General features: G+C 40.4%; 6 protein-coding genes across 30 annotated transcripts in view; 2 read left to right on the top strand and 4 right to left on the bottom strand.

Annotated features, from left to right (window-relative positions):
* Positions 1 to 7,742: 7,742 nt before the first annotated feature.
* huwe1 (HECT, UBA and WWE domain containing E3 ubiquitin protein ligase 1) lies at positions 7,743 to 47,703 on the bottom strand. Of its 11 annotated transcripts, none has more exons than XM_026367966.1 (82): positions 47,638 to 47,703; positions 45,710 to 45,779; positions 41,684 to 41,733; positions 41,419 to 41,488; positions 40,690 to 40,788; positions 38,674 to 38,880; positions 38,408 to 38,560; positions 38,249 to 38,311; positions 38,007 to 38,096; positions 37,860 to 37,910; positions 37,607 to 37,775; positions 37,423 to 37,523; positions 37,098 to 37,248; positions 36,880 to 37,007; positions 36,652 to 36,792; positions 36,431 to 36,536; positions 36,167 to 36,274; positions 35,988 to 36,089; positions 35,731 to 35,811; positions 35,367 to 35,473; positions 34,937 to 35,114; positions 34,758 to 34,849; positions 34,446 to 34,666; positions 34,254 to 34,311; positions 33,966 to 34,142; positions 33,617 to 33,862; positions 31,622 to 31,755; positions 31,426 to 31,538; positions 31,155 to 31,337; positions 30,824 to 31,040; positions 30,591 to 30,713; positions 30,261 to 30,498; positions 29,336 to 29,683; positions 28,333 to 28,455; positions 28,146 to 28,241; positions 27,742 to 28,011; positions 27,083 to 27,235; positions 26,818 to 26,945; positions 26,649 to 26,730; positions 26,370 to 26,546; positions 25,702 to 26,253; positions 25,351 to 25,546; positions 25,072 to 25,239; positions 24,823 to 24,971; positions 24,665 to 24,731; positions 24,105 to 24,328; positions 23,801 to 24,012; positions 23,493 to 23,675; positions 23,126 to 23,298; positions 22,904 to 23,043; positions 22,644 to 22,719; positions 22,304 to 22,402; positions 22,053 to 22,180; positions 21,810 to 21,969; positions 21,050 to 21,278; positions 20,772 to 20,950; positions 20,594 to 20,683; positions 19,888 to 20,048; positions 19,726 to 19,768; positions 18,679 to 19,050; positions 18,132 to 18,342; positions 17,785 to 17,909; positions 17,471 to 17,691; positions 16,938 to 17,329; positions 16,193 to 16,847; positions 15,372 to 16,089; positions 15,139 to 15,230; positions 14,367 to 14,523; positions 14,136 to 14,268; positions 13,738 to 13,940; positions 13,402 to 13,643; positions 12,496 to 12,598; positions 12,253 to 12,402; positions 11,887 to 12,132; positions 11,683 to 11,800; positions 11,315 to 11,455; positions 10,936 to 11,223; positions 10,644 to 10,749; positions 10,292 to 10,409; positions 9,713 to 9,894; positions 8,686 to 8,876; positions 7,743 to 8,597 (listed from the first exon to the last, which is right to left on the bottom strand). In XM_026367966.1, the coding sequence occupies exons 4-82, from the start codon at positions 41,461 to 41,463 to the stop codon at positions 8,495 to 8,497; spliced, it is 13,755 nt and encodes a 4,584-aa protein (XP_026223751.1). In that variant the 5' UTR covers positions 41,464 to 41,488; positions 41,684 to 41,733; positions 45,710 to 45,779; positions 47,638 to 47,703; the 3' UTR covers positions 7,743 to 8,494. The 11 variants fall into 11 exon arrangements, with proteins under 11 accessions (XP_026223751.1, XP_026223761.1, XP_026223760.1 ...); XM_026367976.1 differs by having other exon boundaries at positions 13,561 to 13,643; XM_026367975.1 differs by having other exon boundaries at positions 18,736 to 19,050.
* Positions 47,704 to 49,530: 1,827 nt separating this feature from the next.
* Positions 49,531 to 59,268, bottom strand: phf8 (PHD finger protein 8). The gene is made up of 22 exons (XM_026367979.1): positions 58,969 to 59,268; positions 58,043 to 58,329; positions 57,311 to 57,396; positions 57,093 to 57,216; positions 56,556 to 56,716; positions 56,274 to 56,415; positions 55,908 to 56,094; positions 55,637 to 55,799; positions 55,457 to 55,544; positions 54,962 to 55,068; positions 54,756 to 54,847; positions 53,702 to 53,791; positions 53,289 to 53,570; positions 53,085 to 53,167; positions 52,830 to 52,990; positions 52,573 to 52,658; positions 51,847 to 51,968; positions 51,206 to 51,537; positions 51,013 to 51,108; positions 50,816 to 50,925; positions 50,352 to 50,712; positions 49,531 to 50,264 (listed from the first exon to the last, which is right to left on the bottom strand). Exons 2-22 carry the CDS (start codon positions 58,138 to 58,140, stop codon positions 50,176 to 50,178), a joined length of 3,060 nt encoding a protein of 1,019 aa, XP_026223764.1. The 5' UTR covers positions 58,141 to 58,329; positions 58,969 to 59,268; the 3' UTR covers positions 49,531 to 50,175.
* Positions 59,269 to 61,087: 1,819 nt separating this feature from the next.
* Positions 61,088 to 92,946, bottom strand: si:dkey-151g10.3 (serine/threonine-protein kinase WNK3). Of its 11 annotated transcripts, none has more exons than XM_026368885.1 (25): positions 92,376 to 92,946; positions 84,789 to 85,908; positions 77,612 to 77,784; positions 76,889 to 77,109; positions 76,633 to 76,790; positions 76,334 to 76,422; positions 76,002 to 76,221; positions 75,458 to 75,773; positions 75,141 to 75,259; positions 74,826 to 75,026; positions 71,053 to 73,629; positions 70,764 to 70,807; positions 69,808 to 69,943; positions 69,584 to 69,700; positions 69,393 to 69,494; positions 69,243 to 69,291; positions 68,957 to 69,109; positions 66,833 to 68,871; positions 66,365 to 66,611; positions 64,674 to 64,750; positions 64,246 to 64,574; positions 63,912 to 64,147; positions 63,733 to 63,828; positions 63,476 to 63,639; positions 61,088 to 63,356 (listed from the first exon to the last, which is right to left on the bottom strand). In XM_026368885.1, the coding sequence occupies exons 2-25, from the start codon at positions 85,512 to 85,514 to the stop codon at positions 62,775 to 62,777; spliced, it is 9,171 nt and encodes a 3,056-aa protein (XP_026224670.1). In that variant the 5' UTR covers positions 85,515 to 85,908; positions 92,376 to 92,946; the 3' UTR covers positions 61,088 to 62,774. The 11 variants fall into 11 exon arrangements, with proteins under 11 accessions (XP_026224670.1, XP_026224674.1, XP_026224677.1 ...); XM_026368889.1 differs by having other exon boundaries at positions 66,506 to 66,611; XM_026368892.1 differs by having other exon boundaries at positions 66,833 to 67,104.
* Positions 92,947 to 94,046: 1,100 nt separating this feature from the next.
* fam3a (FAM3 metabolism regulating signaling molecule A) lies at positions 94,047 to 99,553 on the bottom strand. Of its 2 annotated transcripts, none has more exons than XM_026368898.1 (10): positions 99,292 to 99,553; positions 98,691 to 98,722; positions 98,492 to 98,599; positions 98,214 to 98,237; positions 97,976 to 98,102; positions 97,584 to 97,642; positions 97,443 to 97,493; positions 97,267 to 97,351; positions 96,723 to 96,849; positions 94,047 to 95,184 (listed from the first exon to the last, which is right to left on the bottom strand). In XM_026368898.1, exons 2-10 carry the CDS (start codon positions 98,701 to 98,703, stop codon positions 95,086 to 95,088), a joined length of 693 nt encoding a protein of 230 aa, XP_026224683.1. In that variant the 5' UTR covers positions 98,704 to 98,722; positions 99,292 to 99,553; the 3' UTR covers positions 94,047 to 95,085. The 2 variants fall into 2 exon arrangements, with proteins under 2 accessions (XP_026224683.1, XP_026224684.1); XM_026368899.1 differs by having other exon boundaries at positions 97,976 to 98,099.
* Positions 99,554 to 100,008: 455 nt separating this feature from the next.
* On the top strand, positions 100,009 to 104,182 carry idh3g (isocitrate dehydrogenase (NAD(+)) 3 non-catalytic subunit gamma). Its single transcript, XM_026368897.1, has 13 exons — positions 100,009 to 100,089; positions 100,397 to 100,444; positions 100,810 to 100,821; positions 100,939 to 101,036; positions 101,128 to 101,243; positions 101,336 to 101,396; positions 101,535 to 101,667; positions 102,051 to 102,184; positions 102,279 to 102,381; positions 102,474 to 102,620; positions 102,769 to 102,863; positions 102,968 to 103,028; positions 103,390 to 104,182. The coding sequence occupies exons 1-13, from the start codon at positions 100,009 to 100,011 to the stop codon at positions 103,489 to 103,491; spliced, it is 1,191 nt and encodes a 396-aa protein (XP_026224682.1). The 3' UTR covers positions 103,492 to 104,182.
* Positions 104,183 to 120,594: 16,412 nt separating this feature from the next.
* The window catches only part of LOC113167677 (vasopressin V2 receptor-like), a 16,054-nt gene continuing 7,878 nt past the window's right edge, over positions 120,595 to 128,770 (top strand). Inside the window, exons 1-3 of one of the 4 annotated variants that reach the window (XM_026368472.2) lie at positions 120,595 to 120,954; positions 127,985 to 128,370; positions 128,477 to 128,722. In XM_026368472.2, the coding sequence (XP_026224257.1) occupies positions 127,987 to 128,370; positions 128,477 to 128,722 (630 nt within the window). In that variant the 5' untranslated portion in view covers positions 120,595 to 120,954; positions 127,985 to 127,986. Of the gene's footprint in view, positions 120,959 to 121,602; positions 121,968 to 126,360; positions 126,733 to 127,984; positions 128,371 to 128,476; positions 128,723 to 128,770 lie in introns of those variants that run through there. The other 3 variants (XM_026368470.2, XM_026368471.2, XM_026368469.2) reach the window with 3 other exon arrangements.

The raw sequence follows: 128,770 nt of genomic DNA, 5'->3' as shown, positions 1-128,770 counted from the left end.
ACACGCTTTTGTCTGTTGCATTGTGATTACAGTGACCTTTTTGTGTAAGCCAGTTGGCCTTGCTTCCCCTCCAGCACATCTGAAATCGAGAAACACAAAACTAAATCCTTTATTCGTGATCTTTAAAGTCCCTCAGCTTTTTAAATTGCTCCTGGCACATTACTTATTTTTATTTAATTCTATTAAATTTATTTGAGAGTGTGCAAATTACAGAGAAATACTACTTAAATAAAATTAATATCAACCAGCTTCTGAGTTTCCGGTTTCTACATGATTGCCTTTTATTCTGTGCTTAAGTTTATTATGTTTTTTTTTTTTCACACATCCAAGGAGAGAGGTTTATGGATGTTCAGTCAATACTGACATATAGCATCAACTATTGTCATTCAAGGTCCCCAGAGGTTGAAGCTCATCGACAGTACGGGGGCTGATTTGTGGTTTTCAATAAAACGTTGACTGGTTCCCATGAAATCTGGGACAGATATCCATCGTCCTCTTAGGATGATTTTGTGATTCTAAAACCTGTCATGCAGTAATAACATGAGGACAAATCATCAGTGTCCAGTAGTTTACTTGGTCAGTATAAATCTCTAATACTTCTATATCCACTGTACTTTGTGTTGGTGATATTTTTTAAATGTTGCCACACTAACACACCTAACTAATAAGGTGAACACTGTAAACATTGATATTATTTTTATAGTTTATCTTTTATAAATGTGAGTTAAAATAAATAATACCGACCCTATTATACATTGTTCGATGGCCATCCCTCACAAGCACTGACGGCTGACTGATGTGTTCCTGAAGTAAGGGAGAGACACACACTCACACTCATTCCTCACATTTTGTTCCTAAAAATAAAGCACTCAGAACAGCACAGGTAATTGGGGCAGCACCATGTCCAGTCAGAAAACCCCATTCCTACTGAGCTGCTGTAATTTTTCTTTGTGCCTCTCCAACATCACGGTGCCACATGGGCTCCATCTGCCATTGGTGCTGGAGGTTTTGCCAGGCATGCAGACAAAAGCTGCAGACAGCATGGGAATAATGATTGATGATGCCAGTTTAGATAGGTGAAAACCTCTGCTGTTATCCTCAGGAGAGAACGGATGGCCAAAGAAAGGCGGAGAGTACAGGGTCAATACTGTGGATGGATGGATGCCAGGAGTAAACACAATGGTTAGAAGTTAACCTGGAATCAAATGTAGTTACTGCAGTAATCTCTTCAGGTGCTGTAACATTTTTGAGACAGATACTGATGAGTCAGCAATAAAAATTGAAAACAAAATGGACAAGGTATGGAAACTCACTGATCTATTGGATTTTGCAATACAGAGATGATTTTACCATGAGATAACTTACACTATTATGATAATAATTAATAATTAGCATCGAAGAGTGATTCTCAATGTGACTTGAGACTGAGCAGCAGTTTTAGCCCCACATGAAACACACACCAACAGGACGAGCCTTCAGAAGTAAAGCAGTTGTAAGTGGAGGATGGTGGAAAATGAGCGTCCAGCTTGTAGGAAGTCTCACTCCCACCAATCAATAGATATAAAGTCTCTCCTGTCTCTTTCTTATTGTTTCACCTCCTAATGGTAAGAGTTTTACATTAAGACCCAAGCAGCAAAGTAAATCCCCTTCCCTGACCTCTGCAGCATAAACCTATCGGTGAGGAGACATTTACGTCTGTCACTCCTTCATATCTACCAACAGGGTCTGTGCTCAAACCCACTCATCTGTGAGAGACTTCTTACTTGCCCTTGAAAAAGCTTTCTGCTCATTTTCCTTCCTCCCAACCCTACTGTAAGTGAGTCAGCTGGCAGACCGGTGGGAGAGACGGAATGATATATGAGGAGGACGACAGGAGCACGGAGGGAGAGAGGGAGAGGGGGAAGGAGAAGGGAAGACTATGAATGAACAACTTACAAGTTACAGGAAAAAAACAGATGCAGTCAGCAAGAGAGAGAGAGAATTTCATCACTTTAAAACGTGAAGGGATGGAGGCACTATAATAAATGGCTGCAGCATGAGTGGGGAGCTTCACAGAGAAAGAACGTGAGAGGATACTCCATCACTGAGGTGGTGTAGTGAGCAAAATATATACTGACAGATGCCAAAAAAATCTATAAGACTGACAATGTCATGTCAAAGGCTCATTGATATTCCAGTTGTGGACTATCAAGCTATCAAGTTAAAAAAAGGGACACTAGAAACAAACAGGTGTATGTGTATAGCAGGAAACACATATTTAAATCAACCACTTCACTCAGGCTACATGGATTCAACCTTACTGCAGAATTGTCTCAATGTCCACATAATATAACACCGTCTAAAAGACAGTCTTCAATCATTTTGTGTCCGTCCAGATTTATTGTTCAGCTGTTTAAATGTTTAAGTCACAACTTTGGAGAAAGGTTGTATAGAAAATGTAAGTAAAGGTATGTAAGTAGGATTGATGCATGCTTGCTACAAAATAGGTTAGGAGGTATTACTGAGCCCATTCAGTGATTTCCACTGCAGAATCATTGTTTTTAACACAGTGCTGTCTGAGTGAGAGATCACCGCAAAGCAATAATGGTTTTCAGCCTTGCCTTTTTTGTACAGATATTTCTCCAGATTCTCTGAATTATTTCATCATATTATGTACCGTAAATGATGAAAACCCAAGATTCTTCACAATTTTACATCGGGAAACATTATACTCAGACTAAATGTTTAACTATTTGCCCACACAGTCTTTCACAGAGAGCTGAACCTTGTCCAAATCTTCCTTCTGACAGACTCAGGTTCTATGTGATGCTCTTTTCGCATCCAATCATGATAATGACCTGTTGCCAATTAACCTAATTAGCTGTGAGATGTCTCATCAGGAATATTTTTGTCATTACATACATTACAACATGTAGGTGGCATCCAATCAAAGGGAGCGAATGTATTTTAAAAAGTCTAAAAAATAGTCTTGCACTGCTGTGTGAAGGTAACACAGAGTTAACCAAAATGTGTTAAGAGCTCGAAACGTGACATAAAAAGTGAGCAGTAAGCCAACAGCAAGTGGAAAAAAAAAAAAAAAGTGTATTGATGTGATAATTGTACACAGAGAAAGAGAGGTGACGAGCAACAGAGCCAAAGATAGTTCACTTTTTTAAATTTTGTTACTATGCAGCCTGATATTTCAGTGATTCTAATTATTGTTTTAGAAATGTTTGCATATAGATGAAAAAAGAAAAACTGAAATATCACATTGGCATAAATAATCAGAGCCTTTGCAGCAACACTTGGAGTGTAGCTCACACGCCTCCCATTTCTCTTAATCGTAGCGGAGATGTTTCTACACCTTGACTGGAGTCCACCTCTGTTAAATGAAGTTGACTGGAGATGATTTGGGAAGAAACATGCATCTCTAAAGAAGGCCTCACAGATGACAATGCATCCTGAGGTCAAATGAAAAAGAGATTTCCGATCTCCAGATGAAACCAAGATTGAACTTTTTTGGCCTCAATTATAAACGTTATGTCTGGAAGAAACCAGGCACCATCCCAACAATGAAGCATGGTGGTGGCAGCAAAGGGACTGAGAGACTCGTCAGCGTTGAAGAAAACCTGAAGGGAACAAGGTACAGAGATGTGCTGAATGAAAACGCACAACTTTCCTTCCCTGCAGGGCCACTGACTGCACAGTTCCTGGGTTGCTGATGTGGCTGATGTTTGGACATCCATTGATCCCGTTAAAGTCATTACGTGGACAGAAGGTCAGCCAGCCGTCTCTGACCCAGCGTTAATCACTCACTAATTGATGGGAAATTACTCTGATTTAGTTTCCTGCCATGGCTTTGAGAGGCCTGGCTGTCAGTTATGACCAGCACTTCACTCACCAGATCCCATCTCATTAAACATGGTAACTAATGTGCTGTGGTATGCCAAAGGTTAGATCACCATGACAGAGAATCAAAACGAAGGCAGACACAGCAGAAAAGGCAATTTGCCGCTTATGTACAGCATTTACTCAAATTCTCATAGTTGAGATTCAAATTAAAGTTTTGCACTTACTCATTTCTTACTAGTTTCATTTTTAGTCTTTCACTAAAAAGATATTTTCTTCTAAAACTAGAAATTGCTCCTTACTGTCCTTTATCTTGTCTTACAAACATTGTGCAGGAATTACATCAGCCCATGACTTGCATTTTTTAATGCGCTGTTAGGTGGTAGCCATGAAAATGTCAACAAGAGGAAATGGGAAATCTTTCATTTTCTACACTATTTTTATAAATAAATAAGTTGCTTATTCCAGATGGTGCCAAAAAAAAACAAAAAAAAAGACCTGTGCCATTATAACTTCTTACTAGATTACGCCTCTCTCATTGGTTCGGCGATAGTCTCAAATGACAACCTTCAGTGGATGAATGCATTATGATCGGTAATATACAGCAGCCGTCTTCTCTTAAATGCCACAAGGTGCCCACTGTTGCATCACTGAGGGGAGGCGAAGTATAAAGGGAGGGGGTTGCAAATGCAAATGCATGGTGAAGAGATAACGACCACAGATACTTGGAAGCTCAGAGGTTATAAAGACTACAACCTTTACTGTAGGCAGACTGTCAGTTCTGGTTTGGGTCTGGTCTTTTTCTTGTGGCTGTGACCAAAGGCCATCCTACACGTACCCCCCTGAGCCTGATTTCTCTCAAAAGGACAAAACACAAGCACACGCACAGATGTAGCATCAGTGCTTTAAAAGTCAAAGTGAAGCCATAGGATTTGTCATTGTGTGGTGTGGCCCCACTGTTGAGACTGAGCACTCCTTAAATTCTGCTGCTCTCCTTCCCCAGTCCTTGTCCTCACAGGCAGAGCAGAGATAGCAGCCTAATCAGGAGGTGATGACAAACCTGACAGATTCACAACAGCACATTACACCCTCCCCTAACTCGTCAAAACTGAGGGCTGCTCCTGTCCACACTGATAATGTCAAGCTTCTCCTTCATCGACGCGTTTCGTAGCACAGGGTTCACAAGCAAGAACATCAGTAAAAAGAGAAACCACGAAATTCTGACAACAGTATGAGTCTAATTAACAAGTTTCCACTGGGGTACTTTATATTTGGAACATCTATCATGAATAAACCACACTGAATTAATGCGGAGAAACAATGACAAACCGTCAGCGTGGTGCTCACACCCTGTAAATAGCAATACTGTTAACTGCTTTCTGCTGAAAACGAAGCCAGTGTTTACGGATTATGAATATTCATCAAGCCTTTTCCCCTTCCAGTGATTTAGTGGATCATGCATGAAAAGTCTCGACTAGGAAAGAAGCGGGAGTTAATTTCTGCAAAGAAAGTATATCCTCAGTATAAATATCTCTCCAGCTAATTAATAATATTAAACCTATTACACTAATGAACCAATTTTGTCCCTTTGCCCAGTTGGGCTCTAGCTAAAGGCTGCTTTTATCATTTGTTGCAATGCTGTGATTTATTCCACAGACACTGAACACAGCAGCAGTAAAACGTATTGAGGCTGAGAGCTTTCTGGCTCATATACAGAGTAGTCATTATTAATGAACTCCAATGGCCTTCATTTCCTCCTCCTCCTTCATTCTCCTCAGCTCGTCCATAACTGATGGGGAGGGATGCACTTTGTTTACTACTAAGTTTTTATTAACAGTCAAAACATGCTCCAGTTAATCGACTGCCTTTTAAGCAAGCCACCAGCCATTTATTTCTCATACGGTAGCATGAAAGAAAAGCTGAAGCAGTCTGGCAAATTCTGAATTTGCCACAGTTCCACACCTGCAGACTAAAGGTCTTAGTCACTCCAAACACACGCAAGTTCAATATTTACTGCAACTCTCACATCTAAATTGTTCCTGGGGTATAAAATGGACAACACAGATGAATGACTTTGCTGAAAACATAAATGCACTAACATGGAGAACAAGACATGGAGTGTCCTGTTCACTCTGCATAGTCTAATGAACCCCACCCAGTGGAGGAGCAGGCACAGTGCATTGCAAAAGCCGATTTGGCAACACAGCTGATTCTTCCATTATAAACTGTTGCAGCAAAGCTATTCAGAAAGTTGATAATCCTAAAATCTCCTGAGTAACATTTGCGAGTAAATGCATTGTGAAATCTTTCATGCATAAATTAATTCTATTTACTTAATTGTGAATCAAAGCTTCCACACATCAACAGATGCTTACAGAATATGTAAATCGAGCGTGGCCAGTAGGAAATTGCATCTGTTCTCCCTACACAACAGGAGGTGGGGTGGGGGGGGAATCCTTTCTGTCCAATGCACTGTAAAAGCTCGACTTCGTGTGGGATCTGAAATCCCTGCATGACAGCACTGTAATTTCATTTATCACGCCTCAGCATGCACCAAATCAGACATGGACGCTCAGCCTTCTGCAACCAGTGTGTAGGTTTCCACTAAGGGCTGGAGGTGGGGGAGGGTCAAGGAAAGCAGCAAAGGAACGCTAACAGTAGCGGTGGGGTTTCCATTCCCATTGTTGTAGCGGGTCCTCAAGTGGAACAAAATCATCATGCAAGAGCAGGTAAGAGAGGATGGATACACAGGGAGGACGGAGAGAAAAAGAGGGAACAAAAGGTGCAAAGTGCAGACGTACGAGGGCTTCAGTGGAGGAGTGCTGCGCCAAACAAGGGAGGAAAACCAGAGAAACAGATGTGTTCTCTAACCGGGTGGTGGCTGCACAGAGCACAGGAAACAACTCACATCGTCCCTGATGACACTGAAGATTTAATGTTTTAAATATTCAGGATGTGTTTTGTCCATTCTCAAGAAACAGATGAAGAGCTTTAAAATGTTGCAGATGGGGCAGAAATAATGTGTAATATAACATAATTAACCTTCAAACTAGAGAAGACAATGGGTTGAAGTGTTCCCAGTATGTTTTTTTTTCTTCTTTGCTTGGTGTTTTGAAAAGGATGAAGTGGTTACTGCTATCCAGACCTACATAATCATTTAGCCTCAGACATCCAGGCTTATTGGGAGTTTAAGCTATGAAGAGAAGATTCAGTTCTCTCCTGGTCAACGTCAAGGTAATGTATACATTTTAACAACAGGTATTTTGCCTTCTCATAAAAAGTACTTTTTAGCTCTTGTGCAATGAGCTCTTTGTTGAACATTTTATTACACTAATCTTAAAACAAGGCCTGTTTTTGGTGTTATCAGTTCCAACTATGCTTATGTTGCTGGAAACAGCCATGATCTATAAAAATATTCTAATGGTTATGATGGGATGCATGAACAGATCATAAAAATAAATGTTTTGTGGCCTGTTAGTACCGTTATCTTCTGTTCCTCTGGGCTGTATATAAGTTTTGTAAATTTCATATAGTCCATTAAGGCAGTGTAGTACAGACACTGTGGGCTATGATCAAGGTTACACACAGCTGTGGCCTCGGTGTCAGTACAGGAACAGGCAGCACTGCTGCAACAAGCTGAGCTCCTCCAAATGTTTGTTTAAACCCAATAACTTCCAACAACTTCATGTGGCTCATGAAATGTGTTCTAGGATGGCGTCAGCATTTACACACAACTTAAAGAGATAAATGTAAGTAAACTGTAGGATTGATTTAACTAGTCTCCAAATAGACTATACATATAATGTAAAATCATACTATTGACTTTTTTGTGCATTTACACACTACTCTACTGTCAAACATTTGATGTAAACAGTTCTTTGCATGTAAAACACTGTTAAAACAGACAATGGACGCAATTTTATGCATTTATTCATGTAGTTATTCCACTCTGATTCAAAGGCTCAAGGCTGGGTCAGCGGATTTAATAGCCAAAAATACTCTAGAATTTATGGTTAATGTTTTTATCTCCAGGTTTTCTCTTCATTTTTTTTGTACCATCCTTCCTTAAAAATGCCACAAAACTTTGAAAAGTGCATTTTTGTGAATATCTCAAACTTCTCAAGTTGTTCATTTTCCCCCCATAAAAATGTTCCCCGTCGTCAAGGCTTGCGAGGTCACAAATTTGCAACAAGAAACAACCAACATTTTTCCCCAAAGGTTTTATAACCATCCTGTTCAAACAACATTCTCTTTTTTCTTTTTACACAGCCAGAGAACAAAAAAGATTAAACATAATAAATTCCCAAACCTTTGTACAGAGAAATCAAACTAAATGAAGAAAACATCTCTTATATTAGTCCATGTTTTATCCTCTGAATCCACTCTTGCATTTGCCATTAAATTCGGAAGGGAGACACAATTGTGTCAAAATGAGGCTCTCTGTGTTGTACGCAATCTCAATCAGTCCATTTCACTTGCTGGTTTTATCTGTTTTATATGGAATAAAAACCAGTAAGTCTAGGCCATTCAACAATTAATCCAGTAATGTCAGTGACAGTATGTGTGGTGTGTGCATTCAAAGGTTATCAGTGTGGATGTGTCGGGAGTAGGCAAATCTAAATCAAGTGTTTGTATGCATGTCTGTGTGTGTTAAGGGTTTTATCGTTTAAGCCAGTCCGAATCCCTCTGAGCATTCCTGAATGGCCAACAGCAGCATATGTCTCAGCTTCTCATAGCTCTCATAGGCTGGGAGGTCTAGCTGGTTAAAGCTGAGGGTGGAGAAAGACAACAATCAACTAATTAGTTGCATTTTCATATTTTAGAAGCATTTGTGCCTTGTAAAAGTGTCACATTTACCAGGTATGAGCAGATGGCAGGCGGTCAGTGGAGCGATCGTCACGGTGGATCTGGAACTTCTGGATACCGTTCATACCCTCCAGGGCAGCGAAACCCTGAAGGGGAACCTTGGAAGTGCCGGTGACAAATTGTAGGAACTTGGCCCGGTCTGCCTGGTCAAAGGACCGCAAGGCTCTCCAGAACCACTGGATCTAAAGTTAAAAAGAAGAAAAGGAACAAAAAGCAGTGCAGTTATAGATGCGTTGCAATACATTTTCATGGCTTAAAAACTGTACAAGGAACACGGTTTCCCTACACAGACCTTACTTGGGCAGGGTGCACAAGTATATAGTGGCAAGAAAAAGGATGTGATTATGGAATTCCATGTTTTCTGTATTAATTTGTCATCAAATGTGACCTGATCTTCATATAAGTCAAGAGAATGAACAAAGATAATGTGCCTAAAGTAATAACAAAATTTCTGATCTTTATTCTTTATTAAGAACAACCATTAAAAACCTCTTAGTGCAACAGCAACACGTTGCTCCTTTACCTCATTAATGAGGTAAAGAAGCAACCCTAAGTGACAGCTAAAGATTTGAAGGAAGAATGGGCTGAAATTGCTCAAGCTGACACAGTCTCCACAGTCACAGGAAGCACCTGGTTGAGATTAGTGCCGCCAAGGAGGTCAACCAATTATTAATTCCAAGGGTTCACATACTTTCCACTAGCACTATGACGTTTTTATGGTTTTTCTCAAAGAAATTCCAACATACTTTTTATGCTACATACTTTTTCTTGCCATTGTATTTGGCCATTTTTTAGTTCCAACATGCCTGTGGGTCACTTGTTTGCTTCTTAAACTGTCAAACTGCAGCTCAGAACAGCTGTTGCTAACTAACGTTAATTCCACTATTTAAAATCATTCTAGAACATTCAAATATGATTGTTGTCGGTGTTTGTGCTTTCTACTAGCTGGGTGTTTCAGTATAAGAAACATATACTTGTAAAAGTGTAAGAATTCATATACTTGTTTAGTCATCTGTACCTGGATGGAGCTGGACTGGTATTTGTGGTATTCAGTGTTGGCCTTTAGGTCATCAATGTCAATAGTGGGCAGGCCAGAAATGAGCAGCTCCAGCTCCTGCTCAGTGAAGATGGAGATGAGCCTCTTGGGGATGATCTCATAGAACCCCTCAAGGAAGGCTGCCAGCTGTTTGCGGATTGCACCTACAAAAACAAGTATATCATTTATTCCAGGGATCTTTCAGAAGTAGTAAAAATTCTCTTTTGTACACAACTAACAATTTAGTAACAATATAAATTAATTTGGCTGCTGAAAATACCAAGATTTACTCAATAATGTATTTGAACAGCTGCTGGATGATCCTGCTTGCTTATGAAAATCGGCCATCTTACAGAGAGAAAACACTTCAGGCTGTCTGCTGCATATTGATGAGTATATCAATCATCAACATTTAAAAGTGCTGTCACCTAGCGTTCTCTTTGTGTATCACTGAGAATAAAATGTTCCTTTCACATGTAAGAATGACGTCTGTTAATTAACAATATAAATTATCACATTTACACTGACTGCTTATGAGAAGTTAAATAACGACCATCTCACCTGTCATCTTCATCTGGCATACCAGGTGCACATACTCTTTTTTGTTTTCCTCTGTGACCAGAATATTGGCTCCATTTGGCTTGAGGTCTCTCACTTCACACACTCCAAACTCCTGGACCTATACACACAGAGCACAGGAAGAGTGCCTGTCAGTCTTGCAGGTTGTTTTACTCCCAGTCAAATGGTGTCCAGTTATTTGAATGCAATAAGATTTCAGGCTAGACTTCTGCAGAGCATATGCATTTTATTGGAATACAGTATGTGGAATTCAAGCCCTTAAGGACAAATCCAATTTAAACAGTTGGGTATAAAATTAAAAACAAGTTGAATATTGAGAAACACAGACACAAACCTCTGTGCTGAATGTCAGCTCATAGCCCAATGTGGACACGTCATTCTCCAACAAGTACACCAACCCCTGGAAGAATGGGTAGTCCTCACTTTCCATGTCAGTGTACCTGATAATACCACAGAAGTAAATACAAATGAGTCACATAATCAAGAACAAAGGCTTTTTGTTTGGCACAAAACATTTAATACTGCAATAAAAATGTCATGGTTTGTTGGAATTACTGTATTAATTTACTATTGAGAGTATGTGTGTAATATTGTGTTCATGACCGTGGTTACAAGTAGCTAAATACCTGACACTTTTTCCAAGGATGTGCTTGTAGAAGCTGCGGGTGAAGTAGCACTCCAATAACCGGTTATCATAGACTGCTTTGGCCACCACACGACCCACAAACTTGAAGTAGCTGAGGTGGTTGGGGTTGCAGTGAGATGAGGGATTAATGGTGTAGGTGACACGGTCACCTGGCGAAGTGCGGAACAGGGCATACATGGGGTTGAACATCTCACGGGAGATGATCATGTACCATTCCCTTAGCAGACCACCAGCATCCTGGCCCTCCTCCCCTTCAAACACGATGTACCTGTAATGGAAAGGGAACAGAGCATTATTCAGGTTGCGTGAATCTGAATTAAGGGGAGATGCATGTGGACAGAAGTGCATTGAAGTCTTACAGCCTATTCTTCATGTCCTCTGGGCTCTTGCGATGTAGCTCCCTGTAGGAGTCCTCAAACACATGATCTCTCCTGACATGGACAGCCATGTCCTCCTTCCTCAGACCTTCATCTAGTCGCTCTAGTTCCTGACGGAAGTACCTGCAGAGACGGACAGACAGATGACTAGTGGTTGAAAAGGCAGTAAAACTATTAGATTAGTGCAGTGGCTGGATAGTGTAGTGGTATGATCATTAGGCAAGACCTCCTTACGCTTACCCTGCCTTTGCCTTGTACATGTCACTTAAGACACTTGTAAGTCACTTTCAGCCAAATGTAAATGTAAATTTAGAAACAGTAAGACAGCAATGTAAGATAATCTCCCTTACTTCCTCTTAACATCAAAGTCCAGGATGCGTATGTAGTCAACCAGCACTGCAAAAGGTCCATCAGCCAGGTGAGTGGTAGACTGGCGCAGGATCTGGTTAAGCACCGTGCGGTGAGTTTCTAAAAGGAAGAAGATTGAATAGACAATATAATTCACGTCATAACCAAGTGTGATAATACTCCTTACTGTAATTTTTCAAACTTACCAGCAAAACGAAGGAACTTCTGGGTGTCTGGTGGTAAGTTGGAAGAGATGTGCATGGAGGATGGTTCCCTGGAAAAGAATGGATCTAGGGATGAAGGTGTGGCAGGTGTAAGGGGTGCAGGGGACAGTGGTGGAGGTTCATCCTTGATGTGAGAAAGTTGGCTTTCCCGAGTGTCCCTCACAGGTGGTTTGCTCTCTCGCTCTGTAGCATGAACTAAGAAGAAAGCCTCCACAGCAGGCTGGAGAACTGAGTAAATAAAGAAGATATCATGAGGAATATTTAGCTTGTACTCCTTACCCCTTCAAGGAATTTAATTAAAAGTACAAGTCACAAAGAAATGTATTTTGTCAAAAGGATTCTGCCTACCCAGTACAGCATGCTGGTCATGGGACTCCTCTAGTTCCTTCAGGCACTCTCCAAGCATGTCCCAGAGCTCATCCAACAACAGCTGCTCACTGAGCAGAGGGAGGTCTGGAAGTCTCTCCTCACTCTCGGACTGTCCATTTCCTTCTTCATCTATAAAATCAAAGAAAAGTAAATTTTACTGCCAAAATACAAAGCTAATCAACCCATGTTTTAAATCATTTGCATTTTGCAAGCTAATCATACCAAGAGGTGCCGAGTCCTGCTCTAGAGGAGAAGGCTGGTCCACATCCATTGGAGAATCGTCTCTCTGGGCAGCCTGGGCTTCTGATATTGACTGCACTTCAGACTACAGACAAAAAAAAACAAAAACAGGAAGAACCAGAGAAGCAGAGATGGAGGATGATGAGGATGAAATGAGAGAGAAAAAAAAAGAATCGATGAATACAAGATTACAAGGATTTTTTATCATAGTAATCACGATTGACATCACCATGCAATTTATGAGATTCCCATAATTCACTGAGAGAAGAGAGGAACTGGGACTGAGTAGGGAAGGAAGGAGGGTCAAAAGCATAAAGCCATGTCAGCCAGCAAACACACAAAAATCAGTGGAACAGATGAAACAGTTTGAAGCAGGCAGTCTCATTCACATTTAGGCAATTTCAACAGTAGAACATGTAAATGCAAAGACACTCATAGAATGCAGTGGATCACTGGCACATCTGTCTTTCTGTTCTGGTTGTTAATGTTGATCATGGCATCAGTGTAGACAGTGTCAGTGCATGAAACCCCTCAAGGTAGCAGGCTGCAGGGTGACTGCAGTTTTTATAAATAAACGCATTTCTAATGTAGAAAAAAAAACAGCTCACATTTTAAAAGTAAGACAGATATGCATTAAAAGTAATGGGTTAGTTTATGAATTTCCAAGATGCACGAAGAGAGGCAAAACTAGAAGGTATTAGATGTAAGGTATAACAGTAGCTATTAGCATTAGCATTAATCTTTATGACCAACATAGTACTTTTTAAATAACTATGCTGTGATGGTCTTACTATGTTGTTGATTATTGTGGTTTTCAAACGGTATCCTACTGTAAGTGTGTGCAGTGTAAGTATGAGTATTCCTGTTTTAAGTGCAGCCCATGCTAACCGTGGCAGCAGCAGCCGTGCCAGCAGGGGGAGCAGCACCAGTGGGGGCATGTGGAGCCGCCACTGAGGATCCAGCAGTGGCGGCAACAGCAGCAGAGGCAGAAGAGGTGGTGGGTGGGGGGGCCTGTTGTAGTCGGCGTGCCCGCTGACCCTCTCTCACCATCTGAATGATGGCGTCAGCCTCAGCCTCTAGCTGACGCACTGCAGCCTGGATGCTACTGGCTGAGCCCAAACTGGTGGAGCCTGGGTATTCAGAGACGCACAAGAAGGATTTTATTTCTGAGCATGTAAGTATATTTCACATCATGACTACTGTGTATATGTAATATCTCCTTACCTAATCGCCCTGTCTGTTTGGCTTTCTTGTTGGCGCGTCGGGTGTCCTCACGGAGTTGGATAATGACCTGCAGCACTCGCAAGAAAAACTTTTGCGTTGACGTCTTGGAGGTTAGTGAGCTCATACAGGGAAGCTGTAGTTCACGACCTCCCAGTGAGCGCTTCTGTGCAGCCACAATCACCACACTCTCTGACCCATCAAACCTATGCCCAACAAACAAGATAAGGACATTATAGGAATTATGAGAAAACTTCAGGCCACAACAGATGATTCCATACTTAATGTTACTTTTAATTTCATTTGCATTTAGAAAAGACCAAACCATCTTGCTAATCTCTATTACAAGTGTTCTGATAACCCTAATGTCAGTAAGTGGCCCAAAGCCATTACTGGCTAACCTGCTGGTCATTTTGCCCTTGAGTCTGGCTGAGATGGAGGAATCCTCAGGAGGGGCATCAGGGGAATGTGAATCAGCTTGCGCCCGTCTCTGCTGCTCCAAGTTGTATTCTCTAAGTTCTGCTAGTAATGTGCCTGAAAGAGAGCAAATGTTGAAACATATGTGAAGATAAAACTCATTTGCATAAATAGGAGCATTATTACTGGCATATGTGTAGTTAACCTGCACTAACCAATTTGCTTGCAAAGAGTGTATCCAAGGTGTCTAGCTCCACTGAGCAGCAGTCTGAGCACAGTATCTCTGGTGGCACCATCTCCCCTGGATAGCTGCAACAGAATGTTTGCTGCATCCTCCAGACCCTCCTCTGAACATGAGTGAGACGTCAATACCTTGTAAAAAGAAAAAAAAAAGAAAGATATATATATATATAAAAAAAATAAATAAATAAATAAAGAAAAAAAATAGATAAATGGGACAATATTGAATGAAAAGTTAATAATTTTCAGAAACAAGTACATAAAAATGCCTTTTTTTTTTTTTACAGAGCCCAAGTGGGTCAACAAAATTCTCTGAAGAATGTCAATGCTGTAATGCTGTCGTTATGGCTCATGAAGTCTGCAGTGCCTCTCATACAGTCTTAGGTTACACACTTGTCCACCCAACTCCAAACAGTCACAAAAACCTTGATGTGAACGTTTCCACAACCGTAGCTGGATGGAATGGATGCATAGAATATATGGTGTAGTGGCAGCTTTTAGTTTCTGGTCTGAGACACCACATACCTTTTCATCACCCAAGCTGATGCATTATAATATTAAATTACTGTTTGAGCTCAATATTACATTTTACTATCTGGTTTCCACCCAGATTTATGATTTACATTTATCATTCACTTACAACTTACAAATTTTTTTTTTAATTTATAAAAAAGGTTGGTGAAGAGCTCCAATTTCCATCAGCAGGAAGGGAACATCGCACACTTTTTGGTACTTTTCTCTCCATACCTCCACAGACAGTTGGAGCTGTTTCTCTGTGAGTCCAGTGGAGGCCAACTTGTTGTCACTCTCTATACTGATAGTAGTGCCCCTCTGTTTCCCTGTTTGAGAAATAAATTATATATACATACACATTAAAGCTTCTTAAATCAATAAAGCTTCTTAATATTAGATTCTTCTAACATCTGCTACATTGCTGACTTCAATTAACAGATTTTATTTTGGAATAGATTTAACACTACCTGTGGAGATTATTCCAGTGGACGTGGGTATTGAGATGGTTGTAGAAGATGTCTGGGAGGCTGCTAGACTTGTCCCTGAGGATGTACCTTGGGCTACAGCTATCAGAGAGGCCCCTGGACCTGCCGTGCTGGGCTGTGTAGAGCCTACTGATGCTGTTCCCTGTGTTGTGACTGTAGCTGTGACTCCTGAGCTGGCTGCCGTGTTGGGGTTGGCCTGTGGGGTAGGATGTCCTGCAGGAACCTCTGTGGCCTTGTTGTCAGGCAGGGCAATCGATATGAGGGAGAGCAAGCGAAGCAGCTTTTCAGTGAGCAAAGAGCTCCGTCTGATTACAGGGTGAGACAGCATGTTCATCAGCTGGCCTAGCGGAGAGGTTTCCAAGCTAAACTGGGCCCCCTCTGCCTCTGCACTGCCTCCTAGAGGCACTGTCTTCATTGAGGCTTTACCCTTGCGACTGACATTCATGTTGTCCAGCTTGACCAGCAGGTCCCAAAAATCAGTGGAGATTCCCAGAGATTGGGGAGTAGCGATAGAGGAACCCAAGGAGTTCTGGGTATTTGAGACATTGGAGCTGGGGTTGCTTTGAGACTGTGACCCTGACCTGGAGCTTCCACCTCCACTCCCTCCCCCAGAAGAGCCTGAACAAAGACGAGAGTCCAGTTCTGAAGAGGATGCTGACAGATCCTTACAGCGCTGCTGCGTGAAATGGCTAGGGAACACCTGCAGGGACAAACAACAACAATATTATAATACTTTCTTCACCCCACCCCATAATCTGCTGTCTATTCTGTATATGTGCAATTGATGATAGACAGACCATCACCTTTGCTAGCTGGATAAGAGTGTCCAACACATGTCGGCACACCACTGGAGCAGCTTGTGGGTGGATGTGTACAGTGGAACCTCCACCTCCAGCACATGTGACACTTGCAGCAGCACCTGACACTCCCCCTCCCAGTGTTCCAGATCCTGTAGAACCCCCAGCTGAGTGCCGGTCAGCGTGCTTCCTACCTGATGCTCGTTGGATTTGGAAAATGTTTGTCCTGCAGCCCAGGGCTGCGTCCATAGAAACAGATAGCCAGGAAAGCTGGCTGGAGCTGCGAGACTCCACCCTGTTCAGTAGCTCTAAGGAGGAAGATGAAGAGGACAACGATGAAGAGGAGAGGGAGGAGGCAGCTGCACCTTTTCCTCCGCAGCCTCCCTGGATGCTCCTTTTGCCACGAGAGTCTTCTAGGCGTGACGTCTCCACACACACCTCACTCTCGCTGCTGCGTTGGAGGATGGATAACAGGCTCCGAATGACCCACCCACGTGTCTGAGAGTGGTAGCAGAGGTTCCTGAGCACACGGTGCAAACGGCTGGTGTTAAGCTTCGGTTCATCCACAAAAAGCAAAACCAACAGGCAGGACAAGGCCTCATGATCCAGCAGCAATCTACCACGCAGGCGCAGCAAGGAGTCCACACTGGAACTGGATGGTCTAATAAAAAAAAAAAGGGAAACATAAATTTATTTTGTCAACTGGCAAAAAGCATTTTTAGTAATATATTAAAATGTACTCTCCTCTCACCTGTGATTTGTTCCTCCTCCCATCTGAAATGTGCCTCCTCTCTGAACAGCTAGTCTTGTATATTGGACTCCACGGTTGCTGCCTAACCGACTAGTAAAGGCTGGTGACCGCAAGATCGCAGAAAGGGCTGAAGATGAGCTATGACCAAACAGCCTCTCGTGCATCAGTTGCCTTTGGCGTGCCTCTTGCTCCCTACGCAATGCAGCTGCTTCAGCAGCAATGTCTGGGGGCATGACAGCCAACACGCTGTCCTCCATGTCCTCCAGGACACTACGCCGAAGCTCTGAGGGCAGCGTCTGAATGAATGTGACTGGATCCAGAGGGGTGTCTCCCTGTGGAGGCTGCTGGGCTAGCTCCCTGCGCTGCTGTTCTGCCCGTTGCTGGGCAAGAACCTAAGACATAATGACATAATTAGTGATAATAACAACTGACTTCATGACTGATTTGATTGGAAACCATATTTTAATTTTAGCTTTTCTAATAGTAAGGATTTCGTATTACTACTATCATTCTTTCTAATTTCCATCTCTCACCTCCTCCTGGATGGCAGGTGGCAAAGCTGCCAGGAACTCGGGGCTGACCTCTGTAACCCCCGGTCCTCCCAGTACAGGTGGAGTAGAAGAAGGCAGGTTTGCGGCAGCAGGAGGACGGGAGGGTGGCCTGATGCCAAGCTGATTTTGCAGCACCTCTCGACGAATGTCCTCAGGAAGAGCTGCCAGGAAAGAGGGATCCACACCCTCTGGCAGACTAATGCCTGCCAAAACAAAAACATCACAAACCACTGAGATGCAATACAGTATCAAAAATATTAAAAACTGCAGAAAAGTAGGGTAGAAATGTGTTTTACCTGCAAGTGGATCCTCCTCCTCATTGCTAGTGGATGGTAGGGGCTCTTCCTGGATGGCTTGAGACTGGCTGTCAGCACTATCACTCCTTGGCATTGTTTCCCCAGGAGATGAGACTGAAGTGGAGCTGTAAACATAAAAGAAACAAGCTAAATTTATGTCTATAATATACTTAAGCCTGAGTAGAATGCACTTTGAATCCTAAGTAAAGAAACACTAAAATAAACACAACATGATTTTGTTTGGCAAAGCAGCTTGTTTGAAAGACCAGATCTACCAACTACTCATACAAATATGATGCACTTGACAAAATACATAAATTTAGTCAGAGATGACACCATCAGCTCACCCAGTCTCTGCATCTGTCTGCCTGTCAGTCAGCCCACTCTCTCCACTACCAGACAGCTCCTGAGAAAGCTGTGCAGTCTGAGCAGGGTTGGGAGCACCTTCTTCCTGAGTGGCAGAGGCAGGGCTGCTGGTATCCATGGGGGACCCTTCCAGTTGTGACACACCCACTACTGCAGGTTCTGAGGTCTCCACAATATCTGGACTTAAAGAGGCTGACAAAAAAGGCAGTTAAACAGTTAGGATTTCATGTCATTTAATACACTGTAAGAAACTTCCATGGGTAAGTAATTTGTATCTGTTAAGTCATAGCCAATGTAAATCCTTATTGGGTTGAAACATTTTACAACTACTTCTTCAGTGTGAAGTCGCCCTTACTATTTCCAGATAACGTCACCTAGATGACGGAGAATCTTCAATGACATTTTATAATTCAGTGTTTAGAAAAATTACAGATACTAGTTATGACCAGGCTCTTCATCATTTACATTACATATGCGCATCCTTATTCTTGGCCATTCGGCTTAAAAAGAGTTACAAAGTTAGTCTACCTTCCCTGCCTTCCTCCAATGCTCCTCCTCCACCACCACCACCTCCGACTCGCTCACCGATTGTGGGTGCCAAGGACATTTCCATCTGAGATGCCTCTGCTTCACTGTTTGGCCTGTCCGCTGCCGACAAGGGTGGAAGACCTGCCCCTGCCAAAGCAACCAGTGAGCTTGCGTGTGACTCGGCCAGTAGCAGGTCAGCAATTGGCTGATGGACTTGCTGACTGATTGCAGTCTCCAAGGAGACTAGAGCCTGTTCATGAGGAGCAGGTGTGGTTGGGGTGACCTCTCCAGATGGAGGAGCAGTGAGGAAGCCCTCTGAGACCCTGGGTGGGTCCAGACATGACACAGTACCACCCTGAGCCTGCTCGCCCTCTGTAACATGCAAAGAAAAAAAAACTTATGTAAAGAGAGGCATGATTTTCACCATTCTCATTTGGGAAAAGAAAGATTACAAGGCTGAATAGACTGAAATATTTATACTCAAAATTCTGAATAATTGTTTAAATTCTTAAAGACACAGAAACAGATATGAAACAATCTACTGATAAAGTTTTTGATGATTTTCTGGATTGATGGCCAGGGGCCTCTGCTGAGGAAGGCAGTAAGTTGTATAGTTATCTCCTGAACGGGGTGCACAATTCTGATCCCCAACAACAACACAACTTACTACCTCACCACAGCACAGCCAGCTGCAGAAAAAAAGCAATAAATACAAAATGCATTTGAAGTACAACTGGTACACTGCGAAATTAGGTGCTTAACACAGCAATGTGAACCCTTTATTTTCAGTTTATTATCTGAAACTTTTCAGTGGATCTCCTTCGCAGCAGCTGAAGATGTTGAGCTGGAATGGCAGTGCCATAAGAAAGACAGTAGACTGTATAGTTATCTCCAAGATCTGGTGTGATCCTAAAACTATACAAACTACTACCTCATCCCACAGCACGCTCTACTGGCAGCTTGCCTCTTGGTGTCCATCACTCAGATTAATTTCAGAAAAGTAATTTAAATGTCAAGACAAAAGATTCTATATGACTATATTATTACCTGCAGTGTTGTCTGCACCATTAACAGTCCCCAATCCAGAGCTCTATGAACAAAAAGAGCTCAAATTAGCAATAAGCAAATAAAACTGCTACAAGGCAAATACATGTAGTTCTACGTTTGATAATTTTCCATCTTACCAAGGTAACAAACTTATATGCCAACCTGCAGGGTTTGTTCCCTGGCCTGTTCTGCTCCCGACGCTCTCCTCTCATTCTGCTTAGATTCCTCCTCCTCGGCCAGCTGCCTCCTCCTCTTCTCCCTACGCTCTTCCAGTTCCTCATCTCGCAGACTCTCCAGATGCTGCAGGATAGGCACTTTCACCACTGAAATCAGACATAAATATCAGAATTCAACTTTGGTTGTGGCTATGGTTAAAGGCCTAACAAGTCACCAACTTAAAATTATGCCACTTTAGCATCCATTGATCTTCTTGTCTGAGGGGTCAAACACTGTATATAACCAAAATAATCCTTGATTAACTTACATCAAATTCACACGTTGATTTTTCTATATAGCCACCCTTACTTCTATCAGCACCACATGAAGATCATGTCATGCTGCCTCTTGGTATTATAAGACAACTGCTGGATTCTATGTCCAAGCACTTGACAAAACAAGTCTGATCCACAGACTGTCTAAATTACTTTTGTGTTTATTATCAAATATACATAGAACAATAACAGTGATAATCTGATGAACTACATCTCTGCATTAACAATTGAGAGTGCAGTTGAATTAAGTGGCCAACCTCAAAGTGTAAATATCTGCAAGCATCACAACCATTTCTAAAATAGTCAGATTAATACTGGGGTACTCCGACACAAAAATTATCAAATCATTACTAATTTCCGGGTGTCAACCAACCCACCTGCTACACAGTCGTGCATACTCTCAGCATCCAGAACTTTACACTCATCTGTCCATCTAGTTAAGGCAGTGGGAATACTAGAGAGCGTGCCTAAAGAGACATATAGAACAAACTTGTTAGAACTTCTAAATAACACCAAAACAGCATTAAAATAACAACAACCTGTAGCAATGTTCACCTGCTTGTCCCCCAGTACTGCTCTGCTCGTGGAAAAAGTCATCCAACAACTCGTCATCAGAACGAGCAATAATATGCACATCCTCATTTCCAACCAAAAGACGGGCACGACCACGAGACTGCAGAGGCAGAGAGCTGGACAGTTGTAAAATATCTGCTGCAGCACTGGGGCCCAACAACCTAAAGTAGGAAGCGGATGAGGAACATACAAATTAACATTACAAAACTCCAACAACTAGTGTAACAAATGACAGAACAGACTCTGAAAAATGCTTTCACCTTTGCAAGATGAGTGGAGGGTTAGGCTGACGATTGCCAGGGTAGTGGACATGGATAGTGTGTCCACTGTTGGCAGTGAGCTGGCGCAGTGTTCGTTGACTGCGCCCCATGCCCTGTGCCAGGCGGCTGCTGGTGCCTGCAACACCTAGAGTCAGGGAACTGTGATCAGCATGGCGCACCATCAGTGGGTGGGAGCTGGGGATGTTGCCTGGGGAGGGAGGGATGTCAGCTGACGGAAAAAAACATAACAGAAAACAGCAGGCAGACATTAGGGGGATAGCTTGGGCACAACCCCATGTAATGTTACTGGAAAAAGTAATGAAAATATTGTTTATCCATTATTGCCTTTTTAGCTTGCAACTCTATTAATTTGTCCTGATTTGCTCTAGTAAGACGGGCAAACACAGTCACTTGAGGCTTCTCCAGCAGATCTTTTCATTTAAGACATTTTGACACATTTGATTACGTATTTTTGTCATCACTAGGTGTGAGAGTTGAACAGTGAGAATATAACTGAAATGCATAACTGCTATGACAAAATATTTTCCATGAAAAGGATCTCTTGTTGGCAGCCAAACACTGAAACAATTACATCAATTTTAAAATTATAAGATTTTCTACAACATTGATCCATAATTTTATACAATTAACATGAACTTGAAACCAAACCAGATCATTAAAAAAATGTGTGGGTTTCTTAATTTGGAAATTCCTACAAATTAATCAATCAATCACAGTAACTGTAAATGACCCTGCTTACCATTGTTTGAGAACATGTTGTCAAACTCTATGATGAGGTCATCATCCCTGTCAAACCTTTCAAAGCGAATGTGTGGTGCAGCATTGATGTCGGGAAAGTCCTCATCCAACTCCATCTCTGAACCTTCATCATCATCATCCTCATCTCCTTCTTCATCATCCTTGAGGAAAAGTAGCAACTATGAGTCTTAGGCTTAAAACCATCAAAGACTTCTTCATTGAGCTTCTCTTGATGAATCCATACCTGATCCTCTTCCTCCTCTTCTTCCTCCTCCTCTTCTTCATCCTGACTGTCTTCATCGTCATTGCTACCACTAGAATCTTCCTCCTGTGTGTGCTCCTCATCCTCTGGTTCCAGGATGTTCATAGAGTCTGATAAAAGAGAAAAATACACTTACAAGATGATCTTGGAGAAGTGGTCAGTAAGACCAGTCAGAACAACTGTGACATCATTCATCATAAGAAACACACAGTTCTGATGTGTCAGTGTCTTACCTTCACGGTTGGCCTGAAGGGTGGATGCCTGGCTTATATTGGATGGCGCCTCATCCATTAACACATCCTCCTGTGATTCATCTTCACCACTGCGACCCACTGAATGAGAACAGCGATAAATTAACTCTGGATTTATTTTCTTGTTTGCAATACAAAGAGTACAGTCATAACTAATTGGCATATACAACAAATTATAAAATTAAACAGTATCCATGTGCAGATACTCATATTGCAATGTTTGTGTGTTTTTCTACCTCCCACTAAAGTCCAGGAGTGTAAATTGCATTTTTTTTTCTGGTTTGTGAACCATCAAACTTACAAAATTAAGCCATGACCTTACCTATAATGGTGCTGTTGACTGTGCTAGCATCTCTCTCCAGAAGCTCATCAATGAGATCCACCAACTCATTTTCTACCTAAAAGCACAGGAAATGACACACCACACACAAGGCAGTATTAGTATTGCAGAGGGAGCAAAGAATAGAAGTTAAATTATCTTCTTCCAGTAATTTAAATTTTCTGTTAGAGTCATTAATTACAGCTGTTACAAATGAGGTGATGCAGTGAATTGAGTATCTTGTGTATTATAATCTCAATCACCTGCATAGCCTGTGTGCTGAGAACCTCTGGCTGACCAGCAATAACCACTGTGTCACCCTCTGTCTCTCCGTCCATCAGATCACTGTCTGTTCCCTGCACCCTGTGGTTTCCCTCCACTGGCTCAGCCTCGCCAGACTCTCCTGGAAAATATTCCAGATATCAGCAAAAGACATATTTGAAATCAATGACTGTAAGACGACTATATCCGAATAATGTGGATACCTTGGTCCTGAGTGTTGCTGTTGCTGTCCCGGGCTGTGCCCACAGTATCATGTTCAGCCTTGTTCTTACTGGAGCCCCCTTTTCCCCCAAACAGACTGCTGGGTTGGTTAACAATGCGGGACAGAGTCTCCAGAGGCTTTAGAGCAGCATTCACTGTGTTGGCCATGTTGGGACTAAACCAAATTTACAAAAAGATATTGAGTAAATTTACACTGGTTTTACAATATATATAATATTGTTGTGCAAAACTGATTTCTCTAAACACAAACGTTTAGCTGTCACACAATTCTGAATTGCCTGGTTTATCTACACCTCAAAAATACACAGTTTTGGTGAAAAAGAGACTTCAATTCATATAATCATATACCTGGATAAATCCAAGCTGTGAGGGACTCGGGCCAAGTCATTGACCAGTCCTTTCTTGAGAAAGAGCCTTATGATATTGTTCATGCCATTGTGTTGTGTCTTGGCTGCTGCTGTGCTATAGAAACTGGATGTGGAGGGACAGGATTCCATGATGGTACTGATGATGCACATCACTGCCTGAAGCCTTTGAAATCAAACATGTCAAAGAAAAAAGAGAATATAAAAATGGTTTGCTAAGAGCCATATGATATTTATCAAGGGTTACACTATCAAAAGTGTGTTTGTTTTAGAGAATTTTACATAGTTTACCTTGCATGTTTTTCAGCTCCTTCTGCCATTGCTAGTGCACGACTAAGGGCAGCTTTCACCTCATTGACCAAAGCCACCTGGGCGTCAGTGCCTGTGCCGGCAGCTGCCAGGCTGGCTAGGAAGAGACGTGCCAAGGCTGGGGTGTCCTTGTCTTCTGAATTTTGGGTGTGGGGTAGTAAGTGGTCAAGCACAAAAGCGAGAACACTGCAGTCCTATTAGCATACAAGTAAATAGAAAAAATTATATTTACAGAATGACAATACAATAGCAGAACATGTTCATCAGATTTTGCTCAACAACCCACCTCTTTAATTAGCTCGGACTGCCCAGCAGTATAGCAGTAAGAGGCGATTAATGTGGCAATGCCCACATAAGAGCGCACCAGTTCAGCCAGCAGTCTCAGGATGGTGGAGGTAGGCATTAGAGGCTTACTTGCCTTTACCTTAGCTGCTTTACCTTCGTCTGAGCTGGTACCTTTCTCTCCCTCTTGTTCTTTCTTCTCCTCCCGCATTTCTTCAGGTGTGGAGGCTGATTTAATACAAGAGAATGATAAGACTCAGAAATCATAAAGTAAACACAAACACTAACATGGTAAGCTGTTAGCACAATAAAAGAAGAACTTAAATCAAGCTAAAGTATTCTCTCAAAACAAACAAAGCAAAAAATAAATAAAAGGACCCACTATGGAACCAAAGCAAAGTTCTGTAGTATCCTTTGAAGTGGAAATTTTCTCCAATAATTTAATTTAACTATTATAGTATAGACTGAGTGTGTGTTTGCAAACAGACTTGCAGTATGTTACAAGAATGCTTTGGCACAATCCGCACAGTTTTCTTGGTGAAAAACAAAAACAAAAAAACATACCTTCTCCTTGTGGTGTGCCAGACTGAGAAGATTCAGCAACGCCTCCATCAGCAGAGAACACTTGAGTCTGAGAGAAACAGACATAGCTCTGTTATTAACTGAGGTCAGTAGTGTTTCAGTACACAAGCTTAAGTGGACATCCTGTCAATTAGACTCACGTTGATATGGAATGCAGACTGGGAGTCAAAATCACTGCCCTGCCGGGTGAGTCGGTACTGCTGGTAAACATCATCACCAACATCCTGCAATATCTGGCAGAGGTCTTGACCTCCAGGCACTACTGCTGCACGTTCTTCTGGACGCTCAGCTGTGGCACAAACACACACTTAACTCCAATGCTGAACTATTATTTGAAAATTACATATAAACTCCTCAAATAGGTATTTCTGAATCTTTTTAAATCTTACGTTCTTCAGGAGCATGGTAGGCCGCCAAAGCATTAAGCATGTCATATATGACCTCCTTAATAGTGTCAGGAATAGTAGGTAGGGGAGACAGTTTCAGAGGAGTGGTCTTCACCAGTTGCACTGCATTAGGCCCCTTAATTCGAAGGTTCTCAAACTCATCATCAGAGGCTGCAGAAAAAACATTTGCAGTGTAAGCACAGTGGGGTCAAAAAAATGTAGATGAATGTTTGGATAAATCAATGTTAATGTTAATGTTAAACCGGCAACTTTCGCACTCACCTGTACCAGCTCCACGAGGGGCGGGCAGAGCAATGCGGACACAGTTGCTGGCAGTTTCAGTGAAGCATTCTGGGTTACGGCAGGCGGCAGGGCCTAAGACTCTTAGGATATAATTGATTTCTCTGGAACCAAGGCTGCCTGACACAACTCCTGAGGTGGTACTGCCTGCTCCACTGGTCACAGCTGACCTCACCACCTATGGCAACAGATTGTGAGGACTTTGTTATTAAGAAAAGCACTATTCAATAAAATATCAATGCCATATTGAGCAAACACGTGATGGAAACAACACTAGGCAACAATATTTTCATAAAGTTGCTCCATTTAAACGAAATTGGATAACAGACATACCTTTTCCATGGTGTGGCGAAGTGTGGCTGGATCTTCTATAATGTGTCTAAACAGCAGAGTAACAAGTGGGGTGAAGCCATTGAAACCAGAGCTCTGTGTTAGGCCCAGAATCATCCTTGTGCTCTTCAGCTCAGCAAACATCATAGCATAGTGGTGATTGCGTGTAAGGCGTAAACAGAGACGCAGTGTGGCATGGAGGGTGTCTGGGTCCACAGGAACACTAATCATACTGACACAGGCCCTAATAAGAACAGTGGTCATGTCCTCAGTCAGGCCCTTTACAACAATATCCGAGCCCTGAGAGAAATCAGACTCCAGGGAAGATGAGGGGCCAGAAGTACTGTCCTTGAGCTGGCTGGAATCATCCTTAGGTGCAGTCATCTCTACTGCTCCTCCTGAATCCACATTAGCTTGCGTTTCCTCCACTTTGGCCCTATCAGGCTCTTCTCGCTCTGAGTCAGTAATGCTACCAGTCTTGGCAGGTTTAGGTATTCGTGGCACTCTCTGGACTGTCAACATCACTGGCCTCCTGTTCCCAGTCTCTTCATTTACCTGCCAAATAGAGTGGTTTGAAAGAAACAAAACAACTCAGCAACTACGCACAACCAACTCCAAATTGTCCCTTGATTTTCTGGCATCAGGGAAAGATGTTGTAATTTCGTGTATACCTGCACCATGGTGTTAAATTGGACAGTGTATCTCCGGCGCCCAGCTGTAAAGCGCACACTGCTCTCTCCGGCTCTCCATGCAGAGTCAATGGTACTGTTGTTTGAGGCACTGTAACTGCACCAACGGCCTGAGCGGTCATCAAACCATCGCCAGTTATTCCCGTTGGGTTGCAGATACTAAACAGACAGAAAGGGAATGGAGTAATTGTGCAAAGGAGGTGTAATACTTCAGAACTGCAATCTGAGTCTCTAACTTTGTTTTATCAAGGTAACACATACCTTGTTCATTTGTTCTCTGCGCTTTGAAGAGACTGCCATCTTCTCATAGAAGTCAATGATCAACAGTACCGGTGTGATCCATCTACAGAAAAGTAATTATTTTAAATAAATAAACATATGGTCGAACAGATGAATCTGAAGAGAGGTATATAGGACTGTGCAAACTTACTTTGGTGTCTGTATGTCTTTCTGTTCTTTAGCAGCCTGCAGACAAGGCTGCACAACCTCAAGCAGCTTAATCAGCAAATCAAGTATCCCACTACTCTCCACCACTTTGGCACCCAACAGCTTCAGCTCCTTACAAAAAAAAAAAAAAAAAAAAAAAAAAAAAAAAAAAAAAAAAAAAGATTGTTAGGGATGCAATGACTACACAAATGATGACCGTCTTTACAACATCTAAAGGCTAGAAATTTCAAAGGGTACATTTCTTTTACCTCAAAAAGCAATGTGAGCAGCAGAATTCGTGTTGCCAGCTTTGAGGCCTGGGGCAGTGTGGCCATCTGTCTGGTCCACTCAGACACCGTCTTTGTGTCACTAGTAGTCAGGGGCTCAGCTGCTTTGATCAGCACATCTGCTGCCTCCCAAACCTATAACATTAACACAATCAGACTGGTACAAACATGCTTCTATTGTCAAAACCCTTCAAGCTCACAGGTTTAAAGATGTTTTCATTGTCAATTGAATTAATGATAAAATAGAACTAGGGTTAGTGGCTTACAGAGCTGCATTTGCATTCAAGCAATGTCAGGTGCTTAATTAAAGCAACAATTGCTTACTCTGAAATACCAGGTACAACTGTTAAAAAGACTAAAAGAAAAATTGTATTCAAATTAATGTCAACTGCATATGTCAACTTTTATTTTGATATTGAAGGTTTCCAAAAAAAAAAAAAAGTTAGTTAAAAAACAAACAAAAGATACTAACTACGCATGTTTGCAGTAGATACTGGCCGTAAAATAGGAAACTGAGGACAAAACCACAGCCACCCTTCTACATACCCCTAAATCACTGAATCTTGACTTCAAACATACTGTATTTGTATATTGGACTCATTAGAGAGCAAACTAAAATTGAAGAATGTATTTGCCGTTACCTGGTGGACAACCTGTCCGAGGATGAGATCTCTGTATTCTGGGCCACTCCTCTTGATGGCCGTCATCAGTAGGTCACAGAGTCGATAGACTGTGTCAGGTAGCTCATCCAGAAGATGGAAACATCCAGGCAACATTGAATCAGTGAAAGCATGTAGCTCCTGGGGGTCCAGTGGCTCAGCTTCCATGAAGCGCTCCAAGCAACGTGCTTCTTCCTCCTCTGCCCGCTCTCTGGCTCTTCTGTCCTCCTCCTCACGCCGACGTGCTGCTTCCTGAAGCAAACAGAAACATTCTTATCAGTTACTCAACTAAGTGAAAATGTATTTATTTATTGTTTAATTTAGCAACAGGTGGTTTATCATAGAATGATTTTTTTTTTGTAGTTTGAGTCGTGAGGATTATGCACCTCAGGAGAGTCAGAGCGTTGCTCCATGCTGACCTCTTGTCCAAGTGACATGGCAATTGCCCTCATCATCTGGTCCTCTTCAGACATAGTTAGGTCCTAGATAAAACAGGAGCAATAACGTCAGATGTCTCAGTTTGATTTAGGAAAGTTACAAAGAACAAAAGCATGTGTTTCTGTTAGGACTTACTCTTACTGCCCCCCCAAGAAGTGGAGGAGGGTGCGTAAGTAGGTATTCTGTGGCCTGCTCCATTGTGCTGGTGTTCAGTAGGGCCTCCATTGCATGCTCTCTTGAGAAACCCATATCTATGAGCTACAACACATAAAAAAAAGTAGTAGTCTTTTTGTAAATATAAAGAGAGATCATAGAGCAAGACAGAGACACTGTCAACAAAGGTGAGGGAAATTGAAAGACTTGCTATAATTATGAAAGACAAGGAGACATTGTTCCACTTACTCCCGGTCTTCCTTAGTTTATTTTTATTTTAAATAACAGACGTTCTCGCATACGCTCTCTTATCCCTCCCCACAAAAAAAAAAAAAAAAAAAAAAAAAAAAAAAAAGTCTGACTTTTCTCTTCATAACAATTACAATATTCTGCCTCAAAATGTGTGTGTATATAATCCACCAATCTGATCCAAATTCTTCTTTTCCTTATTTAATCAGTTCTTTCCTCTCCAATTTTTCTCCATCCTATACTCCCTCTCAATTTCTGACTCTCCCTGATAGCTGTTATACCTGCTGAAGCTGCTGCTGGCGAACCTGTGCATGCCTCTCTCTCCCTCTGCATCTTCCCTGTTATAAAACAAACGTTTTCCCTGGATTCAGTGCATGCAAGTATGGAGGAGAACACAGCACCTCTGTTTCAGTTTCTTGCTTAAATGGCCACTTAGATATGCAATTTTGCTGGTTATCTATTGTTTTATAGAAGCAGTAGTGTGAAAATAAGCAGAAAATACTGGCATGCCTCTAGGGAAGGGAAAAAAAATACAAGAAAAACAGCAGGTAAACAAAACAAATGAAAAACTGTTCAAACTACAAACAATAGCACACAACTGAAGGGGAAAAAAAGAAATAACCATATAGAATTTGTCATCTGTTATTTGTGGACCATTATCTGAAATCTCAGTATTATGTCTTAACTAATATTACACTAGTTTAAAAACATGCCTAAAATGTCAGTTTCCCTTTACCTGTGTAAGCTGAGTCTGATTAACTTGGGGCTCACGGCGTGGGGTTGAATTGGTTGACTCATCAGTTGATCCTCCTGCCTGCCCTCCAGAAGATGTTCCAGTTGCTGCTGGTGCCTCTGCAGTTGTTGCCGATGCTCCTGGAGCCACACTAGATCCCAAAGAACCAGTGGAGGCCCCCTCATCATCAGGGCGTACTGTTCCCTCTCTCTCCTTGGAGAGGCGCTCCTGGATAACTGGCTCCCCTCTTAGTATGTGGCAGAGAATGGCCAGCATAGATTCAGCCATCCTGCCTCCATACACCTTAAGTGGCTTCCTATTCCACAGACTGCGGATGCAGTTGAATGCAGCCTTGATGAAAGAAAGTTACAGTAAAAAATATAATACAATAAAACCTGAAAATATTCCATCCTCCTCCATCTATAGGTAGTAAAAACCTCCTTGAGGATTATACCAGGATACATATAAGACACTACTTGCTATGCAAATATCACTGCCCATTGCCAATAACTTGGATCAGGTGTGTTCAGAAGGTAAAGGATACCAATTCACTTCGTCTTTGAGTGAACACAATTTGTGGTGCAGTGGCCCTTAAGGACCAGGACAATACTGTATAGAAAATACAGTATGACGCATTTCAAAGGTGTGGTATAGCATATTGACAAGATATACATAACCTCAAGCTTTTTAAATGTTGCAAAGGTTCTGAAGAGTCTTTTGGCACATTGTGTTAAAATGTAGAAATGCAGCAACAGAGAATAACTTTTTAAAAAGGAAGAAGGAATCTCATGATCTCATCTTTTCTCATGCTGACAACCGCGGTCTTACAAGTTTAGCCACTTGAATATCACATTATGCATAATGGTATGCCTGATTTATCTGATCACAGGCCAGATTACCTTCAGTTTTACGGTTAATGGATACTGACCTTCTGTGTGACTATGAGGAACCGAAGGGCACTGAACTGTGGCATTGTGGGTGTGACTCCAGGCATTTTAGCTGGCAGGGAGTGAGGCGAGTCTAGCACAGTGCTTGGGTTCACCATCTTCTCCACAAGCATTAACCAGGCATCAAGAAACTCCCCTGTCCCATCCGGGAGATCAGAATGTTCCAGTCCCTCAGACACAGGAACCTTCCCACCCATTGACAGGGCCCAGTTAAATGTCCTGCACAAAATTAGCATGGCCAATCAATTTCATGTCACACTTTGATGATAAAATACTGTTCTTCATTAGTCTGTGGACATAGTGGGACTTACTCAAATAAGGCATCATGCCCACCAGAGCAGAAGAACTTTTGTAGCATGAGGTGGTAGGGGTACTTTCTCTCATCAAACAGCATGGGAGATGTAAAGCCCACAGAGCAGATGAAAAAAGTCAGTCTGCCAGACAAAAAGAAAAAAAAAAAAAAAAGAACAAAAACATTTATCACTTGTGTGTGCAATGAACATATTAACAATAACAAACAGCAGCAGGGACGGCCTTCTCTTACCTAAAGCGAGGGGTTGGTGTGTAGGGTGGAGGTTGCCAACTGAGACCCTTGGTGAGGAGCTTGGTAAGAGCCGAGGCTGTGGCCCGGGCAGCAGGTGTGGGAGTTGTTCCTGTGCTTGTGGCATGGTGGGAGCGACGTTGGCGTACTGGAGAGCCTACACACAACTTAACTAAAAGTCCAAACAGTTCAGCTAGAGCCCTACCAAGTCGAGATGAAGCTGGAAAAGGCACAGGCAAAGAAATGAGACAAAAAAGGGATTTAAGGCAATTTAAGACATTCTTTATTTTCGACATTTTAACTGCTAAAAACAATTTGTGTAACATAATCTTACCAGAAAGCAGTGGTTTAATCTGTTTGATACGGGTGGCCATAGCTGGTGTAAGTTTGGACTTGGCCTTAGGATCTGCTGCACTAGGTTCATCTGTCTCCATGGGAGCTAAAGTGTCCCCATCTAGACCCATGCCTTCCAACAGCCCACTAGCAGATGAATCCACAGATACTGCCTCAGACTCTGCTAGATAAATGTAAAGGAGGTTTGAGGGTGTTGAAATATTGATACATTTTTGTTTCAGTGAACAATTTAAGTTAAATTGTTAAATTACCATTTCTCCTGGAACCAGAAGCTGAAGTTGCTGCAGTGCTACTAGATGGTTTCTCGTCTTTGGGCACCAGTTTCTGCATGTCAGCTTGGCCAAACTCACAACCTGGTGGCAGACTGTTTGGGACGGGCAAGCAATACAAGAGGGTTAAAGGTGATCACAGTGTTAAAATAAAGGGGCTAAATGATAAGATACTCGCCTGTTGGGTGTACAAAGGGACAGCAGCACAGTGCTCTCCCATACCAGAGAGCAGTAGAGCTGACTGAGCTTGTTGAGAACACTTAAGCCCAGTTGGGAGCCCCATTGGTTGACTGAGATAGCCCTGATCTCACTCTGCTCAGAAAAAAGGGTGGAAAAACAAAGTTTTCTTTATCTGACTTGACTAGTTATCTTACTTGCAGCTTTTGCACAACTGGTCTATAAACTGGTGAGAGTGGGAGACCTGCAGAATACTGCATAGATATTTGCTCAGTTTGCTCAGATATACAGTGAGGGAAAAAATTATTTGAACCCCAGCTGATTTTGTAAGTTTGCCCACTAACAAAGAAATGATCAGTCTATAATTTCAATGGTAGGTTTATTTGAACAGTGAGACACAACAATGACAAAAAAAATCCAGAAAAATGCGTTTCAAAAAGAGTTATAAATTAATTTGCATTTCCATGAAGGAAATAAGTATTTGATCCCCTATCCGTCAGCAAGATCTCTAGCTCCCAGGTGGATCTTATACAGGTAACGAGCTGACATTGGCAGCCCTCTCAGCTCGTTACCTGTATAAAAGAGACCTGTCCACAGAAGCAATCAATCAATCCAGATTCCAAACTCTTCACCATGGCCAAGACCAAAGAGCTTTCCAAGGATGTCAGGGACAAGATTGTGGACCTACACAAGGCTGGAATGGGCTACAAGACCATTGCCAAGCAGCTGGGTGAGAAGGTGACAACAGTTGGTGCAATTATTCACAAATGGAAGAAACATAAATTAACTGCCAATCTCCCTCTGTCTGGAGCTCCATGCAAGATCTCACCTTGTGGAGTTTCAATGATAATGAGAGCGGTGAGGAATCAGCCCAGAACTACTCGGGAGGAACTTGTCAATGATCTCAAGGCAGCTGGGACCATAGTCACCAAAAAAACAGTTGGTAACACACTACGCCGTGAAGGACCGAAATCCTGCTGTGCCTGCAAGGTCCCCCTGCTCAAGAAAGCCCATCTACAGGCCCGTTTGAAGTTTGCCACTGAACATCTGACTGATTCAGAGGAAGACTGGGTGAAAGTGTTGTGGTCAGATGAGACCAAAATCGAGCTCTTTGGCATCAACTCAATTCGCCGTGTTTTGGAGGAGGAGGAATGCTGCCTACGACTCCAAAAACACCGTCCCCACCGTCAAATATGGAGGTGGAAACATTATGCTTTGGGGGTGTTTTTCTGCCAAGGGGACAGGACAATTGCACTGCATCAAAGGGAGGATGGATGGGGCCATGTACCGTCAAATCTTGGGTGAGAACCTCCTTCCCTCAGTCAGAGCATTGAAAATGGGTCGTGGTTGGGTATTCCAGCATGACAATGATCCAAAACACACGGCCAAGGCAACAAAGGATCGGCTCAATATGAAACATATTAGGGTCATGGAGTGGCCTAGTCAGTCTCCAGACCTTAATCCCATAGAAAATCTATGGAGGGAGCTGAAGGTTCGAGTTGCCAAACATCAGCCAAGAAACATTAATGACTTGGAGAGGATCTGCAAAGAGGAGTGGGCCAAAATCCCCCCTGAGATGTGTGCAAACCTTGTGGCCAACTACAAGAAACGGCTGACCTCTGTGATTGCCAACAAAGGTTTTGCCACCAAGTACTAAAGCACGTTTTTCAAAGGGATCAAATACTTATTTCCTTCATGGAAATGCAAATTAATTTATAACTCTTTTTGAAAAGCATTTTTCTGGATTTTTTTTGTCATTGTTGTGTCTCACTGTTCAAATAAACCTACCATTGAAATTATAGACTTATCTTTCTTTTTTAGTAAATGGCAAACTTTCAAATCAGCTGGGGTTCAAATAATTTTTTCCCCTCACTGTATGCCACCATCATAGACGCAGCAACTGTGCACTTTGCTAGAAATCACACATTTAGTTTAATGTTAACACAAGTGGTTGACAATTATGGTCAGGGCGATTAAGAAAAATATCCACATTTACCTGTCCTACTCTGCAGGTATGGACAAACATAAGGATGTAGGCATGTGCTGCAGTAAGGGCATGTAACAGTGGTGTGGCACGGGCTGACAATGTGGCATCAGTCACATGGCCAGCATTAGCCAGTTCTCTGAGCAGAACAGATCCACCAGGAACCTCAATAGGTCGATGAAGTGGCTCTAGAGATGTCAGGATACTGTCCAGTTGACATAGGCCCTCTTGAAGTACCTTAGGCTCATGTGACAGGGTCTAATGGGGAGAATTTGGACAAAAAAATCTTTAGTTAAATTGATGTGTTATAAAATATAAATATTAAAAATAAAATCAAAACTTTCATCTTTGTTGTGCTCACCAATATGGACTTGCAGACCCCAGCCACAGCTTGGCAGGCAGCAGATGTGGGAAAGTCTATGGGCAAGTTGGGCAGGCTCAGAATAGAGACCAGAGGTAACAACCCCTTCTGGTTGACAAACTCCTGACAGTGGTCATCTGTGGTGTTGTTGCTCAGTATGGATTCCACAAACTTCATCTGGAAAACATGCAAAACTGTTAATGAACTGAGAAAGTAGATCGTTGCTTTAAATCTCAAAATACTACAAAAAACAAACAAACAATGCAACAACTATCAAACAATACTGACCACATTAAGAATATAATCCATTAGAGGAATGGGTATCCGCTCCTCAGTCCCCACCACCCTGCAAGAATCCACATATCATCAAAATGACATGTACTCATTGAAACATTTCAAATTTAGTCAGATTTCAAAAAGTCAACAGTCTGTAAAAAGTTGTTGCTCTATTCTATTGGGTTTATGAACTCAGCGTCATACAGTTCAAGTGGCACTGACTGTCTGTTGCTCTCTGGTTCCCCCTGCTGCTGGCTGAATGTATGCAGAGCTTCCTCTTCCTCTTCATCCTCACTTGAAGCTTCTTCAGCAGCATGGTTGGAGCGTGCTGGTGGCGCTGCCACAGTGCCATCTGCTTTCTGGATAGATGGTTTCTGGCAGATGTACTCAGGGGCTCGACCTAGGTTGCAGATCTCCTCCAGTAACTGTAACACATTTAGCATTAATTACACTACTCCAATCGTGAAGACACATGAAAGGTCTCTTCTACATCAATCTATTAAAAAAGGGCAGTACCTTAATAATGGCAGTAGTGGCATCAGTCTTCAAAGTGGGTTGGTGCCTCATCAGCTCATCTACTGCACTGCCCAAGTTAGATGCAGTGTCACCTGATGCCAAACACAAAACATGTTATCCATGCATGTAATTTCCACAAGTTAAGAAATAAATTGCACAGGGCATACAGTTCAACTCACCCAGTGGGTCCGAGCTGCGTCGGCGTCGCATTGCAGGCAGGTAGTCAGGGGACAAAAGCACTTTAAAGAGGCGCTCAAACGGCTGGCACTGAACAAAGGAGTGCAGGCCTCTTGCATTCAAGCACAGAGCACTGAACACATTGGGGAGAGAACCCAAAACCTCGCGGGTAGCAGGAACCTGAAAAAAGAAGAAGGAAAAAACAAAAGGATGCAATGAAGAACATGCAATAAAAGTACAAAATAAAAATGGTGAAAATACAGGACAAGGAAACTACCCTTTTGCATTAAGAACAAAAACACCAAAAAAGTGTTTTTTGTACTTGTCTACGTTACATGCCAGAACCTCTTTTTAGTCATGGATTATTGAATGTTTTCTCTTTCATTCCAATCTTGCACATACATAGCACACAGTCGCAGTGCTGGAACTCACGTCTTTGATCAGAAGGGCATGCAGCATGACATCAGTGAGACCATTATCCTGAAGGGAGGAGAGCAGGGATGGCTCCTGGAACACAAACACCGTCACAACCTCCGTCGCTATAAACCCAAAAGTTAGAGATAAAAGCAGAGTGGAAAAAAGATAAAGAAAATTATAATCCAAAATTATGACAAAACATTAAACATAACATGAATAAAACAGTGAGTGAAATGTAATCACATTGAATTTCCTCTGTCAATACACAGAAGTAACTGTAAAAAAAACAAAACAAAACAAAAAAACATGTCTGAAATCATGCAAGAGCACTAAGCTCAGTCATAAGAGTACTTTTTATAAAGCACTGTCGTGAACTCACCTAACAGGAAGAGTGAAGGGCCATAATATTCTGCATTACTAATGATGTGCTTGAGTGAGGTAGGCAAAGACCCATCCATTACTTGTGAGAAAAGAGGACACAGATACATGAACAGTCAATATTTGCATGCTAAAAAGTATTGATCTTGAGGCAGCAAGCGGTAAATATGTTTAACATATATAGGCAAAATTAGTTTTAGTAAGATTCTTAAACTCATGGTTATCTATAGAGCAGGTCAGAGAATGCCAATGACTCACCGTGGCGGATACCATCAGAGAAGGCGGGGTCCTGAATGGCTTTCTTCAAGAAATTTAGCATCGACTTCAACAGAGCTGCCCTCTGGGGGATACACTGCAGACCTACACAGAGCATCAACTTGATGACAGAATGCAACAACGATAAATGTCCGTTTCTTGTATGCATGTGCTGTGTGTACCTGCACGAGGTGTGTTAGCAGCACTACTCTGCGCTCGGTGGTCTCCTTCTGGTCTGGAAATAGATGATGTTGATGGTCCCGGGCTGCTTTCCATTGCAACTTCTGACACTGTTGGAAAACATGCAGGCACGTCAACACAACAGCCTAGAAATTCTTTATAACTTGACAGTACTTAACAAAAGCCTCAAGCTTAAATTATACAGCCTTTGCTTATGGATTTCAATATCTGAATATAAAAACATTCCATAGGTCACTATCACTTACTGTCCATGTCTGTATCCATGTCCTCAGACTCAACAGCTGCACTAGGCCTCTGAATCTTTGGCTTGATGACAAAAGGGCACTCTTTCCTTGATAGGTCCACCTCATGCTAAATATACAAAGTGTTTGAGAGAATGAGAGAGAAGAATGAGTGAGCCCAGTCGTTTGGCAGAGGTTTGACTTACTTGTGTCAGGAACATAGAAATCCAAAGCTCATAACCAACCTCTAGCCTGCAGATGAAAATAGAAAGGCCGCTGTGGGACTGAAAGGCAGCCATGTCAAGGTTAGTGATAAGGTCCACAACCCGCACTGCTCTTGTCACAAAGGTAATCTGATCCTGCTCATCACCCAGGAACTTGATCACCTACAAAGTAAACAGCAACAAAAAAGAAAATCTTTATTTATCTGAAAATTATAATTGTTAATAACATAGTGTTGGCCCAAAATATACCTTCAGAAGGGCTTCCATCATGCCACAAGAAACAAGCGCTTCCCCTCCAGCATCGTAGCTAGCCAAGTGGTAGAGAAATGAGAAGAGTGCAGTGGCAAACTGGTGTGGGTAGGGCTCCATCAAAGGATCTAAACAAACAGAAGTGAAAAATTTACAATCTTACATTTTAATTGTCACATATTATAGTGAATTATATGCGGTTTTGGCTGCATTCTCACCAATCATTGCCTGTATACAGTTTCGCACCAACACAGGCAAAAACCCATGGTAGGAGGCAGTGCCAGTGCAGTCAATGATGTTGGAAAGTTTTGGTGTCCTCTCCAAATGGACAATCGAAGTTAAAGTGCGCAAAGATGCTGCCTTGATATCCTAAAAAAACAAAACCAAATCCAGTATCTCAGAACATAATATGAAATTGTAATGCTGCATAGCCAGTGGAGAATACACACAGTGACATCATCTGAAAGTAATGGTCTGACAAAGCAGCACAAGGTACAAGTGTCATAACAGTTAAATAGCAGAGAACGCAAAGGAGTTTCTTACCACAAGCTGTTTGTCTGTAATCTGTAATACATCCACCAGCTCTTCTATCAAGCCATTATACAGAATACTGTTGGCTGACTCTTGGAGTGCATTTGAATACACTGCAAAGAAACAGCAAATGTTAGCAGTTAAGACTTAGCGGCAGACTCTTTGTCTTTTTCTCAGAAAAAAGGCTTCTACTCACCTAGTATTGAGATTGCATGCAGTCGGGCCTGCACAGCCTGTAACCTCTTCTTGTGATTTGAGAAACCATGGGCCAGTCGAATGTGTGTGAACAGCAGGGTCTGCTTGTCTTTAGGGATGTTGTACATCACCGTCAGCGACTCCATGATCTCAGATGGGCTTTCTGAAATCTGAGAGATACAAAACAAAGTGTAAGGTGTAGAATGCAAGATAATATTAGGTCACTCTTAATGACATAATTAATCTGACTGTACCTTGTCAAGCTGCTCGATATGAATATAGTGTAGTGTGTTACTACTTGTCTGCTGGGGAAATAAAACAGAAGGGTTTAGAAGATAAGCCAAGATCATCACCAGCCTGTATTACTTAGTGATTGCATAAATAAATGCATTGGTCTTTACCTTCCTCTCTACTTTGACCTCAGGACCTGGTTCAGCGTAAAACTCAAAGTGCAGTGTGGTGGCACTAGGGGGATACTTCTGCTCAGGTACCAACAGGGAAGAGAACAGACAGGCAATTTATAAACATTGATTAATTAGTCTCACTTCAATTATAAAACTAATAGTCCCATAGCTGTAAATAGTTACAGTAGACAATTACAATAATACAGAGACAACTGAACATTACTCTGCAAAATTCTTACTGTCATAGGCAGATCCCTGCAGCACTCAGCCAAACCAAAACCATTCTCCTTTCCTCCCCAGCTCTACAAAAGAAAACAAAACAGACTAAAAAATACAGCTCTTTCTCTTAAGGGACATCTGGAAACATGGCTTTAGAAAAACAATGTCTTTCACGGGACCTCAGCCAGGTGTTGCAGGCGGGCTAGTAGAGGTGTCCTTTTGTCAGATCCCAGTCTTGTGATGTAGTTTGAGCGCTTACTGAACACATAGAGAAGGTTCAGTACTGACAGAACCACCTGCATGTCACATGAGGCTAGCAAGGTGGTTAAGTGCTGTAAATAAGATGAGAGTAGTGGACAAAAAGTTAAAGTTAGTGTGCTGCTCTAATGCCCCCTCTGTGATGTATACATAGAACAGAAAATAGTAGTGGTTGGTTCAAGCCTACCTCTATGGAGCTGTAGAGGTGCCTAGAGAAGCTATACTCAATGAGCAGAGCTGTGAAGTTGAGCACTGCCAAAAGCAGGGCTTTGAGTTGTCCATTGTCGGGACGGTCACACACCAGAAGCCATGACATATTCTCCACTGTCTGGCCTGCATCGCACAGAATACCATCGAAGCGGTCCAGCAGATCTACCCAATGGTACAACTCACACTGTTAAAAACACAAAAACATAATTTAAAATAAACAGTTTCACAGACCTTTTTAATTTCCCCAGTAACAGAGTTATAGCTTTGTGAATATATAGTTTCAGCACCAACAAAAGACAGATTTCCCAGCAAAACCTAGTATAACAATGTCACATCTTAGTCCGATAGATTATCATTTGTTTCTTAGTTGTCTTTATTGGTTTGGTTTCATTGTCATGCAGTGTAATTGTTGTGATCATTAGTTTTAAATTTGTAACAAAGTGACACAAGTGTACAAATAAAAACATTTTTCAACCATCATCCACATTTAACCATTTTCATTTCATCCATATTCAGAAAGGTGTCAACATGCTGGGTATAAATGCCTTACTAGTCTACACGTTCACAACATACCTCCTTGTGTCAGCTACTTGTTTTATTCTTATTTTTTAAGCCTTTGATTGAACATAGCCATTACAAGCATAAAAAGCTTAAAAAAAAAAAAAAAAAAAACAACAACAGGGTAATAGTATTAACTTAATGAAAACTCAAAAACTCATGGCATGCCGGTGGGCAAGCAGTACCAGAGTACATTTACCTAAAGTTGAATTAAATAAAGCATTTTTCTCTCAAATTCAAACCTCCAGAGTTACCGGTTTACAGTATAGCTGTTGTCATATACCTGTATTTCTATTGATTTTGTCAGACATCACATCTTAAAATAACGATACAAGGCATATTAATTTAAGACCATGATACAAAGCATCAATTAGCCACTATTACATGCTCATTCTGTTGTGGGGCATAATAAAAAACAACTTGTATGTTCTGAGCAGGAAGTACTGAACTAGGGTATAATGGAGCAATTATTTTATTATGGAGCTTGTCTGACAGAGGATTATATGATTTGCAAGTAAAGAATTTACAAAAACTATAATGTAATATTGCCTCATTGTACAAAGTTCCTCTGGAATCGAGACTAAATAAATGACAAAAAACAAACAAACAAAAAAAAAAAAACATGCCCCTATTCTCCTAAAGCTAAAAAAAATAAACATTCCATTTCTTAGATTATATTGCTTAATTACAGCCACATTTGCTCCGTAAAAAAGACACATAGGTTTACTGGCAATGTCAGAAAACATATACTTAGCCTCCCATCAGTTTTGAAAGGTTCCATTTTTTTAGAATAACTTTTCTCATGGCCATTGTTAGTCTCTAGCTTTGATTTGAAATTAGGGTTGTATACATCAACATATGCTTGACAGATCTGACGTAATAGACGCGGGAATTATCCTATCATTTGGTAAGGCAGTTATTGAGCTGCATTATGGGATTTGTAGTTTGTGTGTTGTAGGCGCACACATATACACACACACAGTAGGTGTGTGTGTATATATATATTTTATATAAATAATGGTAGACCTGTACACCACACCTTGAGTTTGACATATGATTTAGATGGTCCGTTATAGACTTCCACACTACTTCATCTCAACTACTCTCAAAAACAAATAAAAACACACACACAAACACACTTTTAGAAACAATGTGAGTTTGCCAGACTGAAACCAGGGAATTTTAGCATGCAAATACACATTCTTCTATGCACACAACATCACAAAAATATATTTTAATGTCAGAATACGGAAAGCATAAGGACCCCTTTAACATGTTATATTAGGTCCAGCCATACTCTAACATACACCCCAGTATATGTTTCATTCCTGTGATACATAATGTCCATCATATTCCAAACACTGCTTGATCAGCAGCAACCATGTCATAACCAATATGTTATGACACGGTTCCCTTAGTCTTTTTACAGTCTTACCTTGCCAATATTCCAGGTCTTGATGTGCTGCAATTCAACCAGAAGTTGTTCATCGCTACATGCCTTGAGCTTCTCTATAAGTATCCTGCAGTCAGCAGGCTGTTGGTTAAGAAGAAGAAGCGCAAAATGGTTAATCAGGCAGAGTGCACAGACCCTCTATGCCCCTTTTCTATTAATAACAGCAGTTATAGCATAAAATAGCAACGCTGAGACATTAAAATTTGCATTTCCTCTGTCTAGTCACAGTAAAGGGCAACCACAGTCACCTACTATATTTTTGTCCTGCTTGGGACCAGGGTCACATCTTCACTAAAATGATGTGTAACTGCACTGGAATGACAGTCCAGTCGTAATGACGCATATAGTTGGTTTAACAGATAAAGGCTTTGTGAAGTTTTGTAATGTGCTATTATTTAACATAATCTGTGTAATTTCTATGTTACTGCAACGCAAACCAAGTATGTCCTCTTGCTGCATAAATGACAGATTTTTCTTGTAAAGAAAGGTATGGCCTTTTTGTCACAAAGGTTTGCAACTCACTGCCTATTCCTTGATTTTGTCAGTTTTTCATTTTAAGAAGGAAGCAATGGCCAGAGACGCAGTTATAGAAAACTGATCTGATAAATAGGTGCAGGTGACAGGCATGTATTTATATATTATGCTTGCCCTTTAGGATCTTATAAATCAGGCCCCAAGAGTCATCGAGCAACCAAAATTACGTATACTCACAGCCTCCGTAGGAGTTTTCTTTAACTTGCTTCTGTCGACCTTCATTGTTGGTGATTGCCGTTTGTTGCTCCTGTTGAGAAATGTCCATATACATCATAGTTATGCATTATCTGCATTAAGTGATGCAGAATTTTGTTTTTATGACCTCAAACTACTTTTATTTATAATTTGTTAATTTGCCAAAGTTAAACATCCAAATATCTAAAGAGATATACAAATTCTGGAATTGTACAAAACTTTAAATGTTACATTTTAATTTACTTACAGAAAATGATTTGGCAATACCCACTTGACCGCATGTTCCAGTCACATTACCTGCAAAATATCGAATTCAGTGTTCCGCATAGCAAGTGTTGGAGTTTCAAAAGTGCCCACTACATTATATGACACATCAACTTCAGGAAAGAATGGTTTATAAGAAGGTTACAATTAAAAGTGAAATATACCGACAAATTCCCTTTGAAAATCAGTAGTAGGTATGTAATGGTTAACTAAACCACAGCTTAAATGTTATAGCGATACTGTGACTGTTGTTTTACAGCTGCAATATTCCGAACACAAAGCAGACTGTGGCAGAGCATTAGCAAGTGGCTAGTTAGCCACATACGACACAAAGTTAATTAAATTAGATCGGGGCCTATTTATTGTACTTATGCATTTATCTTGCGTCTCATGTAACAGATAGTAAAATAGTACCTCAATAAATCTGATAGCTAACGGTACCTCACCGTATGCTTGCCCATCATTAACTCAAGTGACTTGACGCTGACAAGTTATAGCTAACTACCTAGCTAACAAGCTCACGTCATCAACGCTAACGTTAGCGTTATTTACCCTAACGCTAACATGCCATTGTACACACATAGGATTGCATTTGCCTCTCACAAGCGAGCCTGTTTTGTTTGGTGATTGTCTAGTATCACGTCGGACAAACCGAAATCCGCTGGGAAGCTCAATGTACCAAAGAAATCGATTGGTAATGTTTGCTGCGGATTTGATATTAGCTCCTGACCAGCTAATAGAGAGCTAGCGGTACCGGTAGTCTTAGTAAACGCTCTTCTCTTGATATACTTCAAAGCATTTTGAATACCACCACACCTTATTAAAGTCAGCTGAGTCACAAACAAGTTATGTGTGCAATCAGCGAAAGACATCTAAAATGTACCTCACCAAAACTCAAGCAGTTTTAGCTATTTATGCAACAACTGTCAATTCAGATCTCACGGATTCACCATGCTGCCCCGAGCTGACTCTGAACTACTTTAGGTCGGGGCTGCGCAGGCCGCAAAAGAAGTCCCCACTCCTTACTTGTGAACCATCCATGCTCCAAGTAAAAATCTAACTGTAAACACATCTCAGTGATCCACGACAGTATGATTACCGTGACAAAAATGTGGAACCAGTCAGAGATACTTTGCTAAAGCTCAGAGTCTTACCCTGGTTCCTTAGCTCCAGTCGTAGCACGCGCTAGCTAGCATGCTAGCTACCGTTAGTTGAGGAGCAAGCAGAAAAGCATAACTCGCTGATTTATTGTCGGGCGAGTCTGCCGTGACACTGCCAGTTTTGTTTTCAGTTTACGTTTGGGTAAACCTGAAAGCCGGCTACGGAATCGGCAAAGAAGTTGTTCATCCGTTCGTTGCATTATATTTCAGAGTATGTGCGCTTGTTCCTATAGCACATAAGCACTAGCTCAGTCATCATGACTCTGGGTAGTGTGCAAAAAGTGAAGAACGTTACGGTTTATCGATGCACATTAAACAGGACAATTGGCCCTCTGTGCACCGCATCACCTTATCCTCTCGGATCTTGACAGGTCTCAAAACACACAAAGCCCACAGAATACATCGAAAACCAGGGCTGCACAAATTATTTATATCCCTATCTACCTGATGCACAACTTTCAACTCTACCTAGCGTTTTATGTGAATAATGATATGCAACCTTACAGTGGACATGCTGTGGACCACTTAAATATTGAAACAATTTATTAACACAGCTGCATTATGATACATAAAACGTAAATTCCACATTGGCTAAACCAGATGATATAACCTAACGAGGTATCCGGCTTACTAATTTTTTTTGCCATTGATTTAATACCACTCATTAATACTTGCTATTCTTGAGTTAATTTAATAAATTGGTATGCGATACTGCTTATTTTAAGATAATGTAATAAAAGTGCCTAATATCCATTCTCCTACAGCCAAACAATTATATAAAACAAGCTCATGATATAAGATTATGTCACTCTAAATGCTTCTAAAATTGAAATACATGTAAAAAGTTGTGTCATTTATATTCTAAGATCCAATGTTTACTTAAATCACCATGATTGTAGAACTAATTAATAAATTGTTCATCAGTTCATTAAATCAGAACAGTGCCTTAAAGTACAGCATGCTGAGTAAATTGTTCTCATGTACATTTGTCTGGAGGTATGTGGTACATGTCAAACATGACACCTTTGTTGAAGAATGATGTACCAATTCCACTTCACTAAAGGAATCATAAGAGCTAACACATCTAGAGATAAGAATAGAGTATCTATTATTCTAAATTATCCCAGTGTGAATTGCTGAAGTTTGGTTTTTACAAAGTAGTGTTGAATAAACCAATTTTAATTTTTAAAATCCAAAGATGAATTGTTGCATTTGTGCCTTTCTCACCTCTGCTAAATGTTGTGTGTATGTAATTTTTTTTCCTAAGTAGTTCTACTAGGGCTTTAAGATGTGTAAAGTGAAAAAGAAATTAATCATATCAACATGTACCAAAAGGTTATTTTAAGTTTAGACAGCAGCTGCTATGTGAGCAGCCTTAGATAATTTGAATTAGTCAGGACTGTTGTGACTAAGGAAGATTTGCTGACTAACATATTAATTTAAAAACTGCATATATGGCAATACGATTACTGGGTAGACTTTCAATTTCTACCCTTTCTGTGCCCAGAGAGATAATTAAAGTGGATGTCTGCAGATAACATTGATTTTCTTTTAAATAAAATATTATGCATGTACACCAATAAATATAGCTGTGCCATGTTTTATTCATGCTGCATTTGCCAGAGAACATACATTCTTGGTCAAGTCTTATACCTGTGAAATGTGTTTATATTTAGTTATGTATTGTGCACTCCACAATTTTATATTCAGCGAATGCTGCTCACTTGTTGCATGTAGAAGAAATTTGAGTTCCAAGGACAAATTCTGAGAAGCATTTTACACAACACTGATATTTACTCAACTCTACTTTGTAACCAAATCATCAGAAATTCAGTCCAACAAGGACACCTGTGCTAACCAATGACATCCAGCCCGACAGCTGATAAATCACAGCAAATCTCATCAAAACTATCTGGATGGATAGATAAGACCACAGGGAAAATCAAAATAACTTGGTAGATGAAATATCCCCTTTTACTTTTAAGGAATGTAAAAAGCCTACCTCGAGTTGAACAAAATATTTCAGAGGCATCCCAATGCCAAAAATATCTGATAACTCCTGTAAAATGACTAAATTGATAAGCCAAGTTACTGAAATAAGTTAGGAAAATGAGCATAACAGCATAAGAACTAAAGGCAAAGTTATTTATTCAAACCTGTATTGAGTACTATATTTGTTTTCTTATCCTGTGTCCTTTCAGTCATCTTTTTGTTTACTGTTTAACTTATGACCTGACATCGACGTTAAGAAGAGTTTCCTTAATTCATTCTTAAAGAAATGCTTGTACCAAATATACTCAATATACATGGCAAAAAGAGATATACCATATTCATTGTACAGCAGCAGACATCAAATCTTGATTACATAGCATTGACATTAACAGCCTACTGACTTTAGCATATTTATTTTCAAATAAACATTTTAATACTTCAAGTCTACATAAAAAAAAAACAAATAAAAAACATTTGATCTTGATTAATTGGCATGATATGAATATACCTAGAGATTCTTACTGTTACGATTTGTGAAATCACCTGATGGTTTTACAAAGACGACAAACTCTTTCATTTACACACAGCGGTGTTAAAGTTACCTTCCTACAAACTATACACAAACATGATAACTGGTCTGTCAATCAATTAAAATCTTGAAACTGACTTAGGTAGCAACAGTCTTTGTCATTTTAACCTGTAACAGCAAACATCCAAATCATCACCAGTAGAGAAAGGCTTAACTAACTGTGATAACCGTGACATGTATGACTAAGAATCTCCACAGACCTTTATGCATTCATGTGTTTAACATTAGCAGTTTCACTCAATGTAGTAAATAGGTTAATAGTACATACCAGAAACTGATTTGGTGCGATAGCTCCACCATTCTCCTCCTTGGCTTGCTCTGTAGTTTCTTTGAACTTTCTGAAAAACACACAGCAAACAATCAAATCAAATATAATAGGACATGACAATTCAATTAGCTTGATGACTGGTATAACACCTTAACTGACAGATTTACATATTCAAGTGATGGAAAGGATGAGTATTTAAGGGAGATTCAAAGACAACTATATTAAAAATTTGCCAATAAGGCTCACTAATGTCTTATATGGAACTCCATTTGCACTTCACCACTTTAAAACCAAGATCTCGCTTTCGAACTATGGGGTCTGCATGATTTCCTTTTATGCGCAAGTGTGATTATGTAAACATGATTCTGTTAGACCACTGCTGCTTTACACTTAATAGTACACTTATAATGTACAGGTTTAAAACAAAAAAATAATTCAGTTGTAAATATTTACCAGTCCATTGGTCTGCATGTATGACTAATACTTTTTTGCATTATATTTTGTTTATGGTTGTGCTGGTGATTATTTCTTGCCAGAGGCAGAAACTAGAAACTAAGAAAGTCATCAAGAAGAAGTCCAGCTTATTACTGTGCTACTTAACCAGGCTGCTCAATTCAGACTTGCTTGCTGTGTAATCCTTGGTCAAGTCAAATAAATTAATTGGAAATGTCTGTTCATTATGAATACCAGGCCAATATCAGTAATACTCAATATACACAACATGCATTCTAAATGTTGAACCATAAAACAAATGTGGAATCCAAACATTGGGTAAAAACTCACATTTCAGACAAATTTACAGGCCTTATTAGCTACCTCTGGTTTAAGACTAACAAATTGTTTTATGAAAGAATCAACCCAGACAGTAGATATCCACTCCCCCTGTTGTCATGTCATTACAACAGTCACTTGAGAAAATGACTAAAACCAAAGAGGATACTGACCTCAACATACCACAGCACCACTTTGCTAAATGTTCATTAAAATAGTTTTCTATGTTGCCATCACTATTGTTGTGGCCGACATCGCTACTTGGCTTTATATGTGATGTGTAGATTGTAATGCATATATCTGGAAGCATGCTAATGTATTTCATTTATCATAATTCCCTTGAGAATTATACTCAAACACAACGAGACAGTATTAACATAAATAATAGCTACTGACGCTATGAATTGGCAATGATAACGTTAATTCCCACAGTTTGGATAACATTACTACACTCCCAACTAGTTATCACTTAAAAGTTCACTATATTAGTTGTAATGTTTTAACCTCTTCCCCCACAAATTGAAAGTATTATTGAAACAGCTAGCCGTACCTACGCAGTTAAGGTAAAGTCAATGGTAGTGCTAACGTTAAGTTAGCAAAGTTGAAAGCTAGCTAGGTGACGTTAGCTAGCTATGCTAGGTTAACGATAGGTTCACTACCAGCGTCAACGCAGCTTTGAAGGCTAACGGTTAACGTTAGCAGATTACGAAAAGTCACATCTGCAACCTGACACACATTTAAACTGTGATCGGTTATTTGTGTCATTATCCCCGAAAAATATGATCAAGCTGCCAGTTGAACGAGAACACCGCTTTCAATTGTAGCTGAGCAGCGCATACCCCACACGGTGAACGTGACTGTGTGTTTCTGTGCGGCGTGTATGTTTGCGGGTTTCGCGCGAGCTAGCGCGCTAGCTAGCTAGCTAGCTAGCAGCGAGAACTCAGCACAATGCTCCATCAGTGGGATCATGGCTAAATTAAAAATGGCGGTTTACTAAGCAGAAGATCCGTACTTTACCCAAAAAACACTCTAGTCTTGTGGCCTCGGGTTCCAGTGGCGGGCGCGAATCATCAATGGTAGTGGTTAAGAAAGCGAAATGTGTGCCTTGACTTAGCTAAAACCCACATCACAACTCAAGAATAAGTCTTTCTGCTTACCTCGAATGCGTGTTACATTTGCTTCTCCATCTTGCTCTAGCGACTGGTAGGACAGTTTGGTTCTCGCGAGAATACAATCTGCTGCTTTACTCAAGGCACTCCCTTATGGAAGTCCATTTCCGCCAGTAGAGAAAAATAAAGAATTTGCAATAAGGATCTAATATTAGTAGCAATGGTAAATGAAAAGTATTAGGTAAAAAGTAGAAATTATGACTTAGTAAGTGAAATGTTTGAGTCTTAATCTCATAATTTGGATTTAGTAAGTCAAAAGTTTTAAATATTATTTTGACTATGGTTTTTTATTCATCATGACAACTTGTTATTCTTTTTTTCTTCTAGTGGTTGAAATGGGTTTCCATAGATTTAATTCTTCCTTGGCCTTGTAGAAAAGAAATACATTTTTTTATCTGCAGGCATGTACACAACCTATTAACTGCCATGTCCATCCTTAACTTTGTAATTGTATGTGCACACGAAAGCACAGCAGAATTCTCCAGACTTTATGAAAAATAGATTTTTAATGCAGTTTATTATGAAAGTGTATTCAAACTCACCAACAATAAGCATATAAACACTGGACAATTTTAATAAATGCATTAAACCACTATATGAACGTGGTAAGTTATATTTAAAATATAGCAATGGAAATAATGTTTAGATGTAAAAATGATACCCAAACAGAAATTTGTACAACAAAAAGCCCTGAGATAAACTGACACCACATATTCTAAAAGTACACCTCTGAAGTGGCTTGTTATGAGCTTGTATCCACCACAATGTATCAAATGGTACTTTCACTGGAAGAAATCATTGCAAGCAGATGTGTTTAATACAACACAACATTCCTTGTTGTACTTAATATTCAATTGTCAATACAGAGAGTTAAATAAATGCCACCTTAGTTTTTAAAAAAAGTCATTCTTCAGTAGACTGAAGTATCGTAAACAGAAACCATTCCTTTGGCCCACAAATAATAGCGTGGGTGATTTGGTGATCCTCAAATAAATTCAGTGAAAAAAGAAATTTTGCCCAAGGTGTATTTTATCTTTTCCAGGTCGTATTTAAACACATCATGTTTAAAACACACAGTACACACCAACACAAGAGTGAATATCAACAATAATTAATATAAAACTAATAAGATGAAATTTAACATGGGTATTTTCCAGCACATTTCCAACATTATACTAACAAGACAACATGACAAACTAAGCATGACAATAACTGCATACAAATATAAAAAAGAACTATTTCAGATTTTTTCCAAATACAGCAATGTATCATGTACAAGTTATGTTAAGAAAGATTTAAAAGTTTTTGAACTATAAAAGAACTTAAATTACAACATATATTTACATATTAATTCATATCCTGCACCTTCACAATGTTTTCAGACAGTTAAATCTACATTTCTGCTCAAATTTGATCACTAGTACATTCTGTGGAAAGAAAACATGTCTATGTCTGTCCCAGGAAAGGCAACTTGCAGGAAACTATTCTCTTCAACTTTTATTATTTTTTGCCTTCCTAATTTACCTATATAAATTACAAATATTACAAATATTTACAATGACAATTGAAAGTGGAAAAATTCTAACAAAGGCATGGATATTTGTTTTGTACAGGTATTAGGTGGTATTAGGTAGGAGATAACTAAAAGGAGGATCAATAAGATGAGGTGATAAAACACTACATTAAATGCTGCCTAGTAAAATAAATATCAGATCAGAATAAATAGAATCGTTTAATGCTACTCTTGGCATCACTTTAGCACTGTCTATTTTGTTTGTAGAACTTCAGTAATTGAAGGAAAATCAGAATTCAAAAAGAATTAATACATGTAGAAAACTGAATGCCTACTATGCGCACACACTGGATTTTTGCAAAACTGTATTTAGATTGGTGTCCTGTAATCATCATATCACAGCAGAATTTTATGAGGTAAAAAATGGTAAAAAGACTAAATACAATACTAAAACTTTGTGTGTTAGGGTTTGCACATTGTCTATGCTTGGCATTAGGGGCTGTACAGACATTACAATTTACTTGACAAGACATGTGTTCTTTGTCCTTCCCTTTTAAAAATATCTAATGGACAATACAATGTCTTTATAAACACAGCTAAATTGTCTAAACAAAATAAATCATTAGGTTTTGTTAATTTATTATACTACTATTCAGCTAGTTCAATCTATTACCATCTGTTGCTTTTAAAATGCTCCCCACAACATCCTTGTGTCAATGTCAAATATGTGATCATTTCGAGTCTTTTTACCACTTAAAGATTATGTAAAACACTACAGTGATTTGATTAAAGTCACAGACGTGTCTGAAAATACCTTTATGTATAAGTGGAGCCAAAACCGACTGCTAACTAGCTGGGTAGATACAATGAGGTTGAATAACAGGTAAAAATGGTTAACAAAGTTATCTAGAGTACAAAATATAGATTACTATCTCTATTTCTCTCAGACCTACTTTCACTAAAGCCCTTTTCTTCATTCACACTTGAGTCTTCAGCCACATTTCCAACATCTCTCACAACAGAAGTTTGCCATTGCGGTGAATTTTCAGAATTTTTCCAAGTCTCTGTTTTGCAGTTGCAAGTCCTTTCTTTGGACGTTTTCCTATTTAAAAGAAAAGAAAATACATAAGCAAATATGCTCTCACAGAGACATGAATTTATACTGACAGTGTTTGAGGTTTACGCTTACCGTGACCAACCCCTGTTGCGCCTTGGCTGGCTAAACTTGCAGGGGATGCACCAGAATGGGAGCTGCTGTTCTGCGGAGACAGGGAAGGTCGGCGTGAAGTGAGAAATACGCCAGGGGCCATGGCGCCGCTGCCTCTAGGGCCTCCAGGGCCAAAAGGTCCTGGTCCTGCTGTGTATTCATGGTCCAACAGACTAGCAGAGTAGTAATCCATCCTCCTGTCTGGGCTCACATCTGCTGCAGACTCAGAAGCTGGTTGGGGGGAGGGTGGGGCTGGCTCAGTCTGAACAGGGGGAGGAGTGACTACAGGGGCAGGAGGACGCTGCTTTTTGGTGTACTTCCTCTTAGCAGGCTTTTGCTGCTCCTGAATTATAATCAACAGAGAAACAATGCATTGTTGAAGTATGATTCTACTCCAATCACAGGCCACTTGCATCCAAGACCAAATACTCTGTTTCCCAACTTACTTGTTGTGCCAGCTTGGCAGCAGCTGCTGCAAGGCCAGTTTCTACAGATGCAACTCTAGCTCCCTCCCTTGCCGGTCGATCCTGTTTGGGAAGGGTGGGCATTACCCTGGCTATGAATGAAAAAAAAAAAAAATTAGATCGTTTAGAATCTAAACAGCAAATCTGATCTGCCTTACTGCTAAGTTTAATCCAAGTACCTTTTGGGCTCCAAGGTGTGTCATCCCAGTTTTTCTTCCGCTTCATCTTAGCCTTGCTAACATGGTCCTCCTCATCAGACTCCAACGAAGGGTAAACTTAAATATAAAGTTGATTACTGTTAACATCGGCTTGATCAGTAAGCTATGGATTTTAATTTATTTGAACAGACAGAGCCATAAGTTTACCGCTCACCATAGTCTGAATCTTTAAAGCAGGTTCCCAGAGTTTCTTGCTCATCTGGACTGTCCTCATCACTAAGGTGACGAGCTGGGCGTTTAATTGGCCGTTTCCCAGGCCGCTGTATAACAGATTTCTTCTCTGGACTTCCTGTCTTTTTGACCCCTCCAGTTACCCACACAGACCTGCCACCTTTTTCTTTGACCACCCCTAATCCCTCTGTCAAGCCTCCAGAGATAGATAAGGGAGATGAAGAGGAGGAAGATGAGGACGAGGAAGGGGGGTTGGCCATGGACAGCATGCCCTGAATGGCATCACGAGTACTGGGAGAGGCTGGGGCTTCCTCGCTGAGAAAAGGACAGAGTTGAGCAATCACTCACCATCTATAAATATAAATAACCTAAGCATAGCATAGAGCCAGAGTCATTTCAAATATGTGAACTATGCAAGTTCTAAAGGTTATTAAATTCTTGCTACAACAGTCAGCATCTCCCCATTTGTGCTCTACACTATTGCTGTAGTCACTTGTATTCCAAGATCAGAAAGTAAAAAAAACTAGCTTCAAGCAACACAGAACTTTTCCTGAATTTAAGTGGTAAACAAATAAAACAATTACTGGTAATCACGACCAAGATCAAGATCAAGTTAAAGCTAACCTGAGTGCTGCAGAGTCCAAGCCTGCCACTTGCTTGCTGGCCTTCAGTAAATCCAGAATGCCCCCTGCACCACCTTTTACTCCGTGAGCAGCTAGTGCCTCTTCATCTGTGGTGTAATCTTCCTGAAGACACATGCAAAAACATGGTATTATTAGTAAAAAACCACTGCCATAATAAAAATGTTCTGGTGGAAAATGTATAACATGCCATAATATACAAACTGATTTGAAGGGGGTGTTGCAGTATACAATATAGAATCCCTATTGTTAAATAGTGATAGTTAATTAGATAGTCTCAAGCAGTTTATTCCATCAGGCAGGAAGCCCCACTTATATTGTCACTATCAAAATTATTAATCATATGTTAGTACTGTTAGTTAGGTCTGCTGTTTAAAAATAAAATACACAATTCAAACTGCCTTCAGTGATTGTTCATTAAAACAACCTTGGAGTAACTGCAAAAAATATTTTACTTAGCTGATATTTTATTATTCAAGTTCAGTGTCTTGTCCAGGGACACTTGTGTGGCCAGGAATCGAGGGTGTACCAGGAGGCAAACCATCAACCCTGGGGTTTGTAGACAACTGCCCTACCAACTGCGCTACTGTCGCCCCAAAGGCACGTGTAAAATAAATTCTTTGTAATCTCTTGGCTATTCCACTAACTTATGCCATATTGCACTCAAAACTGACTCACAACCTGGATGGTGTATTCATAATGACCTCACCTCTATGTCAAAGTCTACCTCTCCTGGCTCCCTAATGCGATGAGGGTCAGAGCAGGGTTTAGCTCTGGGAAGCTTCCTTGGAAGACCTAAAGGCACATTTCAACAAGATTAGATTATAGTAGCAAGGAGGATTTTGCACCACAGTACTCAATGACATTGGAGTCAGGGTAAGATAGTTAATGTAACTTATGTCTATTCAAGGCCTACAACATTAATTTAAGCATTTATAATACTGTTGTTTAAAGTCAAATTCTAACCGCTTAGTTTCTTTTTCTTGCTTGGTCCTGCAGGCTTGCGTCGTGGAGGAGGGGTCTCATCAATCTGTAGCTCGTCCTCAGACTCTAGGTCAGACATACTAGATCCTTCCACAGCAAGATGTTTGAAGTTTCCTGAACCATTACTGTTGCCTTCCTTCTTCCTAAAAAAAGGAAAGAAAGTATGAACACTGACCACTGATAGGGACAAAATCCCACAAGTAATAGGAAAATGCCAAAACAGCTGCAAAAACTCACCCTTGAATTTTTCCATTGGTCAGCACAAGTTTCAATTTGCTTTTATTTAGCTTTCCTTCAAATTCTTCTAATGGCAACTCCAACTGGGAAGATAAAAAATAAAGAAAATAAAAACTCCAGTTACATTTAAGGATGAAACATTCAGACACAAAAAAAAAACAGAATAATTTCCAATGTAACCATAAATGCCTGCAAACTACGTACCTTGTTCTTGCCTTTGGACTTGCCAGGTTGAAATTTCTTGAGTGTATGTTTGGTGTGGATCTCAATGAGGTCAAGTTCTCCTGCTTCTGTCTTAAGTAGCCCCTTCTGACTCTTCCTCTTGGTGCTGGGGGGCCCAGCCGCCAATAACACTTCTTTGGGCTTGGGGCCTTTCTTTTTTCCAGGGGGACGTCCTGAATTCTGAGAGGTGGTCAGGGGAGCTTTAGAGAGGGGCGAACCAGAAAACTGAGGTCCTGTACGGCCAATGTTTTGCTGAAATATATCCTGACAAAAAGAGTCAATAATGTTTAGTCAGGAAAACAGGAAAAAGGGGAAGGAGAAGTACATTTTCCATTTATCTCTCCATTCACAATAAGCTAAAACATGCACAAACTTTTTGTGACTTTGTTTTTTACCTCAACCAGACGAATCTCTTTGGCCAGGTCCTTCACTAGTGTCTGAGTATTGATGGTTTCTGGAATCTCTACTTCATGTTCTGCTAACGCCTGAGTGTATGGAGATAAAGGGAAGGAAGAATCAATCAATCATCTTACACAATATTCCACAAAGATATATTTGCAATTATGATATGCAATCATAAGGTACTTATATATATATATAAATATGCGTTTTCTTGTTTATATTCAAATAAAGAAGGAATACTATGACAATTTGGTAAGGATAATTTTTTATGTCAGTAGTGGACAGGAGGCAGTGTAAAGAGAAGCGGTGGACTGTTTTGTTGTGTGGAAACAAACACGTGCTCTTGAATATGATTTTCTTACAGTTTACATGCACTTAAGTAACCGGGTTACAGTCCGCTTACAGTTGGATTTCTTATGTGTCATGTATATGGGGAAACCTGGTTACAGTATTCGGGTTAGTGGATTAGAAAAACCTGATTTTACCAGGTAGATTTCTCCTGGGGAATGCCAATAACACTGCTACGTAAACGTGTAACAGGGTTTCTAATCGGCTTTCTGCAAGACCACATGTGCATAACAAAGACTCAGACACTCACCACTCTACTACTATCAGCTAAGAAGTGCGCTGAATGAAAGGAGAGCTGATCTTTTAAGTACTACCTGATCTTATACAAACTATATATACAGCATTGTACTATATAAAATATACAGTACATAGTCATATTCACACACTCAATGTGTAATGGCAAATTTTCTTTTCTTTTTTCCTTGTTGCTGTTTGAATACAATATTGATTTAGAGAGAACTATGTCCTGTGCATTACCACTTTTTTGATTTTGTAGCTATATAATGTTTTATGTAAAATTTTGATTTTATATAATGTAAACATTTTCCTGTTGTTCTTGTCGTCCATATATTGGAATTTGGATATTGTCTAAACAAAAAAAGAAAAAAAAAAGTAACAGCCAATGTGACAAATGTTCGGGAATAACAACATAATAAAAAGTAAAAAAGTAGTAAAGTAATCAAAAAAGATTTTATCTACCTCTTTACGAGTCCAGCTGCGGAAGGCATTGTTGAGGGCCTTAGCACCATGAACCAGATAAGTGGCAGGGTGCCTGCGGTTTTCTCTCAAACCTGTGAGACAGAACAGCAAAACATTAATGAAACCATGACAAACAGTAAATACAGGCCACTGCAATGGTTCACATAAAGACATAACACTTTATGAAATTCACTGAAATCCCTCACCTCTGAAGGTATCAAGTAGATGCTTTCCCACATACCAGCAGACGGTCTCAAAGTTGGGAAATCGGAACAAGTCTGCTGTGCTTAATCTCTTTTCAATTTCATATGCCCTGAAGTGATAAGACAGCACAAAAAAGTCAGAATAGCCACATCCTTACAGGTAACCTCTGTAATGATATGTAGCCATTTTAATTAAATAAGTCTAAGAACGACAAACACAGGGAGCTAGAACTGATGAAATATAGTAATTCTAAAAAGTATGTGAACACATTCATTTTTCAAACTTCAACATGTCTGTAGAGTCAGGAAGATTTTACAAGATACAGTGAAAGGAACAGGGAAACGTTCTTCGCCAATGTAGCAGGAAACTGCAATGTGTGTGATTTTTGGTGGTTGGTGTTCTGAAATGATTAGCAAGTAAAAATGTGTTTTGATCTATTAATATTAAAAGAAGATAACAGACTACTAACAGACTACATTAAGATAACATTAACTAACCGAAGCTGCATGTCAATGTTGAGACTATGCAAGAAGTTTCCACCAAAGGCCAGACAGTCCACTGGAGTCAGTACCGCATGAATCCAACCTGAACAAACATGACAAAAGTGTCAACACTTCTCAATGCAGACTGGACTATCAAAGTTATGGTATTTTTTCTCAAAAAACATTTAAACTTGCCTGTCGGTATGAACAAGGTGTTTCCTTGTTTAACAGAGCACTTGTAACACATGTCAACCTGGTCTCCAAAGAACATCTCATTTTGGTTAGATGAGGAACTCCACCTCTCAAAAAGTGCCAGGTTTGCTGGGGTGGGGGAAATTAGGTAGAAGATTTTCTCACCCTGAATAGATATGGAGAGACTTAATGTAATGTATATTTGACATTGTTCAAATGATAAAATGTGACAATTAAACTTCCTAAACACAACTGAAATCATTTTTCCTCTCACCCTCAGGACGTGGTACCACACTGAGGTGCCTCCAAAATCAATGTGAAAGTCTGTGTAGCTATCCTTCACTCCCATAAGGCAGTACTTCTGCACATTGGGACGTTCAAAAACAGATTCTTCAGGCCAGAGGTTTTCCACCCATGACAGTTTCCTTACAATCTTTGGAGTCTCCACCAAGTTTGAGAGCCTAAAACAAGTATTTGTCTTTACTGTTCAAAACATCACATTATAACACAACAACTTAATTTAAGTCATGAACTACCCCATTTTTTAGACAAACTGAATTTAAATAAAGAAGCTGTGTAAAACTTAAGTGACAAGACATTCAACTACATATGTGTCAGAGAAGTGACTATCATGTTGTACCTGGTCTCAGAGAACTCCAGACTGATGACATTGAGCACTTTGTCCCTGTTGGGGCAGTTGTAGTATTCAACAAAATCTCCCAACCGCATCTTCAGATCACACTGGCGAGACACATCAATCACATCAATCTCTTTGTCTCCACCTGCAATTTGAAGAAAACCCAAGAGTTTGAGAAAAGTGTAGAAGGTGTAGTTGTACAACACAAGAAATTAAAAAATAAAAAAAGTTAAAATGCAGATCTGTGTAAATTGTAATATTGTAATAAATGTGTCCAAACTTTACCAATGTAGTGCTCTACATCAGTGACGCTAAATGATGATGGAGGCAGGGTCATGCCTAGACCATCCCGCCTCAGCACCATGACAGGAACACTGAATGAATGCTCTTCAAGAAACTCCACTGTCAGTTGGGCCCCAGATGGTTTTAACAAGACTTCATCCGCACTATCATAGAAATACAGACAATTCACAATTAGGCCACGAGCATTAAAAAATTATAACATTTGGGACACCATACATAAACAAATGCAATAACAATGATACATCATCAACATTAGTGCAAAGTAATGTGATCAACTGCAAAATCGATGCAGTGCAAAATACCCTAGGGTACCCTAAAAGAATGAAAGAAATTGCAGGAGGTGCAATAAAGGAGGGATCTTTTCCCGGAATGGACAGACATGTCATATGTACAGAATGATGCAACAAGGTAGAGTCACATTATGAACAAAATGACAACATTAAATATTCCTCATGGACTTCAGTAAAACTTAAATTACGTAGAGCCCTTTGGGCATTGAAACCATGAACTGGCCTTTACCTTGGGAAGGTACGGCTTCGTAACTCCCTGACAAACTGTGGGCTGCCTGTCTTAACAGGCCGACTTGGATCTCTTCCTCCAGGAGCTCCATCTGTCTGCTTATTGGCTCCACGGCGTTTGCGCACTGAAAAGACAAAAATACAGATAACAAGTTCATTATTATGTAAACATACAAAAACATAATTTCAGAAAGCTTAACATGCGCAATGGAAACTTACTTATAGATGGCCCATGGGTAACCTGGCAGTTGGGACAGTGATACAGGTCAATCTCAGCTGCTTTGTCTTCTTCTACTCCAACACAGCTATACAGAAAATATTAGTATAATTAGACAAAGCATTTGCAGAATTAATAGCTAAATGAACCATGGTGGTTTACACAGTCTAAAGCACTCGTGAGTCTGACAATGCAACAGCTGCCAGAATTAAACTGAAGTTTTTGTCTCCTTTGTGTGTCTGTGCATTTTGCCTGCTATTCTCATTCAGTGTTAGTATCTCACAATTGAATAAGTTAAATGTAAAGAAGAAGAACAACAACAAGGGTGAATGGTAAAAAAAGGAAGTTTCAGATTTGTCTTTCAGATTAGACAGATAAGGAGAAGCTTCTGGTAAAATGAAACTGGAATTAAGATAAGTAACCAAGTAATTTGGGGGATATTGTAATATTTGTTGCACATTGCATATTCAATTGTTGCTGCTGTAAGCAGATGACTCCCATTTTAGTTCAATCTGGATATGTGTGGCCAAAGTTGGATACATATCACTTTCAAACATGCATGTGAACACACCAACACTAAAAAAATCATAACTGAGCATTAAGGCCTGTAATGTGAACGGATAACAGACAAGAGGAAAACAGATACAACTACATCATAAAATCATTCAACATTATATTTATTGCACACAGATAACAATATGAACAAAACAGCGTTAACTCTGAAAATCACCTACCTTCCATGGAACCAGTCTTGACAAATGTCACACTCAATCATGAAGCGAGTGACATCGTATGGTAGGCGACACAAGCAGTACACCGGCACAGATGCCATATTGACAGTGTGTTTGTGTGTGAGAACTTGCTATTGAATGTTATTAATGTGAAAATGTCCAAATCCAGTCAACAAGCAGTTAAGTTCTTAATTGGTTATAAAGCAATACTATTATTGGATTTAACAGTTTTACTTAACATTCAGATTTCAGTTTCTCATACACATGACCACTGGGATTCACCAGGACACCTGTTGTAATACAGAAGCACGACAAAACCTGTTACCTGTGGACATTGGAATAGGACAATAAAGTGAATGCATTTGCAAGCTCACTAGTGTATATTGTGAGTACTGACGAACACTGCATACAGTATATAAGTAACGTTAAAATCTATACCGCCTATAATATATAAAACTACTGACTGCAACCTGACATGCAAACTCTGTCAAGTGGATAAGAGACAAAACGAGTAATCGTTTCGGTAGCATAACATAAATGTTTAACTAATGCTGTTTAAGTGCACTATTATAAAGGTAACGGCTATCTTATACCCTACCAAATTTTAGGTTATAAAGATTTTGTTTGCGTCAAGAAGCTGTTTAAAGTACTCAACTAACGTAAGCTCGTTGTTTGTAAACACACTGAGAATGTATGGCTCCCAAAACACTAACGTGTTTAGCCTGTAGGCTAACGTTAGCCACGAAGCTAGCTAACCATAGCATCTGCGAAAATGTTAACTTAAACTTATGGAAGAAACAACTGATGCCATTTCTTTAGCTTTTAAACTAGGAAGAAACGTTACATGTACCTGCCACTGCTAATTAATTTCAGTCAAATACTGATGCGTTGTTTTCTAAATAAATCAATATTAAAGGCTAGCAACTCACCGAAGTCTTGTTACGGCAGGGCCGAGCATTCAAAAGCGGCTGTAATCCCAACGCGAGATCGGGGGTGACTGCGGCCTTATTATGCAACGTATATTATGAACAATTTGCTTTACCACATTGTTGTTTATCAACTCTGCAATGCCCAAATATTGATGCTAGGTCCAGAATTTCACACTGGGCCTAAAAACTTAAAAGCTGGAGCGAACTAATCGAGCACAATAACTACAAATAACGGTGTATTTAACTGCATCAACGCCATTTCAAAAGCAGTAGCGGCGGACCGTTTCAATAGCAGATCGCTGTCTCTCGCTCAAAGACCAATAAAGTTGCAGACGCTCAAATACGGAGCTGCATTCAAGACAAAACGTTGCAGAACCTTAGTGCGGGAACAAAGTTGCAAAGACTAATATATTACTTTCATATTACGTCTACTGTTGAGCTATTTGCTATTTTAACTATACGACTATATAGAAAATGACAGGAACTGCATTAATTATATTACCTATATTGAATTGTATAACATTTAAAAAAATAACGAGAGATGCATAAATGAATTAATTACACATTTACCACTATTTACTATTAACTAATAATAACTATTATCTTCATCAACTATCGCCAAAATCCACAACGTCTAAGCTATCGGGTAAAACCAAAGTGAAAAACCAAACTCCTTTCTGTTTATGACAGTTTATATTCTGTGTAGACACATTATGTTTATATTTAAAGCCTGTGTTATAATATTGTAAAATGTTTTATAATGCACAACTTGAATTGAGTTCAGCCTATCCATAAGTATACTAGTATGTTTTAATGTAAAACTAATTTATGTATAGCCAAATGTTTCTTGATATACATTTATTATTATACATTGTCTTGTTTTAAACACACGTCATTGTTTGTCATTTATTTGATTTATCTTGCACAGATTTGACACTTGATTTTATTAACAGAGCAACGTCTTTTAATTTTTCTACTGTTCTGTAGACCTACTATGAAAATCTAACTGCATATTACCTTTACAAAAAGCAAATGCACACATTATGTTAATTGTGATGTAACATAGACATGATTTATAGTATATATTAAGGTGTCATGTATAAATGTAACCTTTATGATTGTCTGAGTCTGATGCGGCACCTCAAACATCCATTTGAAGCCAGTGTGGTTTGGAGAACTCATTTTGCCAAGCAGAAAAACAAACAAATGAAAACTCACACAATGCCTTCAATCAATGTTTAACATAATTTATTTTTATTAGTTACAAAACATAAATAAAATCAACAGTTGAATTAGTTACAATTTTCAGAGGCTAAACCACCAACATTGTACTTGATTTTTCTAGGTTACTTTGCCAGTATGTCCTTGTGTCATTGGTTCTCAGTCATGCCATTTTGGGACTCCCCAAATCTTTGTTTTTATCAATTTGTAAGTTTCTCATGTTTCACTTGCAGCCCAGCATGGACACTCTGTTAAGTACCAACCTTTACACAGTTTAGAACTTAAATAAGATGTGACCAAAAATGACCTAAATATAATCTTAAATGACCCATAAATGTCAGGTGTCAGAGAGGTATATCAAGGCAGGGGAGTCCCACGTAAACAGGGATGAAAACCAGTGTTTAGTTTCAAATAGCCTCTGATTTATAATGACGAGAACACAGTTTTACAATTTGTACAACCCCATTTCAGAATACAAAAATAATCTTTATCTTTTAGATAACATTTTGGTAACACTTCAAGGACAAAGCCAGCTCCACATCATGAATCATGATCATTAAGCTGTACCATGCGGTCAACATGTTAGTAGCAGACATGACGACACAGTATCTCACCTTCACTAATAATGTACTACATCTCTGTGAAAATGTGGGTTGTTTTGAAAAGCAACAAATACAGAAAACCATTGTTACACTCTAGATTATGCAATTGTGGTTTCTGAGCAACCATACCCTTTAGCACAAACTAGTCCTCCTTAACCATTCGTGTTTTGAATTTCTTTGACTCACACAGTCTCTAACAACCTGTACAATCTCCTGTTTGTTTTCTGTGGCACACAATCTCTTTATCATTAATAAAACAGAAATGCTGCTTTAACTACAGGCTACTTATTATGCCAAAAAAAAAAAAAAAAGACTAATGCTTGACCAACAATGGTCAAATGTGTGTATGGCTAAGTGTACTGATAACCCAATAAAATGTGTAGTTAGTAATATATGTGCTGCTGATATATTACTGTGTATCTCTGCAACTATAAAGAAAGCTCAGAAACAGAGGAAGTGAATATTTATGACTTGAGGAAACCTTCTGGAGTGTACATAAAGCACAATAATGGCCTGTAGATCATGCTTCTAACAGATGCATTTACAGCAACAGATTAATGTCAAAGACTAAATCATTTGTAATTGGAATAAGAAATTTGTATTTTACCAAATAAAGCTGACAAAGAAGCACATGAGGATGTGAAGTTGGAAACAAGCCATAGGCAGAGTAAACTTTTGCAGCTGGGTACAGTGACATTTGAGAGGCCGCTTTGAACTACAGAAACATGGGCGCAATTTCTGGGACTGTCACAAAGAAAGATTATACACTCACAGACTCACACAAATGCAGTCATTATAAAAGGCAATACAGAAATAACCCATATCTCCCGTTCTATAGGAATTGGCAGTTTTTTTCTTTTTCATCCTCCTCCTCAGCATGACACTGTGATATACTTTGATATGCAGAGCTCAAACTGAGAGCACAAATGTCAAGTGTTAAAGCATGTCATGGTAAAAGCAACTGTACTCATGACTGATGAAGTATATCAGCAGGCTGAAAATATTAAGTGTGAGGTCCATGAATTTACAGCAAGTGCAAGCAGTTTTCACTCAGGCAGCTCAAGTTAGTCATAAGGTCATGCAGTCTTTATTTCTGATTGTACCCAGGTTTCCACTGAACATAGTGTAGATGTCAAACAGTATTTCAATTTACCATCATATTAAGAATTGATCTCAATTTATATCATGGTAAGTAATTCAGACGGTTTCTAAGTTCCAAACCTAAAATAATACAAAGCACATATTCTATGGTGCAACACTGCAACTGTGTTGTATTGTAGTAATAATGGTAGCCTGATAACTTACCGTGCTCTACTGTGTAACATGCTGTTGTTTAAAAGCCTTGTGCTGTAGGCCTACAGTTTTAAAAGATCATGTCAAGATCATAAAAAAATCCACTATGCGTCTGGTTTTCATCAGTGCTTCTACAAAAATATTTTATGCCTTACAGACAAATCAATACAATACATGCTGATCAATTTAGATGACCATACTAATTGCACTTTTAAAATTGATAACCCTTTCACTAGAAGCATTGACAAACTGAATGAAAAATATCAACACACCATTATTTTGTCCTTCTTGTCTCTGAGGGAGAGTTCAGGTCCAACTATGTTGGTTTGAAAACAAAAACACGAATGTCGTGTCAAAGGACGATAGGGATATGTAGTCACATAATTCTTAACGCTCACCCACACTCATAATGCACACACTCATACATTAAAGAATTTATACAACTCAACACCCAAGCATGATTCATAAATCCCAGCTGCTGTGTTACCCTCTCTGTACATAACTCTGTCTATCATCTCTCACATTCACTCTCCATCTCATCCAGAATTACACTGGAATCCATATATTCAGTGCAGTCACAACTCACTCATGCATACAGAGAACGAACACTCCCAATCAGCTTTACGTCCTGATCCACTAAGTATTTCCATCATTTGTACCTTCATATTGACCTTACACTTCTCCTTGGTTTCATTTCTGTCCCAGAGGAAGAGTAGAGGTGGGAGGTGTTGGGTGAATTTTGGCACTGGAAGGTAGAGCAGCAGTACAGCAAGAGGAGGAACAGGTAGAAGAGGATGAGGAACAGGAGCAAAATGTCGACCCAACAGAAGCAGCAGCAGCACAATCTGTAGGTGCAGTGCTGCCGCTTCCAGGCAGCAGAGATGCAGCCATGGAGACTGAAGATGTAGGCATTTGGGAAGACAGCAGAGGTTGGCTTTGAGATGGTGGGTGGGGCACCTGGGCAATGGGTTGTGTTTGTTGTAGTGACTGAGACTGTATGGGAGATTGCATCCGGGGCTGTGGTATCTGCTGGCGAAGTGGGGACTGCTGATAGGTCATCTGCTGGAGGGGAAGAGACTGATGGAGGTGTAAACTTTGCTGCATCTGTGGCACTTGAGCCATGTGCGTTTGTGGCGGAGGTCCTGGAGAGTGCAGGGTGGACAGGCTCCCTCCACCTGTGTAATGTGAAGGGGCTGCCACAGGCAAGCTGGCAGGGGTTGGGGATGTCTGGGGGTTCAGTGGTACCACAGGAAACCAACCTGGTGGAGCCACCTGTATGGAATATAATAATGATCATTGAGGCTATACTGTACTTACAATAACGTTGCTACAAATATTATCATGTCTTCCTAGATTAGAAAGCATATTTGTTAATTAGTTTGTAGTCCTACCTCAGTTGGCTGGCTCCAACCTCCCAATTCCTGCACCTGCTGAATCTGCTTGATCTGATTCAGTGAAGGCTTTTGTGGAGTAGGGCCCACTGGCTCCTTCGTCCAATTATCAACAAGCTTGTGCAGTTCATCTGTGAATGTGCTTTTTCGTAGAGGACTGTGGTCTGTGGAAAAATGAGGAAACACACCTTAACGACTGATTTTGAATGAATAAATTATGTGTCGTCTTGATGTATCATTGTTGTGACAAACAACACCTCTTTTCGAAGGCAGTGCAGCGCAGTGCTCTGGGTTGCAGTATATGGGCAGTCTGCTCTGTTCACTGCCTGAGAAACTACTTGACTGCTGAATCCCTACAGGAGAGACAGAACAAATCATTCCACAAACATGACTCAAAAAGAGAAAGTGAGAGAGATAGAACTTAGTAAAGTCTCACCAGAGTGTGTAACTCCATTGTTATCCATGTGGGAGTGAGGTCGGGGTCGGAGCTTGATTTTGGCTGGCCTGGGCCTGCGAGGAGATAGGACAGTGGGTCCTGTGGGTAGAGGAGGGGTTCGGGACAAAGAGGCAGGCAGACTCTGCCTTTGGTCTTTGAGGGAACGAAGCTGCCTGTACAGCTCCTGCAGCTCTCTGTTCTGTTGGGCTTGAAGAGATACCACCTCTTTTATGTGCCTACAGAGGACATGAAATAGAACATATCATAAATGCAAAGATAAACAGCTTTTATACTATAAAATAAGGTTGTTACATCTCTCCCCTCACTGACTTACTTCTCTCTGAGTTTGTGTAGTTCTCTTCTCAGGTTTTCGTCCTCCAGCTCACTCTCATCATCATCATCACTGCTGCACAGGGGAGAGTGGCTGAGCCCGTGACCTCGGACCATTGCTGGGGTCCTCTTACTTTCGTCTTTCTCCACTTCTTTTGGCCGAGATCTCCTCTTCTCCCTCTCCAAATCAGGGGAAACTGGGGAGCTGTCAGTCTGCCTGTCCTCCTTCTTAGTCTCAGCTTGGGTTACAGAGAAGCGTCCAACTTTCCTGTGGGTGCTACCATGGCCTATTGGCACATCCTTTGGAGGCGAGGTCTGAGGTACTGGAGTCACCTGATGGCAGAGGACATGGGAGACATGAGCCGATTGTCCAAATTGCACTGAGGCTTTAGGCTAATTGGCAAAGACAGAAATCAGTACTATTTCCCCTACTTGAAACCGTCCTTTGCATGACTGAGTTGGATTTAGGAGTGGTGCCTCTTTCTCCTCTTGTACTGCCTGACGTCCATCTGATAAAGAGACAGGGATGAAAAACAAAAAGGGGAGACAAGGACCCAGAGACAAAAACATAGAAACATTGGGCATAAAGAGTACATGAATGACAAGACATACACAAACAAAAGCAATGGACACAGAAAAATGTACATCACAGAGAGACATAGAAGCACACAGACAGGGGCACGAACACAGAGAAACACTGTTAAAAATCACCAACCAATGTCACACATCATCAGCTCTGCGACTTACATGACTTGCATGCAGGTCTTTGAAATGTGGAAACATATGCAGAGTTGTGACAGTCATTTTCAAGTTATCATAAATAATGTGAAAGATAAATGTACATTTTTGTGGATGTAAAAATACATGCTTAAGAGAAACATGTTATGTGTGTGTGGGAAGAGGTGGTCAATGTTTGTTTCATTAAAAACTCAATGAATAAAAACAAATATTGAAAATGGCAGTTGAATGTTTATAACAGTGTACCCTTACCCACCCACACATCCACTCTCTCATTCTCACTGACTAAACATTGTCCCACTCATATACCAGACAACAAAGCCCAATATCACATTTGAGATATTGTTAAGTGTGTTTGATATATGGGATTACTGTATTAGCAAAGTGTGTACATGGATAATCACTGCCTAATATAAGACCAACATACAAATATACAGTGTGATACGGGTGTTACTTACAGATAACAATCCATTATTAGTAACTTGGGTGGAACATAACAGACATGCTCATGCATGTGCACTTAAAACAAAGGATCTAAGCTGCTGTTAAACATATAAACACAAATGCATGCAAGATGGCTGGAATATTTAAACAGTTTAATAAAATGTAGCCACATGAGAAACCTACCCATGTATGACAGAACCTGACTAATTTATAGGCCCTAGGTAATATTCATAATATATAGTTGAAATAATGATAGTAGGGTCTCTTGGAGCAATGCTATACTGTATATGCTGAAACCGAGAATGTACATACTCTGAATGGCAACTGACTACATAATATCAGCTTAGCAACTTAGCATCTGTCTTATCTGTGTTATTCTGTGGTGTTGTCTACAGTGAGCCAGCAGGTGGAGGTGAGGCGGTGAGATGATTGCTGCTGGCAGTGCCTGTGGGTAAGGAAGGGGTGTGTCTTATGAAGGGCCATGTCCTGTCTTGGGCACAGGAACAGCTCGGCTCCAGAGCTCATCTGCCCTGGCATGGGCATCAGAATCGCTTTCTATTCTCTGCCAATCTCCCACCCTCCTCTACTTTCCACTGTCCTTGCCCTAAGTAATTCATGCAAAAAGAAAAATTTCCAAGAAAATTAAATTAGGTAAAAAGCAATTAAGGGAAATATTAAATAAATAAACAATAATGTATGTAATGATGTCAACATGGACAGTACATGGGGACTATAGTCACATAAAAATACACAAAAACAAAATTATTTAGCTGGACACATTTTCATCCATTACCGTTAACAGTTATTAATTCCTGATGGTTAAGAAAGTTATTTTACTATGTTAAAACTAGCAGTCGATATTAGATTTAGGTCCATGCCCCAACATCCCAATCTCTCTCTCTCGCTCTCTCTCTCTCGCTCTCTCCCTAAGAAGACGCTACCTTGCTGGACTCTGGGCTTCTTGAACAAGCTGGCGGAGTGGCGCAGTTTGCATGCCCAGTTTTTGAATTTTCGAGTCCAGGATTTCTTGCTAACAGGATTTCTGATACTAGGACATGTCAGGTTTAGGCCAAAATATCCACCTCCTGCATTGTGCTGGTGCTGTCCATGCCGGAGGGGGATCGGATGCTGATTGGGGGGCCACGATGCATCTCCAGTGGTACTGGTGTCAGAGTGTGGGGGAACAGCCTAGAACAGTTAAGACAGTTAAGAGTGGCTGCATGGAGTTGAGACATTCATAATGGAGAGACTGTCAAACATTTAAACATAACAAATATCCCAGACAACTGAAAAAGAATTTAGTGGAGGAACATTTTCACACTGGAGGTAAATAAAATACATTTATTACATTGAAAGAAAAAATTGATTGAAGAGAATTTACTCAAATCTAATCTGTGGTATTCACTCACAAGAATGGTTGGTTCTCCTGGTACAGGCGGGCGTTGGGGCCCAGCAGAGTCATCTAGACTGGGAGGCAGGAAAGATGTAGGTGGAGTCGATGAAGCAGAAGGGGAGGGAAGAGATGGCCGAGGCTGCTGTTCCACTGGACCCAGCACTGTAGAGATGGCCACTTCTGAGGAGGCCACCTCTCCCCCTTCATCCTTTTCTGGTTCAGGGGAAGTGGAAGAGGATCGGGAGGTGGTTGAGGAAGTAGTGGAAGATGAGGAGTGGGGGGAAGTATCTGAAGAGGAGTCAGGAGGGGGGAAAGACAAGTGGTGGTGTGACTGGGGCTCTGGTGATTCATCTCCTCCTACTGATGTAAAGGCAGCGGACGTAGGGCCTGCTCCCCCAACCGAGGCTACCCCACTGCTGTATTCCTGATACAACAAGTTCCTTAGCTTTTCATCCAAAGTTTTTATGCGGTTGTCAACAAATTCAATTTTGGGTGGGCCTTCACTGTCTGACTCAGCCACAGAGGAAGGCTGAGCAGGAGATGGTGTCATTGTGAGGGAAAGCGTAGGAAAGGGGGCTTCAGCAGTGCTAGGATGAAGAGGGGGGAGAGAAGAGTCAGATTGAGGATGAAATGGGGCAGAGTAGCTGCATGTATCCTCTGTTACACTTGTTTCTCCTGTAGACACCTCTGACTCTGACATCTGTAAGGAGGACTGCTTCTGCAGTGGAAACTGCTGCTGTTTTTGGGGTGTGTCCACAGTTTTGACAATCTCCTGTTGCTCCTCAGTGTGTTGCAGCTGTGACTGTATATGTTGTGGAGCCAGGTCAGCAGGGATTTGGGATTGTTGTGGAACCTGCTGTTGTGGTACAGGACAAACATTTAGTTGCTGTTGAAGAAACTGTTGACTAATTGACAGGGGCAGCAACTGGCTCTGATCTGGCTTTAAAGTCACAGCATCCATAAGCAGCTGATGTTGCTGCTGTTGTATCTGCTGTTGCAACATTTGTTGTTGCTGTAAATGTATTGTCTGTAGGTTTAACTGTTGTTGCTGCTGATGATCTATATGGGTCTGCTGTTGGGCCACTACAGCAACCTGGGGTGCCACAACCTGCTGAGCTAACTGCTGTAACTGAGGCTGTTGCATCAGCTGTTGGCTAAACTGTGTTTGCTGTTGAAGAAGGGGTTGTTGGGTCTGCTGTATGGATACTGGTGGAAGAAACTGCTCAAGAGGCAGAGACTGTGGTAACAATTCTACATGACCTGGCAGAGGCAGGACCTGTACCTCCGTCAGCGGTGGTTGAAGTGGTATTTGTTCCTGCATTAGCTGCTGTGGTTGTAACTGTTGGAGAGACTGCTGAAGTGCTTTCTGAAGTTGGATTTGTTCTTGGTACACTTGATGGTGTGCTTGCTGTTGTTGTGGTGTTGTCTGTTGAGTCTGATGTTCCAGCTGGACTGGCTGCAGTTGCTGTTGAGTTGCTGGTACCTGTTGCTGTAATGTAGCCTGTAGCTGTGGTTGTTGTGGGGTTGGTTTGGCCACCTGGGTGAGTGTCTGCTCCATGACAAGTTGGCTTACAACAGAAGAGGTCACTGCAGTAGCAGGTGGAGGGGAATGGAAAGAGGTTGAAGACTGTTCCGCTGCAGACAGATGTGGCCTTGGAGCAGTTATCACTGTATCCCCTATACTTTGACCTACAGTAGAACAACTACTGGTTCCAGGAGAAGTGAGGATATCAGGAAGTATGGTGGTAGGTGTGTGAGAAACAGCAGTAGGAGCAGTGGACAAGTTGAGGAGATTAGCAATTTGGTCAGCAGTAGCTGAGGAGAGTAGTGGCAGTTCAAAATCACCTGAAGCCACAGGAGGGATAGATGTTTCAAGAGTGGAAGGTGCTGCAGAGGTGCTATCAGAGGCAGTGATGTGAGGAGCCAGGGTAGCTGTGGCTGGGGGAACTGTAGAAGCAGCGGCCGAGACAGCGGAAACTGGAGGTGAGGCAGCAGAAGCTGTGGGGGGAGGGGCCATTTCAGTGAAGGATTCCAGACTCTGAGATCCTTCACTTTCTGAAGCCACAGAGAGGAACACACAGTTGGTTTCTATTAAATGTTAAAAAGCCATAGAATTAGAATTGACGTGGGAAGAGCTCACCTTTCTTTGTTTGTGGAGACTGCGGTATCCTCATCTCTGCAATGGGAGGTGGTGTAGCTGTTCCTTGGCCGGAAAGAGAGTCTCTATGGCGGATGGTCTGGTTGATAAAGAAGCGCCAACGTCCCACTGGGGAAGAATGGGGCACTGAGTCCGCTGAGAATTCACGAAAATAGTTGTAAGACTAATCATAACTCAAGTTAAGTTACCGCTACACTAAGCAATTTCTAATTTTTTCACTTTTGATTTTATATAATGATAAGAATATAGTACATATTCATTAACTCACTTGTTGAGCTAGTAGGAGTGCTCACGTGTAACTGGTCAGTTGATCCAGTCTAACAGAGAAATCAAATTTCGAAATTCTAGTTATCCACTCAAAAACCAAAGAATAATGGAGGAAAGAAGGTATTAAATCAAAATAAAACAGTCAACACACCTGTGAATGTGTCTGAAGAATTTCATGGGCCTTCTTAACTATTGCTCTTAGCTGCTCAACAAATTTCTCTTTCTCCACATCAAGAACAAAGTCCTCTTCAACCTAAGAAAATCAAATTCAACTCAATACAACATGGAATGATACATCTCAGGAGTCAATGCAGACTGTGATACAGTACATAGGCTCTTTACCATGTAATCTGCTATGTCCTCAGGAGCATCTCCATCGATGTCAAATTTAAATGTCACCATTTTGTTGCTGTGGGTCTCCAACTGGCATTCCACCATATTGTCCCCACTGCCGGACACCTATGGACAACAGGTAATATAGGCAAGGCATCAAATAATGTCCTGGGAAAATATACTGGGATACATGGACTTAGCAATATATTTTCTATTTGTCACTGTTTTTTAACCTGTAGCATGCTCAGCTGAAACTGGTGTGAAACCTTCTCAGGCTTCTGACAGGAGGCTCTTCTTTGACTTTTTAATTTCTCTAATTTGCCATTGGTCATGAGCTGAGCAGTTTCTTCTCCATTAGCTGGAACAGACCTGTGAGTGGCAAAGCAGTATGGATGTTAGGTACAGTTGGTTGTGACAGGTCCCAGAGCAAGACACTAACAACATACTCTCACTGCATTGTCTGTAAGTCACTGAAATTACATTATCTAAATGTCAGCATGAATATATAATACACAGTGTACATAAATGTCCAGAAAAATCTCCTATTTTCAATGTTTTTATTGACCAATTTAGCTGTATTTTTAAACAAGTTGGAAGAGAAAAAATGATAAGACTGAAGGAAGAGATAAGACTAAAAATATTCAATATAATACAATAACTCTAAATTGCCTTAATATACATTGTGTTGGTCAATCAAAACACAGGACATCTTCTGTTTTTAATTTTGTGAGATAAAGCTTTAGCATAAAAAACAAATGACAGATTTTAGTTTTTATTGCATTTTTGGAAGTCCCACCTTTTCTGAAAAGGTGGCTGGTATTTATTATCATGCTGGGCATCTGACTATAATAGAAATATAAATCTAAATGCAGTATTTTAAGAGGCTGATATCCATTATGAAACCATGGATCATATGGACAAATGCTTCTGACTTTTAGAAATCTAATTGTACAGTAATTGTCCAATTTTGTTTGTTGATATTTGGGTTAGCTGAAAATCAATTCACATTTCATCACAGTTTTATTCAGAATACAAAGAAATTGAAAAAAAAGTCACTTTCTTTGTTAATTAATACCTGTTTCTTTAATCATGTTATGTTGCTTTTAAATTGAGGTGCATAAAATCTTCAATATACTGTCTATTACTGGTAAACAGAGCAAAGATCAGACATTAATGTTGTCACACATACCCAGAAGAAGAATGATATTCCGTACTTGACAGGTAAGGACCATCCTATAGAAGAACATGAAGACACACATAAAGTAGGAGTATGCAGGAAAGAAAAAGAAACACAAAAAACAAATAAAAACATTAGAAGTTGCACATAAAGCTAAAATGTATATTATGACATACAGTGACAATTATACAGTTCCATAAAAAAAAAAACTCTTGTTAGTTTGAATCAAAAAGGCACAAACAAATTGAGTAAAATGATTTTCTAATTATTGTAACACAGCAAACGTTCAGGCTGCCTGTACCTGAGTAATGCCCAGTAGGGTAAGGTCACAGTCTTGCAGTGAAGCTTGGGGTAGTTTTGGGGCATTAGAGTCAAGTGATTGTAGAGCAGATACAGGTGGGGGCGAGGTGGGCATTAAGTCGGCCTGCCCTGGTAAGGTTACCTGGGCAGCTGGTGGAGATGAAGGCAGCTCTGGAGCAGGGGCAGTAGCAGGTTGTTGGGATGGGAAAGATGGTAGTGATGCTGGTGGATATGAGGTGTGAGAGAGGCTGAGGGTCAATTGATGTGCAGGAAAGGTAGCATGGGGCAAAATAGGTTGTTCAGCAATCGATGTGTCAGTGTGTGTCTGAAAATGAGAATGAACCTGTGTTTGGATATTCGTTTGGGCTTGAATGCTAGTTTGTGTGTGAGCTGGCATCATCTGCTTGGCCTTGTGCTGTGGAGATGGAGGGGCATCTACCAGTAGATGACTATAGAGGGGCAGACTCCTGTTCTGAGACTGAGGCTCAGCCACATTACTGGAGACTATCTGTGCAGGAGGGTGGGTCAGCAGATGTGAAACAGGTGGACACTGTGGGGGTAGCTGACTCTCGTCAAGTGGAATCAAAGTCTGCTTTAGAGGAAGTGATTGCTGAATGGGAGCTGGGATGTGCTGTACCGGTAACTGGGTTTGCACAGGAAGTGGAGCTGGCGGCTGTTGCACTTGAGAAAGCTTCTGCAGCTGTTGCTGGTATTGCTCTGCAGCCTGAGTGATAGGCTGAATGACAGAAGGGACATGGATCTGGTTCTGGAGATGAGCCTCATTTCGTCCTTGCAGGGAAAATACTTGAGCAGGGACAACAGCAGATGTCTGGAGAGGGATTGGTGTAGTCTGCATGGCATGCATCTCATGGCTGGCTGGAGCTCCAACTGGGATATTAGGATCCATTACAGACGTGCGATGCTGTGGCTGGGCAACTAATGCTTGCTGCTGCTGTATCAATGCTACTTGCTGTTGTTCTAACAACTGTTGCTGTGTCAGATTGTTATGAGGTGTAAGCTGAATAGTGTTTAATTGTGGAATACACACATGCTGTATGTCAGTTTGTTGCTGCTGAATCTGCTGCTCACTCATACTTGATGGAGCAGGGACAGGGACCTCTTGTTTTTCAGTTTGCTGAAGATGAATGATGGCTGCTTGCTGCTGCTGCTCTTGAATCTGTTGTTGTACAAGAGCCTGCTGCTGTAATAGCTCTGCGTGTTGCTGTTGTAGGAGTACCTGCTGCTGACGCTGTTGTTCTAATTGTTGTTGCAACAAAGCTTGCTGTTGCTGCTCAATCTGCTGCTTGAGGTGCAGTTGTTGCTGCTCTTGTTGCTGTAGCTGTAACTGAGCTTTCTGATGTAGCTGCTGCTGTTGTAAAATAGCCTGCTGTTGTAAATGCTGTTGCATAATTGCTTGTTGCTGTTGTTCAATTTGTCGGAGTAAGACTTGTTGCTGTAATTTTTCCTTTTGCTGTTGAGTTTGCTGGGGTGACTGCTGCAATACACTTTGTAGCTGTTGTTGTCCAATTCGCTGTTGCATTTCTGGCTCATTTTGTGTTTCAGCTTGGTGTTGTCCGATTTGTTGATATAACTGGTTCTGTTTCTGCTGCTGTTGTTGTTGTTGGTCCAATTGTTGTTGTAAAAGTGCTTTTTGTGGCTGCTGTTGTTGCTGTTGTACTAGAGCTTGTGGTTGCTGCTGCTCTTGTTGCTGTTGAATAAGGGCTTTTTGCTGTTGCTGATCCATCAATTGCTTGTGTATAAGTGCTTGCTGGTGCTCCAGCTGATGTTGTTGTAGTTGGGTCTGTTGCTGCTGCTGTTGAAGCAGTGCTTGTTGTTGCTGCTGATCAAGTTGTTGCTGCACATATATCTGATGTTGCTCAAGGAATAAAGCTTGGTGCTGGTGCCCTAGCTGTTGCTGTAACAGAGTTTGCTGTTGCTGCGGCTGCTGTTGTGGTTGTATTGTGGTCTGCTCATGAGGATCCCCTGTCAGTTGCTGTTTATAGGTCTGCAGTTGTTCCCCTGGCTGTGGCAATGGCATAGCCCGCTGCTCCATACCTGTTTGTGTAATTAACACCTGCTGTTGAGGAGTTGGCTGGACAGATGGAATAGGGTGCTGTACACAGATCTGCTGCTGAGGCTCCTGCTGTGCAGCTGTAGTGGAAAGGCTCTGTTGATGTTGTTCCTTTGGTGTCTGAGTGGAACTGCCTTGTTGCTCAAGCAGAGTGGCCTGGGCCTCCATTTGCTGTTGTGACTGCTGTTGAAGGATGGCGATCTGGGGATCCATAACTATCTGTTGTTGTTGGACAATAGTCTGCTGAGGGATCATTACAGGCTGTGTTTGCTGGGGGGCTGCCTGGGGAATGATGTCAGCAAGCTGCATAGGAGTGGCAGGGGGTTGGGTTTGCTGAGCCAGGGGCACAATGGTTCCCGCTAGTGCAGCAGGATCACTGACTGGCATAGATGTAGTGAGAACATTAATGGGTGCTTTTAGGGAAACAGGGGGTATGTATGACTGTGAGGGGGGGATTGACCCATGGGGAGTGGTAGTTTGAAGTGTATCTGATGGGAATGTTTGTGGCTACTCAGTGATAATGTCAAGATGATGATTGTGTGGAAAAGAAGGGAAAAGAAAGTAGTAACAATTAGGTAAGAGTAAGCTTCAGCAAAAAGCATAAATCAACAAGACGTAAAATTTTATACAACAGGGTTTTCCACAGTGTTCCACAGGCCGTGGAATGTAAAATACAAAGCAAGTTAGAAAAAGTAAATACACTATAATGAAAAGATCAACGAATATACATACACACGCCTTTTGGAATTTCATGATTTTCTGCATTCATTTGTTATGAAATGTGACATGATCCTCATCTAAGTCAAGACTGTTAAATATAATGTGCCTAAAATAATAAAACTAAAATTCTGATCTTTCATGTCTTCATTAAGAAAACAAATAAAAACCTCATACTGCGAGTGGAAAAAGTAACAAAAAAGTATCAAAATAATGACCTCAAGTCAGGTGTTAGCAAAAGTTAAGAAAAATTGTTTGAAGGTGTGGACTAGAGCTACCTCAACTGACAAAAAAACACAAACTTTTTGAGTTTGTTCCGCAGAATACACTTATCAGAGCCATGCCTCGCCAAAAGGAGCTTTCAGAGGATCTACGATCAAGAATTGTTGATTTACCTAAAGCTGGAAAGCGTTACAAAGTCATTTTAAACACTTTAGGCAAACAATCTACAAATTGACATATTAGGAGTGTGGCTACTTCACCAAGAAGTGGGCGGCCAGTGAGAATGACTTAAAGGGTACAAGAAACATTCATTCACGAGGTACAGAAGCCACCCCCAGTGACAGCCAAAGAATTTGAAGGCATCATTAGAACTGGCTAACTCTGTGTTTCTATGCATTTGTTAATTCTCTTGACTTAGATGAAGATCAGGTCAACTTTATGACAAATTAATGCAGATAACCATGAAATTCCACTGTATGTGTATGTATGTATGTATGTATGTATATATATATATATGTGCTGATTTAAGCTCAAAGTTTTTTTTTTTATTATTATTACAGTGTATTTACTTTCTCTTGCTCTGTATTTACCTTTAAATTACAACCTCAGCCAACCAACTCCCTGGGGAAAACCCTGTAAATGTACAATCAAGTAGTAAATCTTAGAATGTTTAGTGCTGGAATTACATGTGGTTGTGGTTATTTGAAGGAAAACATACCAAAATAAGATTATTTAAAACAAGTTCGTACTACCACTCTTTTCACCTGCAAATATTGTTGAGGGACACTTGGTGATACCTGTGGGACCATAGTACTAGGCTGAAGAAATGTCTGTGCCACAGGTCCCCCTCCACTTTGGATTATGGACATGCTGGACATACTAACACTCTGAGCAAGAGGCACATTTGGAACACTTCCAGTCTCACCAATAGGAGGCATTTGAGGATGAGCCAATACACTGGTGCCCTGTAGTGCAAATTAAAGAACAATATTATGTATCATTACACTGATTTTAAGCAATATTTAATTATTCAGTTTTGCGTAAATTATGATTGAGGTGGAAACAACATATAGACATACAGATGCTGCAGGGGGCAGAGTAATCTGGGAGTGGGTGACTGATTCCCCTTGCTGAGAGTATGCCTGGCTCTGTTCACTTGCATAAGATTCACAGCTGGCTGACCCAATGCTCTCACCTTCTGAGTGAAAGACAAGTTAAAAATAAGAAGTAATGTAAAAACTCAAACACACACTTTGGAGTAAAAATATTCATTAAACATTTCCAGTTTTATTTCGAGCTTGTTACTTATTTCATGACTGTTGTCCTTAGCTCAGAATTTATCTTTCTAAAAACCTCCTGGGATAATATAAGAATAACATGATGGTGCATACGCCACCTGGCAGACTAAGGGTTGTCCCACTGAAAATATGTTGCTGTCTGACATGCTGGTCCACTTCAGGCAGCTCCTCAGACTCCTGTCCTCCTCCTCCTGTTTGGCCTGCTACCCCTGGCCCCAGTGAAGATGGGCAAGATGGATGAGAAAAAGTGTAGGAGGTGAGAGTAGAATCTCTTCTTTCTTCCAAGCCCTGCTGCTGCTGAAGGAGCTGCTGCTGCTGTCTACGCTCCCGTGACTTTTTGATCAGATTTACTCTGTCCCGGATAGATTTTCCAACCACTTTGGCATCACTCTCATGGAAGAAGCCCGACTTCACCTGTCATAAGAGGTACACAGAGAAAAAAAATGAATTAATGAATTAATGCCTCAAGTAGGCTGTGGGAATCTAGGTCAGAGAGAAATACTTTGAAATTGCTGTTAAATCAGCTGAAATATTTCCTTCAATTGGCCATCTTCCAAGTTTTAACGCATTAATACCTATTCCCAGTCTACAGTATGCCACACACTTTCTACTTGTTGTGCATTCATTGTCCTTGTGTCTCACCATCTCTAGAGCCACCTCCTCAGCACTGTCATTCTCCAGATCATAGCTGAACTCAATGGCTTCATTGTCTTTGTGTTTCCCCTTTAGCTTCTTAGGCTCTTCAACCCAAATACGGAGAGCTAGACAGTCCTGTGTGCCCGTATCCTCCTCTGCTAGTTCCACACGGACCCCTGTGTCCTCCCCAAAAAATGCATGGTTTAGGAGGTCTCTGATTGAGAGTCTGTTTAAGGAAAGACAAACAAAGGAACAGAAACTGTAAAATACACACCAGGGTGTTTTATAACTCCCTGGATGACATGACATGTGCAGTATGTCTGTTAAAACCTGCTTACCTTTGGCTCTTGTTCTGTCGAATACAGCCTTCAATGATCTCTTTGACCTCTGGGTCATTTACTTTATCAAAACTGGCTGGTTTTATACCCTGCAGAGACACAAATAGAAAATTAATTGTATTTGACAGAAATTTATGGAATTAGGTTCTGGGATAGGTTTTTACCATAAAATGTACCAGAAATTACCAGAAATTTGGAATCACAGTTAATTGAACTGCTTAACAATTAGGTCTACACATTTTATCACCAAACATTTTTGATTTTGAATGAGAGTGTCAGTCAGAGTAAACTAAACATACACTTGTGACTTTGCGATAGATCTGAGCAGCATTTTGGCACTCGGAGTAGGGGTATTCTGAAGTAGCCATCTCCAGCATGCACATCCCAAAGGCATAAACATCAACAGACTCATCATAGTGCTCCTCATACATCTCTGGAGCCATGAACTCTGGTGTTCCTGTTAAGACCAGACAATAGTTCGAAGTCAAGTATAGGCAGAACCATTTCACGGTACCATTTCTTCTTGCCAAAAGTATTTGATTTAGCTATGTATACCTATCACACTCTTAGCAAAGGAGGTCCTCATAAGAGTGGCCAGTCCAAGGTCACCTATCTTGACTGATCCTGTGGGGCCTGTTATAAAGATGTTGTCACACTTGAGGTCCCGGTGGACAATTGGAGGAGTTCTGGTGTGAAGGAAGTGGAGGCCCTTCAGGATCTGTCTACACCAACTCCTCAGCACCTTGGGTTTCATCACCTTAAAGCGCTTCAGGTAACTGCAAAGAAAAAGATCAAACCAATAATATTATATTATTAAGTGAAAAGTATTTTGCTGTAATCTTAATGTCTTTGAACTGAAATTGGTTTATTAAAATATTTATATCAATATATTTTCTTCTTTTACTAAAATAAAAAGAAAATATGCCACCAGTATGCCTTACTGAACATTTTTGCCATGCTATTTTATTATTATGTATTACTTATTTGGGCGAGGGTAGTGAAGGGGTTGGGGGTGGGGGTTAAGTAGCATTTGCCAATTTATCTTGTTCTTTCCTCTGAAGGCTGATTTACCTCTATAGGATTGCACTGTAGCCAAAACTGGCATTACTCAGAGAAATGTACATTTCTCAGTCTATGATAGATAGTATACTGTATGTATATAGTATAAATATATACTATTTGCAGTGAAGAGCCGACACATATGGGTGACTTGGCCAAGAGACACAGAAAGGCATCCAGGGAGTAATGAATTTTATTGTATGAGGAGGTTGTGCTAACGTTTTGAGTGTTCCTGAAGTCATGAGTTCAGTAACCAGTACAATGCACTTCTTGCCACGAAGCACAGACTCCCAGGAGTCATAGAAGCGGACGATGTTGGGGTGCTGAAGACCCTTCAGCATCTCAGCCTCTTCCTTGAAGCGCTGCTGCTCGGCCTTGGTGAGCTTCCGGTCCTGAGGTAAGAAGTACAGTCCAAGTTATATGGCATGTTTGTGATCATTTTCTTTTCCTATACACTGGTTGGTAACTACAACATTTCAGGTGCATTGTTTATTTACATAGGGCACACAATAATGCTGCCACAAGGTTCCATATAGAGCCCCAAAGCATCACAGGCTCCTAGCCACCAATGACTGTGCACAAACATTTGCTGCCACTAGATGGTACTATCAATACAGAGTTGCTGGAATGCTGAGACAACACCCAAGTCTAAGCTTTATAAAACACATTTCTACTGCATTTGCCAAATATCCCCAGCATGGCGGACAGAGGCATACATCCACTTCACTGGCACAACCATCACCCTAAAGAAACAGAGACAGCCAATAACTAAATTATCTGTGGAAGGTGTAAAAAAAAAAAAAAAACGAAACAACAACAACAAAAAAAAAACAAACACTTGTTGCTGTATTTCCTGATCTTAAATCAAAAATATCTTCTTTAGTCAGCCTACCCCACAAAAATATATTCATAAAATACAAGTACATGCACTGATAGGAAAATAGTGTTAATGAATATGCAAGTGATGTGCTGGTGATGTAATATTAAGGAAACAGACACAATGCTGTTAATCAAAGGATTTTACAGTGGAGAAAATCCTGACTGGCTCTACTACGTCAGTGTGTATTTTTAAACTTGTTACTGTTACTTCCATATGCACAACAAAAACAATATCAGATCAGTGGTCTTCTGACCTTTATTTGACCCTCTTATGTGCTATTTGTGTGCATTTTTCAGTTGTAACAGAAAGTTAAAACAAAACCAAACAAAGAGTTAATTGCTGTGGGTTTGTATTTAACAGATAACGTTTATCTGTTGGTGTTAGGACAAAATATAGAGACAAAAACAAAACAGTGGATGTGACTTAATATTTGTAAGGGAGTGGGGTAGCAGCCATTGTCGTGTCACAAACAGACCTCACTATAAATAGAAGTCATTATAACACTGACTTTCCACTGATCGATTTCATTGATGTTGATCTTTTTCGGCTTTACACAAAGCTACCTAAAAGGAGGCAGTGTACAGCAGATGTCTCAGTGCAAGTAAACAGATTTTTATGTCATGCTCATCTGTCTCCAGATCTATATGTTTATACATATGTGTCTAAACATATATATATATATATATATATATACATATATATGTGTGTGTGTGTGTGTGTTTTTTATACTCTGCACTCTTCTTTTTGTGCCTCTGATTCTCTTTCTCCCTGTGTCTGTGTTTCATCTTTTCAGAGATATTTTGCTCTCTGTGTCTATACTGGTTCAGTGTCCTTTTCTGGAAGTACTGGTTGAGGGAATCTTTCCACCCCTCATCTCTCAACAGGGAAGTAGCATCAACAAAAAGGCTGCTCCTCTTTGAGCTATTATGGTTAAGAATAAATTCCCTAGCCTAAGCCAGCCTTCATACCTTCATTCCAGTACCTCACAAAATCTTTGTATATGCATACTTATTCATTCTTATTGTTTGTGTTGCATTGTTTGCATCTGTGCAGGTGTGACTACCCATGCCTAGATTCCAGTGCTACCTGTCTTTACATCTATTCCTATTAACATAAATCTTCTTTTTGGTGTCTATTCTTTGTCAGGGAGAACTGCCTTTGTTTGGGTGCTTCTGTGCTTTGTCTCACTTCACAGCAAACCCATCACTCTGTATCACTGTCTGGCATAGTGTGAGACAGTGTTTGCCTTGTGTCCTCGTCTGCTGCCACCTCAGCATCTATTGTGTCTCCCCGAGTGTCTCATTGCCTGAAGGGTCGGCAAAGGCTACAGCCAGTTCAGCTGGAGAGACTGGGTCTAGACAGGCTCACAGGCTACCCACTCACACACATGCACACCTACATTCACCCAAACAACAACAAGCACAACAATAAAAAGGGCATCTCTAGTTGAAAGGTGATACAAGTGTGTCATTAGTACATCTCAGTCTTCTTTCCATTGCCAAGACTGCTTCTCACACAAATATAAAAATACTGCTGTCAGGAGGTCCCACCTACACTGAACTATGTGGTAAATGTAAATGAATACAACTCAATAAACTCTGGAATTGTATAATGGTATAGTACATCAGGCCGACTTTGGTACAACAGCAAATCACAAAAGCAGATCTGACATACATAAAGTGGCACATAATTACCACAGAACAAAATTAACCATCAGAAAATGCAGACATGAAGTTTGGTTAATTGGTCACTCTATATTGACTCTATATAGGTGTGAATGATTATTTGTTTCTATACTGTATGTTGGCACTGTGATAGACTGGTGACCTGTCCAGAAGGTACCCCGCCATGTACAGTACATGTCAAATGTTGCCAATGAGTGTGGATGGCTCTTCACAAAAAAAGTCCATTAATATACTTACCATACCTAAATACTTTAAGGATTCTGCTAATGAATACCTTGACAGTTTGTATAGCAGAGAATTTAACACATGCACATATTTGCACATTGCCACACTGGTTTTAACTAGTGTGCATATTTTTGCTTTGTGTGTAAGCCATTTCAAAGACAAATGCCATTTGTCTTAGGATGTGAAGTATTTCTGATTTAGATTGTTAAGATTTTCGTTTTGAGATTGTTGAAGATGATTCAGTTCTGTTGTAGATTTTGAGGGTATTTGGTAACAACGGTGTATCAACAATAGAGGAACAACCCTTTCGAAGTTTTACAAATGTCATATTTATTTCAGGGCAGTTGTAATGTACTATTGTTACCTAGTGCTTTACATGGTGGTGGCAAGGGCCTATGCATAACGTGGCTCTAACTTGGTAGACAGAGTAGGAGCTAAGACCTTGTTGTGAACCATGAGATTTTTTTGGATCAGACATCTGGTAGAGCAGAAGGTCAAGTTGCGAGTTAAGTAGCCCCATACAACACATGGGGAAATGGACAGGACATGGTTCTAAGACACATTTGGCAGATGGTAAGAGGCTGGGGTTATGAATGCCAAGACATGTGAGCCCAAAAACAAATTTTCTAAATAATACATATCAGATGTGATGCAAGACTATATAAGATAATATTTACTTCAATTGTTACATTCTTGTCTAAAACAACAAAACTCACTTTAAGTCGGATAAACAGGGTTGGTTTAAGGGGACTGTAAACGTATAGGGCAGTATTATTTTTGCTGTAGGTGGAGATATACAAAGATACGCCATTTGTAGTACTGTATGTCACTCTGCAGTGTGGAAGTAAGCATGTCTGAGGTGGCAGTTGGCAAAGGCTAGATTACAGTAAGCTACAACAGGTCAACAAGATAGATTGCTGGTTAAGGTCTGGCCCAAGTAGTGGATTAGAACTCATGGCTAGTGGGCCAAGTTCAAGATGTCAATAAAGATCCCTCAAGCTAATACAATACAATAGCCATTTTGTTTTAGATGACCACATAATAACAGTTTGATCATGAGTGCTCTATTATTCTGATTAGACTAATGCTAGTGTTATATTGTTAATCTCTTAAATGTTCAATAGCAATTGAATCTCTCTTGCCAGTTCGATATTGATCATTGTAGTGGGAGGATAAACCCTGGGGGACACTTGCCAAATGTCAGTGCCCTGGCTGAACATGTGTTTGGTCACAATGATTTCATCCCGGTCTAGTCAGTTCAGCTGTAGTCCATTTGATTCAGTCAACCATCAATAGTCTGCCTCTGCTGTACTTGGCCAAACTCAACTGGTCTATAGTAACAACAACAATTTAGCAGTCAGCCTACCAAGCTAACATTTAACTGCAGACATAAATCCAGACTTCATGAGAAAACATGTTAAATTACTAAACCGAAGGTGACAATCATCATGGCCAACTTTGTCACTGTAGTTACTCAGAGTAGTGTTTCTAGTACTGTGAATGTGTCTGGGTTCAGTTAAGCTAGACCAGTTGGGATGGCTGGGTTGTACCCGTCTGGTTTCTGCCGCCCGAGTTATGCTGTCTGTGCAGGATTTTTGTTCCCGCCTGACAGGCACCCACTGTAATTAACTCCCTGGATCACTCTACATGCTCACTCACACAGACAAAAAGTGACGGGGGGGGGGGGGGGGGGGACTGATGGAGGGAGGTAGGTTGGATGAGAGAGGAGGAGAGAGGGAGGGTGAACATACATACAGCAGCATATGTTGACAGACAACAGCTCATACAGAAATGTAATAAATGTATGACACCTATACCAATACATACTATATGTATACAACAAAGGACTGAAGAAATAGCAACAGACATATATGTATGTCCCTGTCTAGGCATTTGAAGGGAAATGAAGTGAACAGAAGAGAGATAGTGTCCACACTGTGAACTTTAATTACCTACTCTTTCAAGCTGCATTTGGACAGCTAATCCCCTGGCATCCCTCACTTTGTGGACACAGGAGAAGAGGAGCTAGGTGTTCACAGATTGCAGTCTGACAGGATAGTAGAGACTTTACCAAACACAACATTGGCGAGTCACATACAGTCAGTTTATGATCCTCTCCCATCTAATGCTGTCTAATTGGAAGTGTTGCACAGACTGGTGTTATGGCATTATATTACATGGCCAGAATGAGTTCTGAGCATGTTTTACTATTTTGATTAATAGGACATGGGCTTATAATTGGAAATGAATAACTGAGTCAACTTGTAAAATAAACTATATGTAACAATCTTTTGAAACATTTTAGACAATAATATTGTCGCTTATTATACTGTATTATTTAATTAAGATATATGTACACATGTAGATTGTCAATCACTGCATCTAGCACCAGCAGGAGAACTTATTATTGCCTGCATTAAATCTTATAATTAGCATAGTAAGCAGACCATATTGTATCGTTATTATTCTCATCACTACTGTGCAGTCTAATGCTAGTTTTAACTAAAACTGTGTACGGTTTGCTTTGGTACAGTGGACTAAAAAGGAAATATCATGTGATCCAGGTGACCAGAATGTTAGTTTGAATGTGGCACTGGATTCATCTTTAGGCACGTGAATGTGTATATGTGCATGTGTGTAATAATGTGTCTCCATGCATGCAGTAACTTAGCATTAGCTACACGAATGCTCTCTGAGAGGGATGCCATGGTAATCTGTTTGGCTCATCGTGTCTCCCTCTGTCTCTCTCTCCCTCACTCATCATCACCTCTCTATCTCTTTGCTCATTTTCCTTCCTTCTATGTTAATTACTTAAAATGTATTAACTTATTTAACATTATTTCTTAATGTTTCTGTATTTTTGTACTGATCTCCCATGTATATGTATTATATGTATATGTATTTTCTGATGTTAATGTCCTAATATTTCAAAAACAAATAATCAGTGACAATTTTTTTTCCCACGGGGTTTAATTTGACCCAGTATATTTGTGGAGACAAAATTGGATATCAGATTCAATTTGGGTGTGCAATCAGCTTAATCCTACTGTCTTTTCATTTTCAGAAAATGCTTTAGCAGCTCTGATTTGTTCGCATTACTGAGCCAAGGCCAAATACAGTGCAATGCCTTTGCTGGTGTCATGAATGAATATTGTCTAGTGGCAAAACATATTAGTGACTATAGTGATACTACAAGTGAAAGTGAAACGGGCTATGTGCAAGCTAAGAAAAGGACAGATCAAGAATTTAAGTAGAACTGCTACAGCAGTAAGATATGCCAAGCAGCAGAGCCCAACTGTTGATGTAAGGCTAATTCACTAGGTGTTGGAATAATACCAGAAAAGGTGATGGGGGAATGTTTGATGGTCGTTAGACCTACAGACAGAGTCTGATCTCAAGGATTACTCAAGGCTCTTATTTTGGAATTATTTCCAAACCAAACACATGACTGACACAAAGCCAGCAGTCAAATCAGATGGCTTACAGAAACACTGCTCTCTATTGTAGGGCCACAAGTCAAAGCGATGCATTTCTTCTCTTGTCCACAAGTCTGTCTCCCACCACATGTTGAATTCACGCCATCAAACAATGATTCCCATTACTTCTCAGCATAAAAATCCAGTTAGACGCAGCATAAAGACTGTGATAGTGATGTGGTACTAAACATCTACCACATTTTCATTATTTTCTTCCCACCACCATGAAAATGCAAGACAATGACTTTCTTACAGCAATGTTTACTGTTCTTACACCTACATTCGCTACAGTATTCCTATTTGCTCTGTGCTCACAAAATGTATCCCATTCAGAGGTTTCCTTTCACATGATTATTTGCATTTCATACTTCATTGCATTACGCAGATTAAACAGACAAGAGTATATGTACTGTACTCTTGGTTATACTCGGATGCAATTTAAAACTAGCCTACTTTGCAACACAATGCCGACCATTTATTTTACATCACCTTCAAATGTGTACAACTTGTCAGTCAAAGTTGACTGCTTAGTTAGTGTCAAAATAAGTAATACGGCTCTAAGTAAAATACACCTTCTAGATCCTTAAGAAAATGTTTTTAGGTTCCACTTGCGTTTATTCAATCACTGTAGCTACAGCAGTTTCATTAAAATACGTTCTAAAATTATGAGGTGGCATGAATGAATTCATACAATTCAAGTAAACCAAGAAAATTCTACTTATAATAGGAAACCGTATTGTAACAAAAATAAGTGCTGACTGCCTATGAGTCTATTATTCATAACAGTCCTAGTAAAGGCAAAGCTTCCACTTTCACTTTGTGCTGTCACTCAACTCCAAGTGATGCTCCTCTTTTTCACCCCATCTCCACTCAACCGCAGTCTCATAGTATGAATAGCAAATGGAAAACGTGCTGAGATTTCCAGATTTCTGAGTTAAGGATTACTGGGACACAGCTAATTCTATTCACTTCAAAAGAGCAATATATACACAAATATTGGAAATATTTATTGATACAAAGTATACATAAGCTAAGTATATAGGCTAAATCACAGGTAATAGTACCAGCTAATGCAGAAGTTATATTTGTGTAGAATTATGATATAGAAGAAAAGAGCCAGCTTCTCTTACCTGAAGTTCACACCAAGCCACCTCCACCCAAGTCTCTGTGTCCAGGCCTTTATAGACAGTCTTGAATGCTCCTCGGCCCAGTTCAATGTCAAACTTGAGGAACCTGCCTCCAGGAGAGGTGGCCACAGCCTTCATCTCTGCTTCCTCCTCCTGCTCACGGTCCCTCTCTTTCCCCCTCTGGTTAGGTGCAGAGATAGAAGCATCCTTGCTAGCGTCCTGTGTGGAGCTGGGACATGATGGGTCATGGTCCAGGGCAGCACAAGATGAAGCAGCCCCTTCTTGCTGGGTACTGCTGGTGAAGACTGAGTCTGAGGAGCGCAGCTCCAGATGGGGGGCACTGTGGGATGCCTCAGGGAACACATCCGTCTCATTATCCTCTTCACAAATCTCCACACTCTTTCTGAAGAAGCGTTTCTCCCTCCTCAGTTTTTTCTGACCAGTGTCAATTGGTAAAGAGGATGTAGAGAATGAAATTGGTCTGACTGTGGTTTCCTCACCTTCCTGGCTGGCTTCCCCTCCTCCTCCTTCTCCTCGGATTCGTCCTTCTTCTCCTCCAGTTGTTCTCCTCTCCTGAGTCTGGGAAGAGGGAAAATCTGAGGGGGTGCTTTGTGTCCTCTCCCTCTTTTGGTTGGCTCTACCTTCCTGCTCTGTGTCCTCCTCCCTCTGTCCATCAGGTTTTTCCGAGGAGTCGTCAGTGCCTGTGGGCTCTCCTGGGTCAGTAGCCATGGGGAATGGTCCTTCCCACCCCTGTTAGACCTCCTCCTCCTCCAAACCTTTGTTCCTCTTTCAGTCCCCGTCTCTCTATGTTTCTGTTTTCACACTCACTTCTTCTAATCTGTCAGGCTGTTTCAGCTTCCAGTGCTGTAGATTACTAAAGCCGTTCTTTGTCTGATTTTCTTTGATGATTTAACGTTCCAAAAGAGGCTGAAGAATAGCAGTTTCCCTTTTCCTCTTTACAATCTTCTATATTTCCTTCAGAACACACTTATTGCAGTAAAAGGCAAAGAAAACCACACCCAGCTTTTACATACATACAATAAATCCAGGTGTTTTGTCAGGTCTGTTGGGAAAGCTGCAGTGGTTTCTTTCAAACTGTTGTGTGTATATCTTCAAGTAAAACCTGTAAGAAAAGAAAAACAAAGCCTTGCATTAATATTTAGACATTTAGAGGAGTGAATTAAGTCATCATTTTATGGGCATTTTAGCCCTGTAAAGAAGAAACTGTGGTGGATCCTGTTTGGATTTGATTAGATAAATTTACCTCACCATTGAAAAAAATATTGAGAGTATTAGAGCAGTGTAGTCAATTTGGGTAAAAACTGAATAGGACTGAATAAGAAATGCTAAAATACTTAACTTAAATGAGTTGTAAATGATCCAACAGCCAGTTACAAACTATAGTTGTACTTGTATTGATTGCCTGTAAAACTTCTGCTAATACATTTTAGTAACAGTGCAAACATTAAAGAATATCTAATGAAAATAACTAGATTATTTCCAGTAAACAGACGAAGGCTAACATTTCAGAAAGTAGAAATGTCTGTAAGTGGTCTGTAAGTGGTTATTTTCCAGATCCATTTGCTAAAGCAAAAAGCAATGTAAAGTCAAACTGGTGACATTTTGACACCCTGGATAATTTCCATTTTTGGTCAGAATGTTTCAATGACCATACAGATGAGCAACCAGTAGATCTGCTTTATCTGCTAAATAAAAGCCTCAACTTTATTACATGATCAACTAATATTTAAAACACCCCCTAAAGACTAACCAATGCCCCTGGTCAAGAATTAAACATGCCTTCATCAATCATCCAGTGCATGTTTATAAGTGCCTTGTGACTTTACTTGTGTTCAAAAGCTCCATTAGTCAACAGAAAGCTGCAGTTAGGAGTATGCAATCCTTATCATCAAATATGGATGATGAACTATGGGCCAGTTGAGTGTGAATAATTCATACATAGAGTGATTGTCGAACTGCACGGGAATGACTACCACACATCTGCAACACAGGACTCATAAATATAGACAACTATGATTATGATTATCACAAGAACAGGGATCAGTTGACAGTATTGCTCAGCACATATTCAGTAGAATAATTTCAAACTGGACCTCAGTATTATCCTCTGCCAGCAGAAAGTGGAACTAAATACTGCAGGTTTCTTGGGTTTGTGTGTATGTATTTGTGTGTATACTATTACAAAATTTTTCTATGAGATCTTTATCTTCTAATTTGCTCTATATTCCATTTGCTCCTAGGTATTATATATCCATTTCCTCCTGACAGCCCATGATCTCTCAGCGACTGCATCACAGCCATTTCATTAACCAGCAGCCAATACCTAAGAGACAGGGATGAGATACCAATTACGGATGCAGTAAAGCCAAAAGTCAGCACTTATGATTAAGGATCTGAACTTAGAAGAAAATAATTTACCAATGTATACCAACAACAAAGGCTATACTGAAAAGAATTTGGATTAACGGTGCAATTAACACAAAGTAAGCACAGTCTGAATGCATATTACTTTAAAACTCAGCACATACAGTATTACCTTACAGCTAAACACAAGAGAATGTCAAGGGTTTGTGTTAGGTTACAACACTCATCACTATGGTGGTATCCACAAGAACTGTACAGTCAATCTAAGCCTCACATGTGTTTGTTACTGTTATATTAACAGTCAAAGTCACAGCACCAAGTCTAGACCTCTTCTTCAATTTTAATGAGCAAAGCCCACCATGGCCACTGGGGGCTCATCTTGTGGCTCACGGCAGCTATTATCTCTTTTATAATACTTTCATTAACACTCATATCAAGACTGTTGTCTCTCCAGGCATAAAGCAAAGTAGTATGACATGCAATGCTAGTAGCTGTCAGTTCAATTAATAACACAATAGACTGATCCAGTTCCTAGAGAACAAGAAAGCATTCCAGTTAAGCAACATTCCCAAGATGTAGACTCATGCTCTAAGAGGCAACCTGTAATTAGCAATAAGCTAGAAGCCTCCACAATGCACTCCGCATCTAATGCAACAGAATATCAGTTAAGCATGTAGGTGGTAAACATTTATGCAATCCTTAATTATATTATATTATAGTATTTGTGTTTTTGGATTATAATAGTAATAATAATAATAATAATGAATACTTCATTGATCCCCTTGGTGAAATTATATGTAGATATTTAGGTAATTTCCAGGAAATTTGAACAAGAAACCATTTATAAATAAAAAAATATCATGATACGGCTTAATCCTACAACAAAAATAGAGCTGTGACTAAGCATTATTTATATTTTTATTCTTTTTATCAATCAGTCAATATATTTCTGGACATAGTGAAAGAATACCCAGCACATTTCTCTGACTTCAAGGTGAAAAGACTTCTTAGTCAAACCAAAAGCTAAAACATCCAAATTATATTGAATTTAAAATTATTTAATTCACCACAGCAATTCATCATGCTAAAAAAGATAGGGCCTGAAATGTGGCTCATCAAATGATTAAACTGTAAAATAAATTACCAATTAACCGTATTCCCTGCTTATCAACTCACTTCAGCACCATAATAAACCTAAGAAACAGAGAACAAATAACTGATCTAAAACTTTCTTCTACATTGTTTTGTTCATGACTAAAGGTAAATTTAGGCTGACTCAGGGAAGGTTAACTGTAGTGTACAGTGAGACTAAAAAGGTAAAGGCTAACAGGAAGTAGGGAACATAGAGGTGGAAAAACAACAGGCAATAAAGAGAGGGAAGTCGCCCTTTAAACAGAAGCTTATTTGCCTATGTCCCCAGGGCAAGGAGTTCCCATGAAATCCACATACCGGACAAAGTTATCACAGTACATCAAACACGTTCAAAACCATCACTGTCTCTCACATTCGCCCAGTCTCCCAAGCACGCACAAAAAGGCGCGCAAACACACACACACACACACACACACACACACACAGATATCAGAACAAACTTTGTTTCACGTTTGCTTTCTACTTCTCTGTCTTTAATGCACAGACATTAACACACATTCAGACTCTCATTCATGTCAAAAACAAACCCTCACTCGCGCCCTGGCCACAGGTCCCAATTCAATGAAAAAACATCAAAAGGAATTTCCTGACACCAGCCAAATGACCAAGCAACTGCTCATGTGGGCAAATGTGGTAAACCAAAGTTGAAGATAACAAAACCAACACTGCAGCAGTAAACAGTGACATCTTGCTTTGGCAGCAAAATGACTCCAGTATGTAGCGTTCATCAAGTTCACATGTCATTGTGTGTTAATCTTGCCATCAGTGCTGTAGTACATGGGAACTAGACATCTGACGTGCTGCACTCTGCTTACCCTCCAGGCTTCTGTGAGGCTCCTGCACAGGGGGAACACCTGCAGCTGCCTAATAATTTTTGAATGTGCAGCGAAAATCATTGTGACACCTTTTATTCCTGACTACCAAAGATGTGATTTCTATTCTGTTCCAAAAACCCGCAGAAGGCCATGTTTGTTTTTAGCTAGCATCTTGTTATTCATTAAAAGGAGAGGCCCTACATAACTAAGATTTAATCTTTCATGAAAACAACAAATACACATACATACAGCTCACATTTCCAATACAATCTATAACTTATATACAACAAATTCGGTTGCTGTATTGCAAACCTGTTGCTCTTTTTATCTCTTACTTCATGGGGATACACACATTAATACCCTGGAACCAAACTACGGCTGGAAAATTAGGCAGGCAGACAAAAGACAAGCTATGGGACATTGTATGTGCGCAAAAACAGTGCCGTTTTTGCAACTGTGGGAGACATGATGATGAAAAGAGTGAATAAAAAGTGGCAAGGGGTATGAGAAGGGATTGTTGTTGGTGGGAGCGGGCGGACGCAGAGTTTCAAACAGAGAGAGAGGGAAGGAGAGATAGAGTGAGAGGGGCCAGCTAGTAGAAGGGGTGGGAAAAATGTGTGTGTGAAAGGGAACAACAGAGAGATAAAGAGAGGGGGGTGGCACAGACAAAAAGAGGGCTGGAGGGGATTTGTGTGATAAAATATGTGCCAATGTTTGTGTGAATGAAAGCAGTGACTATAGCTAAATTTCTGCCTGAACAAAAGCAGCTACAGTTGTGTGTGGCGAGAGGAGAGAAGAGTAGAGGAGGATACTTTTCATGGCTGGAAAAGGAAACATGAGGTGATTACATTAGCATAGGAATAGTTTCCGTTGGCATGTGCAGCGTCACAGGGAGACTGGGAGCAGAGGGCCAAGAGGGTGCAAGTTAAGGAAGATGTGTTTTGCCTAAACCTGTTATTGTGCTGCACTCTAATTAAAGATATCAAATCAAATTAAATCAACCTGTGTGTGTTTTTGGCATTAAAAATATATGAGCAAACTTGAATGACTAATACTCTCTTATTAAAGTTAAATAAAAAATTCTTAAACCTAAGTTCAGGCATATTTTCCGTTTTCATTCAGGTGCCATGTTGTGATATCACAAGCGTGTTATCAGTAGATTCAAGTGTTGCAGTTTTTTAACAAGGTTCCTTCATCAACTGCCAGCTAGTTTGCATATCATTCCTTTGCTGATCCCTTCACTGAGTGAGCATTGTTGTACCAGAGAGTCACGAATGAGAGGAAATGTTTAGCGAATACACTCAGCTCCCTAGACTAGACCGGGAATTGAAAGCAATATAAAAATGTCTGAGTTCAGTTGACTGAGAAATTGAACACACTTTAGTCCTTTTGTCCTATTGAGATCAAATCCAAACAAAATTAGACTAACAGCCTTTCCATGTATGATTAATGCAACCCTGCAATCTATCTGTCCAACTCACTATTAGTCCTACAGAGATTTAAAGAGTAGATGGAGCCTGAGGGATGTGGGAAGATGAGGCAGAGGTTGCACAAGGTCTGAGGGCTGTTGGCCAACATTTAAATAGACCCAATGTCAGGCAGCAACTACTCTGAGGATCAAAGATCTACATCTGAACCCTGCAGCTCAGCTGTTGACCACGCTGGCTGGAAAAACAAAGAGTATATTTTTTCATGTCTATCAGACATGACTTCTGTCATATAGTAACACCAGGGCCCATTACTGTAGGCAGTTGTAAACCTTCAAAGGGGTGAGTGTGTCTGTGCTGCTGTCTCATTGAAAATGCAGGAGGTGGACAGGCTTAGACTGTGATTATGTGGAACAATGACAATTAATTATAACATTCAGGACAAGCACTATGCAACATATGCAGCAGAAGAAGGGAGATCCTCTGCTGGCCATCTAAACTGAGTACATGAGTTGATCCTGCACATGTTGCTTTTCTGTGTGTCTTCTGTCTAGGCAGCATATTGAAAATCGTTAAAAAATATTCAGTATTGTCTACTGGAATCAAACACACAGCGATTGTTCTCTCCATGTTAGGGAAACACAGGGCAGAAAGCACAACAGTGACTTTGTCCAATCCAGGTCAAGCATGGGAGAGCAGAGTGTAGGTAGCACACACAGAGTACTGTGTACTGAGAGAGAGAGAGAGAATATGTGTTATCTAACCCCCCTTGTATTCTCTTTTATTCCCCTCAGAGCACAGAACCATCCCATACAGGGATTCATCTAATCCAGGTGAGGGAAAGTCTCTTTAATCAGCCAATGATGAATCAGGATTACATCTTACTAAAGTAGCTTAATACTCCTGGAGCTCATATCAGCAACTGAGCCCCATCTTTTTCCTGCAATTGCTGTCTGAACTTTTAGAGTTGATGGAGTACTCAGGCATCAGCTAAGCGTTGATTTCACAGGTTCTGCTGCCGTCAGCTTTTTCTCTTACGAGAAAGTTTTGAGTTCACCACTACTGCTCTCAGTGGAACGATAAGATGCTTTGTTTCGACATATATCATCAGAATATCAATACAAGAGTTGAGGATGGGGATGCTTGGCATTATACATAATTGATAGACACCGCATACAATCATTAAAATGCCAATAATTAATGCAGTTCTGAGACATACAGGTGATGTGCGTTTTTCTACTTGCACATATTGTGCAAAAATCATTAGAGCCAAAACCTTATGATGTGACTCGCCATGCAGTATCCAGTGGCTCTGAAGGAACAGACAGCAACTATACGTTATTTATAGGATATAAACAGTGCACAGTGATGCCTGGATGTGCACTGCGAAGTGCAGCTATTGGCCAGTTGGCAGCTCAGCTGACTTGAGAAACGCCGTGCAAACAGTACAAACACCAGACAGGGTAGGAGTACAGTGACTAGGACGACTGACACCGTCTAAAATCTAAATCCCCTGACTCCCTGGCCTTTTAGCAGCTAATCATTGAAATAATAGGCTAAACTGTTGGTGTCAGTGAGGTTTCCCAGGGGTCTGCACTTGACTCAAGTGTTTTTTTTTTGTGTTTTTTTTCCTCACAGCATAATTTATTTCGGAATAATAAGATGCCAATGGGGATGAGAAATGGCTAATTAGCAAGTGTTTAACTAGACTGGACAAATTAAGGTCTCCCTGTCTGTCACAATCCTGGAATGACACCATCATTTTACGAACATTAGTATTTACACAAAAACAGAAAAGAACAATCACTCACCCATGTGTAACACCGCAGGTCGTCGGACCAGAGATTTACAGTATTTCTGTTAAAAACTAGCTGCTCAGCCGACACAGCTAACTAGCTAGTTACCTCACTGGTAAATACAGTTATTATTATTATTATTATTATTATTATTCTTTCCGCTGCTATTTACAAGCGTTAATACACGAGATGTACATCAAGCAGTCGGTGTAGAAAATTATTTTACACCCACTGAAAAAATACATTTACAAAAAAAAGAAAGAAAAAGAAAAACAAAGCTTTAGAAAAGATTCGCGGGTCCGTCTGTGTTTCTCTGTCACGTCGCGGTGTCGTCGGCTTCAGGATCCACAGCGGAGCCGCCGAGCCTCGGTCCTCTGAAGGAGGCACTTGGTGGAGCGATGCCGGCCGCTGGTTCACACATTTACCCGCTCGCCGCTCGCTTCGTCGGCTCTAAGTTGTGCGAATCTCCATTCACATGTACCCGAATAATATCCGTCCCTTATGTACATAATTTCCAACGCACGACTCCGACGGCCTTCGGCAGGTTCTCGTCTGCTCTGACAGCGCACCGCCTGGCCGTCCTCACTCGCCACAGGGCTGCTCATCACGCTGAGCCCGAGCAGTGCGCTCCCTCCGCCACCAGAGGGCAGCGCGGCGCCATCTTTACACCGACGGCTGGTTATGTCAACTGGATGCCGCGTTCCATTGCTGCTCGGAAACTGGATCACCATCATGCACTTTTTAAGGTTTCTGTGGTTTTATTGTATAGATCTGATAGAAAACTAAACATGAAACACGACACTCTAATCCAACTCTACAGTACGACTATGAGCTTTTCAAAATGCACAATCAATAAAAGTGATGTCTTTTTTTTTTTCTTTTCATTTGCTATGGCTGATGAACTGTCACATTTTATTCTTTAGTAAATGAAGTAAAATAAAACTTAATATTTGGTTGCAAATCAGTGTTTGCAATAACTGCATCAAGTCTGTGATGCACCATCACCAGGCTGTTGCAGGTTTTACTCATACATGATTTAACCTGCAGCCACCTTCACTTGTTTGTTTTTGGGGGGGTTTCTCCCTTCAGTATTTTACACTTTCATTGTTAAAGCAGTTGAAAACAAACGGCCAATTTGAAGGTAGGCCTGCTTAATATCAGCAACTCAATGACTTCTTGTCAATACTACATACTTATTCCACCTCCGTTAGTGTGATTATGCCGTCTACTTCTGCCTTTGAACACCACACAACCTCCAGCGCTTCACCACACTAACTCGCTCGTAAACAAAGAACTGGAAATCACGATTCTTCTAACACCACTCCAGTATATTTCCACAGAAAAAAAAGGAAACTGATCATGTTTGTCATCATCACGTTTGACATATGTGTTCGACGAGAAACAGACCAGAGATCTTAATACACCCAGCAGTAGAGTTGAGTGAATCAACGCTCCTGAGCACAATGAACCGAGTCACCCCGGTGAGACGCGGACGTCTGTCGCCCTCTGGTGGATTTCCTCAAGTACAACAGTTGATTCAAAACATTTAGGACACAAAGGAAAATATTATGACTTTTTTTAATTCATCACATTAGCACAATATAAACACAGACGGTGATGCTTTATAGAAAAAAAAATACATTTAGATATATCATATCCGTTAAAATAAGTTTCTAACCATACGTATAATCTTACAAATAATTTTATTTCTATACATCAAACATTTCCTACATACCGGCTTGGAAGATGCCAGATGGTTACATTCAACATTTTAAAAACTAAAAAACACACAAGCACACATTGAGAATGAATCATTAAACAAAGCACTGGGCTGACAGATGCCATCAGGCCCAAAACAACATTAAAATCCTGGGCAGTGTTATGATGAACCCACACAATGAATCTGCTGCGGTTTTGAGCAAAGTATTAAAATAAATTATTTTATCAAAAGGAAAACCACTTAAGTGAAACTTGTCTAACGAATTCTGTAAACACGTGGCAAGCAAATAACTGGTCAATAACGGAACAGCATCAAGTTCTTAGGAAACAACGACAGCTAACACAAGTCATTACAATAATTAACAAAATCTATATCACACGATGAAAATATGTTTAAATATAAAATTGGCCCGTAGACCTGGTGCTTAGAATATTACTACTAAACGTACTAGTGTCAAATAAATCCTTTCCTCATGCTGACATGGATTAGGTCTCCTTAATACCTGAAAATAGGCAGGTTTGTCTTTTGTCTGCTGAACATCACATTCTATGCACGTATCAGTTCCTTCATATTTCTGTAATATTTAATGTACATTGAATATTCATATTCTACAGACAGGCTCAAACTGAAGAAATGTATCCCTTTCCTACAATGGCTTAGGAAGCCCTCCTCCATCTGCATTCATTCACTGGTCACTGTTACTTTTTGGTCGTTAAACATTTGGTCTCTTAAATTTCCTTAACCTGACACAAACATTCCCCCGGTTTCTACAACTTGCGCAGAAGTGGCTCGTAAAGCTTAACGCACAAATCCTTTACATCGGGTTCCAGCAATTTTAAATATATTAAACAATCTCTGAAGTTAACTCCTGTCTGCCACCAGAGGGAAAACAAAAGGACATTTGTGGCCTTAGATGGTATCTGTGATTCAGCAGCTCCTGGGCTTTACAACAGTCATTTGGATCCACTGCTCCTCTAGTGGTATGTGAAGAAGTACCAGACAGAACTATGCTTCCAGTGGTGGCCGCAGAGGAATACATCCATCCATTTCCAGAGACTCAGGCCAACCTTCATACTTGTTGTTGCTCTTGCTATTCTTCATACGCTGGAGAAAAACAGGCCGAGAATATATGTAAATAAAACAGTCTATCACACAACGTTCTTACTGCTGGATGAAAACTAATCACATGCAAATGCTGTACATGACTTAGCTTTAAACTATACAGAGTTCATGATAGGAAAAACTTTTCCACATTAACAGTAGGAAGAACCATAAATATCAAAAAGTTTGATCAGATTTGGAAAATGTCAGTGCAGACTAGTTTTTATAACACTTGTAGGACATGTGCAGGCCAAGCAACATGTGGTGGTTGGTATTACTATCACCACCACAGAGACAATAACAAACAGATAAGACAATCTTCAGAAGTGTGATGACTATCCAATATAGAAATAAATTGGATTTAATCTATTGCATTATGTTATGTGAAATATAGACTGCCACAAATACAGGGAGTGATATCGGTGGATACGTGTATAATTTACTTCTTCTTTTCCTTTCGGCTGTTACCTTTCAGGAGTCACCACAGGGAATCATCATCCTCCATTTAACCTTCTCCTTTGCGTCCTCCTACCTCACACTAACTAACTTCACGTCCTCTCTCACGACATCCATCCATCTCCTTGGTCTTCCTCTACACATCCTGCTCTCGCAACAGATCACGTCATCTCCAAACATCAGTCCATGGAGATGCCTATCTTACCTCATCTGTCAGCCTGTCCATCACCAGAGCAAACAAGGAGGGGCTCAGAGCCGAACCTTGCTGCAGACCCACCTCCACCTTGAGCTCCTCTGTCACACCTACAGCACACCTCACCGCTGTCTTACAGCTCTCATACATGTCCTGCACTACTCTAACATACTTCTCTGCCACTCCAGACGTCCTCAGACAAACCACAGCTCCACTCTCTGCATCCTACCAACTCTCTTTGTCTACTTTCCGCTTCCCTGATGACACACCAAGTACCGTCCTACCTGTCTCCTCTATGTTTTGCCTTAATCCTCTTCCTCACCACCATCCTGCATTATCTGGCTACACTTTCAGCTACCATGCACAAGATGTAGTCCACCTGAGTGCTACTCCCTATGTTCTTATATGTCACCATATATTCCTGCCCCTTCTGGAAGAAAGTTTTCACTACAGCCATTTCCATCCTTTTTTTAAAGTTTACCACCATCTGTCCTGAAGAGCAAACCTGCCCATCACAATCCCTTCACCTCTGTTCCCTTCACCAACATGTCCATTGAAATCTGCACCAATCAGACCTCTCTCACCTCTCGGGATGCTCTGCATCACATCACCTAACTCACTCCAGAAGTTCTCCTTTTCTTGTAACTCACATCCTACCTGTGGGTCATAACCACTAACAACATTGAGCATCACACCTTCAATTTCCAGCTTCAGAGTCATCAGTTCATATGATCCTCTTTTCACCTCCAGAACATCCCAGACAATCTCCTCTTTCAGAATACATATTTTACTTATTCTATTACTGAAAGTAGTTAATGTAAACACATCAGCATCATCAACAGTGGTAAACAACACTAGCATTATCAGTATATTAGTAGTTATAGTAACATACCTGCTCAAAGGGACTCTTATTCTCGATACCCTTGGCTCCAACAAAGACCCAGCTGTCTCTAAAGGCCAGTTCCTTCACTACCGTGCTCCCAAGCTCCTCAAACAGTCGCCGAGCTTCGTCGTTCAGCCTGACACAGGAAATGAGGACAAGGTAGCAGGTTAAGCTTTATCTGATTTCGCCTTTATAACCCTGATATGGTTTTTATCTATAAAGCTTTTGAGTGCAACAAAGATGGATTTCAGTTTTATTTAGAGGTTCAAAACTGAATTACTACTATCAAGTCTAAAAGACTTTGAATTTACCTGCACGAAAGGTGCTATACAAATAAAGTATTAGGTGACAAAAAAAAGTTTTTTTTGCCTTCCAATTCTTCACTACACTGCTCATCTCCTACAGTGACAGTTGAAGTTTCGCTATTTATCGTTTCGTTATATATCATGATAAAATAAAACTTCTCTCTTTAACTGATATGAGTTGTTTCCAAGAGTTAAAAAAAAAAAAAGAATTATTCAACTTCAACTGACAGCACATCGCAGATTCTTACTTTGTAGCTGGGTCATCAAAGGAAGCCACAAACACAAGTGTTCCCTCATGGAGCGGACGAAGAAACTTCAACAGGTCAGTAACATCTGAAGACAAACATTAGATGAGATATGAACTGTGATGGGTGGTTGTCGTCAAAGACGTGAAGTATATATTACAAAGACTGGTTTTTATTACCTCCTGCCCACATATCGAAGTTCTTTGTTTCCAAGAGCTCTCCTGTCACCCCTGAAGCAAAGCCGCATTAGTCAGGTGTTAAAATAACACAGTGAACAGGATACTAAAATATGAACAGAACACAGGAAGTGACACTCTTACCATTCACCAAAGCTATGTTCAGTCCTCTCCCAACATTGTTCTTCACGCTGCTCAATAACCTGTGAGACACAAGAACAAGAGGTTGAAGCAAAGAATTGGGAGAACGCCTCTTTGCCCTCTCAATATATCTACACGTTTATACAGACTGCATTGCACTTAAAACACGACAACAAATACAAAACAATAACAGACAAATCTACAGAGATGAGGGACACAAAATCTGAAACAATACTTGCATTCAGCTCCCCAGACAGGCTTGGAGGCCTGGTTATCATAGCACAGAGGGAAGAAAATGAACACAGTGTGAAAAAACAAAGCAGAAAACAAAACACACAGCAGGGGAGACAAAGACACACATGAATAGAGAGGAGCTAGTAAACACTGAATCTCACATCTTATCCTCTAGGCAAATTTTAGGGCCGATGACGTTAGCAGCACCAGAGACCAGACGGAAAGCCACGTGTTTTGGGGGACAGGGAGCTGAAAGTCCACATTTATACTTTCGAGGGCGGGGTTCTGCTAAAATATAACATGCATAAATCAATGGCAGTAAGGTAGAAGATAAGGATACTACATTATCAATAGAAAACTTGACAGGGAGAGTCATGTAATGCGTTTTCTTCTGTTTACCTGGAGTTGGCTCATCACTGGAACCTGAAAAACAGTTTCATACTTTGTTTTATCATTTTATACACAGACCATCAAACACATCAAGATTAAACAAACAGTTGGAGATGCTTTTATTCATTATTTTCCTTCTTGATTAGACTCCAAGTGTATCTAGTCTCTAAAATGTCTGAAAACAGAGAATCAGTGTTTGGGAATCCAACATAAAAGAGAGAGCCTCCTGAATTAACTCAGTTAATTTTATGTCAGTCACTTAATGATCTCCACACTATTTCTCTTACCACTGAAGAAATGCCACACAGATGAGCCACTCTCTCCTCCAAATAATGTGATTGCCAGCAGCCAGGTGAGTCCGACCAACAGCAGCACAGCCACAACTCTCAGGGGGCCTGTCAAGAGAAACAGGAAACTCAAGTTCAGACAAAAGAAACCACTGAACAAACAAGTAAAAACTGCAACGTAATAAACATTTCAACCAACCTGTTAATCTCATGATTAACTGTCTCACAGACCTGGACAAATATAAAAACGTGGCTTTATTAGGATGAACATAAAAGCTTTGTTGGACAAGACATTTAATTATCAAAATACACCAAGTTAATGACATGCACTTGGGATTCACTGGAACGGCCAGTCTGTCTATGAACACACACACACACACATTAAACTACTATTTTTCTGTTGTATACTATTCAAACTTGATCATGTTGACACAACACAGTGATTCCAGTGTGCTGGTACTAACTAGGAGATTTATATCTGACTGGGTAACGTTAAGATCAATATTTCACCATAAATCATTTGTACGTTATATTCAGCATGGATAATCTGAATCTGTAGTAATCTAACATTTGTACAATCATTTATTTTAAATGATTTCATTCAAAGTTTAGTACGACATGTTTACATTTTTCAAGTGGCCATATAAGATGGTTCTGTAGAGGTGACGTTTGAATTTTGGATGACATGAACACAAACCACCGCAAAGACGAGCACAAAGTTACTTCGATTAGCAGGTGATTAGTGTCCGATCGATCCAATCCGTTACATGCAGCTAAGAATGAAGACCGACAGGACTCACCTGTTACTGTTTCCGCGCTAAAGGCGAGTTTCGACGTGTTGTCACCTTTGCTAGTATTAAAAGGTGAGGAAGCGCCTTCGCTCCTCACACTTGGGTCTGTTACTTGCGCTGTTTCCTCATTGAGTCACTCCCGTGGAAAATTAGATTTCAATAAAACCAGACTGAGGCCAGCAGAACTTCCGTAATATCGCAAATAATTTAAATCTATGTTTAGCTTCATCCCATCCGTCTTCCGGCTAAACCCTCGTCCGTATCAACGGAGTCTGCGCGACTCTCACGTGACTATATTTGGCATATGCTGCATTCAGGTAACATTGGTGTAATGAGGAGTAAAGGGGGAAACAGGGGTTATTCCCAAATCAAGAAGCAGATCTAAACATTGTGTATACAAAGCATATACAAACCTAATATAAGATTAATGGCGTTAATATCCGAATGTATTTTGATGGTGCAGACAGCGGAGTTTGATGTTAAAGATGTTTTTAGTCAATCGCTTCTAATTACGATTAAATACACGACATGAACGCACCAGCAACCGGACCCAGTTGTCATAAATCACGACTTTCTTTCACTTTGCCACGAAAGTTGTCATTAAACAAATAAATAAATACTGGAATATAGCAAAAAATAAAATAAAAAATTAAATTAAATTAAAAATAACTATCGCGCGAGCACTATACCTCTCCGCGAGAACGCGACGGCTGCTTCAGATTCAAGATGGCTGCTCCCAGTGCTGCTCTGTCGATGTCCAGAGTCATTAATCCTTTTTGGCGTGGACGTGTTGGAAATACGGTTAAAGTAAGGCAAAATGCGACGTTTATGTCGTATCTGGGGTGGTCGTTGTAGTGTCGTTGAAAGATAAATTCAGTTAACTTATCTTCTATAAACACAAGGTCATGTGGTTAATATCACACGGTTCATTTAGCTCTAGCTAACTGATTGTTTTCCCCTCAAGCGATAAGCATAACCGAGGTTTAAGAGCTGGTCCTATTAAAGCTTATCTTTTAGGGGTGTGTGTCGATGTCTGTTTTTTCCGTCGATATGTGTTCAGCCCGAATTCAATCACAAACACGTCCTGACTACCTCTCTTTATTTTGTGTTTCAGGTTTTTGGAACAACTTTGACAAGTCACAGGAATAAGAGCTTGCTCACTGTGAGTAAATGTGTTTGTGGGTTTCAGTCCTACATGAATAGAGGTGACTGTGATTCAGTCTAATTGTCCCTTTTGCACTGAATTAATGTATCATCGTAGCAATTTGATTTAAAAAAAATCACTGCCATTCATTTGTGTTTTTATATTAAAGCTTATAAGCTTGTGTTAGTTACATAACGTTGAGTACTTATTGTATGTTTTATTGTAACATGTTGGCTCCATACATCTGTTTTCTGTCCTCTTAATGGAGGAGGTGTTTTAATACAAATACATTTGCCATTACTTGTTTTTAATGTGTTCTCATACACAGCTGTCAAAGTAACTCTTGTCCCATTGCCTTCCTTGCTGTCCATCTACAACAACAGGGCGACAACATTGTAAGTAGCTGATGAAATATATATACGTCATTTGCCGTATATGGGTTTAAAGTTGCCAAGTCACCAGTGGTATGCTATACGTTCATTGCAGTTAATAGAGTTGATATTATGTTACAGCCCCCACCTGCAAAGTATGGAGGTAGACACACTGTGACCCTCATCCCCGGAGATGGAATTGGGCCGGAGCTGCTCAGTCATGTCAGAGAGGTTTTCAGGTTGGTTAGACTTAAACTTAATCTTGTTCTAAAGCCTTGACTACAAACAGGAGACGATTGCCTTATCACGTGGTTTGTTATCATGCTGTAGGTTCAGCTGTGTGCCAGTGGATTTTGAGGTGGTGCATGTCAACTCTGCTGACGAAACTGAGAATGATATCAACAATGCAATCACAGCCATCCGCCGTAATGGAGTTGCCCTCAAGGGTAAGTAAACATGTCACAAACACAAGCTGTTGGAAGCACACTGTTTATAGTATAGACACCACAGATTGACTGTGACTTACCTTTCCTTATAGGTAACATAGAAACCAATCATAACATGATGCCATCTGTCAAATCCAGAAATAATCTCCTTCGGTAAGAACTGAATGATTCACTTCAATAGAAGCTCTTTTGTCAGATATTTCACATTTCTTCCATATGTTTGTCCATTATGTCAGTTAATCCATTGTTGTCCCTTCTTCTCCCCCCTGGTGTTCAAATGTGTACCAACAGCACAAGCTTAGACCTGTTTGCTAATGTGATGCACTGCCAGTCCCTCCCTGGAGTTCAGACTCGTCACAAGAACATTGACATCATGATCATCAGGGAGAACACAGAGGGAGAGTACAGCAGTCTGGAGCATGAGGTTAGACAGATGAGAAGCACAAACAATTCAACTTCTTGCTGAAACACACATTTGTACTCTGTGTTATAAAGACACATTTTCTCCCTTTGTTTTCATTTCTTCATCCTTGGATCTAGCCCTACTGTTAAAAACGCAGCACGTAGTATTGACTGATTTTGTCAAGACACTATTAGTTCACATAAAATAATGGTTTTCTGTTGCCTTTATATTAAAATAATAATATTAATAATTAGTAAGTTTTAGTTAGTTTTTTGATGTTTCTTTAAAGATGAATACTAGTACTTCTACAGTAGTTTCTATATTAACTCTAGTTTAATCTCTTGCAGTGTTCTGTACTTAAACTTCAGTTGTAATTTATTCTGCTCCTCACTTTCTCCTTTTAGAGTGTATCAGGGGTGGTGGAGAGTCTGAAGATCATTACTAGGAACAATTCCTTCAGGATCGCTGATTATGCCTTCCAACTGGCCAGGGAAAAAGGTCGGCGAAGGGTAACTGCTGTACACAAGGCCAACATCATGTGAGTTTAGAGATGTCTCGCCTCCTTAGTTTTACATCATATTATTAGTTTCTTTGTACTGTAAATGTTGACTACGGCCTTTCTGCTTCAACAGGAAACTTGGTGATGGCTTGTTCCTGCAGTGTTGCAGAGAAGTGGCCTCTGGTTACCCTGACATCACATTTGACAGCATGATTGTGGACAACACCACCATGCAGGTGACAGATGTGTTTTAATGCATTCAAGTACTGCTTGCAAATGTCTCTAGATCATAATTATTCACCTGTTACCTTTATTATTTGTGTTTTAGCTGGTGTCCAAACCCCAGCAGTTTGATGTGATGGTGATGCCTAATCTGTATGGGAATGTGGTGAGCAATGTTTGTGCAGGTCTGGTGGGAGGACCTGGCCTTGTGCCTGGGGCCAATTATGGTCGTGACTATGCTGTCTTTGAAACGGTGAGTGACACTTTTTAATTAGAAGGACATTGTCTCCTTTGCTTGCCTATGATTGAAACTGTATTAAAACTAATGTCTGAGATATTGTAACACAGAGTCTTTCTCTCTCTCTCTTTCTCTTTCTGGCCATATTTCTCTGTTTTCACAGGCCACAAGAAACACAGGGAAGAGTATTGCAAACAGAAACATTGCTAACCCCACTGCCATGCTGCTAGCAAGCTGCATGATGCTGGACCACCTTAAGTAAGCTTTTCCAGGAATAACAGTTTCATTAAAACCTTCCCAGTGATTTTATCTGAGGTGTGATGATTGTGCTGCTCTAAATAACTCTTTCTCCTGAACTTTAGACTTCATGACCATGCAAGTTCTATTCGTAATGCAGTCCTCACCACCATGAATGAAACCAGGGTAAGTCTTCGCCCCCCCTCACCTGTGTCGCCTAATCTTAACATTAATTTGTCGTGTGATGTAGGCTCATGGGCCCTGGCATCGTCTGGCATGCTTCCACAATGGATGTCACAATCATTTAAAAAAATTATATAAAATAAAAAATAAAAATAAATAAAAATGATCTGCTTATCATCCACAGCAGCAGACCAGTTGCTTTTTTATATGCACTATATCTTCCAAAGAGAGAAACATACAGATCAGCCATACAAATAAAAAATGTAACAGTGCTACATGTTCATGACTTTTGGTAATGTGATGATTTAATTAGATTAATGCATGGAGCATATTTGTAAGTTTCCTATTTTCTTTTTCCTTGCAGTTACACACAGCTGATATTGGGGGTCAAGGCACCACATCAGAGGTTGTCCAGTCCGTCATGAGGATCATCCAGAGTAAAGGCCAACTCACAGCAGAGCTCTAAACCACAGAGGACACCATGCCACATGGAGGATGTCTGTGCATGTTTCCATACATGTTTTTGCAGATCTGACGGTTCCTTGTCTTTTTTGTGCACATGGCTTACTGACCACTGTTCTCGTTTTTCACATATGGGCAGTATCACATATATAATCATGTCTCCTATTAAACAATAACTCTCACTTATACATTATGCTCTTCCTGAATTCATTAGATTTAGGCAATTGGACATCCATGTTCAGATAAATTGTTATGAAACGCGCATTGGCCTCTTTTGCAAACATTGAGCACGTTAGTGTCAGAAATGGACTAAGATGGTCCCTCAATCCAGATTATTTATTTTCCAGGTTAATGCTACATTACAGGCTTTTTTTGTAATGTCGTAAAATTACATTTTATACTGTATTGTCCTCTTTGTTCAGAACATAGTAACTGTACTTCCAACCGAATGTTGGTTTTATCAGTCATACTGTGTTGGAGGCGGTGTTCATCAAGTCACTGGTGCGAAAGATACATTTTTGAACTACGCCTGCGCTGTAATAATCTTTTCAAACAAGTGTAAATCACGTCATAAGGATGCACTTTTGTCTTAACATCTAACCAGGCAAGAAGTCTTAAAGGCTCATTTGTAAAGACTTGGTGCTGCTATATATACTGTATAACATAAATATCAATAAAGAAATATATCCCTTGAATTGATCATTCATTATTTTGGAAGATTTAGCTTGTGGTACTGTTGAACTGGATGGTTGGGTACTTTCTTGCTGAAACACACAGCAAGTATTTTCTTGCTGTGTTTCAGCAAGAAATAAATAGGGTTGACTAAATAATATAGTCAACCCTATTTATTTGATAAGGCAATGTAACACACTGAGACCTCTCAGTGTGTTGTAGTGCCCTCTAACACCAGCACGAAGCCTCCAAAATGGTCAGAGAGTTAAAACAACTCTAAAACAGACAAATGCAAGACTTTTATGTAACAGCATTGTCTTTTTGATAAGATCAGTTAGGATTTATCTTGATTCTTTGCCTAAGAACCAAGAAAAACTATCACTCAGAATATAAGCTCTGTTCCGGCCTCCAGCTGGGGATTAAGATTATTTCGCTCCAAATAAGATAAAGCTCACTGATCCTTCCGTTTGTTTTACAATTTCACGCTCCATCAGTGTCTTTCTTATAACAGTAGATGATAAGTTGCTATTTTACAAGTTGTCACTAGGTGGCAATCCCACTTTCTACCAACCAGAAGTAGTATGGTCATCCGCTTGTGTGTGTGGTCCTTGTTTAGGCCTTTCTGGATCTACTACTGCACTGATTGCATTATGAAAAAACTACAGAGAAATTGGAGAAGTAAGAATCTGCGGCAGGTATATTGTTTCACACACTAATTTGGAACATAACAGCAATTCTTGTTCTCTTTTTGTGATTTATAGGAAAAAAGCTCTTGGCTTCAGCTCGTGTGCAGCCAAGATAAGCGTGAAGGATTTTTGGCTTTGCTGTCTGTTAGTCATCCTCATTTAGCCTAAAACCTAAGGATCTATTCATTGCAGTTTCACCTGGTAAAACCAAAGCGTCTATTACTGTTTAATCTAATTTTAAAAATACTGACACTGGGAGAGAAAATGTTGCCTGGTCCTCTGAGCCAGCAGATGCAGGAGCAGCAGATTGATGTTGTAATAGCACATCATTCAGCACTGACCTCCTGCTGGTATATTATACAAATAATCCAAGCCCAGCCCTCTTTCGCCAATTGGGGTTACGGTCACAGGAACACATTGAGTTATTGATAAACAGGCTAATTCATCATGTGTCCAGTTCTGTGAGAAAGTTACAGGCTTTCATATCTGAATGGTCCGATATTGAGCAGAGAAGTCGTTTGCAATGACACCCCATATTTTGTTCGTTTTTGTTGTCGTAGGACATCAACCATCTTAAAAATCTTTCAGTGCGCAGTGAGTGAATTGTGCAGAGAATTACTACATGTGTAGCTTTGCCTCTGCCAACTGGCTGTCTTTAACTTTTACTATCTCCCTATTCATTCTGCAGAGACAGCATGCTGGCGAATAAATGTTCTCAGTTTATTTAATTTTAAATCTTTTTTGTTGTACTTTCTCTAAGAGGCTCTAATCCAGATTTTTCTCATCATGTAATTCCACTACCTCACCACATCTCATATCATTTATCATTGTACACAGCTCTACTCACCCCCTTGTCGCCCCCTCTCCCTCTCTCTCCTAAGCTGATGTGTCCCATCTGAGCCTTTGCTGGAGATGGTCCACGAGGCAGCTGGTCAGACATATGTGGAAACATGGAGAGGTTGCAACAGATGACAGGCCACTTAACCTTAATGGGCCACCATTCAGTCTGTGTATAAATCTGTGACTGTGTAGTATTTTACATTACATTTGGAAAATTCAACACCTGCCATAAAGAGTGATGCTATGTGTAATCCACAGACCTCTGTGTAAACAGAGCACAAAGCAATTATCATTCACAGCATCCTGAGTTATCCAGAGACATGGGGATTTCTAAAAAAAAAACATGACAAACAAACTCATTGTAATGACAAACCAATATCTCCAGGGCTCTCAAGTGTTACACGCTGCACCCATTTCTCACGCACAAAAACCTACTGCATATTTTAACAGGATGACCAACATGCTGCAGGTACCGTATAGTTCAGTAATGGAAAAAAAAGATATAACTACCCATCAGCCAATCACAAATAGCATTTCTGTATCCAGGTAAGATACAGGTCATACTGCTGCAACAACGACCGGAGTGCCATCGCACATGTACAGTAAGTCATCTCATCAGTCACACAATAATATGAGGAAAGAGGTGCTATTACTTCTGGTGCTGATCTCCTTTATTTATAACTGTAACAAACTATAAAAGGAGACAAACACAATCTAAAAGAACATTTAAAAAACAAAGCTAAAGGCTAATGGAAAATTGGCAGTTAGTGCTGGAAGGAAAGAAACTAAGTAAATAAAACACCCAAACAAACTAAGTTCGATCGAATTTCTAAATAAACAGGTTTTACCTGGAAAACCACTGAACAGTTCATCTCAGCTGTGTGTACACCAAGCTGGAACTTTGTCACACTTCTGATTATCCAAACAGTCATGAGGCAATAATGAGGAGATGAAGTGTCTGACAGTTTGAATAGTCTGAGCCTAAATATCATCTGGCAAGCCCAGGGGTTAGAGAGTGGCCGGTTTGAACCAGGACCCACTGATTTATATAGAGCAGGAAACCAAACAAGCTACACTTTGTCTCACGGAGCCTAATCAGGTCGGACTGGGGTTTAACTCCTCATCCCAAGTTATTACCAGGGCCTAAAAAACTGATAATTTGTGCTAAGGAGGCTGTATCCCCAGTTGCCCTACTTATCACTGTTGAAGTAAATAATGAGCAGTGAAGTGGTGTCCTGCAGAGGACACAATGCAAATTAAATCATGTTTGGGGCCGATCAAATACCCCTGGCCACCCTCAGTAGTATTTTCTTTCTACCTTGAACGCTCTGATTTCGAAGGTACAGTATTTAGCCCACTTGTTGGTCACAGTCTCTCACCCTCCTGTCTGAACGCTCCTTATGCTGCTGGGCTGCTGCCTGCATCACTTCTTTGTCTCCTCCATAAGAAATCTGTAGATGCTGCTGACGCTCATGAATCCATTCACTTACTGTATCAGTTTTTCCTCCAGATACTCGGCCTAAGAGCAAATCATTGTGTAAAAATGTGGTATAGTATGAAAACATTACTTGAGCCTATTTTGGCCTGGTGAATTTGTGAATTTCTGGTGGAGCATAGACGTACACACAGGCATTGATATGTCCTCTAGCAAGCAAGCAAGCAACCACCTGGAGTAACAATTTTACTCTGAACAATTTGCTGCATGAGACAAAATAATGCATTAGAATATTCTATTAATGATTCACCATCCAATTGTTTCCTGGAGACACAGCCTTCCTGTAATGTCTGGGTCCTCTTATCAGCTCTGGGTCGGTACCTAATTTCATTCTTTGCCTCTCCCTCCAAATGATCATAAATAAAATGTGCCTGGTTAATGGGATTAAGGTGTCTGGCTCAAATGCTGACATGAACCTGATCAACCCGCTCATTTAGGCCTATCTCCAGCACTGCCTCGCAAAAGGGGACAGATTTGTTGTATATAGGAAGCGCTCAGGTTCATATCTCACAGATGTGACAGTCACATGCTTGGGTAGTAGATACTTTCTTTGATGACATAGTCGGTCACTGACTGACTGAAGTATTTGCTCCACCAGGTCCTGTAGTTGTTGTAGCTTTGATGATGTAGCTCCTTTCTCCACCAACGGTTGTTTGGCCACTTCACAATTTACATTTTCATACACATTTACAATCCCTGGTTCACACTACCACTCTGCTCAAACCTTCATAGTTATATATAGTTCAAAACCAGCCTCTGCTTTACAATCACATTCCTGCCAGGGTAGGCAAAGTATAAAGTACAAAACACCAAAGCCCATTAAGTACAAACACTTGTGCACGATAACTGTTTACAGACACAGTAAAGACACATTTTATTGTGCTGGTGAGTAACAACATGTATACGACTACAAAAGAAATGTCCTAATGATGTGGGGAAGATGAAGTAATAATCAGGAAATGAAATATCTGACATTCTGGATAGTCTGACAATAAAAATCATCCAGCAAGCCCAGGGGTTAGAGAGTGGCCTGTTTCAACCAAGACTGACCCAACAAGCTACACTTTGTCTCATGGAGCCTAATCAGGCCTGACTGGGGTTTAACGTGGTCCTGTGCACACTGCAACATATAAATGAGTAAAGAATTTTCTCTGCTTTCTATTGTTCCACACATACTTCTTCTCTTCTCAATTAATAGACTTAACTGGACAGTTTGAGTCATTCTGTCTGTTGCCAGACATTGCTTGTGTCATGCAGACTGATGCAGATGTCTGCCTTTCCAGTGATCAGTACCAGCCTAAACGTCTTTTTTCGTCTGCTCTCATCTTCATTCCTTTCCTTCTCGTGTCTTTAAACCACCTGCCTCATTCTTTCTCTTTCTCTCAGTCAATCTTTAACACGACCACTGTTTGTGTCCAGTGTAATCCATGACCTGGTTACTTAACTTCTATAGGAAAATGCTCTCGCCATCATGTTCTCCTGCTTTTCTACAGTACACAGTGCAATGATTGTAATCAATCATCATGCCTCTGATCAGTCTCTGCTGAACACAGCTGCGCTCTGTTAATGTCCTCCCCACTCCCCTATGCTTTAACAACATTACGTTACATCAGCAGTCAGCTATTTCCATTATATATTAAGTGTTTTGGGCTTTCTGTGTGCCCTCTGATGACGGGGATTTCCGGGGTCTTACTCAGAATTGACATCCTAATCTGAGAGCAATTATGAACAGTTAATTAGAAGATGTTCATGGTGATTCTAGCTTGGCGGAAATTAAAGAAAGTCAAGGCGAATAAAGTGCTGAGGAATGGAGAGCGTGTGGATCTGGCTGCTGAGAGAGAACTGGGGTAATTGGTTAATTGAGGATGAGGAGGATGGTGTAGTTTTAGTTGGGAGTGGGAGAAAGAACAGTTTGATAAATAGCTGATAGAGCTTGATAACCAGGGGGTTCCCTGACCATTTAGCGGTCAAAACATGTCATACCCACTTTATCTTTCAAAATGTGAAGAGCCATTAAAGTATCCGATTCCCGGCCGTGCACTGTTTTGTTTTTTCTTTTGTTACATTTTTCACAAAGCCAGTTTTAACACTGGAGGGATACCACGCTGTGGGATCTTAAGATGTGTATCAATGCAGCTAGTAAGGTGAAGCAATGATTCAAGTTGGCATCTAAAATAATGTTTATTCAGAGCTATTTGAATGCTGCTGCTGCTGCTGCTGCTGCACTACCTTGCATAAGGGCAATGAACACATGCAGGCCAACACGCTGCTTAAACCTGGGTCATGCAGTTAGATAATCTCTGACTTGACTAACTGATATTGCTGTAAGGCATTCATAGACGGGCTCCTCACTCTGTTCTCATAGTCAAAACATTTTGTAGTTACTTATTTGAAAAGAAACACACATGTTTGTTTTATGTGACTCCAGCACTTACTTATCTTGGAAAAGATGCCTGTAGGTGAGCACGATCAATATCCGTGTTTGTACAAATATGGTTAGTATGTGAATATATGGATGCTTATATCTGTGTATGTGTGCACATCTGCTCATGATTTTAGTGCCGCTTAGCTCCAAGCACAGAAACTGTTCCTACCTGTGGCACAGAGGGAGCGCTTTTCATGGCTCTGCGGTGGTATTCTGTCACGTCAGAGGTCCAGTGCAGTTGAATGTTACTTGGGGAACAGGGTCAGTAAATGTGTAGGGTGCTTTATTGCGTTGCGTCTAAATAGGAACCTGCCTGTCTTTTTCAGTTTTCCTTAACTATCTCACACAGTTCTTTTCCTCTCCTTTTCTGTAGGATAAATTAGTGTGCACTTTGGCAGATGTACCCTAAACACACAGAAAGAACAGGACGGCAGGTAAAAGCACTTTAAAAGCAGTTTACTGCGCCACTATTATTTTTTCCATCTAAACTAATTCTATCCCTGCTAATATTTCCCCTGTTCTCTCCTTTTCTTCGGTCTCTCTTGCTCTTTTGATCCGGCTAAATGTTCAGCCATCTGTACCCTTTCCGTAAGTTCAGGGGGTTACTGCCAAATTTACTTTACAACAAGACGAGCATGTTGTGCTCATGACAACCTGCATTACACTGCCATGATGTCATTACAACTCTGCTCCCCTGAAACTGGAGAGTCTTGGCTCTTTTAACAAACACACACACACACACACACACACACACACACACACACACACACACACACGAGACCTATGTAATCCAATACAATCACCCCCTTTCCAGCTTTGTGTTCTCCAGTTTAGAAACAGTGTTTCCCAGTGTGCCAGGACCATCTCCCACCTGTTGCCAAACACATGCTTTTAAGACAGTTAATATAATATAATATGATAACTGTGACTTTATAGTTTGTGTTTTTTAGTAGCCTAAATCATCATTCGTAATACTCTCTTTCAGAACAGTATTTGTTAGGTGAATTACATGAGACAGATCTCGTGATGGGAGATACGGCGAGGTCATGACACTTGAATTCGCTCCTCTATTTGCGATTTCCTGATTTCTATTTCTTTTGACCCCTTACTGTGGAGGTTTATACTGCTTTCCTCAGGTGAAGCATTTATAAAGAGTTTTGATGAAAACAGATTTCAGCAAATCCACCAGAAAACATAGCTTTGATTAATTTCTTTACTGGGATAGCCCAGCAGGATTCTTGTTTGTGTTGCTTTTAATAATGCCTGTCTGGGCAATAAGGGGGAAGTGCCACTGTTCCAACAAAGCCTGAGGTCCTGTGGCAGATTGTGCTCTCCACAGAAAACTTGTATTTGACATAAGCTACTGAAAGAAGCAACAATGCTGACTTTCCACTGTCACAAAAATGTATCTGGTGGCTAAAGGAGTGAGTTTGTGGCACATTTAATCTTGGTGAATCAGCTCAGAGGCTGCAGACAGAAGCACAGTGAAATTTTAACTAGCAGCAAGAACATATCTAACCTCAGGGCAAGCTAATCAGTGACATACCTGATGTGACCCGATGCAAACCCACCTGAAACTGGTTACAGTGGCAAGAAAAAGTATGTGAACCCTGGTTAGGTTTTCTCTTTTATCTCACCATCTTTCAGTAGCTCTAGATAATGCAGTCTTTGGGTAAACCAGAAACAATGAAGCAGACAGTATCTTGTATCTCTGACTTTAATGTTTCAGTTGATGTGCTGTCATTAGGTTTTTTTTCAGTTAGGACTATTACCCCATTGGAAATTCAATCAGCAATAAAATTCTAGCTGAAAACGACATCAGAGTTCTACTTTTATTTTTTAACTTTTTTGCAGTTTTTGATGGTATCTTATGGAACAACTATGAGAGTCACGAGAGGATGAAAATGAAACAGCCACAAGACTCATGACATCCATGTTGTTATCCTTACACATCTTTTCGCCATACATTTCACACTCTTCTATTCCCTGTCATATCCCTGCATCACAGGCTCATTTTCCATACTGACATGAAACTCTAATACTTACTCTGTTCCTCCAAACAACTCACACAGACTCAGAAAACTCTATATATTCTAAAGATATGTTCCTTACTCTTCACATCACTGTTCACGTCCATTCAATGCTTTACACTCACACAATTATTATTAAGACCCTTGGTTTACATTTATTACTCTATTTGTGTGAGTGATCGCTAACATATGGTACTTTGAGGTGGGCTGCGTTATTTATGTTACTCTACATATCTGCTGAAGAGATAAGAAGAACTAGGGCCACCCAGGGATGATTTACTTTGCACCAAGGATCTGACCTCAGTCGTGAATACAGCAATCCATAGTTTCTAATTAAATACTTGAGTTACTTTTGAAAAATGTAATATGGAAAGGTTCAAACAGGTGACGTCACATGACTCTGTGGCCATAACAGGAAGAAGGAAGAGGGAGAGAGAACAGCTAATTAACAGTCACTCACTAAAACTTGTCGAGCCCTGTCACAGCCTTGTCATCATTAACGCAGGAGCCCAGACTAAGCAGTAACAGATGGAGGAAGATAGTACACTGAACCTATGCAAGGTCTGTTCCACGATACAAAACAGTTTGTTGCGACAGCTCAAATGCTGAAGTCAAAGTGACACCTAAAGTTGGTACAGTGAGATCTTTGAATGGACTGAATGGTCAAACTGTTGCTGTTGCTGCTCCTCTCCCAGGCAAATGAAGGGTTGTGCTCCTTGAGAAGCTGTGGGACTAGAGCCATAACCTCAGTCACACCACAGTTTACTGTATACTCCACATTTGCACCATCAGACCACTACGATGTGAAGTACCTAATCTGTTTACACTTCCTCATGTTGTTACCACAATCCATAGCTCAAACAAATTACCATACGTGCGTGTCTGGACATGGTTAAACAAAGTTACTCTTAGATCAGATTAGCACCTCATTTTACACATGAGAGGCTTTCATTAAATTAATTAGGTTTAATTTAGCACGCATTCATTAGAAGAAGACTTAACAGACGCATACAAGCAAAAACACTCCCATGAGTGAGAAGGGCCTCTCTGCAGAGAACTCTAACCAGACACCTGGAAATATTACAGTGACTGTAATTGGAGTAAACCTAATCTTCCTAAACACTATGTGTGTGTGTGTGTGTGTGTGTTTGTGTTTGTGCACCTTTTCCTTTAACTCCTGCAGTCTAATGCCATTTTGGAGATTTTCCTCCACATGACCAAACACCTTCCTCCTGACCATACAAACAAAGTACACTCCTTATTCTGTCTGTATTCACTTGGACCTTTTCAATTCTCCATCCTCTGTAAACCCACCCCTTTTCCTTTTCCTGCCTCCTCTTCCCCGTTTGCTTTTTGTAATGAAAACCAGCCTGATTTAACCAGCTCTATAGTGGCCTTCCAATAAGGAAACACTTAGATCTGCACTTGCAACAATTATTTCCACATTGTTTAAACGACGGCTTAAAGTAGAGCAGAGAGTGTAAGCTGGTGGTGATGGTTATTTCCTGATAACACCCTTGTATCAACACCTTTCTAATTAAGAAGATTGATTACAGTGGATGAATGTATTGTAGTTGTCAGTGTAGTTCAGGCAAAGTTTGATAAAGCACACAAACCAGCCACAGTTGGATAAACACAGTTGGGTAATTGTGGAGTTATTCCGTTTCCATTAAGTACATTAGATTTCCCTTATTCTGCTCTATTTGTACACAGTCCACAGGCCGGACACTGTGTCCAAAGAGTTTCTAAATCAAATTACATGGATATCACATCATTGCATGACAAGTAGTAAACACACATAATTGCCCCACTTAAATGAGAGCATGGGGAAGACTAGTATTTCAATTTGGAAACCCACCTGACATGAAGACACACAAACACACAGATACAATCAATTAGGTGAGGAACTACACTGACTTACAAGCATACCACAAGAAAGTCTCTCTTTGCTCTCACTCCCCACACAGAGAAGTATTCACCCCTCTTCCCAGTTTTCCCTCTTCCTCACTCACTTGCTCCTCCTGGCTCACACTTAACCCTATGTAGCCCCTAACACTGTACCAATTCAACCTTCATCCACATTTTTCCACATCCTGCAGATAAATAAACACCATCATCATTAGCACTATGACGTCAGCACTCTCTCTCACACACACACACAGAACTGTGCATGATAACCAGGTATGTGGAAACAGGCGTTCTTGACAGTACATGCACTGGCACATTTATACAGGCGAGCATGTGTGGACATAGAAATGCACACAAACACACACCTTGGATGTGAACTCAGCCTTTTTCACAGCTGAACGCTGGTTTGTTGATAAGACATAAGAAAGTGCTCATTTGTGTGCGTTTACATTTGGGATAGAACTTCTTTCCACCTTCAGTGCTTGTTAGGTGAGACACCTAGAGATTATTTCCAACCTGGATTTATTTTGCCTGCTTATTTGATACTGTTCATGTTGGCTGCACTTACTCTAACGCTTGGCTGGAAGCTTTTCTTATAGCCACAGGCTCCCACTTTGTCGGACTCCTTGCATTTACAAAGTGAAATTAATACACTTTTGTTGTCAATGTTTTTTTTTTCCAGCTGCAGCTCTTCATACATCTCCTCCAGTTTGTGTAACGTCGTCTCAGTCATTCCATCTTTCAGGGTTTACAGAGGGATGAACTAGGATTTAGGGAGATCTGTCTAAACAAATAGCTGCAGCGCTGGTGGATATCCCGACTCCACTGTCATTCACACACTGCTGTTCCTGATTGTTAAGAATCTGTTCTGTACAGAGACATGCAGGCACTCGCGGTCAGGGCCACCTACTATAGGCAACCTCACAGCAAAAAAGAGCTAATAGGCTCATGTTGACCCCAACTCCACTCTGCTCTCTGTGTATTGTGTATATACCCTCCCCTTTTGCCTCCAACTATCTATCAAGCAAAGAGCACATAGCAGACTACACATGGCAGCTTAATTATATTTTGCCTAGAGCACCAGAAAACAGCAATTACTTCTTTGCTGGAACACCACCTGACCCCACATTTGCTGTGTTGTTAGTGGTAATTTGATCAAAGACAAATATATTTAGGAATTTGGAGAATATGTGACAATATCAGCTAAAAGGTCTTAAAACTAGATATAAAAACAAAACCTCTGCGGGGAACCAGGCCTCAAATTTAGATAATGGCTTGGTTTGCATTTATACTGCAATAACAGAAAAACAGCACGCACATATATAAACAAACCAAGAACACATACAGATAAGAAAAGGTCTATGATCATGTTAGCGGCTCTGTGAGGCTATACTTTGTGCAGCTGAGGCTCAAAGCAATGTCTGTGGTTTTGCAGGTGTTACGCCACCAAACAAAGTATTAAATAATAATAATAAAATAATAATAATAAATACATTTTTGATATGATAATAAGTCAGAATCATCAAAGTTATTATAATTCATCCTGAGTAAAACGTGTACAACTTACAGCAATCCAGCCAATACTTTGCTATTTAACTAGAATTTATCCTTCTGGAAAAGCTGGAAGAAAATAGTTGGGACTGAAGTACTTTAGTGTTTGACTAAAAACCTGATAGCAGTGTGTGAGGAACGTGTGTTTTAGTCATTAATTAAAATGAAAAGAAAGTATCTTCTGCTAACGTCTTTGTTTCTGGCTTTTATCATTTTTTAAAATAAAAATAAATAAAAATATTTCTCTTCTTCCTTCTTCAGACATTGTGAAGAACAGTGTGACTTCCTGCAGGTCGCCGCCTGTCTAAAAATAAAACAACGTCATCCAGGGCTTTTAGATATAATTATAGCATGGTCTAAGGCATGACCAAAAATGGACCATCAAAATATCCATTGTAGGCTCATCAGTCCATTGTTGGTAAGTGAGCAACAGTTGGGAGGTCAACTCTTGGATGGGTAAACAAGCACACAGACACACACATGCATTGCTCATACACTGCAGGAGTTGTTGGCCGACACGGAGATAGAGGAGGAAATTCAGAAGGCAAAAATGTCCTGACGCTGCCAGTTTAGACTCCTCAAGTGCGCACAGTGCTATTCACCACATGTGCATCTCCGTCTGCATGCTCACGCCTCACACTCACACTACTGTAAACAAGCTTCCATTTTTATGGAAACATGCGCTGCACTTCTCAGAGCGCACACACGTTCACACTTCTTCCCACAAACATCGCACTGTGCTTCCAATATGTTTTTAGTGGAGAATCGAAGGGTCCACACGCTGCTGAGCTGTGTACTTTAACCACCGTGACATGACTGATGTTACCATTTCTTGCTTTAACACTGACGGATTTCCCCCTTCCTCAAATCTATCTTGTTCTCTTCCTCCCTTTCCACTTAATCCCCCTAATTTTTCCTCTTGTGGTATCAGTGTCTCTCCTTTCAAGGATGGAGATATCTACCATTTCACTGCCTTTTATGCATCTCTTATGCTCGTGTTCTGTCTTTTCCTGTTCCCAGCCACTTTGTTTGCTACAGATCAGGAGGAGATGCAGTACCAGGGGAGGAGGGATGGATAAATAGTGTGCGCAGAGTCGAGGAAGAAGAAACATACTCCCGGGCAGTGAGCTTTCAAAGTTTGTTTTTGTTGCACCCTCCCCGATTGACGATTCACATGGCTGATTGTTAGCCGTGGTTCACAGAAGTAGACTTAAAATTAGGCTTAAAACCACAAAAGAATTGTTCCCTTGGTTATTTAACCAACTTGTCTTTTAATGATTCTCTTCCTTTTCTTCTTTGTATGTCTTCTCTAGTTCTTCATTGTGCTTCCTGTATTATTCTTATTCAAAACATTCATTTGTTGTTTATAGTTCCCTCATCTGCATCTTTTGTGTGTTCACTATTCTCACATCGGTGTCAGAGAGGGGGCTCCGACAGGTTAGGCAGAACAAACAAACAAAACAACACCAAACAACTTCACCAATTTGACAACACAGGTACAGCATTTAGAAAAAAATGCTGCACAAAGAGAAAACACAAGCAAATACAGAAACACGCTGCAAATAACACAGACGGCAATGGAAATGTGTGTATCCCTAAATCTAAATGTACGTCACATGCAAGTCACTAGGGTGACGTCACCTAAGTCAACTGGTGTTGAAAAATGTAAGTAAATATTTAACATGTAAACATTTCAACTGTACATTGTTTAGTTGTTTGTTTTAACTGTGTTATGGTATGATTTCAATGTATGTATCTGATATTTCTAACGTTGTCTGTGCTATTTGCACCACGTTTCTGTATCTGTGTTTTCTCTATTTGCAACATTTTATCTTCTGAATGCTGTGCCTATGTTGTTAAATATGGAAAAAAATGATCTTAATTTGCTTGTGTTTAGTCTGTGTGCATGTTTGCATGTGTTTTGTTAAGTTGCAGTTCTCACGGCCGCAGTGTTTCTGCAGGAGAGGTTCTCAACATGGAAGGTACACAAATGATAAATATTGATAGTGTAATTTAGTAATGTCCTGATCCATGCCCTTCTTAAATCCCAATAGCTTTACTGATTTTGGTCCAATGCATAATTAATGGATAACAGAAATTAGCTTAATATGTTTGACTTCTGGGAGCAACATTAAAATATATATTTAGCTTGCATAATATTATGTCCTGAAATGATTTATGTGTGGTGAAGGTGTTTGTGCTTTGGGATTCTTGAGGCAGGAACGTTTCTACCATATTATATTACATTGTACTGAAAGGTGTTTATTATTTTGTCCATCCCATTTATATCAGTAAGGCTAGGTGAAATAACAGAAGCGCCTTTCTTTGTAATGCAGCACAGTTCAACAGCCTCGAATCAACACCTCTCCAAAACAGTTTCACATTCGGTTAATAATACAATCATCTTCCTGAAGGCTGGATTTATTGCAGGGCTGTTGTAATCAACGGACTTAGTTTTTAACTCGGTGTAGTTGATAAACTGCCAACATTAAAATTATGCAATTTGTTGTAGTTGGCTAAACATCATGCACAGCACTGCTTGAGTGGTTTCTTCCTATCAACTAGCTGAAATCCTTCTGTGTACGTAAAGATCAGTGGATCAGATCTGTATTTACAAGCTTCTATTAACATCTTGGCAATGAGAATCACAGGTATGCCATTCAGCTTATTCATTTATGTCATCGAGCTCTGAGAAAGACAAAGCACACAGAGGCACTAGCTGTATTCATCAATAAAAACACAGTCCGTGCTATCATACTGTGACCATATGTGGGACCTACATATATGATAAATTAGTTTGACACCCCCCTTTTAATGCTGTGAAATGTCCTAAACAGAATATGACATGTATAATCTGTCTAAAGAATATGATTTATTCCTTTTGTTTGCAGAGATCATATCGAAGCCGAAAGACCGTGAACTTTAATTCTCTGTCCTGCCAAAGTGTTTCATTAATAAAAGTGTTTTGACTTCTCCAAAATGAGCTAACAACTGTAGTTACTTCACAGAATGGAGCTTGATAAAATCCGTGTGTTTAACTGATGCATCAGCTTGTAGCACTGACAGATAAATCTAACAACCACTACACTTTTAATTTGAAAAAACAGTTTCACATGATGTTTTGTGGATTAGCCAGAGAAACAAGGCCGTGTTCCCAGTGATTTCACTGTACTGGTTTGGAAGCAGAGAAGAAGACTGAGCTGATTAAAACGTGTACAAATAAAGCAGAAACTTTTACAGGTATTTGGCTACTGCAAGAAATTCTTTGTCTTATGCCATATGTGGGTCAGCCAACCCGTTAAATGTGACACTTTTCTATTGTGGTTTAGATACTTTGAACTAAATAAAAGATGTTTTACTCCTGTGGCGTAATTTCGTGCCCAAAATGGACGTGGAATGTGTATTTTTACTTTTGCAAAAGTGATTTATTCTTGTAGCAGCTCATGGAAAAGAGTTCTTAGGATTGTGACAGTAATGGGTCCTTTGACAGACATAAAAATGCACTTTATTGGCAAAGTAATCCTTCATGGTTTCTTTTCCTGGTTATTATGGATTCACACAAGATGAATCCCAAATTCTTAATCTCTGACAACCGACAGTTAATGATTCCCTCAGATGTTCATTAACTTTTTAGTTTCAGCTTTGTCAGACCAGGTGTTGTTTTTGTGCTTTTTGCTCATCTCAGACTGAGGAATGACCTGATTCACTGAACGACTGTTCTGCAGGAAGACAAATGTCTCTGTTGGACTTTCACTTAAGCTCCATCCCTCTCTGTTGAGGCTGATGATAGCCATGTTTGCAGACTCTGTCAAAGTTGGAGCTCAGGCCAAACTCTTTGGACTGAAAAGTGGGCTGAACTCAGTGCTGGCGGATTCCAAGATTGTCTCCATATTTCTCTTCTTTCCTGGCACAAGATGGCCCCTTTTTGAACGTGTAGCTGATTAATAAAACGCCATTACTTCAACACCTGTGTTTGAATAGAGGTGTCTCTGAGAAGAGTCACTGAAAAGCCTTTGCAGAAGAGACTCCCTCTCAGAGGAAAACAGATGTCATTTTTACTTCTGGCGCTATACTAGGAGCTGGAAATAAGCCCCAATATGTGGGAGAATGTCCAGCCAGAAATCTCAGAGGAAAGGTTGTCACAGATTAAGATGGACATCGCTCTGAAACTTTAGTGCTGCTTTGTGACTGAACACGATGCTCGAAAGATAATCTACCTGAAGATTGACAATAGTAAGGCCGTGTGTTTGCAAATAAAGATACCTCATGCTTTACGAGGTTCTGTTTTCATAACCTTAAAATGTGAGCAAACCATTAAGACGCTTTTACTGCGCAGCAAATGCTTTTTTCTCTTGCTCTTGCTGGGTTTAATTTTCTTTTTTATTTCTTACAAATGTTTTCTGAGAACAGAGAAGCAACTAATTATTTGAGAGTGATTCTTAGGAGGCTTACAGTCCTCACATGCAGGACAAAATTCTTCGACTCAGTGAGACATCTGATGTGAACCTGGTGGCACTGCTGTAGGTGACAGCCAGGTTTTCTGACATCATGGGACAATCCAGCCTCTGCTGACCAGGGATCAATGGCTTTGGGCCAGACAGAAGAAGATTTCCTCATTGCCTGTGCGGCTGGACGCCACTAAATGGGAATTATGCAGCATAATAGTTATATAATAAAATCTAAAGTTTGTGTATATGAGCTTGTCTGTGTGTGCATGCACTCATGAATTAATTCATTGCTACACTTGAGAGAGGTGCCAGTTATATTTCCTTAAAGTACACATGAGTCCTGACATTAAAACATAATTAATATTATTTTTTTGCACTAATCTTCAGTGCACCATATGCACCAGAAGGGCGTGACCCGTTGACTCAGCCAATTGGCATTCCAGGATAGGTGGAGGCACAGCGGGCCTCGTCTACCGAGTGTGAGGAGAGGTGGAGGTGTTTCTCTTCTCTTTCTAATGCACATTAAAAAAAATAAACATTAACTTCAGAACACGTTTGCCCTCAGTTGGCAATTAATTAACTAATTGTGCTGCTTTTGAACTCGACTGCATTATACAGAGCTCCACTTGTTGGTCCAGCCTTATTGATATGAATGTGGTGAACAAAAGAAATATGCATACCTTTGTCTGTGAAGCAATGCAACTATACCACAGCTGAATGTCTTAAAGAGTTACTACAACAGAACATAAAAAAATCATGCCTTCCTGAAGGGGATAGCATTAATACATCAGTATTAGCTTTGTGCCAGCTGCATTTATTCTATAAGTTCACATATACAGTACAGTACATATATACACAGTGTGTATGTACATATTAACACAGCTCTTTCTCACTCTTACACATATGCTTCATAGGTATGTATTACACCCTCCCTCCGCTCCTGGCTGCATGCTCCACCCTCAGTCCTAGAGGACAGGCTGGTTGACCCAGGAGGAGGGGAAAGTGGAGAAGGGAAGGGGAGGTAAGAGCAGACGAACCTCAAATTCATTTCTGCTCGTGGTGTTGGAGGAGCAGCACGCTGAAAGGGCACAAAGACCCGGGACACACACACACACACACACACGGCTATTAACTGGATTACTCTGACATACGTTTGTGAACTCAGCAAGGACAACACAGTCATCAGGCACACAAAGGATGTGCGCAGACCTCACAGAACTTCTTTGTCACACTGAACAAAAGGAGACAAAGATCCCGGCTTTGATGAGGACACATTGATATTTTTGAACCCTTCCTAATTCATTCAGGAGGCAGCTGAGCGACTTGCATTGACAGAACTGAACATGAGAATACTGTGGGTAAAATTCAGACGGCTTCTTGTGACACAGCTGCACCACTGAAGTGGATCATAAGTGAGTAAGTGGCTTTTATTTACTCTGTGCTGATTGTTTGATCTGACAAATGCTGATATTTATACTGCTTGTCAGACAAATAATTCCAATTTAAATTCCCAAATAATTGAAATTTGCAGCTGTAGAAACATAAACTTGTTCTAGTTGTTTGTGGAATAGATTTGTTGACTGACCAATGTCAATCATGTCTCACGACATCCACTCTATCTCATGTCTGTACAAGACACAACTGTGCAACTCAAGTCCTATGTTAGTTATTTTGCTGATGATTTTTAATTAATTATTTTCATTTTATTCATTCAGAGACTCATTATTATCATTATAAGCATTAATCTTACTATTTTTATAACATTATAATAGATACACAGCACAGTCATATCTGTCCTAAGAATACCTGTGCCATTTGATTATTAATCACAATTAACAAAAAGAAAACAAAGACAGTTAGTACACTTGTTTTGGAAATTGCACCTTGTGCTGACACACATTGGTATGTTCATTATAAACAGCATTTTTCAAAAACGCTGGCATTTAAAAAAACCTGTATAAGGTCTACATATTCAGAAAATACATTAAATATATATATAAATATATGTCTGTATGTTGTTGTTGCTATATTTTAAATAATTGAATGTCCCATTGAGCTGATTTAAATGACATAAAGCCTTAGGTGAAATACGAATACTTGCCATGATTTATTACCTATGTCAATCCTGGTTTCAATGCATGTGATATACATCAATATAAACCGTTCGTCCAGCTCAGACCGCTGAGCTTGATTGGAAATATTTTATGGCAGAGGCTAATTGTAAATGCATGTGGTCCTCTAAGTTTTTCCATGGATTAAAAAGGAAACTGAAAGGTCGTTAATGTGCTCTGCTCTAGCATGTAATGTTAATGGCCTCTAATGGTGACAGCTTTTAATGCTTTGTCCCACTGTCACCGAGACAACAGCAAAACACACCGAGAGAAACGAACAGGCGTGAGAAAGCTGATCAAGCACTGACATCTAGGTGAGGGGTCCGTAACACTTTTCTCGGGGTGCTCTTCCTTTGTGTGCATTTGTGGGTCTGTTTCTTTGTGCGTGTGCATGTCCTGTCAGTATTTTAAAAAAGCAAATCAATGATTCTGATGTACAAAGATAATAAAAAGGTGATTTGTGGTCCCAGACCAGCTGTGCGTGTAGGATAACACTGTATCTTCAAAGCTGCTTAGTTTAGTACCTATGACATGTACAAGAGAACAACTCATTAATCATAAAAATAAATAAAAAGTTATGTGATCATAATCATACAATTTATTCACAGTGAAAGCATCTGTCTCTACCATCAGTTTGCACTAATGTACCATAAATTAGCAACTAATGAAATCAGTCAACAGCAGAATCTGCAGAATATTTTTGTGACTGAGAGCAGAAATCTGTGTCAAAGTGTTTTAAAGGTTGTTTTCTTCAGAAATCATACGCTTAGTTTAGTGCGTATGTGTATGTTTGGCATTAAATGACTTTGGTGATGTAATAACGTTGCAACCCAGTTTAATATTCTGAATTTTAAATCACTTGTGTGATGTAAAGAACATTAGGGTTTGTTTAGAGCACTTGCTTGTTGGCAGTGTTTTGGTTAATGATACATAACAAGAAAAACAGTCAGTGGTTATGTGAACAGGCTTTATCAGTGCTGACAAGGGAACTTGGACCTTCTTCCACCAGACCTGGTGAGTACACTGACCCGTGTATTATGGAAATAAATCCACAGTCATGTGTGCAAATATAAAATTCAAGTAGCGCCACACCGCACCCAACCAAATTGCAGACAGGTAATGACTGAATCAGCGTGTGCAATGAGGTGTGGTCCCATGTGATTAACATTTAATGAGTTGTTTGGGCAAAACTGTAAAGGAAAATGTTTGCTTTTACTGCCCACGTGGGCTGCAGCCTGTTGTGAAGACCAGAATCAGAGCAACGCACTAAAAGAGAGGAATACGTCAGGGACACAAAATCCGATTTTTAATGAGTACAGCCGGCGCCTCCACAACCTAAAATGCATAACTATGCCCTGAGCATCCACCTGTCATTGAACCACTTTCATTCAAATGGTAAATGCGTGCTGCATTTGTGAATACCAGTGAGGATCTCATTTGCTGGTATGTGGAGCCTAAAAAAGAAAGTGTGGTCATAACTTTATAATGCAGATGAAATGCCCAGTGTGCAGAAGCACTCCAGACTTTTATTATGTAAGAATCTATTGATCAGGATTCAAATAAAGTCTCTTCCCATGCCCAGAAAAGCAGCACGGAATAACAAAGCCTGAGTAAAGAACAAGGTGTAATCTAATACTTTTCTTATTTTGGTTTTCTGTCTGGTTAATGCTGATTAGGAGAGATCATTCTAATCTAGCTTCCCGCTGACACAGTTTGTTACTGAGGACAATAATAAAAACACATTTAAAACTGCTTGAGTTATGATCTTTGTACAAGGGTGGATTTGCCGAGACAGTACCGAAGGACAGAAATGTAGGTGGATGAATGTTTGATAAAAGAACAGGTGAATGGGGTAAAATGGAGAAGGAAATTAGCAAAAGATTATGTCTTCACTTACCATTCTGGGTCAAACTTGGTTTAAAGGAAATCCTCTAGGGATTAACAAGCGCACATAAAACAGACAGTGACAAGTGACGGGTCTTTCATTATGTTTAAACTGTTGCACATAAAGCATTACCGGTTCACCTCTCACTGCTGCCACCGCCATTTAATCAGAGCCACTGATTAGCTTTAAATCTAATCAAGCCAATCAGGCACATCGACTACTCCTGCTCCTCCTCCAACCGAGCTCTAACAGCTTCTTCTGCAGGGAGAGCGTCACAGTGAGCGGGTGAAAGAGGACAATATCTGATAACAAACCTCCTTCTGGATGTTCTCTTTTCCATTAAGAATAGTGCTCCAAAGCATTCCTTGGATCCAAACCTCAGTCGTAAACCAAGTGAACTAAATCAGACTCCGAGACTTTTCCCATATATTCTGCACAAACTCTGACGTCGATCTAACAAACCTTTTTCCTGATGTAAATAGCAGGATGCAGCAAATTTATACCTTTGCATTAGTCAATAGAGGTGAAACACTATTAATAGCGTGACTTTCTGTCCTGCTTATTGAACCTTTTTCTGCCATCATTAAAGTCTACCATGATTTGCTTCAGTGGCTTCTCATCTTGTAGCCTTAACCTTCAGGAAATTTCATCCCTTAACTCTCATACATGTCATTAAATGTGGCTTCATTTTGTTGAAGTCTTATTATTTGCAGCCTGTAAACAAAAACATGTTTCCTATTCTAAGTCAGGTCAGACATCGCTCTGTTGCTCTCTCACTTTTTGTGATTAATTATGCTATTAGTCTAAGAGTGTATTGACTTAAACCTATATAAATATTTATAATTCAACCTATTTCATCCAATATCCCTATGCAAACATATATCACATTTATCATGTTTATTATGTAGTCTTTTGTACATAAATCACAGTGTGCATGAGAGAATTATTCCTGATTCCTGTCTGCGTGTAAATCTTTTCAGGAGTACCTGAAGATCCCTAGTGACTTTGAAATATACTTCATTTTCTATCTAAGTTTGTTACACATATTCTTACCTTGGTGTTGCCTGCAAACCCAGTGACGTAACAATGTGTCTTAAAATGCAAAAGAAGTCCTTGGTGCATGAAAACTGAGATAAATTTGTTTCTTTGCCACATAAGAGATGCAAAGACAGACTTAGAGACAAGCAAATTTATTCCTATTCTTATATCCATGACTGAAACCATACCTTAAAGGACCAGGGCAGGTTTTGCATTTATTACAAATCCATTCCAGGCATCCATTTTTTTCCATTTATTTCACACAACATGAAAGTCTAACAAACTCCGGAAACGTATTATTGTAGTAACCTATTACTCCAATAATAATGCAACCTGGAAATTTATAAATTTACAAGTGAGATACAAGCTACAAGGGTAGTCATAAGGAGGTCTTGCCTACTGCAGGTAGGCCACAGCAGGGATTTAAGCCCAACCTCCCACATGGAGGGGCGGCAATCTTATCACTACACTATGCAGCCGCCCATACAGACCTGACTTTCACTGTGATAGCTTGTACAATGGAAGAGTTGTGAATATGCTAAGTGAGTAAGATAGTAGACGTAGTTGAAACGTGACATAGTTTGTCAAAGAGAACGAAGCATGTGAACAGCAGGAACAGAGGATGTTGGTGGCTGTAATATTTTCTAGAGTACTTTACCTGTTTCTGCTTTCCTTAAGGCACTGTAGCCATCTGTGTAGGAAATCAGTGTAGGATAAAGACAACATTAAAATGGAGGTTGGCACACTGGTTTGCCTCCAGAGAGGAAAGTAAGGGAGGGATTGACTCCACCATCAATCAGTATGAAAGCTATAAAGAAAAAAGAGGAAGCAACAAACTGTACTAACTACTAAAAGCAGTGTCTACAGTGCATCCAGCACACAGAACAATTTGTACTTTACATTAAGTGAGTCAGACAGATGAGATTGCTTTACTGTGCACTTATTATTAAAGACAGATCAAAGCAGAACACATTGTTGGAGACAGGGGATGTGAAGGAATACATTAAGCAGCATCCTGCTGCTTGATGCATAGAAATTCCCTCTGAGCACTGGAGACATTGGTGCCAGAGCCATTGAGCAATCTGAAGACAATCCACCTTGATTTCTTGGAAGCTCAAGCCCCACAAACGAGAGCTGAATTCAGGAAAAAGGGGTCATTTCGATTTTCTCAGAACAAGACGTGAAGACGGACAGAATGATCCTTTGTGAGTCAGTTCAGGGACATATTTCTCATTTGATATTTTTGTTTTTCTAAATAAAAATTACATATAACAAGGGGTTCTTCCTGTCAGTTATTAACCTCTTAATTCGAGTTATTAGCTTTATAATACCGTGGAGCAATTTCTTAGGCCACACTGGTATTATGCCACCTCCTTAAGTCATTCCACATGATATGCACAAAGGTATACTTGAAAAGGCATTTCATGTCAGAACTTATTCACATGGGCAAATAGACATAATGAGATTAAGTGGAAGATACAAAGGGCTGCAGCAGCCCAAAGAATCCTCTCATGAATTATGTTGTAATTACAGAGAGGGGCACACGGCTCTTCACTCACGTCATGCAAAAGAGAGGCCAGGAGCATATTATTAGGTTACAGTAGATTTCTAATAAGAAAAAGAAAGAAAAACAAAGTAAGAGTAAGTAAGTAAGAGTTTTAAAACAGTTTGAAGGATGGTTCAACTACTTCATACTGTCAGGGTCTTCGTGAAGTTCATAACAAAGAACATTTAAATAAAATGGGTGTAAACCAAAGAAAATATGATTTGAAATATTAAAAAAACTGAAAGGCAACTAATCATATACAAGCATGCACAGATCAGCCAATAAGGTAGATACACATAGGTGCACTGGATATATGTTGTGTGGTTTTAGGCCAATCAGAATGTCAAACTGGCAAAGAATGGGTAGAAGAAACAGCCCACTGGGTGTTAAGACACTCACTAAAACCTAAAACCAAAAGAAAGGCTATCTGGCTTCTGCGAAATGTTTCTCCCCAAATGTCTTCATTGCAGGCCACAGCTCTACCTCCATGCTGGGTGGAGAGGTCCAGCTGGCCTGGCTTGTCAAGCATCCATCTGAATACATTCCTCTGGCAAAGTCAGCATGTAACGCTTGACGATGTGTTCAGCTGTGTTATCTCACACACCCACCAGTGAGTATGCTATTACTAGCAAATTGGCCATTAGGTCCCAGTGGAGAAGTGAGAACAACCTTATAATGTCTTGTTAGTCACATTCAATTGCACAATGCTATCACTCTGGTTTTTCTCTTGGTTTTAGATGTGGAAAGTTTCCAACCACCCATTCATTGGAAGATTTACCTAAGCACTCCTTGCACTTCAGTCAAAATAATACGCCAGAATGGTGTCAACAACGCAGCACAGAGAGCTCTTCAGAGCTATATTTGTCCAGCGTCTTTCTTTTTCTTATCTTATCATTCTACGACTCTGTTCTTTTACCTTTTCTTGCATGTCTTTTCCTGTGCTTTCTCCAGGGTGTGTTGCTCTTTCTTCCTCAATTCTTCCCCCTATTCTTTCTGTTGTGTGCAGTTTTTCGCATGTAGCTTTTTTCTATAAAGGTTCTGCTTCATTTTATAAATGTATTTATGTGCAAAACATTTTAACAACTTTATTGACATCTAGAAAAAGTGTGACTGGGGGAAAAAGAATGCCTGGATGCATAGGAGGAACTTGAAGAAGGGGGGTGGGGGGAGTGATGGAGAGGACAGAAGAAAACAGGAATTTATGGGGGTAAGAATGGGATGAGAGGGATTATGAGAGCAGAGGTGAAGGAATAAGATTGGTGGGAGAGAGAAGGTCAACCTTGAGAAAGTATGAAAAAGAAAATAAACCGTGCTGGACTTGCATCAAATAGAACTGGAAACATTGACTGGACAAACAGACACACTCATGGTTTATTAAAAAACTGGGTAACTTGCAGACAGCACCAAAAAACACATGATCGGTACAGCGTGCAGCTTTTATTACTCTACTATCGCATTTCATAATATTGCATAAAGGAAGATATAAAGTGTGATGTCAACATGCCACAGATGAACCAAAAACAAAGAGGGCCTATTATTAATCACTGTATTACATCTCTTACATCAAAGGCCCGAGTGTTTTGGTTTGGATTCTTAGCGTTACGACAGGGAAAATACAAAAACAAAGAGTCTTCAGCTGACGAATGTTAGGGCAATTTCATGCATGATAGTGATAATTCAGAACAAGAAAAATGTTTGTTGATAAGATCTCTGGTCATTAAAATCTGAGAATAGACGAGTCTTGTGACCCTGCACCACTTTGACTCCTGGTGACAATTTTGCACAGGGCATCATCTAAACAAACCGCACACAGCAACAGATTTTATTTGCTTTTCCACATTAACACTTTCCTTGTCTTTCAGGAATGGAAAGCATCAGTGTGGAAACAGGCTGGGATGGGTTAGCCCTCTCCTCTCTGGTCGCCACAGGAAGGAATAACTTCAGTTCCTCGTCCTTGTTTGTCTCTGAACTGAACTCATTCAACACTTCTCACAGCGGGGAGTCTGTCTTTGGGTTCTTCCCCGAGAATACTTCCTCCACCACGCCTCACACCCTGCCGAAGCCCCCTGTGAGGGACCTGGGCCTGGCCCGGGCAGAGATCGCAGTGCTTTCTATCGTGCTGGCTCTCACAACCCTGGGAAACACCTTTGTGCTGTGGGTGCTGCTGAGGAGGAGGAAGCACAATGCACCGATGCACGTGTTCATGGTGAACCTGTGTGTGGCTGACCTGGTGGTGGGCCTCTTTCAGGTTAGTGTACGTTAAATGCCTCACAGTTCCCAGTAGTGACCAGCGAAGCTTGCAAGGAGCCAAATTAATATAACAAACTGTTGCTTTTTAAAATCGGTGTGTCCAGGTCCTTCCCCAGCTAATATGGGACATCACAGAGAGATTTCAGGGGCCTGACTGGCTTTGCCGCAGTATCAAGTACTTGCAGATTGTGGGCATGTTTGCCTCCCCTTACATGATAGTTGCCATGACAGTAGACCGACATCATGCCATCTGCTGCCCGTTGAAGGCCTACCGTGGGGGAGCAATGTCCCGCTGGAACACTCCTGTCATGGTGGCCTGGGGTCTGGCGCTAGTCCTCAGCATACCTCAGGTAGGGAGTGACGCAAGCAAGCAAGTTTCTCTCACACATACACTCACC

This window comes from Anabas testudineus, chromosome 7 (genome assembly GCF_900324465.2).
Source record: "Anabas testudineus chromosome 7, fAnaTes1.2, whole genome shotgun sequence".
In the NCBI taxonomy this organism is placed as follows: domain Eukaryota; kingdom Metazoa; phylum Chordata; class Actinopteri; order Anabantiformes; family Anabantidae; genus Anabas; species Anabas testudineus.
This window is presented reverse-complemented; position numbering and strand designations above follow the sequence as displayed.

What these genes read in the sequence shown, in the direction of transcription:
- idh3g (XM_026368897.1), top strand. Translation starts at nt 100,009, where the DNA reads ATGGCTGCTCCCAGTGCTGCTCTGTCGATGTCCAGAGTCATTAATCCT. An exon ending in TCCAGAAATAATCTCCTTCG is followed by an intron (nt 101,397 to 101,534) that starts GTAAGAACTGAA and finishes GTGTACCAACAG; the next exon opens with CACAAGCTTAGACCTGTTTG. An exon ending in ACAGCAGTCTGGAGCATGAG is followed by an intron (nt 101,668 to 102,050) that starts GTTAGACAGATG and finishes TTCTCCTTTTAG; the next exon opens with AGTGTATCAGGGGTGGTGGA.
- fam3a (XM_026368898.1), bottom strand. An exon ending in ATTTGCCTAGAGGATAAGAT is followed by an intron (nt 97,643 to 97,975) that starts GTGAGATTCAGT and finishes TGTGTCTCACAG; the next exon opens with GTTATTGAGCAGCGTGAAGA. An exon ending in GAACATAGCTTTGGTGAATG is followed by an intron (nt 97,494 to 97,583) that starts GTAAGAGTGTCA and finishes GCTTTGCTTCAG; the next exon opens with GGGTGACAGGAGAGCTCTTG.
- huwe1 (XM_026367966.1), bottom strand. Translation starts at nt 41,463, where the DNA reads ATGAAGGTCGACAGAAGCAAGTTAAAGAAAACTCCTACGGAGGCT. An exon ending in ACCTCTACAGCTCCATAGAG is followed by an intron (nt 38,561 to 38,673) that starts GTAGGCTTGAAC and finishes TCTTATTTACAG; the next exon opens with CACTTAACCACCTTGCTAGC. An exon ending in GGGTCTGCAAGTCCATATTG is followed by an intron (nt 33,863 to 33,965) that starts GTGAGCACAACA and finishes TCTCCCCATTAG; the next exon opens with ACCCTGTCACATGAGCCTAA.
- phf8 (XM_026367979.1), bottom strand. Translation starts at nt 58,140, where the DNA reads ATGGCATCTGTGCCGGTGTACTGCTTGTGTCGCCTACCATACGATGTC. An exon ending in TGATGTAGAGCACTACATTG is followed by an intron (nt 56,416 to 56,555) that starts GTAAAGTTTGGA and finishes TTCAAATTGCAG; the next exon opens with GTGGAGACAAAGAGATTGAT. An exon ending in AACATTGACATGCAGCTTCG is followed by an intron (nt 55,069 to 55,456) that starts GTTAGTTAATGT and finishes TTATCACTTCAG; the next exon opens with GGCATATGAAATTGAAAAGA.
- si:dkey-151g10.3 (XM_026368885.1), bottom strand. Translation starts at nt 85,514, where the DNA reads ATGGCTACTGACCCAGGAGAGCCCACAGGCACTGACGACTCCTCGGAA. An exon ending in GACAACCCTTAGTCTGCCAG is followed by an intron (nt 75,260 to 75,457) that starts GTGGCGTATGCA and finishes TCTTTCACTCAG; the next exon opens with AAGGTGAGAGCATTGGGTCA. An exon ending in TTCAGCTGAGCATGCTACAG is followed by an intron (nt 69,701 to 69,807) that starts GTTAAAAAACAG and finishes TGTTGTCCATAG; the next exon opens with GTGTCCGGCAGTGGGGACAA.